Source organism: Lygodium microphyllum, chromosome 7, assembly GCF_053477565.2.
Source record: "Lygodium microphyllum isolate KBCC chromosome 7, Lygodium_microphyllum_v1.1.10, whole genome shotgun sequence".
Classification (NCBI taxonomy): Eukaryota; Viridiplantae; Streptophyta; class Polypodiopsida; order Schizaeales; family Lygodiaceae; genus Lygodium; species Lygodium microphyllum.
The window spans coordinates 21,717,184-21,861,362 of record NC_141141.1 but is presented as its reverse complement, the minus strand read 5'-3'; the positions used below and the strand labels follow the sequence as shown (position 1 = coordinate 21,861,362).

At 40.2% G+C, this 144,179-nt stretch overlaps 1 protein-coding gene across 1 annotated transcript; it reads left to right on the top strand.

Moving 5' to 3' along the window:
* Positions 1-106,985: 106,985 nt before the first annotated feature.
* On the top strand, positions 106,986-111,023 carry LOC148033260 (BAG family molecular chaperone regulator 4-like). Its single transcript, XM_087681148.1, has 4 exons — positions 106,986-108,724; positions 109,050-109,306; positions 109,417-109,563; positions 110,317-111,023. Exons 1-4 carry the CDS (start codon positions 108,406-108,408, stop codon positions 110,503-110,505), a joined length of 912 nt encoding a protein of 303 aa, XP_087537274.1. The 5' UTR covers positions 106,986-108,405; the 3' UTR covers positions 110,506-111,023.
* Positions 111,024-144,179: the final 33,156 nt, after the last annotated feature.

The window sequence follows — 144,179 nt, the reverse complement described above, 5'->3', positions numbered from 1 at the left end:
TCATAAAGACAGTTTTGAGTGACTCAAACTGATAGTGTCATTACATTGAAATGAGTGTCAATACATGCCTTTATAGCTTTTTAGATAGTACCACTGTACCTCACTTTGCATATGGGATTTTGGACATCTCTTCTTAGAGCTTCTAGAGCATACATCTTTGTCATATCTCTCATACAAAGCCACTTATGGGCAAGCCTCTTTTGGGCACATATTCAGCCTCTATGGGCATACATCATTTGCTATTCTCAACACCCCCCCTCAAATGATGAGTCTCTACCCTTGCTGGCTTTTGCCCCCCCTACATGTAGACATAGACCAGGAGACTAGCTCTTTGGCAGCCTAGTCAAGTTAAGGCTTGAAACTTTACATTCTTGGTAAGGGTTTTAAATCCACTCTGGGAAACAGATCCACTATGGAAAATTCTTTGTTGTCAATAGGAAATTTCTTTATCTTCTTGTCGCTTCTTTGGCAACCTTGGGTGATCACGATCTTCTTGGTGTCTTTTCTTCATGCTCTTCATCTTTGACTTGTTCTTCATTATCTTGTGTTATAGTCTTCTTTGTGAGGTCCTTTTGGTCTTCTTTCTTAATGAGTTTGAGATGCGTATGTGCCTTTTTCTCCAGTCTTCTTGACACAATCTTTTTGCTCAATGCTTTTGTGATTCATATACACAAGTACATTGCTTTGACGTCTCTTAAAGTTAAAGCTATAACAACAGGTGCAACATGTGATGTCAAGTCATACTTTTGACCATCTTTGTATTCTACATGCTCAACTTCAACCAAGCTAGCTGGAAGAAAATTTATAGTCTTCTCCAATTGAAACCTTTTATCCACTCTTCTCAGAGAATATCCATAAATTACCGATGTTGCATATACTTGTCCCATTCGCAGTTTGCTGATCTCAGCCATAACAATCTGATCCAGTGTATGAGGCTCTCTCCCTTCCAAAACAAGGTTTGAATATTTCTGAATCAGTTCAAATGCTTTGTGTGAATGCACCACCTCTAGTTCCCTCATCTTGGAGTTGATTTTATCCGCCTTGGCCAACTGGTTGTGGTCAAGAGCCACTGAATGGCCTACTCCACCACATCCTCGACCTTCTTCTTGTCTCTACGGCATCTATCTTCTCGATCGCAGAGTTGTAGGCAGCATCGTCCTAGAATCCTCATCAACATCGCAGCTTTGCTTTCAATCGCATTGCTGCAAAAGCACAGACGCAGAGAGAGCATCCTCAACTGATTGTCTTGCAGGTGGCCTGCCTATCTGCAATCATGATGCTGCTACATCGCTCCCTTGGTGCCCTCGAACGGCTCACTCATCCCTCCTCCCCTACTCCATCGCACGTCCTTCTTGCCTTTGCCTCCTGTGCCTATCATGAGAATGTCGTGGATGCCCCTCGATTCTGTCTCCTTCCCTCGATGCTTTCTTCTTCCACCCAAGGCAGCAGCAATCGGCGCCAAGCTTCAGAGCTTCAAGCTCTATCTTTCTTCTCTGTCTCTTTTCCTACAAACAATAGCCTTTGCACTTGCGGATGTAAACCAGTCAAACATTCAAGAACAGGTTTCAAATCTCCAAATGTGGCCTAGCAAGGAATGGAAACATCGTGTAGGCGAGGACCATATGCAACCTTCAGATGGAGGGAAGGGCTAGTCTTTGCTACATCGTCATGTAAGATTGGCATTCTCTGTGTTCTGAGTACCTGCAGTATCAGCATGCTTTTCCTCCATCATCACCATGTATTATCCTCTCTTTGTAATACTGTGAAGGTTGAAATCGACCCTGAGGTCTAGCCTTTTTACCCTCCTCTGCTTCTTGGTGTGCAGCCTTCTTCTTCTTCTTCCAAATGATAACTTGAGAAATGGAAATAGCAAGACCTTCAATACCTTCAATATAAACTCTAAACTAATCTTCTTGAGTAGCAGCACTTTCTTCCTTGAGCTCCTTTGGTAGCACCTCCTTCCTTAAGCTTCTTCTCCTCGTACACACAATGGATGTTGGATGGTTTGAAAGATTGGGATTGGAATGAGCTTGTAAAAGGAGAAGAATGAAGGAGGGAAAATCCTAGAGCATGCACAGAAGAAGAGATTCCACCTACTAGCTTCCTAGCTCAGCCATGGCTCTGATACCAAGTTGAGAAACACGGATCTAGAGCTAGTTGGCTATGGTGGACGCAAGTCAAACACACAATACATTATCAGAGTGAGAGATTGTAACTCAAATGAATTAGGTTCCAAGATAGATTAACTTGGACTCATAAAGACAGTTTTGAGTGACTCAAATTGATAGTGTCACTACATTGAAATGAGTGTCAATACATGCCTTTATAGCTTTTTGGATAGTACCACTGTACCTCACTGTGCATATGGGATTTTGGACATCTCTTCTTAGAGCTTCTAGAGCATATATCTTTGTCATATCTTTCATACAAAGCCACATATGGGCAAGCCTCTTTTGGGCACATATTCAGCCTCTATGGGCATACATCATTTGCTATTGTCAACAACATTTGGATAGTTTCTAGGGAAATGTTGTCCACCACACCACTTACAACTGAATCTTGAGGGACCACCCTCTTCAGGGCGTCGACTCCCTATCAGATTCTGCTACTTCTTCAAGAAATTTACGTCAATAGCTATTTGCCAATATTGTTCAGAAATCATGTCAGTGTAGTGCTTCATCATATCCTTAACTTTGCCAAGGACATTAGAGGCACTCGACTTATATCCTTGATCATCTATCCGTCGTTCCATTGGCCTAACAATTTGATTGGGCATTGGATGTTGACTCACAGGAACAACATTAGGGTTCGACACTTGGCCCCCAACATTTGGTGGAGCCAACCGACTAGCCATAGGCATAGTCACACTGGGAGGAGCTGGCAGCAAAGGTACATTTTGAACCATGCTTCCTCTCCCATTAGGGTTATTCATAGGCATCCCTTGACTTCCATTTATCAGTGGTAAATTGCCTCCAGGTACTAGACCCGCATTAAGATTTACTCGAGAGGAGTAGGCCGTTTGTAATTGTGACTCTACTCCTTCTGCCCATGTAATGGCGGTATCTATATCAGCCAAAGTCACACTGCTCAATTGTACTTGAATATTAAAATCCAATCCATGCAAGAAGTATTGCAATTGGACAGTCAGTGGAATAGGAATGTAAGTTTGTAACTTACGAAATACTTCCTTAAGCTTCTTAGCATAGGCTTTCATATTCTCATGGGGATCTTGGTGTGTTACATTCAAAACATGGAACCAGTATTGGCTACTTCTTTCAGGGGCATATTCTCCTCGGAAAGCTGCATAAAATTGGTCGATTGTAGTTATGGTTCCAGTCTCTATGCTATGATACCACATTGCAGCCCTTCCTTTTAATGTCATGTTAAAGAACATCATAAGATGTCCCTCATCTTGGATACAGTAATTAAACATTAATCTTTGGCATTCACAAATATGAAACTCTGCATCTTCTTCAGCTAACCCATTAAAAATGGGCAAAGGAACTCCTAAAGCTGGCAGATCTGGCATCCCTGCAGGAATTGCAATGGGTTGTGCCATGACGACAATCGGATTAACAATAGGAGTTTGGACTGATGAGATCACACCCCCACTTGAAGTGGGTTGACTTGGTGGAAGAGAGGAAGAACTTGTGCTTCCTCCTACACCTAAAGGACTATGTGCAGCAGTTGGGTTACTAAGACCACTGCCTTTTATGTGTATCGGGCTACTCCTTTGAGGAGAATAGCAACTTACAATCTCCAATCGCTGTCTAGCCCTCTCAGCACATTCTGCTTTTTGTATTTCGGCTTGACGGTCCTTGTCAGAGGACATAAACCAACGTTTCGGTCCCTAAAAACCCCAGATTTGAGAACCACCACTTGTTGGCGGCTCCCGGAAAATGCACCACTGATGGGACCTAAAATGGGCTGGCACTAGCTATGGCACTAGCCGGACCTCATGCTCATAACAGACAAACACACCCTCACGGCCTTGCGGGCCAGAAGCGTCTATCTTCTGCTAAAGGACTAAAGCCTAATCTATGTGGTTATAGTTTTATAGTTTTGTAGTCCAACGTTTCCCTTTTTATAAACTCCACAGAGGGAGAACTCATACAGATTGGCAATAAATACCATGATAATCAAATACATGGGAGGCAACCTCTCAGTAGAATCACCGCGGCCCCATTGGAGCTCTCCTACATCGCAAGGATTGGTCCCTTGATGCGCTGCTCAACATATAAAACAAACAAACAAAATCCACTCTTTCATTTCACACGTCTCCAGGAGAAACCATGCATCCTCACCGAATAATCCCCCAAGAAACGAACGTCTATCCTATAGCTAAGGATGCCTTTTCACACTCAAAAGTGGGTCATCATCATCAAAAACAGGTCCTATGCATCCAAGTTTTTCTTCTGACACCATGGTTATCATGCACATGCAAAGTGAATGATTCTAAAGTGCTCAAACATAATTTTACAAATCAGCAACATGTGTGGTGCACAACCAGGCTTTATAATGCATTTACTAACCCGTTGCGGCGATGTAAGGATAGCACCGAGATAACACTCGTGCTACTATCCTCTTAATTCAAATGCCACAAATATGTCATGATGTGCATAAGAAAATCAGCAACAATCAGCACGCAAATCACACCATTCAAACATCCCAACCCCCTATGTTTAGGTATTGCTTTCGTTGCATAGGTGTAGAGGTTCATTTTGTGAGGTTTTGATGTATAAAAAGCAATAAATCACAAACTTTGACAAGGAGATAGGGCAAACTGAGGCAAAACCTCATGCTTTGCCACTACCATACATCCACAAACAATCATTATATTTTTCCCTATTTTTCCAAGACGTATTTCTATTTTCCCCCTTTTTTTTATTTTTTGATTTATTTAGCAATAAAATATATTATTTTCTAGTTTTTCTTATTCCAATCACTTCAGCTTACTACCATTCAATTTATCTTCCATTTTTCCCCCATGGGAACACCTTTTGCCCACCCGAAATAGAAAAACTACCATTTTACCACTTAAAAACCGCATTTCGGGTTTACGAAAATTAAATAAAGCATGTAAATCATTGTAAAATCAGAATTTTCTGATACACAGCAATTATTCATAATGCAATCAGCACACAAATAAATTTTCATCCAATAAGAATATAATTATCATCATAAACTATAAAAAATCCTTCATTTTCTTCATTAAAATGGTCATACCGTGTTTTTACGTAACCCGAGACACCTTGAATGCATGCATAACCAGCAGACAAAGTCTCCATTGCTCTTAATCCACTACTGCACTTCAATCTTCAACATCTCCATCCATCTTTACCACCATTTCCTTCATTCTTCCACCCGGATCCTTCTTCAAGAGAGTAGACATGAACAGCCCATAGAGAAGAGAGAGAGAGAGGAGAGAGAAAGACTAGAATCTGTTCTCTTCATCCGGGCAGCTATTCCTCACGTGAAAACCGGCGATATCATCAACCAAGAGGGAGAAGTCAAGGCCCAAGATCGGTTCCATGGGGTACTCACTGCCTGACAATCATGATACATGAGGATGGAGCGCAATTTTCGGCCGTTGCAGACATCACCATATCTTCCTCCTCTCTCCACGATTTGATCAAAAATTTTGGGGGGGTTAAAATTCCAAAGGGCACCCCCCCTTTGGTCCCCTCAAATGTCCACCTTTTCAAATCTTGGCAATTTTTTGCCCCTTTCTCGCCCGGACTCCGATTCGAGCTCTGAAAAATCCTAGGCGTCCGGCTTGATATCCCGCACTGACTGACAGCTCCTGACATCTTGTACTGCAGTCGAAAAACTTATCAAAAATCTGCAAGTGTCGCTCGGGCGCCTTTTAAAAGCGATCTTTCACTTGGTGCTTAAAATCGTCCTAGATGCAACCGCCGCCTTGGATGTCAAATATTTTTTCCCTAAATTTCGGATTTTTTGGCAAATTTTAGGCACATCCCAGGCTCAAAACTCCGTTCTCATTCCGGCGAGCGGATTTTCCAATATTCATTCCTGCATGTGTTTTTGGAGTCGTTTTTGTGTTTTTCCCATGTGAACACTCTGATTTTGCTATGGCATCCGTGTCGCAGTTCTCTGTCATCTTCCCCTCATCTCCTGACACATTTTTCCTTTTTACAGTCTTTCAATCCTGTGTATGACCACCTAACGATCTCGAGCGTTGACTCCTGTAGGAGCATCATCCAAAGGAGCTTATGACTCGTGTCACTCAGGATCCATACCTGTAAAGACAGTAGATGCATGACCTCTTCATGGCACTTTCCACATCAAGTTTAGTACTGTAGCAACCCCATGGTGGTTGATCCTGAAGTTCTAAAATGGTGAAGATTATGCAGGGTAGTACTGTAGCAACCCCATGGTGGTTGATCCTGAAGTTCTAAAATGGTGAAGTTTAGTACTGTAGCAACCCCATGGAGGTTGATCCTGAAGTTCTAAAATGGTGAAGATTATGCAGGGTAGCACAAGTAGGAAGGCGCTCGTTTAGCTCACTCCACATATACTTAAGCTGTCGTCACGTTAACGCAACCACGCTTTGGGGACTTGATCCGGAAGCCCCATTCAATCTAGGTTTCATAGACTATTGCAAATTTTTTTAGAAGCTTGTCATCTTCTAAAATGTTGAATGGGGATACAACTAGTAGGCAGGAGGTGGGTTGAAGCATTTTGTGGCCACTTCGACATCCTCAAGCTAGTCTGTGATGGAAGTCTTATGTACGTTCGGTTTTCAAACAAACTAACGAGACTTGAGCTTAAGCACGTCTTTGGATTTGATGGGATTTTATCTATGGTGACGATCATGTTGGTCTCCCCATGTTAATTTGCAAAGAGTCTGCAACCCCTCCAAAGGCATACGCAAAGGGATTGCTTTTGTTTCCTATTTCATATATCATTACATTCCCATCATAGAGGAATTCACTTACATGGTGCTATTCTTTTCCTCATAGTTCTCGATGATATGCATTTTCTAACTCAGTGGAATATGACTCCTATGCAACTCCATGTGACCTGTCTTTGTTTGGCACTCTTGAGACATCAAATGATACTTTGATAGATTGACGAGTCCCTATTTCTTAGTTGAGCTACCTTTCACAATGTGACTTGTATAAAGAGTCCATTTCAATATTTAGACGGCTTCAAAAGTAGAAGTATACAAAGTTTTCGCTACTTTTATGCTTAAATCCCCAAAATTTGATAGACGCTCGGTTTATAAAGAGCTTGTTTGTCCTACATTGCTATCTTTGCACTCAAACACCAAATATTTTTGTGAAAAAGACAACAAAAACAAAAAGCAATTAAAAAAACAAAAACAAAATAATACACAAACCAACCAAACACCCAAACCACACAAGGGGGGACACAAACCAAAAACAAACAAATCATAATACTAACTTTAAAAGCAACAAAAAAAACAAAAATAAATAAATTTTAAAAAAGAGTAAAAACCAACAAAAAAAAGCCAAAAAAAAGCCACCCCACAAAACAAAACAAAAAAAAAAACAAAAAAACACAAACAAAAACTCCAAACAAACAAATTCAAAAAAAGAAGAAGCAAAACAACAGCCACATGGCCCATAAATGTTTTTTTTTTTTAACAAAAACAGAAAACACACAACACCCACAACCAATCAAATAAAATCCAAGCACAAAAATAAAAAATAAGAGAACCAAATGACGAAAAAAAAAGACAAACAAAATAAAAAAGCAAGAAAAAAAAAGAACAACAACTACTTACCTGTCATGCTCGGGGCCCCCTCTCTCCTTCTTCCACACCCTACTCCTTCGCCATCATCCCTCCCTCGCCATCTCCCTCCCGCCATCTCGCCATCTCCATCATCCGCCTCGCCATCTCCCTCTCCCTTCCACCATCTCCCTCTCCTCACCATCTCCCTCTCCCTCCTGCCATCATCTGCCATCTCTATCTCCCTCCTCCACCCGCTGGCCTCCTCCGCCCGCTCGTATCTTTCCCGCCATCATCCTCCTCTCACCGTCACCTCCTCCTCCTCTCGCCGCCATCTCCCTCTCCCTCCCGCTATCATCCGCCATCTCCGTCTCCCTCCTCCGCCCGCTCACATCCCTCCCGCCATCGTCCTCCTCTCGCCACCGCCTCCTCCTCCTCTCGTCGCCATCTCCCTCTCGCCTCCTCCTCCACCTCTCGTCGCCATCTCCCTCTCCTCGCCATCTCCCTCTTCCTCCCGCTATCATCCGCCATCTCCGTCTCCCTCTTCTGCCCGCTCACCTCCTCCGGTTGCTCGCATCCCTCCCGCCATCATCCTCCTCTCGCCACCTCCTCCTCCTCCTCTCGCTGCCATTTCCCTCTCCCTCTCGCCTCCTCCTCCTCCTCTGCATCGCCACCACCTTTGCATCGCCGTCTCCCTCCTCTGCCCGCTCGCCTTCTCCGCCGGCTCGCATCCCTCCTGCCATCATCCTCCTCTCACTGCCTCCTCCTCCTCTCGCCACCATCTCCTCCTCCTCTCGCCGCCTCCTCCTTCCTTCTCCCATAACTTCTCTAACCACTAACCTACCTTAGTCAACTAACCTACCCCTAGTTCAACTAACCTTCCCCTAGTTCAACTAACCTACCCCTAGTTCATCTAACCTAACCCCCCATCTAACCTAACCCCAATTTCCCTCCCCTTCTAGTCCCCCTTTCCTACCCCTTCTCCACTACCCCCCTTCTAGCCCCCTTTCCCATCACCCCCACCCATCGTTACCCATGTTTCTAATGGGTCCCTACACCACTTTACCCCCACCCTCCCCACGCAGGCCCCTTGCTGTCCAGTGGTTCCATGTGTGCATGTGTTCGCACGGGTGCTGCAGCTTATTAGCATGATCGAGAGCTGCCAACAAGTGTTCACGTGCGAGTACGCGCATTTTGTCTTATCCGTGCGATGGTGCGTGCCATCTCCCAGCACACACAGCTATTCACACGCAGCTTGGGTATCTCCTTTCATTTTCTACAAACCTGCGAAAAATACCTTAAAAATACCTAAAAACACTTAAAAACATTAAAATTTTATTTAAAAATCAATTAAAAAACAAAAATTACAAAATCAATTCCTTACTAAATTGGGTAATTTTATGGTTGATCTTGCTAATTATAATACAGAGAATTAATTGCAAAAAAATTAACAAAATTTGCAATCCTTTTTAAAATTCACTAAAAATTGAGAACAATTCATTAAAAATCCCTCAAAATCAAAATTAAATTCAAAAAATCACAAAAAAATTCATCATTGCATTTGAATGCTTTTTAAATATTTTCTAAGCTGGCAAAAGCCTTGGCATATGATAATCCTATTATTTTTGGACCCAAATGAAAAACTTTTAATCTAAATTCATTAAAAATTTCCTTTTAAATTCCAAAAATAAGCTGCCAAATTACAAAATAATTAAATTTTTTACAAATCCATTGTTGAAGCCTAATGGTTTTATTTTCAATTAGGTTTGATTGATACCCTAATAAATCAAACATTTTAAAATAAAAATATACCAAAAAAAGAAAAACACATAATACAAAATAAAAACACACCTAAATTAATTTTTTAAAAAAAAATAGTAATAATATTACTCAAACACTAATCAACATTAACTAAACCAAATGTGATCCCACTAACATTGCCTTAATATTTATTTTGTTTTTTTTAAATACTAAGGTGTTTTATTTTTTCCAGTCAGTGGTTTTTGCTTATTTGTTGGATTCCTTGTATTTGGGACTACTCAGTGTGCCCTCAATCTCTTGCATACACACTCCTACCAGGTATCTATTTTTCATGCTTTATTTATTTTTTATCATCCCTTAACCACAGTTAATTGTTAAAATGAACTTTATTCCCCCACTTTGTCATGCGCGCTCGCACTAAACACACATTTTTCTAATAACTTAAAATCAATCTGCCGTTCACTTTGCACACGCTATGCGCGCTTTAGAAGACTTCAATTTTCAATAAAAACGAACCAGCCGTCACAAAAATGCACGCACTGAAAAAGAAGAGTGCTTCAGACACATTAAATTTTTAATCAATGAATATGCATTCAGAGACCTGAGTCTGGGGATCAAAGTCCGGGTTTCGTTAAAAGCACCGCTTCACATTAATAAATTGTAACTAATAATTTAAAAGTGAACCGTCATTTTCTTATTAAGGTTTACAACCTAATAAAATTTCAACCATTGTTGCTAATTTATTAAAATGAACCCTTCACTAAAATCATTCCCCTCACTGCACTTTTTTTCCCTTTTCAATAAATATGCTTCGTGGGATGGGTACGTATAGTCCTTTAAGCTAACATTGTTTATCAAAGTTCTGGTTATATCCTGATAAGGTTTTTTGGGTATTATGGTTTGATTGTGTGATACGATTACAGGTGCGGTTTGTAATTTTCTTTTTTACCTGATACGAGGTCTTGGGTGCCTGCTTATTGCATAGTATGAAGCTTTCGGTCGCATATGTGTAGGGGTCATGCCAAATTTTTTGTAGGATGTGGGTTGTTTAGGGTGGTCAATTGGTTAGTTACGTCTGTGTGTGCTTATTTTGATCGATTTCTTTTTTATAGCTATTTTGTTGTTTTGCAAGCATTCTCTGTGATTGTATGTGTTTGTGGCGTGTGTATATTCAATCTGAATGGTGCCTCAAGCTCCTCCTCCTATTCAGCATGTCCCATTGATCAGTAGGGATTATTCTTCCCTACTAACTTTTGAGCCTATCGCGAAAGCTGGTGGCCTTGCATCTTTTGTGGCTGCTTCACTCCCTTTGATTCCAGACGATCCAGCCCTATGTGATGAGTTTCTTGCATCATACAGTAAGTAATCGGGCTTGGTTCGTGATACTTCCATAGTTTTGACACCTAGAGGGTTAGGGAAGGCTTTGTCTCTTCCCTGTAAAGGAGAACCCTTCGTTACAGCCAGACAGTTATTCTCAAATGAAGAGATTCTCAAGATGTTACAAAAGCAGACTAAAGAGGTCCTCGATGTCAAGAAGGTGATTAACACTTCAGGAGTGTCTTTCTCAATGATCATTGATCCTCTCTGGAAGCTAGTCTGTCAATTTCTCCAAGATAGGTTCATGACTGCCAAGACACCATCTCACTATTTGTCCAAGGAGCTCTTCACTATTTTGTCAAAGTGACTAGAGGGAATGTTACCAACATAACCTATGGTTCATATTTATATACTTTCTTGACATATTCAAGCCTTAAGAAGGGTGTGCTATCTCCTCCTCCATCTGATCTAGTACCTCCCCCTCCACCTTCAGAAGATTCAGAACCCATTGACATAGAGGATCTTGATTCTCCTCCTCCATTGGTCATTCAATGGAAGTGCTTGAAGCGTGTAGCAGAGAAAGTTCCACTAGTAATTCCTTCAATAACAGTTCCTGCTACCTCTGGAAGTGACCTCGCTGCCTACCTCACATGCAACAAATTATTTAGGGCACATTGAGAGGGTTCTTTGGAAATTTCAGTTCCTTTGTTGAACAATTTAGTGTCAGGGGATGCCATTTCTTTCCTTTGTAACGACATACAAATTATTTAGGGCACAAATTTAGTGTCAGGGGATTCCCAACAGTTGGATGTCCTATATTTTCATGCCCTTTATCTACCTAGCAGATACCTTGTTTTGCTAGAACGAATGTGCTGCCTTCAATTCTTTCAGAATTCTCCAAAATCTTTTGTAGATGAGTCTTTATCCCTGGATCACTTTCGTAATCATCAAGCTTTTAAGAGAGATCGTCTTCATTGATACCCCTGGATGTAACTTCTATGCTTCTTAATGAGACATCTTTTGGAGGTGCCATTCAGATGGTTGTGTTTGTATTTGTACTATAATAATTTGTATGTGATCAGTTTGTGCTGGTTGAATAATTTGTTCGCAAGCTCTCTTCTCAACTATTGATACTGATGGTGGATGGCAAGCCTATGATGGAAAGTTGAAGAACCTCTTATATCCTTTACAAATTTGTTATGAATTTTTATCGTTTATCATATGTGTTCATGAATAACGAACATTTCCTTTAGTAGTATTCTTTTCTAGAGATACATGTGATAAGTTGGGGTTGTGGTTTGGAGTGATTGTTAAAGATACTACAGAAGAAGATCAAATTGAACTCTTTACTGAACTTACATTTTTTAATTTTTTTTTCCTTAGTTTGCGAGGATGCTTCCTTTCTAAGTGTAGGGATATGTTGAGAGTGGAAAAAGACTGAATTTTTGACTGATTTTGTTGTTTTTGAGGTTTGAATGGTTGATTTTTTATGGATTTAGAGTGATGTATGGTTGTTAATGGAAGTGTTTGAGAGTGTTTTGGATGATATTGATTATGTTTTGGAAGCTCATAATAGTTTTTGATAGTTTGGAGTGGTTTTAGTATGAGTTATGAGGATTTTCTGTTCTGTGATGACCTACTGTAACCCTCTATAAACCTTCTGTAGAGCCTCTGTCTCTATTTTGTCTCTGCTTCGTTTCTGTTCTGTTCTATTCGGTAGATCTTCTGTAAGTGTTCTGTGGAATGTATGTGTGACTTTGGGAAATTTTTCTAACTTTTGGAAAGGATGAATCTAAGTTCAAAAGAGCTAAAATAAATTGAAGAAGCAGCTACTAAAGACTAAAGAGAAGATTGGAGTGACAGAGACAGAAGCAAGATATGAAGGGTTACTGTAGTGGCTCTGATGCCCTTTCATACCTCCCATACCTCTTGGGAGGTGCAACCACAACCTAAGAAGGATTATTGAGAGTCATTATCGAGTATTGTAGTGAGGAGATGATGTTTTATTGAGAGAGAGAGAGCCAGAGATAGCCAATTCTATCAAAATAATGTATCTTTTTATGAGAGATTGAGAGAGAGAACTATGAAGACATTGAAGATGAATACTATGTGATCGATTTCCATTCAAAAATGATGTATTATTTTATGTTATTTGTTCTATTGATGGATTCTATGAAGATGTAGAGGATTATGGTTGATTCTATCAAATTCATGGGAGATATCTACTATGATGCTGCGTGAAGATCTGTTGTTTTCCTTGTTTTGGTTATCAAAATAATGAAATAAAAGCTTGTTGATGTTACAAGATAGATTTTCTTGCAGTAGAATTCCCTTTTCCTTGGTGTTCCTCTTGGGGCTCCATTGGTATTTTGGGGATTCTACCGAGTGACAATGCTTTGGTGGGCTTGCATGATGATAAAGGACAAGAGTTTAGAGTTGAGTGTTAATGAAGAGCTGACGGTACTTTTGTTGGAGTCTTCAATACCCTACAATTGAAATCCTCTCATATGGTCTCTCTATAGGGGTTAGTGCTAGTCTTCTGATCATGGGCAAGACATAGTTTGATTAGTTTGGGAGATAGGTTGAACTCTAAGCAAGCTGAGAGTATTGTCCTGCACTTGAGGACCCAAACTATGTATAGATTGTGGTGCAGATATGTGAGTGCACGTGCATACTTAGATATTACATAGCTAGAAGATTGCTAGTCTGGTTCCTCATAGCAATGTGTGGATGAAGCGAGGGTTCAATGGGGTGGAAAAAAATGACGATGTTGAGGAGAAGTACACTTGAAGGCTTCTTGAGACATCATCTGTGATTTTAACAACACAATGTAGCATAATTGAGCTCATTAACGACTTAGCTTTTGGTAAGTAGCTGGTGGCTACTTGTAGTGTTTGAAGAGTACAGTGTACTTTCCATGGTCTTTCGTGCCTTGCTCACCACCATTGATCATGATGGTACTAAGATGGAGTGTGAAAAAGAATCGTGCAAATGGTTCAGGGTGACAGATCTATCCATAGGCGAGACAAGCTCCCTAGGTATGTCTTGCCCTTGATGTGCCCTGAACAATTGTTGGGGATGTATGAAGGGCTAGGGCAGTAGAGACGGAGCCAGCTGACCAAGGTCACTAGATGTACCTAATTTGAGGACCCCTAGGTGTTGTCCTGTGATCGTGGGTACTTTTTTGTTTTTTGTTTTTGTTTTTCTTTTCTTTTTTTTCTTTTTTTTGAAAAAAATGAATACAATCAATGTAATATATTGAGGCTATTAACCTTTCATTTGGATTGGAAAATGTTGAGATCCAAAGGTTGTGAAACATGGATATTACAAAGATGATTATGTTACTAGCTTCAATGCTAGAGGAATAGTTGTTGAGATGAAGAGATACACTTGAGATTTTGAAAACCTCTTTGTAACATGTGAGACATCAAACCAATTGAGGTAGCACAATTGAAGTGAGCTGTGCATGGACAAGGGGCAGAGCATTTAGTGAATTGAATCCTAGTTGATGAAGAAACGGTTGTCATTGTTGAGAGTGTGGCTCCTACCTAGATGTAGAGTTTGGCCAAGAAAGAAAGAGTAGCAAATGACTATGCTTTGGGTCATTCTCAAATGCACGGTGTGCTTTCTACAGGGTTGATTTTCTCTTCTAGTGGGGCTTCCGTCATGGCTCTTTGCTCTTGGTATTCATGTCACTTTCTCCATAATGGTTCTTTGTGGGATTGGTGTGTTGAGATATCGAGCTCCACTCGTGATACGCCAGGGTGACCGTTGTGTATTTATGTCACCGACTTGTCAGTTGCAGATGCGGTTGGTACACCGCCCCTGAATAATAGCTACATGATAGCTATCCTTATCTACTCTAGTTCGTGGCTCAGTTAGTATGCCACCTTAGTTAGTTGAGTTTGGTTTGAGACCCATATCTAGGGTTCTCCTATTTTCTTTGTACTAGAGTTCTTTTGGCTTACACAACTAAGAAGAGGAAAACTGTTTTCAGCCTCCACCCTTGTGTGTCTTCCCCCATTGTGTAAGCAAGAAAGCTTCAAGCGAGACTCCTTCCTTCTCTCCCACAATCTTGACATGGTATCAGAGCCTTGTTCGTGGTAAGGAGCTCAAGAAAGCAAGCCAAGCTCGCGGTGGTCTGGTAAGAGGAGCAGTGTTGCTTTCATTTCCTGTTTTGGGAGCAGATCTCTGCAGGTAGCACAGCCGGAAATTGCAGGAGTGCATTGTCTCAGGTTGAGACGCCCTTCGCGGTGAAGCAAGAGGGCAGTATATGCTGCGGGAGAGGGCTTTAGCCCTTGGCGACCTTGTTTTTTTGATTTGAGGCCATTTCGGGGCCTGTTTTGCAGACGGAAGTTTTCTGCACGCACTCAAGAAAAGGCTCAGTTTTATGCTGTGCGACCACTGTTCTACAGGTCGGTGAAAAGTTACTGTAGAAATTGCATCGTATGCTTGTGCGCAGAGACATTGGGAGTTTCAGAATCATCCTTGGTTCCTGTTTATGCAAAATCGTCACTAGGAAGTGACTGTGTGGTCAAATACCACTTTCGCCAGTTTTGCAGATTTGCCCTTGTGAGGGTGAAGCTGTGTTTTTTGCAGTGACAGAATTTCTTGCAGTATTCTGTAATGGCGTCTGATTCTCTTTCACAGATTGTCACTGAAAAGCTTGACAAGAACAACTTCCAGGCATGGAAGTTTAGAATGACGAATTTCCTTATGGGAAAAGGATATTGGGAATTTGTTGCAGGAAATGAAGAAGAACCAGTTCTTCCTGATGTTCCCAATCAACAACAAATGCAGGCATTTAAAACATGGCATGAGAGAGCCAGGAAAGTTATGTATTGGCTGTCTATCAGCATTTCAGACTCTATGATTGTGCATATTCAGGATGCAAGTACGCCAAAGGAGGCATGGGATACTTTGTCAAAAATGTATAGCACAAATACGCAAGCCAGGAAAATGCAGCTCAAGCAAGAGTTGCACAATGTGCAAAGAGAAAATATGAGCATCAACGACTACCACATGAAGGTGAAGAAGATTGCAGATGCACTTGCTTCCATTGGGTCGCCAGTGGAAGATGATGATTTAGTTTCCGTGACCTTGAATGGTCTAGGAAAGGATTATGCACAGTTTCGGACATCCATTTCAGTTCGTGAAAGATTTCCTGATTTTGAGGAGTTGATTGCTCTTCTAATTTCTGAGGAGCAGAGAAATGGTGGTGCATCTTCTTCAGGAGGAACTTCAAAAGAAGCTGTCTTCTACTCAAATGCTGGAAGAGGTAGAGGCAGAGGTAGAGGAGGCCGATTTGGAGGCCGTGGTAGAAATCAGAATATGCAACAAACTCAAGAAAACCAGTCCTATGGAGGAGGACGTGGTAACTCTAGAGGCAGGGGGAGCCAAAGAGGTCGTGGTGGATGGCAAAGAGGTCAAAATGCAAACAGTAATGTTGAATGCTACTATTGTGGTAAAATGGGTCATATGGCTAAAGACTGCTATAAAAAGCAGAATGACATCATGAATGGAAAACTGCAACAAGGGAATTATGCATCTTCTAACAGACAGGGTGATGACAGAAATGAGCATTTGTTCATGGTGCAGCACATGAACAATTCTGTGACAAGTGCAGAAGAAAGCAATGATGTATGGTATGTTGACTCAGGTGCATCAAACCACATGACAGGTCATGCAGAATGGATGGAGGATGCAAGGAAAATGGAAAAACCAGGATTTGTGGAGACTGGTGATGATACTGCACATCCTATTGTGCAGATTGGAAAAATTCCTTTGTCTATGCAGGATGGGAAAAAGAAATACCTGTCCGATGTATTTCATGTCCCGAATATCACCAAGAATCTGGTTTCAGTTGGTCAAATGGTTGAACAGGGCTTGCAGGTCAGATTTAATCCTCATGGATGCTTTGTTGAGGATATGAAAAATAAAGGTCGCTTGATAGCAAAAGGAAAGAAGAAGGGCAGAATGTTTACATTGGATGCAGACATGTCTGAATTGAGTGCAGCAATGTTTGCACATGGGACCGGTGTAGTTGCAGATATTGATATCTGGCATAAACGCATTGGTCATGTTAATGTACAGCGACTTAAATCAATGCAGGCCCAAAATATTGTTGCAGGATTGCCCAAATTCAAGGTTGCAGAAATGCATAAGGTATGTGAAGCCTGTCAGTTTGGAAAACAGGCAAGGAAACCATTTCCTAGACATGTTCAAGAGAGTGAGAAGCCATTGGAATTAATTCACTCTGATGTGTGGACAACTAAAGCTGCATCTCTTGGAGGCTGTCATTATTTTGTCAGTTTTATTGATGACTATAGCAGAAAAGTTTGGGTGTATTTTATGAAAAAGAAAAGTGAAGTTTTTGGGCATTTCAAAACTCTTAAAGCTATGGTTGAAAAAGAAACAGGCTTGCAGATAAAATGCCTAAGGTCAGATGGAGGGGGAGAGTACCTCTCAAATGAGTTTGCAAAGTTCTTGCAGGAGCATGGCATAAAGCAGCAATATTCATGCAGTTATACCCCACAACAAAATGGAATTGCAGAAAGGAAAAACAGGCATATTGGAGAGGTATCTCGTGCCATGCTCAATGAAAAAGACTTGCCAGATTTTTATTGGGCTGAAGCAGTTGCTACAGCAGTCTACATAATGAACAGGACTCCCACTGCAGCAATACATGGAATGACTCCAGAGGAGAGGTATACTGGTAGGAAACCAGATATTTCTCATTTGAAAATTTTTGGTTGCATTGCCTATGTACATGTGCCAGATGAGCTGAGATCCAAGTTGGATCCAAAAGCTGAGAAGTGCATCTTTATTGGTTACTCTCTGCAGCAAAAAGGGTATAGATGCTATAACCCTTCTACTCGTAAGTTTACAGTGAGTAGAGATGTTGTTTTTGATGAGATGAGTAGCTGGTATAAAACAGTAAATGTGATTGATGATGTAGATGCACAAAATGGTAATGCTGCACAGAATTCACAGCAGCAGTCACAAAATATTAGTGGACCTGGAGCGTCCTCTAGCAGTGGTTCACTTTCTTCGCCATGGACAGGCAGATTGAGATCAGGAGAATCTTCTCAAAGTAATACAGATAGTGGTATGCAGGTATCACGAAAAGGAAAAGAGAAGGTTGATCAGCCCATGTTTGATGTGAATGCAGGTCACTCTTATGTGGATGGTGAATCCAGTGGCTCAGAACAGAGCATTGATGATGAGTTGGGTATTCCTTCTATTGTTACACCTGGAGTAAGGAAGACCAGGGATGTTTTGAGAGCACCTGGGAGTGAACCTACTTTGCGCAGGTCTACGAGAGCTAGGTATCCTGTGGATAGGCTGAAATATGATGGATTTACAGCCATTCACTATGCATATATGGTCAAGGTGATACAGGAACCAGAACCCACTTCTTTTGAGCAAGTCATGGGAAAAGAAAAATGGGAGAAAGCCATGGATGAAGAAATGGATGCCTTGGAAGCAAACGCTACATGGGAATTGGTACCTTTGCCTAAAGGTAAGAATGCAATTGGCTGTAAGTGGGTTTATAAGGTGAAGCACAATGCTGATGGTTCTGTGAACAGATATAAGGCAAGATTAGTAGTCAAGGGGTATGCACAAACATATGGCATTGACTATGAAGAAACATTCAGTCCGGTTGCAAGGATGGCAACCGTAAGAGCAGTCATTGCTATGGCTGCATCAAAGGGATGGTCTTTACATCAGATGGATGTAAAGAATGCTTTCTTGCATGGTGATTTGCAAGAAGAGGTCTATATGGAGCAGCCACCAGGTTATGTGCATGCTCTTCATCCTGAGTTTGTTTGCAGGTTGAAGAAAGCCTTGTATGGCTTGAAGCAAGCACCTAGAGCATGGTCTGACAAGATAGGACAGTATCTTGTCACTATTGGCTTTCAGATTTCCAAGGCAGATTTCTCACTTTATGTGAGAAAAACAGAGAAAGGTATTATGCTGCTTGTCATTTATGTTGATGATTTGATTATGACAGGTGACAGTGATGAAGATATCCTTCATGTGAAAATGCTATTGAAGCAGAAGTTTGAGATGAAGGATTTGGGAGAGCTGCGTTATTTCTTGGGCATTGAGGTGATTAGATCACCAAGTGGGATACAGCTCTTGCAGAGGCAGTATGGATTGGACATGCTATCCAAATATGGGATGACAGGCTGTAAGCCTATTTCAGTTCCTTTGGAGCAAAATGTGAAGCTGAGCACAGATGCAGGTGAGCTTCTAGAAGACCCTACTATGTACAGACGCATAGTAGGAAGTTTGATTTATATGACTATTACCAGGCCAGATTTGAGCTATGCTGTTGGATTGGTAAGTCAGTTTATGCAGGCTCCAAGGAAACCGCATTTGGATGCGGCTAGACGCATACTTAGGTATGTGAAGTCCACATTGCAGTATGGACTATTTTATGAGACTGGGGTTCAGATACAGTTGCATGGATACACTGATGCTGATTGGGCTGGTAGTATTTCTGATAGACGATCTACCAGTGGATATGTATTCTCTTTTGGGAGTGCTGCAGTCACTTGGAGCAGCAAGAAACAGCCTACAGTTGCCTTGTCGAGCACAGAGGCTGAGTACAGGGGTGCAGCAATGGCTGCATGTGAGGTAGCTTGGTTGCATAAGCTACTTTATGATATGCATCAGTCTACAGATGGGCCAGTTGTCATTTATTGTGACAACATGAGTAGTATACACTTGGCAAATAACCCAGTCTATCATGCTAGAACAAAGCACATTGAGGTGCATTATCACTATGTGCGGGAGAGGGTTTTACTAGGTCTTATTGATCTAGTTTATGTCAGCACAGAGGATCAGGTAGCTGACATATTCACGAAGGCATTGGGTGCAGAGAAGCTGCGCAAGTTCAGAGACCTGCTTGGTGTGCAGGAATTGGGATTGAGCTCGAGGGGGAGTGTTGAGATATCGAGCTCCACTCGTGATACGCCAGGGTGACCGTTGTGTATTTATGTCACCGACTTGTCAGTTGCAGATGCGGTTGGTACACCGCCCCTGAATAATAGCTACATGATAGCTATCCTTATCTACTCTAGTTCGTGGCTCAGTTAGTATGCCACCTTAGTTAGTTGAGTTTGGTTTGAGACCCATATCTAGGGTTCTCCTATTTTCTTTGTACTAGAGTTCTTTTGGCTTACACAACTAAGAAGAGGAAAACTGTTTTCAGCCTCCACCCTTGTGTGTCTTCCCCCATTGTGTAAGCAAGAAAGCTTCAAGCGAGACTCCTTCCTTCTCTCCCACAATCTTGACATGGTGGTCTTGTGGTGACTTGGACATTGAACGCTTTCATACAAAGACGTGTCATCTTGCATTCACTTGGAAACTTGTGAGAGTACATGCAAGTCATATGCTTCAACCATAATGAATAGGTGCATTTCAAAAGACATCACTTATCTGAATCTCATAGTGCTGACTTCAACGCATATCACCTGCACTTGATTATCATTACTTTTGTGTGTGTGTGTGTGTGTGTGTGTGTGCTGGCTTTTCTTCTTTTGGTATTATTTATACACAGTCACAAAACACATTGTTTATTTATGTATACATATATGAATCCATGTCACTTTGTGAGGATAAAAACCACTTGTAGAACTCAAGACTGTACTAGAGTGGGACATACATATCCAGTAATCGTGGTAGCCTACTCAGTAACAACAAATATTTTGCAACATCGAGTAGCATGCCTTGTCCGAGTCTACTGGAAACATGCAACTCCTCCTCATCAATGAGAATTTTATCAATCAAAGAGTTCTCTTGGCTGGTTCTTCCAACTAGTCCATACCCAAAATGGTAGTCAGTACTCGCAAGGAAGTTGGTGTCACATAGGTCATTTGAGACTACCATTGGGCCAGTTGATCCTTTGAGACTGTTATAATTTGGGCTTCGATTTCAGCCATTGTAGCGCGGTTTTCACACCATCATTTTTCAAATTGACTTCGACTCTCTGATTATTGCTTTAATTGCTCTATCTCTAAGAGATTTGGTTGGCAAAGCGCTTTGTTGAATGTCACAACAGTTAAGTGTAGTTCATCATCGGCTTCCTCGCCAGAGATGAGTTGCATGCATTCATATAGGAGTTTGTCATAGTGCTCGTTAAGATATTCTCACTCTTCCCAGGATAGTGAATATGACAAATATTCCTCAAGTTGTTCCCTAGGGAATGTGCCCATGTCCGCAATGATGTAGGCACATGCAAATAATTTGAGTTTAGCATCCAAGTCAGTCAGGCACCCTTGACACTTCTATGCTCGATGAGGGCTTTCTTAGTTGCTATCTCATGCAAGATTCTAGGAGTTTTCCTAGGCTTTAGCATAGTTGAGGGCTCATGCCTAGATGAGAAGATAGGTCAATGCTAGGATTGCTTATGTCCTTAGGGTTTTCATGCTTATCTTGATGAGTTGCTACTATTGTGTCATAGTTCTCCTTGGATGTGACTTGTATAGTTTTTTCAATGTGTTGTGATAGTGTTGTATCCACTCTTGATTTGTCAATGTAAGTTCTGTTTTCAGTGGATTGAACATTGCAAGAAACCGGTGAGGGTAATGTTTGCTTTGATTTATTAGAACACTTGGATGTGTCTGAGGTTTCACTACCATTAGGAGAGATGGCAATAGGTTCATTCATGGGTGGACTCAATGCTTTATTCCTCAGCTCTCTAGCACTCTTGGTCTCAACCTTCTTGGTGTCTACAACCACTTTTGCAACTACCGTTGTTTTCATTTTTTTCTCCTCTTTTTCTTGGGTAATCTAGGTGTGTCCTTTAAATACTCAAGAGCTTGTTGAACAACCTTGCTAGGTTGTGAGGGTATAACTGCCTCTCTTTTTGGAGAGTCTAGCTCTTCAACTAATTTCCCTCCATTTAGCCCCTCATCCAATTTCATTGGCAATTGCTCCTAGTCGGGTGTTTGCTCTAGGCCCTTGTCCTTACCCATTGAAATAGGCCTCCATTGCTTGTTACCAAAGCAGGTGTTGTGTTTAGAGTTGTTTTTCTCTTGCTCTCGGGAGGTTCAAGTGACTCTAGTGTAGAACCATGAGACAGTTTAAGGGTTCCTCTCATATAGTTTTGGACGAAACCAGCTGAAGAAATCAGGATTTTATTGATGGGAAGCATAGAGGTCTAGGATTGTAGGGTATTGAGTGAGGCAGAAGACATATGTGCTAACATTAAGTACCATGCTCCCTACTTCTAGCCTAGTAACCACGTGTAGAACTTCTTCTAGAAGTAGCTTATCGTACAAGGGATGTTTTTGGACAGTGGAAAAAATTTAGACCTCATGGACTGTTGCCAACACTCTTAATGAGGTCGGGGCAATGTACATGGGATCATGTATTGATGTCCAAAGGGCTTTCCTTTGCTCAGTGAGTGTCATTAGTTGGCGGCCAATTTTGGCTTCCAAAATTTGATTGGACTACAATTTCTGCAAAAAATTACCTTGTTCTCCCCCTTTTCATTTGATTGCTTCAAGCTTTTCCTTGTTTGTCTCACATTGAGAAATTTAGAGTGAGGGTATCAAGTGCAATTCTCTAGCTGTGGCTTTTGGGATATCCTTTATGACTTCTTCAGTGAGACAGCTACATAACAAGAGCAAACATATTGTTTCTTGTCCCAAGTCACGGGCTCGGCTATGAGCTTTGTGTGCTCTGGTGTTAGCATTCCAATTTCCACATGGACATATGCACATGTGATGGCTGTTACCTTGTGATCAAGCTTCATCATGCACTTCATCTCTCGTTCATTGGTTAGACGTGCTCTATATTTGGCCAAATCTTTGAGAGATTTCTCCTCGTTGGATGTGTTTGTTGTGACATCTCTTCCACATGTGTATTGCTAATAAGGACATGTTCCATAAGGGGCATCATCACGGCCAAAAACTGTGACCGTTGTGATTCCTGATTGGAAGTAGTAGCGGCTAGTTTAGTGGACTCGCTACTGTTGGTAGATTGCAGTGTCTTAGGCAAATTAGAAGAGGTCGTGTCTTTTGTTTCCCTTTGCGCATTCATTTGTGTAGATTGAGCATCAATTGAGCTAGTTACGGTGGATTGCACATGCATATCCTTAGGCTAAGTATTAGGGGTGGTGTCATGTCTTGCACCTTGGTCATTTGGAAGCTCAGATGGAGATAGAGATTGGGATTGAGCGGCTGCACTTGACGACTACTATTGTGCCTCTTGTGTCCATTTAGGGAAAGAGGATGTAGGAGATTTGTCGCTCCTAGGTGGCCTTGGCACTGGTTGGAAGATTTACTCATGGTTGTTAGACAATTATGCCATTTGCTTTGCTAAGCATCAGCCTTATCACATGAGCAGTGTTGTGCCTCTGGTGCTCATTATCCTCTTGGAAAGTCAAAGGCTCCTTGGGCACTAGTGGTTTTTGTGTATGCCCAATAGTTATATCTGATATCTGCTTGTTAAGCATGCGAGGCTGAGGATCTACCTTTTGAATAGTCATGTTTGGTTTCTTGATTTCAATCGTGAGGGGCTCAGCCACCCCAATGTTGCTGATCTGAGACTTGGATTTTCGTTTAGATTTCCTCCTGCGCTTCTTTGCTTTTGATATGGTCTAGCCTTCAGTTGACAAAGGTGGTTTAGCAGGGGGTTTTGGTACCCAAATCCATCAGTTACCTATGCAATATCCTTAAGCAAGTAGCAATACTTTGGATATCCATCATGGCGTTGTGCCCGCTCTCCATTGATACCTTCGTGTCTATAAGGCTTAGGCTTCTTTTGTGGTCTTCTATGATATTTGTAAGTCCCAAGCCTATCCTTGTCATTGTCTCCTAACCTTCTTTTTTCAAGCATGGTCTTGCTTACTAGTTCTCTCTGTTCAACATGCACTTGTATCAACTCTTTCAACAAGTCCTTGCTCTCGTTACTGGGCTTGCCTGGTATGTTAGATTATTCTTTGTCTTTCCCTTGAGGTTTGATGAGGTCACCCTTGCTAAATTTTGTGATTATCCTCACACTCGGTAGTGTCAAGTATATCCTTTGTGCTACATAATCGACCACATACTTTGTCACCCTTTTAAAGGGTCTTCCTAGGAGGGTTTCCTTTCCACAATTTGCACTATTTGGAGGAACATGGAATAGGATAGGCAAGCTTTCCATTTCAATAGTCACAAGGATTGTGCACTTCCCTATAAGTGCTTATGGGTGTCCTCCATAAGAATTAAGAGTTGCATTAGTCAATATGATCTCTAGTTGGCCTAGTAGGGTCCATGCTTCATAGGTCAAGATATTAAAATATGCTCCTTCATTCATGAGAGCATCCACATTGTGCTCTCTTTTTGCGGTGAGTTTGTCCCTAAGATAAGAAGGCAATACTATGTCTGTTGAGATATTTGCAATCACACCTATTGTAGCCTCTTTGTATGAGGCAATTCTAGGCTTAGGACATGCAGGCAAACTGAATCCCATATGCACAGAGAGGAAAATTGCTACCCATCTAGCAACTATAAAGCATTGTACTTGACTACCACTTTTTCATATATGATGAATATAATATCATGATGCTTTTCCATCTCAATTAGTGTCATGATCATTGACAGTCTCAACTCAAGATCGTGTTTATGAGTCCAAGCTTTCATCTTGGAACCTAATTCGCTTGAGTAACAGTTGGTCAAAGCCTATGTCATCATGAACTTAATCTTCATCTTCCATCCGCCATAGCCATGCTCTAGATCCACATCTTTCTCATGGTATCATATCGTAGTTGAGCATGGCTTAGCATGTCTTAGGTCTCCTCTTTTCTCTTTCAGTTCCTCTTCATCTATGGACAGCTCATGATCGGTGTATGACTCCATTTCCAACTTCATCCTCACTTTGCCCCCTCTTGTCTCCCATAGCTAGACAATACCCCAGCTAACTTGGAGCTTCTTGATCTACTCCTACAACCCATATTTCCCCATGCTTCCTTCTAGAGAAACTTTCCTCTACTCTTGGCACAGTTCCTTGTCACATTAGAGAGCCTAACATTGGTAAATCCTAGCTCCAACATTGCACAAATTGAAAGTTGCTGCCTATTCTATGCCATATTTTGTTCGTACAGTTTGTGGAGCCCACTTGTGCTATGCCTTACCTTGCACGTATAGGGCATTTGAAACTCCTAATATAAGCTCTCTCCCCACTAAGTACTACATTGAATTTCTATGCCAATTGTCTACAAGAGTCGTCTATCAAAACCCTAAATAGGGACTCCATAGCCTTTGAGCTTTAAGCTCATAAACCACTTCTTTTTCTCACTCCTGCCACTAGATCACCCTATTGACATCCTAATTCAGTGATTTAGTCAGTGCCACACATCAAGGAGGGAAAGTTCTTGGAGATCTTTGGAGATTTTTGGAAGATTTGTGAAGATTGGAAGACCAAGCATTCAACATCAAGCTCAAGCTCTTCTCCCACTTCATTGCTCTCACTCCTCTTGACTCAATAAAGCTGACGCCACTCTGATCTGAGCTCCTAGCTTAGTTTCTAGCAAGGATTCAAGTAAAATTTATCCATCAGCAAGGAGGGGACTCAAGTTGAAGGACAAGACAAGCATCAAGAATCAAGTCAAACTCAAGCAATAAGCATCAAATTTCAAACTAGTATCTTTTGATACTACACTGACATTGCTTGTGTCTTTTGACACATACAAAGATCAACTCATTGTTGGTTATTCTCAGTTTGTGGGTATTGATTTTTGGTCATATCAATGACAAGCAAGAATATTTATATGTGGATACACTTCATGAGGAGTAGCATGACTAATGTTGCTTATCAACACTATATGGAAGACTTGTTTGTTCTACTTGCAGGGATGGATGGATTTCCATATTCTAAAGAGCTATCAATGAATCTATTAGAATATTTTTAAGTCATTTCTGCTGCCTCAAAGATTATATATTTGCTTGAGGGGGAACATGAACATGAAGACTAATACAACTAATGCAAGTAAAGTCAATAAAGAAGAAGACCGAAATAACCTAGAAGAAGAGGACCAAAAGATCAAAGCGGTGGACATTGAAGCTGCAAGCAAAGTGAAGAATAAGTACAAGAGCAAGCTAGACTACATTGACCAGAATACCTCCAATGAATTGAAGATCTATATAAAAAGAAATGTTGAAAACTACAAGGGCCTACTGGTCCTTGACCCAATTTTTTACTAACTTGTTTTAGCCTTGTATTGCCTAGCCCAAATGTCTTTATTATAAGCTTGTAAACTCCTCATGTAGCCATGTACTATAGCCTCTATACACTTTGTGAGGCCCCTGTTACAACCTCTAGATGACCACCATGTTTGTGGTACCCACATTAGCCTTTTGTGCGATAGCCTTTGGTGTTTTGTCATGTTTATGGTGTGCCTGCACTTTGCAGGTGTTGCACTCACTAAAGCCTCTACACACTTTGTAGTTTCTGATTGTGATTGAGGAGGGGTGTTGAGATATTTTCCATCGCACCTATTGTAGCCTCTTTGTATGAGGTAGCTCCGGGCTTAGGACATGCATGTAGAATAAATCTCATATGCACAAAAAGGAAAATTGCTATCCATCCAACAACTATAAAGCATTGTATTTGACTACCACTTTTTCATATGTGATGAATACAATATCATGATGCTTTTCTATCTCAATTAGTGTCTTGGTCATTGTTAGTCTCAACTCAAGATTGTGTTTATGAGTCCAAGCTTTCATCTTGGAACCTAATTCACTTGAGTAACAATTGGTCAAGTCTTCAGTCTATGTCATCATGAACTTAATCTTCATCTTCCATCCGCCATAGCCATGCTCTAGATCCGCATCTTTCTCTAATATCTTCATCTTCTGGGCCTTGGCCTATAAGTTCAAGCCTTTTGATACATGCCTTTGAGTCCTCAACTTCACAATCAAATGTGGATTCTCTATTGATGTCTTGGGTTGCCTGTACAGTGCCATTCAATGTGCATCTATCGTCAGGACTGTCATGTCTAGTCATCCTCGCACTTGTAGCTTGGTGTTGTTGCATTCCACTTTGACTAGATGCAATCTGAATGCAACATATACATGTTTTTGTGGTGTGGCCTTTTTGCCCTTTTTGGTTAGATTGGCCCATTGAGATTCTAGGGTCTCTAGTTGTCTTTGTTCAAGTATGGGCTTTTGGTTGTTGTTTTGCAAGTGAGAATCTATGCTTGTGCAGAGCCATTACTACACTAGGATCCAATTTGGAGGACTGTCACGGCCCGCGTTTTCTCTCCAGCCTACTTGGGGGAGTTATAGAGGGGGTAGAGCCCCCTTTGTAGGGGTCTGAGAGGGCCATTACACTAAATACCATGCGCAATTTGAAGGACCTTTGTAGCCAAGTTTTGAACTACTTGCTCTAGATTTCAACCCAGTGATAAGTATATGATATGCTTTCAACTCTATACGGTCTTTGGATCAGTTTCAAGGGTTAGATGTGTCAAATTTGTATTTTTTCCGATTCTCAAAGGTTTGATTATCAAAGTCCAACGGTCGATTCTAGGTGTTCCGATGACTCCGGGAGTCGAATGATCGACTGGTCCAACTAGGTGCTTCGACTGAGGTGGTCTGGGTGGTCCAACTCAAGGAGTCAAACATTGACTCTAGAAGTCAAATTGGTTCAACTTGTCCGACTAAGGGGGTCGGATGGTCCAATTCTAGCAGTCGGACCCTAATAACAGTGATGACTCCTGCGGACGAGTTTCTAGGGATGAAAAATTTGACTCGATTCTAATGATTTTGGTTATGAGGGGTCACACAAACTTCTAGAATGTAAGAATGACCCTAATGAAGAATTGTGTATACCTGGAATAGCAAATAAACTCCAAAATACAAATCAGGAACAAATCAAACCCTCTTTCCTTGTTATGACAACAGAAACCCCAATGCTTGTTTTCCTTTTTTTCTTTGTTTTTTCATACCCTAATGCATCCAAATCACAAAGAAAACACCTACACTATTCCAACCTACTTTTCCAAATCCAAAAAACCAAAAGCTTACTTGCTAAGGAGATCGAATACCTCTTCAAACTCCCTTGCTTCGTACCTATCTATCTCAAGCACCGGTTCGGGAAAAACCCTACTTCAATGCTTGATTCGGAGCGTGCAAGCACTCAAGGCTTGAATCCGTTGTCCCAGAAACGGAACCAAAGTGCAGTGCAAGCTCAAGCTCAACCACCAAGACCCATGGACTACTTATTGTTCAAGCATTTCAAGCTGAGCACTAATGGCTACCTCTCACATAGCCGACGCACTCTCTCTCTCTACTAGTGTAGTGAGCTTATGTCCATGTCCAATCAAGTTCATGTCCACACTCCAAGCTCCATTGCTGCAAGCAAGAAAAGAGAAGATAAGAGAAGAGAAGAAGAGAGGAGAAGATGGAGAGCTTCTCCACCACAGTCCCTCACCCTCACACACTCACTCCCTCACACTCTCACACTCCCTCTCTCAAGCACAAGCTCAAGCAAGCAAGCAAGAAGAAGAAGAAGAAGAAGAAGAGGAGAGCTACTTTTGGCCACACACAAGAATGAGCTCCTCATTCACTTTTCAACTTTATATACAAAACCCTAAATCCCTTTTGGGCGGTCATCCCCTTATCCCCTTTTTTACATGGCCGGGCCCTTTTTCCCACAGTCCTCCTATCTTCCTAGCTTCCTTCCTATCGCCCATCTACCTTTAAAATTTGCACAAGTGAGAGCCTGATGCTCTTTCACAAAATAATTCATGGTGCACCTTGCACTCTTTTACAAAAGTATTGACTTGCACTTTTTCTTGTGCGCCTCTCTCCTTGATTTAGGACTTTTTTACACTTCTTGTGTTTTCAGATTTTTTGTGGCACGCCTTTGTCTTCCATTTCACTTTTGCCTTGCCCTTGTCTTCTGCTTTAGATTTTTCAAATTTTCCACCTTGTTCATTTGAGGGTTAACAATGTATATCAACCTGAAGTGTAAACTACACTTCAATGCTCAATGCTAAGCATTAGATGCAAAGTTTGGAGTACAACCATGATGCCAAATGAAGAGGAGCAACTCTGCTATAGGTCCTAACCATACTAAAAACCGGATCTACATACCCACACTAATGGCACCTTTAGCCCTAAAGATATTTGAATGCTTGTCCAAGTGTTGGAGATGATTGGGAGGATCCCCAAGTGGCCAATGATGGTTGCCGACAAGCTCAAATGAAGAGGGAAGCTTCAAGCTTCAAGAAGAAGCTTCAAACCTTGCTACCCTGCCTGCAGACTCTTCACAGTGAACTCTTCTTCAACTTCAAGCTCCTGCACCTGAAGAAATGCCAAGCTCCTGATTGCATGAACCAAGCTTTGATACCACTTTATTGAGTTAGTTGCAATGGAGCTTCTGTGTAGAGATGCAGGTTGAGAGAGAGAAGAGACTAAGACACACAATTTTTGGTATTGAAGAGTGCACTACCCTTTATCCCAACACTCCTCTCTACCTTTCTAATTGATGTTCATTAATTTGACAATTTAGTTATCAATGTACCCTAGTCCTTGAATGTGTCAAATTTATTACCCTTTGCATCATCAAGGCTAGTGAACCAAGTGCATCCCTTTATCCCTAGGTACAACCCAAAAGCTTGTGTGCATTAATTAGCGTCCTAGAGGTTATTTGCCTTAAAAACTTAAACTACTCATAGAAGCTATAAAGATCATCTCCTACTTTGTACTTCTTAACTTGTTTTGTGACTATCATGATTTTCATTTGGCTCTTGGTATTGGGTGCAATTCCTAAACCTACAAAGATTGAAGTGGTTAATGTTGTGCTACTTTGTCCATTGGCCAAATTATCCAGCAAACTCTTAGTTAAGAGTTTGGCTATCATGAGATCTGCCTCAAGGGATCATTAACTATTGGCATTGACTTCATGCAAATGCTAGGATATGCTAGACTTGGTTTAGTTTTGCCTCTCTCCTTTACCTATTAATTTTTTGTGCTTGCAAGAATTTAACAACTTGTTGTAGCACGTCCTTTCCTAGCCTTCTCACATCTTCTTGTTTAGTCAATATTTCATACACTAATCTCCCCCAATATACTTCCCTCATCTTCGGATTGTTAAAGGTAGTGGAAGGTAGTAGCCTTTAAATCTAGGAATTTTTGGCCACCAACAACACGTTGATGAGCTGATGGGTGCATGAGCACTAAAGACTACCTAGCACAAGACATGAATAGAGAGAATGTCACTGTAGGGAGCAAATTGTTGTTATTGTTGTTATTGTTTGAGCATATACATAGCTCTAGAGATCAAGAATCAAAGGATTCTCTTGCTTCATTGCCATATCCTTCTTGAATCCCTTCAGAAAGTCTCTCTTGGTTGGCATTTTGAGCGCTCCCTATCAGTAGTAGCATACCCTATATTATACCATCCATAGTTATTACATTTGGTAGTAATATTGCCTTGGTCTTGTATCTTACAGTTGTTTCATCCTTGTGATCCTACACTAATTGTTCCCAAAGTCATATGTTATGATTATATCCATCTTTGATTGTTGTATTATCCTTAGTTTAGCAATATATTTTGGATTGATCTTTGAATACATTTGGTGTTTGATCTATTTTCTATGATTATGCCTCACTCTACAACCTAGGGTTGACTATCAGAAGTGATGTCAGTGTTTGTATGTGTCGATTCTAAGTACGCTCATTATCTATCTTATGGTGGTAGTGCTTGGACACTAATTACACATGGTGACCGTGGTTATCATTCCTCTATGCACTAAGTTGAATACATACGCATTTGTATGGTCCGCATGAGTCGATGAGGCCGTATTTGCAGCGACCCAAGATTCTTTAGAATTCCAAAAGTGATGTTTTCATTCCACTTCTTTGATTAGCGCAACATAGCTGGCCTTTCTATCATTCCTCCCACTACACTCTTAAACCTAACAAGTCGTGTCCTAGCTTCAACCTACTAGGTGTCCCAGCAATAGCTGCAACCCCACTCTCACTTCCAATCTCAATGGCACACCAACTAGCATATCCTTCCTCGAGTTCTCTAGATCTTTCAATGAAGATTTAGATGCTTTTATTCAATAGCTTGATGTTGCATACATAATCAACTACCTTGGCAAGGTCAATGAAGCCCACAAGGTCGTCATATTCAAATTCTTGATATAAAAAAATATTGCAACCTAGCTAGTGGCAAAACATGCGTATCCATCATGGAATGAAGCACTTAATGCCTTCTATATCCAATTCCAACTAGACCAAACAGATGCGTAAAAACTTGAAAGGTTGTGCCACCTTAAGTAGGGTAACAGATTGGCTGAATACCCTTTATGTTCAAGGTTTCAATAAACCTATCTAGAAAGCCTTATCTTTTGATGATCTATCAAGTAACAACATTGATCCATTTTACAAAAAGGCTCTCTAATTAGAGCAATTTATGTCAAAAAAAAGTCAAGGAAAGGGAAGAAATCCAGTAAGTCCACCTCGAAATATCAACATGATGACAACAATGAATCCACTTCTAATTTTGACTTGGAAGAAGAATCAAGTAGTGCATAGTTTGACTCCAAAGAGGAGGGAAAAGAAAAAAGTAATCTAAGAGTAAGAAAAGGAAAAAGGAAAGAAAATAGTGGAAAACACCAAGAAGAATGAGATCAAAAACCTCTAGTGCACACAATGGAACAATCATGAGCATATCAGATGGATGGCAAGGAACTAGAGCAAACACTTCTGGACAATGGAAAAATCTCAAGGCCAATCCGGTTCTACACTAGTTGTGGCATATCCCAATTAGGACTACTAGGAACTAAGTAATGGCCATGTGGCATAGTAGAGATAGAAGAGGCTAAGACAATTTATGGCCCTTTACGAACTTGCTTCTTTTGTATGTAGGAAGGACACTAGTGATCCAAGTGTCTAGACGCCCATGCCTATAATGCTTAGAAAAGACAAGGACAAGGCTAGGCATATATGCCCATTGATAATATAATGGGGATCAAGGAATTGTTCGAACTAGAAATATAGGTCCACTGCTACCACACTGAAGATCAAGGAATTGTTTGAACCAAAGGTGTATTTTAATATGTGGTCCCAGAAAAACCTACAAGGATGCTGTGTTGGAATCCACATGCACTTCATAAGCCAAGCAAGAGAAAGTCTACCACCAAGTGGCAGGATGGTGGACCACAGGTGAGAGCTGGTAACCATGCAACATTCCACCCCAAGCTTTAATCAAGAGGTTAAACCTGAAAATTGGTCAGGAGGCAGCTCAAAGTAGCCACAATCTACTCAGCATATCCCACCTAGTCTCACGGAATGCCATAATCTATGAAGACTCATCTCCACCTAGTATGGAAAAACCCAACCTTAAACTTTATCATAAATCTAGAGTCTATGAAGTTCAAATCGCAATTGGACTTTGCACAAAGAACAACAAACCTGACATAAGAGAAAAACAAACAAGTTGCATAGGAAGATCCACAACTAATTGGAGCGAAGAAGAACCTCGATAGTTGCCTTAGAGTTCAAATAGGAAAGCATCCAGAAGCTCATCTTGCCAAGTAGAAAAGTCAAATTCTAGATTCCAATATTGGAAAAGCTCACAAGAAGAATCTATAAGATCATCTTGGACAAAGGAAAAGTAAAACCCTAGATGCTAATCTTGGAGGTAGTAGAGTTCAGTAGAATAAAACCAAACCTGCAGTGGTGGCAAAAGAGAACACGCCAAGCACTTGGACTGTTCCAGACTCATTCGAAGCATCAATTGATTAGTATTATGGTTCCACTCGATGATCTCCTAAATATAGTCTCAGCTTTGAACAATCACCTCTTGAAAATGTTTCAACATGAGACCCTATATTGCCCGATGAATTGGAAGTTGTATCCATGATGGCCCATGCTTTAAAGGAAACTATTTGAAAGACCCAACAATCCCAACAGGTCCCCCTATGTAATCCAATCATACTTTAAATGAAATAGTTTGAAAGATCCAGCAATAGTGCCACAACAGGCTCCCTATCTAATCGAACCATTCCAATGATTCCTATTCGGTGCAAGGACTAGATCATCTAGAATGTCCTATCTAATCCAACCATTCCAATGATTCCTATTTGGTGCAAGGACTAGATCATCTAGAATGTCCTACTTGATAGTGGATCAAGGGTCAATATCATCACACTAGTGACTTGCCAATAGTAGGGATTGATGGATTGGGAGTTGTAACGTGCCCACCCGAGTCACTTCCTCATCGGCACGTTCTTAGTAGCCCATCAAGAGATATCTTAGAAAACGTCGTCCGAGATTTGATGAAAACCCTCGTAGTTCACTAACTAGGCTTGCTTGAGTCTACCTCGCGCTGGAAGTTTTGACCATTCCCATGAGGATTAATCTGAGTTTTTGGTTCCTATTATGAGTTAAATCAACTACTAATAGTTTATTATTGTGAGCGGTTCGAGTTTCCACTCCTTATAGAATTGCCTAACTGATATAGACTTGCATTGCACTAGGTTCAAAGAGAATGGGAGACGAAGGGGAGTGTGGCACTTCGATCCCTTCTACCCATGGCCCTAAAGCGATGTAATTCAAGCTTTCTAATCTCTAATGGTCTACCAAAAATGTAATTTTTATTCCTTTTTAGGAAAGCTCTCGGCTCATCGAGTCCACCCAACTATAGGTCTAGATCAATCGAGATCATCCTCCTGCTTCCGAGAGAGAGTATTTTTCATTACCTAATTACCTACCACCTTAGATTCAACATATAAAAATAGCTTCTTGATTATTTCCTGATATAAATTTGTTACACGCCTTTATTTCGTGACACAAGGACAGAGTAAAGTAATCCCTTCTCAAGAGTTCCTTTAAGAAAAATAACTTTTTACAATGTTTTCTATTCTAACTAGAAATGATGTCAACCCCAAACGTATTATTCTCTCCAAGTTCAGCTCCTAAACTAGTATTGGAACTTCTAGGATACTATTTGGAATTCGAAGGGTAGTTAGTAGTTTGTAAGAGCCCATTGAGTTTAAGACAAAGTCCCCCTAGTATGTTCACCTCCTTCTGCCAACTAGGGTTACCTACAATAAGACCTTTCACGCCATGATTGGTCTATACTCACTAACGTGAAACAAAAAAGAAAACCCCTTGGAGTAGGTTTTATCCACGCTAGCCTTGGGGAGGTCTAGCTCCATCAAAGAACACTCCCTCAATCAGTGTTCTATGCTCATCGGAATACTACCTCGATCGGTGGTCTATACCTAATTATCCATCTTTTAGCCTAATGATTTTCAGAAAGATTAGAACCTAGCTTACAATAAAAAATATCGTATTTCAAATGCATTATACATAAACTTTAAACAAATATTTTATTTCCTAAAATAATAATATCAAGGCAAAACTTAGCATAAGTGGCAACACCTTCCAATAGTCTTCTTGGAATTCCCCTCCCTCGAGATCTAGTGACAGATGATCTTTAATGCCGAGAAATGCTTAAAAATAGCCAAAATTTACGAATATCAGGGGAAAAATAGACTTCGTCGAAGGCAGCAATGGCAATCAGTACGATTTTAAGCGGCAAGTCCCTGAAGCGCTAGTGCTAATTTTCATGGGAAATCAAATGATGGCGCATGGCAGAGCTAGACTTTTCCTAGATGTAAAACGACGTTAGGAATCCAATGCAAGTCTTGGATCTCCATTCCGAGGTCATTTGATCCCCCATTTAATCCCCACAAGGTTCGGGGTTGTGAAGTAGCTACTACTGGATCTGGAAGCCGGGAAGAGTGTGATGGGGCCTAGCTTTGTAGATTTCGATGTCAGGGAGCCACCCGTCCAGACGGATCTCGAATCCGATGTCGTTTGCCCCCTCAAAATTGAAAAATCCACTTGTTGGAAGTGTGAAAGCAAGATGCATGCACTAGATAAGTTGATTAAGAGTTTAAAAGCTCTTAACAAAGAGCTTAAAGAGCCAAAATGCTCACGAAACGAAACGATAGGGGGGCATCAGTTTTTTGCGCCCCGTTTTTTCCCCCCTTCATCATCATTTTCTGATCAGGAGAATGGAGAGGAGCCCTCCTGGGCCTGAGATGCTTCTATCCTTCACCCTCCATCACCACAAACGGATCAAGGAATGATGCACTAAGTAAAGAGATAAAAAACCAATCTTTCTCTCTCCTCCCTCTCTCTCCTGCATAGAGGCAATTCATGTGCAAGAAATCAAGAAGAACAGGGGCTGAAGAATGCTTGTTCGGATTGCTTCAAGATGAAGAGGAGGCTGAGGAAAGAGGTTCATCACTGAAGAATGGTTGCTAGTCAGGTCCGTGGGCTGCCCGTATAATTATTAAAAAACCCACAACATGCAAGACATGCAGTATGCTCCAATTTTATGAAGAAATTTGCTTGTTTTTGTTGTTTCATGGTCCAAATGTTGTTCATATGCGATGAATTTTTGTTTGAACCTCATTTGCATCATGTTTGAGGGCTGTAACTACAGAAATATAGAACCTATAATGATTTAGAGTTGTTATTAATTCTTTAAAACCCGCAAGATGTCATTTTCAATGGAAATGAGTGGTTTTTTCGATTTTGAGTTGGAAAAAAGGGATGGAAATGGGATAAACTCAGAGAAAATGCTGAGTTTCAGTCAAAATAATAAGCCAATACAAATAAATCAGAAAATACCTATTTTCCACCAATAATAAATAGAAAAATAGCAAAAAATAGAGAAAATTGGGATTTTCGCGCTAAAAAAATATGAAAAAATAAGATTCATGTGCGTGAATGTTTGGCAAGGTTAAAGCATGGGATTAAGCCTTAGTTTGGCCTTGTCCTTTGTGTTATAGTCCGTGTTTATTGTTTTTTTCATACAAAAATGATACAAAACAACCATTTACACCTATGCACCGCAGCAACACCTAAATGGTGAGGGGGGGATGAAGTTTGTGTGACGATCTAATTGCTGAAAAGATACACATTTGGATTTTCCTCTTTGTGCATAGCATTTAGGGATCGTTCCATAATTAAATATAGGTGATTAGTAGCACGGAAGTTCTGGTGCTAGTCCCTAAAGCAGCGCAGCACGTAACGCTTAGTTAAAATTGATGAAAGGGTTGTTTTCCACACCTCACATGGCTATTTTTTTAAAATCATAAAATGGTTGTGCACAGTCATTATACACCTTGCATCAAGCATGCCATGTGGTATCTCCTAGAATGCATTGCAATTGATTGATAAACTTTGACCAACACTGAGAGGACAGGAAACCCAAGCTGTAGGGTTAGATGGGTGCTTCTGTTGGGGGAAAGTTTTGTGCGGCAAATCAAAATCTCATGGAATGTTGAATTATGAAAGAGTGGAGTTTGTGCAAATGTTATATGTGTTAGCGATCATCTTGGGGCCAATCCCCGAGGTGTAGGAGAGTCACAGTGGAGCTGTGGCAATCAGTCGAGAGGTGCTTCCCTATGTGTGTATTACGAGGCATTATGCCTATATGTTATGGGATCTCCCTCTGAGGAGAAGGGAAGGGTGAACATTGGACTACATATTGGATTTAAATGCAAAATTTTCAATAAGCATTTAGTGCAAAGTGAGTCTTAGACACTCCTGGCCTACGAGGCTGTGTGGTGGGGTTGTCTGTCGTATGCATGAGGTCCGGCTAGTGCCATAGCCAGTGCGGGCCCATTTTAGGTCCCATCATCTAGTTCAGATTGAATCTAAACAAGAATTCTATTTTTGAGAGCAACTCCCTTGATGGACTTTTCTCAATGGAGTTTCGTGGGTTCTTGCCCATTATAATTCCCAAAAACATCTTAATTAGTTTTATTACAAAAGTATTTTTTTAAAACAATTTCATCTCAAGACCTTTTATATACCGAGAGTTAGCATCCATGTTTATCCATCAGAGGTTCCTTTAGTGCAATACAAATCAAAATTCTTAAGTCTTTTTAGGCACACAGTACCTTCCTTGTATTTATCCTTGGTACATCTCGTACAACCCCAAATTATCCTTTGGAATTTGTGGTTAAGAATTTCTTAAAAGATTTTATGCAAGAGATTCAAAAAATCCTATTTTACAAATGCAGCCTTTTGTTGCCAACTCATAGAATGATGACCTACTAGAGCGACCTTTAATATCAAAATATAGTACCTAGGGATTTATGACAAGTGCTTGGTTGATGGTATTCACAGCTTTGTTTGTAATCCCAGTACTTGTCATTCCATTTGTAGTGGTCGTATCCGTAGTGTTATTGGCAGCTCTTGCCTTTGTGACCTTCATAACTTTCTTCTTCGGGCCATGGTCTTTAATCACGAGATTATAAAGGGGATTTTGGCAAGAGAGCTTGGGGATTGTCACAATTGGATTGATGGGGAATGGCAATTACTAGGAATTTAGAAAAATCAAGTAGAGTCTTGATTCCACAGGGAAGTGGGTGTAGTAGGGATAGGAGATTTGATTCCAAGAACCCGTGGAGTATCCTCCTTGTCTTTGTGATGAGAATTCATGTCATTGCACTCCTCTTGCCCCACTCTCTCTTGCTTTATACTCTTGACAAGAGCTTCTTCTCTCTTTCTCAAGCTACCCCCCAATGGCTCCTCATGCCCCATATTTATAGTTAAATTGAAGAAAAGGGTTGTGGCCAATAAGAGGAGCTCTTTGTGGAGGGTACCTTGGCAATCTAGCAATCTCGAAGCTTTCAACATGCACTCTGATGCTGGTGATCTGATCTTTGAGGTCCAAAGAGGCTGCCAGAGATGCATGACTGATTCGCCTGGCTCTCGAATGATCTTGCTTCAATCTAAGCCTCTCACTAAACTGAGAAGAGGGGGAAATTTCTGAAGTCTTCTTCTAAGATTGAGGAGGAGAATTTAGGCTTTGTCTCGTGATTTCAGCATCTCCAATTTTAGGAGGAGAGAGAGAGAAAAATGGCATTGTTTTTTCGTTAAAGAAAAAGGGAAGAAGGGGCCTATTCATCATCTTCTTCTTCTTAATCTTCTTTTTTCTTTAAAGCTTAAAGCTTTTAAACTTTCCCTTACTTTCTAAGTTTTAAATGCATTTAGTCAATTCTGACTTACAGTCCATGACTTCTGTTCGTGTGGTGACTTTCGTGAAGGATGTCTATAGATCCTATCAACCCTAGAAAGTGTCAAGTTACGAATTTTGGATTATTTTACTTGAGACTTCCTCTATTTAATGGTCTAAAACTCTCAGAATCTAATTGCGAGAAGTCAAGAAGATTGAAAATAAAGTCGGAATATCACATGAACCTTCCCCTTCCTAGTGAGGATGGCCAATGAGCAACCAGTAAGACCTTTGGGCATCATCAAGTTTGTACTTCTTGAAATTACCATAGTTTAGTTTCTAGTTTCCCTAGTATTCTTGACTAGGAGCATGATGGCGAAGATTACTACCTACTATTGGAAAGACCTTGGCTACATCAAGCAAGAGTCAATCATAACTAGGATAAGGATAACTAAGAATTGCCAGAATCAACACAAGGTAACAGTTTTCTTGACCAATTTTACCCCACTCGCCCTACATTGCTGACTAGTTATAGTTGAAATATTCAACATGGTTGAGGGCTTAAGTAATGATAAAGAAGAGGAGTTCTTGAAGGCTAATGCCAACAAACAACCTTGGTGTCTCATAAATGTTCTCCAAATGAGTGAATAGTACCTGCAACCCCAGAGTTTGCAACCTCAAGTCTTGAAAGAGTAGAAAAACAACAACAATCCAAATAGTTTCGAAGCTCAGAGCTTGGACTACATAGAAGGTAACACCAATACTGACAAAATTACTGATGTTGACATCAGTGAAATCATGAATTAAGAATGCAAGTTTGAAGCGTAGATGTAGAAAGTGACAAAAGTAAAAGAAGATGAATTAGACACAGTCTATCTTGATTAGTCAAGATAGATTAGTGCTAAATTGCTAACCAAGTTCAAAGATATGTTGGCCTAGGGATATTCAGATATAAAAGGGATAGATCCTCATGTTTATCAACACCAAATTTCTCTAAAATTGGATGCTATCCTCGTCCAAATGCAATGCTATAGGATGAAACCTCACATGGCTAAACAAGTCAATGGATCATCAACTAATAGTAGGTTTCATTGCTCTAGTAGATTGACTGGATTGGATGTCCCCTTGTCATTGTTCCAAAAAAGAACAAGAAGCTACAAATATGTGTGGATTATAGAAAGCTTAATGCAACTACAATCCCTGATCCCTTTCCTATCACTTACTTGGATACTCTACTAGATGAAGTAGTGGGCAACGAGATGTACTCCTTTCTTCATGGTTCAGCTGATTGATCAAGTGCGCCTTGCTCCAAAAGACCAAGCTTAAACAACTTTCATCACTACATGGGGAGTATATGTTTGTACAGTGATGTGGTTTGGTCTCAAGAATGCTTCGGTCTCCTTTCAAAGAGATATATAGGATATTTTTATGCCTTTCACTAATTTTATGAGGGTATTTTAAAATTATTTTAGTGTCCCTAGAAATGTCATGCTTTACTTGATGCACCTCTAGCTTGCCTTATACAATGCCGAGAGGTAAGTTTAAGTTCAAATCCATTGAAATGTGTATTTGCTGTTCAAGGTGGTATTTTACTAGGCTACATCATTTCACAAAATGGCATTGTTGTTGACCCCATCAAAGTGGTAGCAATCATGCAAGCTACAATACCAGATTTCCCATTTGTGTTACTCCAATTTTTAGGCCAAGTCCAGTGGCACACGTGGATGTTTCCCTCAATAAATTGGTGCGTGTGGCCAAATTTGCTTGCCAATGGAAGAAAGAAGCTGACTTGCCATTCCAATGCCTTCGACTATTATTCTCTAAAGCTCCTATTGTGATCCTCTAGGTTGGCTGAAGACTTTCCATGTATTTGTAAATGCATTTGATATTGCTATTGGAAGTGTGCTCCTGGTGTAGACCAATGTCCTATGGCATCAAAAGATTATTTAATGCTGAGAAAAACTATTTAGTAGCTATTGAAAGAGAGTGTCTTGGCATGATCTACTCCATTAAGAAATTTTGGTATTATTTTCTTGTACATTCCTTTGTTTTTCATATAGATCACTCAGTGCTAGTCTACCTGGTCAAGTATCAAGTAGCAAAATATCATTGGGAGACTTGCTCAATGGATTCCCATGCTATAGGAATTTGAATACACAATCATACATTATCACGGGACCCAACATGTCATTGTGGATTTCTTGTCCTGCCTTGATTTTGGAGAACTACCAATTGGTACTGAAGACGAGTTCATGGATGCCTAATTGTTTTTCACATAAGTGAATGTACCAAACCCAAAGCCACCAAACCCTCTCTCTGGTCATGATATGAAGAAAAAATGACTACCTCTATCCCATCTGTAGAAGGACCATCCAAAACAACTATCTCTTCATAGCAAACATTTTGAGATCGTCATGGGATAGTTGTAATATTTCACTCTCTTTAGAAGAGTGCTACTACAAAGATTGGTCCTCCATCTAGAGAAGCATGCTATCCCAGAGAATGCCCATCAAGGGATTGTAGGATATCAATTTTTCACTGAAGTTACAACCTATAGAATCCAACAAGTTAGTTTGTGGTATATGCAAAGTGGGTCCAACATTGCGATTCATGGATCCAGAGACCGCTTGTCACTCCAGCCAATCCTACCTCTAGAACCCTTCCAAAAGTAGGGTCTGGACTTCATCGGTCACATCTCTCTAGCTATGCCATACATAAGAAACAAGTATGTCCTAACGGCAACAAATTAGTGCACCAAATGGGTAGAAGCATGGGCCCTACTAGTGGGTTGACAACCTTGCTAAGCCAATTTCTAAATGTTTATTTAAGGATACCTTCACCAGATGTCACTCCAATTAAAATAATTAGTGAGACAGAGGTACACACTTTGTAAAAAAGTCATCAAGGAGCTCACATCATTCTTTCTAATTGTCCATAAGAAATATTCTCCTTACTACCCATAACTTAATGGCTTAATTGAGTCCAACAAGGCCTTATGTAAAATTTTAACCAAGTTGGTAGATCTAAATAGAAAAGATTGGGATACTAAGATTCCTACAGCACTATGAGCTTTTCGGACTTTCTTCAAAGTCACTACTAGCATGACTCCATACAAACTAGTATTCGGTTTGAAAGCCATTACCCCTTAGATTTTTTAGTCTTGAGTTTTTGACTTGTAGTGAAAGACTGGTTCATTCTGGAAAAATCACTTTCATTCTAGATGGAAGCCATTTTCCAACTAGAAGCCCTAATTTTAGATCTCTCTTTCCTCAAATTTTCAATTATTTGCAAATTCATACTCAAGATTTCTCTCTCATTCTCATTAATGTCACTCTCAAGATCCTCAAAACCCTAATTAAAATCATAATAATCATCATCAATAAGAGAACTCAAAGAAATTGCAAGACTGTCAACAAACAAAGTTTTCTCTTCTTCATTATTGAGAAAATCAAATGCACAAACATCAAGAAGTATGAGGTTAAGTCTACTCAAAATAACATTAGCAACTACACAAACAAAAGCCTCTCTAGGGCTACTCAAACCATCATCATTTGGATCAACTTCTATAGCTAGAAGCTCACTATAACTCTCAACCACATATATCTCTTTAGGCAACAAATTTGAATCCTCGACTTCATCATTAAATCTTTCAATTTCTAAGCCCTGCCCCTCATGGTTCTCTAAAAATCTCAGAAAATCCTTCTCAACTCTCTCTTCATCTCTCAAACTCTTAGTTCTATCAATGCTCTCACTACTATTTAGGCAAAACAAACTCACTCTCAAAGTTGTCACTGCTCTCATCAATTCTCCCAAGACTATCAAGATTGACATCACTCCTTTCATCATTAGAACAATCAAAACTATCTCGAATTTCATCCTCCCCTAAAGAATATGAAATATCGAGGCTCTTCAAGATATTTGACCTCTCCCTATCTCCCCTAAGAATTAGCTCTATCTCTAGCTCATCTCTGTCTATCAAAGACTCGCCCTCATGCCCCAAAGTAGTGTCAGTAGATTCCTCCTCATCATGTGACTCACTAGTTACTCTACTAGAATCATCTATGATCAATGGATAGGAGCTTAAACTCCTAGATCTTTCACTCCAATCATACTCAACTAAACAAGCCTTTTTCTCCTCAATCTCCCTAGAAAATTTCTCCTAACAAGTTAGCTCATCTCTTCTATATAGATAATAGGATAGACCTCTCTCAAGATATGTGTAACTAACTCTCTCCTCCTCAGACTTTTCTCTCAACTCTCATTGAGCTCAACTTCTCGTGTGGTTTCTCAAAACCCAAAGTCAATCCTAACTCTCTTTTCCTCATGGTCTACTTCTCTTAATACTTTGCTATATTCACTGCCTCCTCAAAAGTGTTTGGGTTCTTTATCTCTAATTTAACTCTCCAATATTTTTATTTAATCCATTTACACAATGCAATATCTTCAACGTAACTGGGGCTATCTTGCCTTCCCTCTTGATTGTTAAAATAGATCGTTCCCACAATGTTTCAGACTCTCTAGCAAACTCCTCAATACACTGATCCTCTTTTTACACATAAGCTTTAATCCTCTCCGCTCAATTTGCTCTCTCTTTTTTAAATTTAGATAAAAAAGTGATCCTAGTGGTCTCATCGTCCAACTTCTGTGAGGTTCTTCTCAACTTTAGCCTTTACTCCAAGTCAATAATTCAATTTTGAGCTACTCCTTGCAATTGATACCTAAGTATTTGGAGTTTTTCCTCGAGGTCTATCACTTGGATCAAACAACATAGCTCAATTTTTTCTAAAATTATTTGGGGATCCTCAATCTGATTACTATGAAACTCAAGAAAATCATCAACCATATTCTCAACTAGTCAGCAAATCACAAGCAATCAAAACTAGGGCCACCACACACTAATCAAATAGCTAGGACAAATTCAATTTCGACACTTCTCAGTAGTAGAGGCACTGAAAAAGATGTTGCACGAGTAGTGAAGTATGGACACACATCTCCCAACCCGAGAATATAAGAGAAAAGGAGTGTCGGTAGTGATATATGACTCTGCCTAAGTACTAAACTCACTAGAAACTCCAAGAACACATTACCAAACACTAGCAAACCTAATCCATCAAACGACAATAATACCTCTTGAAGCCTGAAGCACACACAAAGAAGAGTAACAACAACCACATAACACATACATGAAGGTCTTGAGTTCCTTTTTTTTTGGTTGAGTCCATCACACATCTACAGCTCTAGTTTTTACAAAGCCACCAAGAAAAATGCATCTCATGCAGCTTAGAAACAAAAAACACTAACAAAATTTCAATACTCTTTGAAGCTTAATGACCAAGCGTATAAAAGACACATCTGCAAAACACACAATCAAAATTTCTCAAAATACTATACTCTAAAACCAAAACACACTTAACTTCCTTTTTAGCACATCCACTTCAGGATTTCTTTGCATTTAAACACAATTTCAATTTGTACTTCAATGATTTTCTATGCATATTTCATGATTCTCTACTTCACATTTATCAAGTTTACACCTGCAAATCAAATACTTGCAGACTTACTTCCCAAGAATTTGGCATTTGAAATCAATGCCAACTCAAGAAAATCTCCATAATCACAATGGCAGTCTCCAACTATAAACACATGAACCATCGACTTGCGAATACGATCATGGGTGGCTCCTCCATACCATGGGCCATACTCATTTTTCTTATCAAACACAACAATCTACTAGTGTAGTATGGCCCATGGTCCATACTACACTACATCTCACTTATCAAAAGCTCTCTCCACACAGAGAAGCAGCCCCTTCCCGCACTTTGATAGACCACCATTATGAACCATAATAATGTACGGCTACCTTAATCATGATTATCAGACCTTGCCCTCTAGTCTACGCTTCTTCCTCCCACTACTAATCCCCATCCACTTTTCTAGCCTCCCAAAAAAATGTGCCTCACATTTTTTTACCACCTACTTTAAAGCTTTTTATTTTAAAATTTACATAAGGCCTTTAAATAGCCTTAGACATTTAAAAAATAATTTAAGCCACCTCTTCCAACCTTCGCTTCCTTTCTTCCTTCAATGGCCTTCTCTGAGCACCATAATAAACTGTTCAAACTAAAGTGAGTAATTCCAAAAACCTATGCCTACTTAAAAGTAATCTCTCCTGATAAAACCCAATATGTGACCATGTAGACAAAGGCCATCCTCTTCTCATACCATCTATCACTAAAAATTTATTTTCTATTGGACAAATGGTGGAGCAAGATCTGCAAGCCAGATTTAATAGAGATGGTTGTTTTATTAAAGAGAGTATGGAAATGGCTGCAAGCTAATGTTTACCTCGGATGTATGCTATTCTTGAGCTAAAGGCAACAATGTTTGATCATGATACTGGAGAAGTTAGAGATGTGCAAATTTGGCATAAGCACATTGAACATGTAAACATATAGCATACCTTGCTTTTATATATTCGTAATATCATCAAAGCATATTAGTGAGATCTATGAGATCATGTGATCAACGGCTCCCCTTATTCTCAAGGGTAAGGCAAACCCAAACAAAACAAAGGCCATGTGTCCGAAAGAAACCTAAGCTTGAAAAAGAATAAAAAATTCTAAACAAAGTACAAGCACAAATCCTAGAGCGGCTCAAAGCATGAATTATCATCTTTTGGTGCACCTTCTTCAAGAAAAACTCAAACCCCCACAATGTCTTCTAAAGAGAAATAAAATCTTTGGTGTATGTACCTACTTTTGATTACATGCAATGTGTCCTAGCAAAAAACCATGCTTTGAAGATAAACTCTCTGCTCACTCATACATGAATTTTGAAGAGGAAGTGCATAGTCAAAACTTGCCATGCAATCATACAAACAATGCAATGCACAAAGATATGGATGCATTGAAAAGATGTTTCCTAACCTTGTCTATGAGTGCACATGCATCATGCAATATGCAAACACAATTCTTTCAAATACTTACGATCCTTAACCTCACCTCTCAACACTTAGCAAAATGAATAATTGTTCTCTACTCCACCCACCCAAGTCTCACAATCACTCAAGAAACAATGGTCATCATGATGTGGACTAGATAAACAACCTATCTCACAACTATAGGTATCCTTCACAACCCTCAAACTCACCCAACCACCTTTCCCACTCATCTAGAGGTTTCTAATTCCATCATGTAAATTCCAATTCTTATGTGTGAAAAGAATAGTGCGTGCACAATGAAGATGATCTCTCAAGTACACATGCATCTATGATTTATTGCACATAGTTGGAGGAGGCATCATCCCATGCTAGTGCTCAATGATGGTGTAATAAGTGCATCAACCCAACCCATGGCATGGAAGTAATTAAAAAATTCAAGAGATGACCTATGAGTGCAGTGTATCTAACAAGTGACATGTGAAGTGTTCATGGATCCATAATCCCAGTGATGTGTAAAGATATTGATAATGAAATATACTTGATTCAGGATATCTAGTAGCTACAATCAAAATTCAGCTTCAATCTATCCAGATAATACCAATCTCAACCAAGGCTATCAGATTTTCAAACACAACAAATCCAAAAAAATGACAAAAAATTTTCCTACTCTATGTCAAGAATCGTGTGGTGGGGGGACTTGCTTGAGCTGCTACGCCAAACACACACTGTATACACAAGAGGAAGTTCACTCAAGAACACAAGAAGAGAGATGGATTTCAAAACGTTTTCTTGCTGATTTATTCTTCTTCTTTTACCCACTATACAATGTACACAAAGTATAGATAAGATACAACATAAAGGAAAGTGGCCTACTAAGTCAAACAGTTCATAATAGATTACACTAATCAACTGGTGCTATATCTTTTCTAGCTGTAGGTAGGTGTAACAAACTAAATATAATAAGTGATAAGTCAGTGGCCATGTGAGTAATATAATGACCACCAACATGCTAAGTATAGATGTGCATACCCATCTAGCCAAGCGGTCCATCATTAATGTCCGCACGTGTTGAGCTTGCCATCTCAGCACTCCCCCTCAAGCTCAACTCTATCTCTACAACTCCAAGTAAGCTTCGGAACTTTCGAAGCTTCTCTATACCCAATGCCTTTGTGAAAATGTCAGCTATCTGATCATGTGTGCTGACAAAGTCAATCTCTCCTACAAGTACCTTCTCTCTCACAAAGTGGCAGTGCACCTCAATGTGTTTTGTCCTAGCATGGAACACTAGATTCATAGCTAACTATATGTTGCTCATTTGTCACAATGAATGACAACTAGACCAAATCACCTAACAACTTTTGTAGCCATACCACCTCACATGCTGCCATAGCAGCACCTCTATACTCAGCCTTCGTACTTGATAAAGCAACTATAGGTTGCTTTGTGTTGCTCCATTACCAAGTGAAAACATGAATCCACTAGTCAATCTTCTGTCTGACATGCTACCAACCCAATCTACATGTGTGTATCCAAAGACTTGTACATCCTTATCTGCCTCATAAAAAATTCCATAATGTAAAGTGGACTTCACATATCTCAATATACGTCTAATTGCTCCAAATGAGGCTTTCTAGGCATCTACATAAGCTGACTAACAAGACCAACAACATAGTTCAAGTTTGGCCTTGTGATAGTAGTCATGTAAATCAAACTCCCTACCATCCTCCTGAACACAGTAGGGTCTTCTATCTCAACCCCAATGTCAGCATTCAAGTTCACATTTTGCTCCAATGTTACTGAAAGAGGTTTACATGTTGTTATACCATACTTGGATACCATATCCAAGCCATACTGCCTTTGTGATAGCCATACACTATCATCACATCTGATCACCTCAATGCCAACAAAGTATCTCAACTCACCCAAATCCTTCATCTCAAACGTCTTCTTCAAGAAGTCCTTGACTTCAACAATCCCATTGTCATTGTCACCTATAATAATCAAGTCATCCACATAGATGACTATGATGACCAAATCTGCATCTCCCTTTCTCACATAAAGTGAGTGATCTACATCAGAAATACAAAATCCAATATTGACAAGATACTCTTCAATCTTGTCAGACCATGATCTAGGTGCTTGCTTTAGCCTATAGAGTGCCTTCTTTAACCTGCACACATATGTGGCATGCTCTAAATCCTCATGACCTATTGGTTGCTCCATATAGACTTCTTCTTGCAATTCACCATGCAAGAAGACATTCTTAACATCCATTTGCTGCAAACAACCTTTGGCTGCTACCATGGAAATCACACACCTAACAGTTGCCATCCTAGCAATCAGACTGAATGTCTCTTCATAATCTATGCCATATGTTTGAGCATAGCTTTCTTACCCTTAGGCAAGGGTACTGAATCCCAAGTCTTATTGGCTTCTAATGCAATCATTTCCTCATCCATTGCTGCATCATCCCAATGAGCAATGACCAACATCATCCTCAAAAAAAGTGGGCTCAACATCCTCAACTAGTTTCACCATATAAGCATAATGGTGACCTGCATAACCTTCAAAGCCAAATTTTTTAATAGGGTATCTGACCTTGCTAGACCTATGTACCAATGGATCACTCAATGGAGCATTTACATTGCAATGAGCTCTCTCTACACCTGGTGTCCTGACTGTACTAAGCTCATCATCCAAACTCTATGAACCATTATAATCTCTATCAAATCCCAAATGACTAGTAGATGCATCATTACCATCCAACACTTTTTTCTTTCCTTTGTCTTTGCCTGCAATCTTTCTTTTCTTTCTGCACATAGCAATCATGATCATTATCATAATCTAATACATCACCAATAGGTGCATACCAATTGCTCATCTCATAAAAAATAATGTCCCTTCTCACTCTAAACTCACCTATGACAGGGTTATAACAATGATACCCTTTCTACTCTAAATATTATCCAATAAAAATACATTTTTAGCCTTTGGATCAAGCTTCTTCCATAGCTCCTCTGGCACATGAACATATGCAACGCAGCCAAATACCTTCAAGTGTGATACATCAGGCTTCTTTCTAGTAAAGCATTCTTTGGGAGCCATCCCATGAGCCATTCAAGTGTGATACATCAGGCTTCTTTCTAGTAAAGCATTCTTTGGGAGCCATCCCATGAGCTGTAGAGCTATGGGGGTCCTGTTCTTAATATAGACAGCAGTATGGACAGCTTCAGACCAAACATGTTTTGGCATATTCTTTTCAACCATTAATGCCCATGAAACTTTTGTAACATGCCGATTTTTTCTTTTTGCAACCCCATTTTCCAGTGGGGTATACCTGCAAGTAAATTGCCTCTTTATCCCATGAGTCCTCAAGAAGCCACTAAACTCATTAGAGAGGTACTCTCCCCCTCCATCTGATCTCAAGCACTTCACTTTCAAGCATGTTTCTATTTCAACAGCTACATTGAAAGATTTGAAGTACTCAAACACATCACTCTTTTCCTTCATGAAATATACCCATAGCTTCCTTGAACAATCATCAATAAATGTGACAAAGTATTTGCTGCCACCAAGAGATACATGTCAAGATTGTGGGAGAGAAGGAAGGAGTCTCACTTGTAGCTTTCTTGCTTGCACAATGGGGGAATACACACAAGGGTGGAGGCTGAAAACAGTTTTCCTCTTCTTAGTTGTGGAAGCCAAAAGAACTCTAGTACAAAAGAAATAGAAGAACCCTAGATATGGGTCTCAAACCAAACTCAACTAACTAAGGTGGCATACTAACTGAGCCACGAACTAGAGTAGATAAGGATAGCTATCATGTAGCTATTATTCAGGGGCGGTGTACCAACCGCGTCTGCAACTGACAAGTCGGTGACATAAATACACAACGGTCACCCTGGCGTATCACGAGTGGAGCTCGATATCTCAACACTCCCCCTCGAGCTCAATCCCAATTTCTGCACACCAAGCAGGTCTCTGAACTTGCGCAGCTTCTCTGCGCCCAATGCCTTCGTGAATATGTCAGCAACCTGATCCTCTGTGCTGACATAAACTAGATCAATAAGACCTAGTAAAACCCTCTCTCGCACATAGTGATAATGCACCTCAATGTGCTTCGTTCTAGCATGATAGACTGGGTTATTTGCCAAGTGTATACTACTCATGTTGTCACAATAAATGACAACTGGCCCATCTGTAGACTGATGCATATCATAAAGTAGCTTATGCAACCAAGCTACCTCACATGCAGCCATTGCTGCACCCCTATACTCAGCCTCTGTGCTCGAAAGGCAACTGTAGGCTGTTTCTTGCTGCTCCAAGTGACTGCAGCACTCCCAAAAGAGAACACATATCCACTGGTAGATCGTCTATCAGAAATACTACAAGCCCAATCAGCATCAGTGTATCCATGCAACTGTATCTGAACCCCAGTCTCATAAAATAGTCCATACTGCAATGTGGACTTCACATACCTGAGTATGCGTCTAGCCACATCCAAATGTGGTTTCCTTGGAGCCTGCATAAACTGACTTACCAATCCAACAGCATAGCTCAAATATGGCCTGGTAATAGTCATATAAATCAAGCTTCCTACTATGCGTCTGTACATAGTAGGGTCTTCTAGAAGCTCACCTGCATCTGTGCTCAACTTCACATTCTGCTCCAAAGGAACTGAAATAGGCTTACAGCCTGTCATCCCATATTTGGACAGCATGTCCAATCCATACTGCCTCTGCAAGAGCTGTATCCCACTTGGTGATCTAATCACCTCAATGCCCAAGAAATAACGTAGCTCTCCCAAATCCTTCATCTCAAACTTCTGCTTCAATAGCATTTTCACATGAAGGATATCTTCATCACTGTCACCTGTCATAATCAAATCATCAACATAAATGACAAGTAGCATAATACCTTTCTCTGTTTTTCTTACATAAAGTGAGAAATCTGCCTTGGAAATCTGAAAGCCAATAGTGACAAGATACTGTCCTATCTTGTCAGACCATGCTCTAGGTGCTTGCTTCAAGCCATACAAAGCTTTCTTCAACCTACAAACAAACTCAGGATGAATAGCATGCTCATAACCTGGTGGCTGCTCCATATAGACCTCTTCTTGCAAATCACCATGCAAGAAGGCATTCTTTACATCCATCTGATGTAAAGACCATCCCTTTGATGTAGCCATAGCAATGACTGCTCTTACGGTTGCCATCCTTGCAACTGGACTGAATGTTTCTTCATAGTCAATGCCATATGTTTGTGCATACCCCTTGACTACTAATCTTGCCTTGTATCTGTTCACAGAACCATCAGCATTGTGCTTCACCTTATAAACCCACTTACAGCCAATTGCATTCTTACCTTTAGGCAAAGGTACCAATTCCCATGTATCGTTTGCTTCCAAGGCATCCATTTCTTCATCCATGGCTTTCTCCCATTTTTCTTTTCCCATGGCTTGCTCAAAAGAAGTGGGTTCTCGTTCCTGTATCACCTTGACCATATATGCATAGTGAATGGCTGTAAATCCATCATATTTCAGCCTATCCACAGGATACCTAACTCTGGTAGACCTGCGCAAAGTGGGTTCACTCCCAGGTGCTCTCAAAACATCCCTGGTCTTCCTTACTCCAGGTGTAACAATAGAAGGAATACCCAACTCATCATCAATGCTCTGTTCTGAACCACTGGATTCACCATCCACATAAGAGTGACCTGCATTCACATCAAACATGGGCTGATCAACCTTCTCTTTTCCTTTTTATGATACCTGCATACCACTATCTGCATTACTTTGAGAAGATTCTCCTGATCTCAATCTGCCTGTCCATGGCGAAGACTGTGAACCACTACTAGAGGACGCTCCAGGTCCACTAATATTTTGTGACTGCTGCTGTGAATTCTGTGCAGCATTACCATTTTGTGCATCTACATCATCAATCACATTTACTGGTTTATACCAGCTACTCATCTCATCAAAAACAACATCTCTGCTCAGTGTAAACTTACGAGTAGAAGGGTTATAGCATCTATACCCTTTTTGCTGCAGAGAGTAACCAATAAAGATGCACTTCTCAGCTTTTGGATCCAACTTGGATCTCAGCTCATCTGGCACATGTACATAGGCAATGCAACCAAAAATTTTCAAATGAGAAATATCTGGTTTCCTACGAGTATACCTCTCCTCTGGAGTCATTCCATGTATTGCTGCAGTGGGAGTCCTGTTCATTATGTAGACTGCTGTAGCAACTGCTTCAGCCCAATAAAAATCTGGCAAGTCTTTTTCATTGAGCATGGCACGAGATACCTCTCCAATATGCCTGTTTTTTCTTTCTGCAATTCCATTTTGTTGTGGGGTATAACTGCATGAATATTGCTGCTTTATGCCATGCTCCTACAAGAACTTTGCAAACTCATTTGAGAGGTACTCTCCCCCTCCATCTGACCTTAGGCATTTTATTTGCAGACCTGTTTCTTTTTCAGCCATAGCTTTAAGGGTTTTGAAATGCCCAAAAACTTCACTTTTATTTTTCATAAAATACACCCAAACTTTTCTGCTATAGTCATCAATAAAAGTGACAAAATAATGACAGCCTCCAAGAGATGCAGCTTTAGTAGTCCACACATCAGAGTGGATTAATTCCAATGGCTTCTCACTCTCTTGAACATGTCTAGGAAATGGTTTCCTTGCCTGTTTTCCAAACTGACAGGCTTCACATACCTTATGCATTTCTGCAACCTTGAATTTTGGCAATCCTGCAACAATATTTTGGGCCTGTATTGATTTAAGTCGCTGTACATTAACATGACCAATGCGTTTATGCCAGATATCAATATCTGCAACTACACCGGTCCCATGTGCAAACATTGCTGCACTCAATTCAGGCATGTCTGCATCCAACGTAAGCATTCTGCCCTTCTTCTTTCCTTTTGCTATCAAGCGACCTTTATTTTTCATATCCTCAACAAAGCATCCATGAGGATTAAATCTGACCTGCAAGCCCTGCTCAACCATTTGACCAACATAAACCAGATTCTTGGTGATATTCGGGACATGAAATACATCGGACAGGTATTTCTTTTTCCCATCCTGCATAGACAAGGGAATTTTTCCAATCTGCACAATAGGATGTGCAGTATCATCACCAGTCTCCACAAATCCTGGTTTTTCCATTTTTCTTGCATCCTCCATCCATTCTGCATGACCTGTCATATGGTTTGATGCACCTGAGTCAACATACCATACATCGTTGCTTTCTTCTCCACTTGTCACAGAATTGTTCATGTGCTGCACCATGAACAAATGCTCATTTCTATCATCACCCTGTCTGCTAGAAGATGCGTAATTCCCTTGTTGCAGTTTTCCATTCATGATGTCATTCTGCTTTTTATAGCAGTCTTTAGCCATATGACCCATTTTACCACAGTAGTAGCATTCAACATTACTGTTTGCATTTTGACCTCTTTGCCATCCACCACGACCTCTTTGGCTCCCCCTGCCTCTAGAGTTACCACGTCCTCCTCCATAGGACTGGTTTTCTTGAGTTTGCCGCATATTCTGATTTCTACCACGGCCTCCAAAATGGCCTCCTCTACCTCTGCCTCTACCTCTTCCAGCATTTGAGTAGAAGACAGCTTCTTTTGAAGTTCCTCCTGAAGAAGATGCACCACCATTTCTCTGTTCCTCAGAAATTAGAAGAGCAATCAACTCCTCAAAATCAGGAAATCTTTCACGAACTGAAATGGATGTCCGAAACTGTGCATAATCCTTTCCTAGACCATTCAAGGTCACAGAAACTAAATCATCATCTTCCACTGGTGACCCAATGGAAGCAAGTGCATCTGCAATCTTCTTCACCTTCATGTGGTAGTCATTGATGCTCATATTTTCTCTTTGCACATTGTGCAACTCTTGCTTGAGCTGCATTTTCCTGGCTTGCGTATTTGTGCTATACATCTTTGACAGAGTATCCCATGCCTCCTTTGGCGTACTTGCATCCTGAATATGCACAATCATAGAGTCTGAAATGCTGATAGACAGCCAGTACATAACTTTCCTGGCTCTCTCATGCCATGCTTTAAATGCCTGCATTTGCTGTTGATTGGGAACATCAGGAAGAACTGGTTCTTCTTCATTTCCTACAACAAATTCCCAATATCCTTTTCCCATAAGGAAATTCGTCATTCTAAACTTCCATGCTTGGAAGTTGTTCTTGTCAAGATTTTCAGTGACAATCTGTGAAAGAGAATCAGATGCCATTACAGAAGACTGCAAAAAATTCTGTCACTGCAAAAACCACAGCTTCACCCTCACAAGGGAAAATCTGCAAAACTGGCGAAAGTGGTATTTGACCACACAGTCACTTCCTAGTGACGATTTTGCATCAACAGGCAACAGGGATGATTCTGTAACTCCCAATGTCTCTGCGCACAAGCATACAATGCAATTTTTACAGTAACTATTCACAAAACAGAAAATGAAAGCAACACTGCTCCTCTTACCAGAACACCGCGAGCTTGGCTTGCTTTCTTGAGCTCCTTACCACGAACAAGGCTCTGATACCATGTCAAGATTGTGGGAGAGAAGGAAGGAGTCTCACTTGTAGCTTTCTTGCTTGCACAATGGGGGAATACACACAAGGGTGGAGGCTGAAAACAGTTTTCCTCTTCTTAGTTGTGGAAGCCAAAAGAACTCTAGTACAAAAGAAATAGAAGAACCCTAGATATGGGTCTCAAACCAAACTCAACTAACTAAGGTGGCATACTAACTGAGCCACGAACTAGAGTAGATAAGGATAGCTATCATGTAGCTATTATTCAGGGGCGGTGTACCAACCGCGTCTGCAACTGACAAGTCGGTGACATAAATACACAACGGTCACCCTGGCGTATCACGAGTGGAGCTCGATATCTCAACAATACATTCTATGTAGGCCCCCAAACATATGTATGCACTACATCAAGTATATTTTTGCTCACTTCTCTGTCATGCGAGAAGGGTTGTCTCGCCTGCTTACCAAACTGGCATGCTTCACAGACTTTATGAAATTCTGCAACTCTAAAAGAAGGCAACCTTGTAACCAATTCTCTAGACTGCATTAATTTCAACCTTTGCACATTTGCATGTCCAATACATTTATGCCATATTTCAATGTTTGCAACCACTCCTTTTCCTTTAGCATCCATTGCAGGAATTCCAACATCTAAAGTGAATATGTGGCCAACTCTACTTCCTTTTGCGACCAACCTGCACTTATCATTAAAATCTTCTACAGAACAACCTTTTGCATTGAATTGAACCTCCAACCCTTCCTCTACCATTTGTCCAACAGACACTAGATTCTTTGTGATTGATGGCACATGTAATATATCATGTTTATAAAATTGTGGGATAAATGAACAGCCTCCTTATCCAAGGGAGAGAGAGTATCTAATTGCCTTAATAAATATTTTTTTCTGGCCAGACTCCACCCTCTACTAAGAGAGAAGGTCAAAGGCAAGTTTCCCACGTCCTGTGAAGAATCAGTCACTTATGCTAGGGAGAAATATAGGAAACTAAAGTAACAAGCCCAATTGAAGGGGGGAGCAGCAGGTTTTACCAACCATATAGGAAAGTAAAATATCAAGCCCAGTTGAAGGGGGGAGTTGAGCCCATGCAGGTTTTACCAACCATGCCAAGGCCTAGAGAAATAGCACAGGCCCCACCTAAACTAGAGATGCCACAACAAGAGCTCCTACAACTCTTTACTCATCAACTTGAAAGCCTTTTGTTGAATTCAGTGCAAGGAGTATGGACCCCTCCCCTCACAAATGAAGGCAATCGAGGTCCAAGGAGAGAAGAAAGAGAGTATGTTTGCTATAATTGTGGGGAGACTGGCCATGGTATGTACTTTTGCCCTCATCCGAGGCGTCTATCAGAAAATGGGTTCCAACCAAGAAGGGGGGAATAACAAGTGACACCACCTAGGGAGAGGCTTGTTCCACCAAATCTAGGGCCTCCACCGCCGATTCAAGTTCTCCAGCATCCTCGACCACTTGCAGAGGTGCCGCCCTTGCTTGTCCAGTTGCCAGAGAATCGTGACATCAGGATAATCAGTTTGGATGAGAGTGATGTCAAAGGGAAGGCCAAAGTAGCAGAGATTGAAGCAATGCTAGTGAAGAAAGCTCGTAGAATTGAGAGGATGGAGCCTACACCACCATAGGAGGTTGAAAATATGGAAGAAGAGGGAGAGTCTTCAAAGGTTGCAAAGACATGCGGCAGTAAAAAGATGAGGACTCGCTCACGCCAATGCATTGAGCCAAATGATTTTTCCCTTAGTAAAGGTACTAGAGCTTATGATTTGCTTACTAATGTGAGGGATCAAGGGCCAAAAATTTCATGGCCACAATTACTACATCTAACTTCAATAGTGCAGCAACAATGGTCAAAAATGGTAAGCATTAGACCCATGAAGAATAGACATGTGAATGCAATCCAGGCTAAAAAGATGAAAGATATTGTGCCCCGAGTGGAAGCCGAAATCAATGGGCAGAGAGTATCAAAGACATATGTGGATGGAGGTGTAGAGTTTTATGTCATGATGGAAATGTTGATGCATCATTTGGGATTAGAGGTAAATCAAACTACCAAATTTGGGACCAAAATGGCTAACAATGTAGTAGTAAATTGTTTGGGAGTTATAAACAAAGTCAAGGTAAAGGTGTGTGGAGTGCAATTGGAGCTTGACATGTATGTGATACCAGTGAAGGGGGATGGCTATCCACTCATTCTCAGGCGACCATGGCTAATGGGAATGAAAGCCAAACAAAATTGGGAGACAGGGGCTTTAGAGCTAAGGCCACAGAAGGTGTTGCTTGTGTTAGAGACCACCGTTGATGAATGGAGTTCCAGCGAGGATTGGTCATCTATGACAGAGGGCGAGTCTTCTAATGAGGAGGAAGAACGCTCGACAGAGGGAAAGTCTTCTAATGAGGAGGAAGAACGCTCTCTAGAAGTGATGAGGATCTTGTGTTAGAGACCACCGCTAATTAATGGAGTTCCAGCGAGGATTGGTCATCTATGACAGAGGGCGAGTCTTCTAATGAGGAAGAACACTCTCTAGAAATGATGGGGATTACATTGAAAGGGCCTTCTAGTAGTGAAATTCCACAGCAGCAGCTTCCAAAGGTCAAAAAAGAGTGGTTAGAAAAAATGTTGGCTAAGGATCTATTAGCTGAGGAGAAGGCAACCTACATGGAAGTGGTGATAACACACTCTACAATTTTTATTTCCAATTATGAACCCATCACAGGCGTGACGGTAGTACAACATCACCTTAATCTAAAAGATGGAGCAAGGCCAGTGGTGCAGCGACTACGATGGTTGGGAGTAGTTCAACAAAATGCTCTACTTACTAAGGTGCAGCGACTTTTGAAGGTAGGTTTCATCTATCCAGTAGGGGATTCAGAGTGGGTTTCACCTGTAGTGGTGACACCCAAGAAGAATAGAAAATGGCGGATTTGTGTGGACTACAAGCCGCTAAAAACTGCAACAAAGAGAGATCACTTTCATGTTCCCTTTCAGGATGAAATACTCAATGAGGTGGCCGGGCATGAGAGATACACTATTTGTGATGGGTATTCAAGTTATTTCCAGATCCGAATAGCTGAGGAGGATCAACAGAAGACCACCTTCATCATGCCTTGGGGGTGTTTTGCTTACAAAGTAATGCCATTTGGATTAACCAATATTCAGCTACCTTCCAATGATTCATGAATTATGTCTTCTAGTCATATTTTGGGAAGTCCATTAGGGTCTTTATTGATGATTTTTATATTTATAGTTCTAAGGCTCTACATCTAGGGAAGGTGGATGAAGGTTTCAACCGCCTCGCATAAATGGGAGGGCAGCTAAACCATGAGAAGTGTCGTATTGGAGAAAGTAGTGTAACTTTGTTAGGACATGTCGTAAGTGAGAGGGGCATTGAAGTGGATCCAAACGAAAATAAGGCCCTATTGTCAGTGCCATCACCATCTTCTATGAAGCAACTAACCTCTTGTAATATTTCCACACAATAAAAGTTAGTTGGTGAGTTCAAAAGTTAGTTAGTCAAATAATAATTTAGTAAGATTACTAACTAAAGACTAACTAAGGTAAGAACTAACTAACATTAATAACTAATAATTTTATTTAATTAAAATATTTTATTTAGAAAAATTGAGAGTCAAAAATCTGATATTTTTCTTGGATTGACAAGGACCATAACCATCCTTCATGTAAATTACAACGTGAACAAGACTTATGCGTTATATTAATCACTAGATTAATATGTATAGTTTGGATGGTCTAAAAATATTAGATTTTTGGACAAGACTAGTATATTTTAGATATTTTAGATATTGCTTGTTGTAAATATCCTAAAGAGATATGAAAATTTCTAGAATTGGATGTCATGTAAAAGAAAAGCAAGTGAGGCTTCAATTAGTTTGGAGATTTAATACAAAAAAAGAGGGATTTGCGAAATCGCACGCACCGTGATCACAATCTATAGGCACTAGACAACACTTCGAACAGAGAAAAAAAGGAGTAAAGTGAGAGCTTTCTAATCAAGTGTCTTGGAGTTTTACCCCCCTTTCAGAGCCAATGGAACCATCAAATTTATGATCTGAGCATTAGATCATTGATCTTTCCAAGATCCCCCTCCACAAAGAGCTCCACTTCTCAGTCACAAGTCCTCTTCTCTAATTCACTATAAATATGAGGCATGTGGAGGCACAAGGGAGCATAAGGAGACCCCAAGAGGTTGCGAGAGAGAGGTAAAGAAAAAGATACCCCTCTAAGATATTGTGAGGAAGAGCTTGAGAGAGAGAGAGAGAGAGAAGAGTTACCCCGAGAGGCTACATAATTCCCTCCATCTCGATCCTCAACTTAACCATCTTCTCTTATGCTCTCCCATCTCGAATCTATTCTGCCTTCTTTATCTCTTGAATCTACTTGCAGATGATGACCCCCAAGCAAAGAATGTCACGTGCCGATGGCAATCCCATAACTGACAACGAAGCTTCAAACGAAGGTATCACCATCAATCTAATTGTGGTACCAGTCATAAGTAATGTGTTTCCAAATTGATAGATGCTTGTTTTGATGCTGGTATGAGATACCTTAGGCCCATATTATGATGCACGAGAGGGATTGAATTTGTGGTGCCATGAGCCAGTTACTTTTCCAGGGCAGAAGAGATACTTCTGTTGGACAGAAAGGGATACATAATTTCTCCTATATGGGCGGGAGACAAAGATTAACTTGAAGATAAGTTAAGGAACTTGTTTGAACTTGTTTGTCAATAGATTGCTTGCTCTATTTTTGTGTCTGTGCTATAAGTTATGCGAATGAACCCTGTTCCCTAAAAGTCTTAATTAATGAAGCTAACTTTAAGTGTCACACATAAGTTTGGTATGACCTAATTAGAAAACTAAAGCTATTAAGGGAAGTCAGTTGGCAAAACCCTCGATGGGTCTATCGTACGACAGGGTGGTCCCAGAGAACTAGGAGGCTTCTCATAATATTTCACTGTCATTTGACCTTTAGAAATTGTTAGGATAGAACCCTGATTCATGTTGTTTTAGGGGACCAGAATGGGACTATGCCCTACGGGCAGAGAGGTTGAGCGGCGCATCCCTCTCGTTTCCCATTCTCTTTGAACCAAGTGCGGTATGAATTTGCTTCAGATTGGGTATCTTTGCGTAAAGTAGGATGTCCAGGATCCGATGCTAGAATGCTGTTAGGAGACCTTGGCCACTAGGAGCCCAGATTTCAGGTCGATCCTAGTGGGTTTGGCCGTGAACATTCCATTGCAAGACGGATTCGGGAAACCCTAGGCAACAAAACTCGGAACATTCCCTGGGAGTGTCGGGCAGCGACGCTTAGATTCGTTTCTCGATAGGCCGCTAAAAGCATGCCTGGACAGCCAATGGGTGGGCATCTTACAATTGGTACTAGAGCCAAACTTTGTAATGATGCATGATTGATTAATGTATGGTTCATAGACATATCCTAAATAGAATAACCTAAATGGTATGGCTTGATTGCTAGGCACCTCCTACGCCCACAATTGCTGACATGCAAGAGAAGAAAATTCTTCTCAAGCAAATTAAGGCACCCGAGTTTGATGGAGAAGGAATAGACGTCACAAAAGAGGCAGAGATATAGATTGAGTCAATAGATGATTATTTCTTTGCTTCGGGAACTACTTCTACCAATCAAGCAATGATAGCCAAACTTAAGCTACTTGGCCATGCTCGGTTATGGTGGAAGCAATGGTGCAAGGATCAATGTATTTTTGAAGCCACTATCACTTGGGCTCAGCTGAAAGATGTTGTACGCGGACGATACCTTCCGCCAACCTATCAGACTTTGAGGATGAATGAATTCTTTAAGCTAAAGGAGTTGGAATTGACCTTGGAGCCTACTACTCGAAGTTTGTAACCCTACTAAAATATGTTAGATATGATCAATGCCCCACCCTCATTAGGTGCTACCAATGATCCATGGTGCTCAAAGTTGTAAGGCCCCCATTATGAGGAGAAGCCAAATGTGAGCCCGGACATTGGTTGAGTCCTGACTTGTATATCAGATGAGGTCTATGTGACCGGATGGCAAAAGAGGTGACTGTTGTGGGTCTAATCTTTGGGTTAGACGGAGTGGTTAAGCTGGTAGCAACTCGAGGCACATTGCATTGAGTTGCGTGGTAAGGGAGTTAAAAGGGGCCCCTATTGTGGGGTCCGGGGGCCGCGGAAGCGGCCCCTGGCTGGGGGGTCCCAGGGGGGCCAGCGGCCCCCCTGGCGGGGGTCCGGGGGCAGCGCCCCCGGCCCGATGGTAAAGGGAATATTCCCTGGAATATTCCCTGGCCGACTAGTGGAGGCTCATATGGTAGGTCGGTCAGCAGGCCGACCTAACGACCTTCGCGGGCTATAAAAGCTAAACCCCTTCGCAGCCATCTGACACTAATCTTTCACCCAGTCAGAGTTGTTGTTCCAGCTAGCCTTAAACTCTTCACCTATCTTCTGTCTAGATCGCCATCTAAGCTTCACTCAGTGGAAGCGCACGGGTGGACAGAGCCATCTTTGTATCAGTTGTTTGAAGTTAAAGAATTTACTGATTCTCCTCTTATCTGTTGTGTACTCTCTATCTCTTTCTCAGATTCTGTTCGCTGCGCCGTGTAATATTTTACATGGTATCAGAGCCCAGGGGGCTCTAGAGATCGGAGAGAGTGCAAGAGGCAAAGGCTTCAACAGCAAAGAGAAACGATGTCGACTCCGGGAAGCAGTTCTGGCGCATCAGGAAGCGGTGCAGGAGGTGGTGCTGCTGTACCGGCTATTCAAACACTGAGGATTCGTCCACCAACCTTCAGCGAAGGCAAGTTAGATGGTACAAACTACACCTTGTGGAAGTTCAAAATTACTACTATCCTTGATTCTTATGAGCTTCTGGAGACTGTGCTGGGGACTGACGCAGAACCACAGCCTACCCCCGACCCATCAAATCCTAGTGTGATGATTCCTCCGAATGCAGATCTTCTACGAGCTTGGAAACGAAGGAATGCAGATGCATTGTGTGCCTTAGTTACAAGCTGTTCTGACAGTGTTTTGACTCTGATTCAGCATACAACCAAAGCGTCAGAGGCTTGGAATGTACTAAGGAGTCAATATGAAACACGAAACCAAACAAGGATTCAAAACTTGGAGAATCAACTAGCAGCGGAGAAGTTTGCTGAAGGAGAGACGGTTGAAGCATTCATCACTCGGATTAAGAATCTGCGCGACCAGATGGCTGGCGCTGGGATACAAAAGACTAGCGAAGAGCTAGCTCGGAGGTGTCTTCGGATTTGTCCACAAAAGTTTGATGGACTAGTAACTGCCCTTAATACTCAGGTGAGACCTCAAGCTTTGACTTTTGAGGAGTTTTGTGCATTATTAATGGAGGAGGAGTTGAGGCTGAAAGCCCGAGAAGGAAGCAACAATGGAGATGCTGCATTCTCTGCCAATGCAAAAGGCAAAGGTGTTTCCTCCACCAAAAATGATGGTGACAAAAAGAAAAAGGGCGGCAAGAAGAAGTTTCAAGGAGAGTGCTTCTACTGTAAGAAGAAAGGACATGCGATTGCAGATTGTCGTGTCAAGAAGGCAGATGAAAAGAATGGTACCCTTAAAACTAAAGGGAAAGAGACAGCCAATACGGCTGAAGCAGAGTTGGAATTATTCATGGCGACCGTTGAGGAAGTGTGCTCCTCGGCGCAAGAAGAATCTACCACTGACTCTTGGGTGTTGGATAGTGGGGCCTCCCGTCACATGACCAACAAGAAAGGTCTATACAGTTCTATGCAGCCTCTACAAGAATCCATCACTGTGACGGTTGGAAATGATGCTAAATGCCCTGCTGCGGGCACAGGTACTATTTCTTTTGTTGCTGCAAATGGTGAAGTCAAAAAGCTTTCAAATGTGTTGTATGTTCCCGAAATCAGGAGAAATCTCTTATCAGTTGCTGCCATAACTGATCTTGGTCATGAAGTGAGGTTCAAGAAGACAGGTGCAGAAATTATTGATAGTGCTGGCACAATTGTTGGCAAAGGAGAAAGAAGGAACAACCTGTATGAGCTAAGTGCTCTTACAGCCACCGCTGGAGTGGGCACAAGTAAGCTTTGGCATGAAAGGTTTGGACACATCGGATTTGCAGTATTGAAGGAGATGCAAAAGCAAGGTATGGTTGCTCACCTACCTACAATAACTGAATTGAAGGAACCATGTGAAGCTTGTATGATGGGCAAGCAACAGAGAAAGGCATTTCCACAAGAAAGCAAGAATAGAGCACATGCTCCTCTAGAGTTGGTGCATGCTGACTTGTGTGGTAAGATGCCTACACAGGCCTTGGGGGGATCTTCTTATTTTATGTTGATTGTCGACGACTACAGTAGGAAGATGTGGGTGTACTTCCTTCGTGATAAGGCTCAAGCTTTTGGTAAGTTTAAAGAATGGCTAATACTTGTTGAGAATGAAACAGGGAAAAGTGTGAAGAAATTTAGAACAGATGGTGGTGGTGAGTTCAACTCAAAGGAGTTTGAAGGCTTTTGCAAGAGCAAAGGTATCAAGCGTCAATTGACAACGCCTCACACACCTCAGCAGAATGGTGTTGTGGAACGCAGGAATCGTACCATTGTGGAGATGGCAAGATGCATGCTAAAGGGCAAGGGATTGCCTAACCATTTTTGGGCTGAAGCTGTTAATACTGCAGTCTACATTCTAAATCGGAGCTACACAAAGGCTCTCAAGGGAAAAACACCTCATGAGGCTTACACTGGTAAGAAACCATCTGTTTCACATTTCAGAATTTTTGGATGTGAATGTTATGCACATGTTCCAGATGAGAAGAGAAACAAGTTACAACCAAAAAGCAGAAAATGTATCTTCTTGGGTTATAGTGATGAGCAGAAGGCTTACAAGTTATATGACCAAGAGGCAAAGAAGATCATCGCGAGCCGTGATGTGGTGTTCAAGGAGGAGCCGCATACAGTGGAGGAGGAGAAGGCAAGGTCTTCCACTTTATCATCAAGCGAAGAAGTAGTCCACTATGAACCTGTCCCGAGAGCTATCCCTATCCTTAAGGAGGAGGAAGCATCATCTTCAGATGATGAGGAAAAAGTTCACCAACCTGACATCACCCCACCGGAAAAGCCATTGCCGCGCTGGGTGAAGCAGCTCTATGACCACAATAATCCTATGCCTGCATCTGTTGAGGAGAAGGCAGACGGACCAAGGAGGTCTCAGAGAATAGAGGAGCAAAGGAGGGCTTCTGCTCACATAGTCAACATGGCCTTGATGGTTGAGATTATGAGAGAAGTAAAGGAGCCAACTGACTTAGAAGAAGCACTTGCAAATCCATCATGGAAGGCTGCTATGCAGGCGGAGTATGACAGCATAATGAAGAATGACACTTGGGAGCTAGTGGATCGGCCAGCAAAGCGGAAGATTATTGGCACCAAGTGGATCTGGAAGGTAAAGTACAAGGCTGATGGTACCTTAGAAAAGTACAAAGCTAGACTCGTTGCCCAAGGATTTTCACAAGTTGAAGGGTTTGATTTTCAAGAGTCATTTGCCCCAACTGCCAGAATGACCACTATTCGCACGGTACTTGCAGTGGCTGCCCACAAGAAGTGGCCAGTGTACCAAATGGATGTTAAGTCAGCGTTCTTAAATGGTGACCTCAAGGAGGAGGTGTACGTGGCTCAGCCACCAGGGTTTGAGGCCCCCCATTCTGAGAACAAAGTGTGTAAACTGAAGAAGGCATTGTATGGGCTGAAACAAGCCCCCAGAGCATGGTACCAGCGGATAGATAGGTTCTTTTTAAACCTAAACTTCAAAAGATGTGCCTCAGATGCTAACTTGTATGTTTACAGGGATGGTAAAAAGTCTGCAGTGATTGTCCTATATGTGGACGACCTTCTTATTACAGGTGACTATGAAGATATGATCAACCAAACTCGAAAGGCTTTGAGTTTTGAGTTTGAAATGACAGACTTGGGCTTGCTGCACTATTGTTTGGGGATTGAAGTCTGGCAAGAGCCAGGAAAGATCTTCATCTCTCAGAAGAAGTATGCATGGGAGATCTTGAAGGCATTTGGTATGACCGAGTGCAAGGAGATAGCTACACCTATGGAGGTGAATGTAAAGTTATCCGTTGAGGATACATCAGCACTAGCAGACATTGGGAGGTATAGGAGGTTGGTCGGCAGTCTAATCTACTTGTGTAACACCAGACCAGATATCAGTTTTGCTGTTGGTGTTTTGAGCAGGTTCTCAAACAAACCTCATGAGAGTCATTGGAAGGCTGGGATGCGGGTGCTCAGATACTTGAAGAAAACTCTTGACTATGGTATCACATACAGTTTCGGAACTTCTCTTGTGGGGAACTGTGACTCAGATTGGGCAGGAGACATTGATTCCAGGAAGTCAGTTTCTGGTTATTGTTTCTCTTTGGGTTCAGGAATTTTCTCTTGGATTAGTAAGAAGCAACCAACAGTGGCATTGTCTTCTACCGAAGCAGAGTACAAGGCAGCTTGTTTTGCTGCATGTGAGGCCGTATGGTTGAGAAGGATTCTATGGCATATGGGAGTGCAGGATGAAGAACCAACTGTGCTGAGATGTGACAATCAGAGTTGCATCGCCATTGCCAAAAATCCAGTGTTTCATGCACGCACCAAACATATAGAGATCCAGTATCACTATGTGCGTGATTTGATGGAGGATGGGATAGTGGAATTGATCTACTGTCCAACAGAGGAGAATGGAGCAGATATCTTCACCAAAGCACTTACGAAGGATCTGCTTCAAGTTCATCTTCAGAGACTCGGCATTGGGCCGAGGAGATAGTTCACCTATGGGTGGACATTGAGGGGGGGTGTTAGATATGATCAATGCCCCACCCTCATTAGGTGCTACCAATGATCCATGGTGCTCAAAGTTGTAAGGCCCCCATTATGAGGAGAAGCCAAATGTGAGCCCGGACATTGGTTGAGTCCTGACTTGTATATCAGATGAGGTCTATGTGACCGGATGGCAAAAGAGGTGACTGTTGTGGGTCTAATCTTTGGGTTAGACGGAGTGGTTAAGCTGATAGCAACTCGAGGCACATTGCATTGAGTTGCGTGGTAAGGGAGTTAAAAGGGGCCCCTATTGTGGGGTCCGGGGGCCGCGGAAGCGGCCCCTGGCTGGGGGGTCCCAGGGGGGCCAGCGGCCCCCCTGGCGGGGGTCCGGGGGCAGCGCCCCCGGCCCGATGGTCAAGGGAATATTCCCTGGAATATTCCCTGGCCGACTAGTGGAGGCTCATATGGTAGGTCGGTCAGCAGGCCGACCTAACGACCTTCGCGGGCTATAAAAGCTAAACCCCTTCGCAGCCATCTGACACTAATCTTTCACCCAGTCAGAGTTGTTGTTCCAGCTAGCCTTAAACTCTTCACCTATCTTCTGTCTAGATCGCCATCTAAGCTTCACTCAGTGGAAGCGCACGGGTGGACAGAGCCATCTTTGTATCAGTTGTTTGAAGTTAAAGAATTTACTGATTCTCCTCTTATCTGTTGTGTACTCTCTATCTCTTTCTCAGATTCTGTTCGCTGCGCCGTGTAATATTTTACAAAATATGTGCCACCTATGGATACTGCATAGCAAGTATCCAAGTTTTTCCATGGCCTAAACACTCCATTGAATCACCATCTTGAAGCAATGCATCCAATGGACTTGCTAGATGCATTATTCCTAGCAAATCCAATAGTCCAAGAACTTGGATCAAGAAATTGTGACAAAGATATTTCCCGAGATCAAGGAAAGAGATGCCACACCTGCGGAGAGATAGGATACATCTGTAGGAAATGTCCCTACCATCAATGCTTCCATTGCAATGAGCTAGGACACATCCAAGCAGACTGCCCTGATCTAAGTCCAGAAGACATTGAGCCTCCAAGAAAATGAAGCTACACATGTGCAGTCTATGGGTATATAGAGGAATTAGATGAAGACGAAGACCTAGAACTGACAACACCTCTCCGAGAAGATTAAAAATCCTAGAAATTTTATCGACATGAAATACAACTTGTATTGGAATAAACTTTACTCTTGTAACTACAATTAACCTGAGTAATATGAGTTGCATCTATTTTTAGCCTAGAACTTGCAAATGATTAGAGATACTCTAGCAAGGAATGACAATTATAACTTGCAATGAATTTCTCTTAAGTCGTTCCTTCTCAACTAATATAGATTAGGTCTTACCAGAATACCAAAGCTTGGAAGTATTCTTTATTATTACAAGCAAAGCCGATTGTCCATGGAGCTCAATCTCGAACTAAGAAGAGGACAATTTCGAAACATAGTATTCGAGGTAGAAGACCATTCGATCTGCTAAAAGGATCCTAGGACAATTTGATCTAAAGAAGAAAATCCTGCCAAGGACAACCAAGAACCTTGTGACCGCAAGTGATAAAGCTCTACACTGTTTCTATTGTAGGGAGTTAGGTCATTTCAAAAGGGAATGTCCAAGGCACCCTAAACACCGATGCTCTGAGTGCCACAACATTGGACATAACTACATCCATTATCCCAACAGAACTCGAAGAGAACTTGAGCTTACAAGAAATGAAGTTGTACAAGCTCCAATGATCCAAAATATACTAGAATATACCAGGTGCTTATAAAAAAGCTAGAAGATATCCATGACATGTAACTACAATAAATTTTCTCTTTTAATCAAGACTCGAATATATCAAATACAATAGGTTGTTGTTTCAAAAGACCACATGCCTGTGAGTGATCAGAGTAGCGCAGCAAAAGCATGGTGGGCCCATAAGCCACAGGTTCCAAAATGATACCCTCGGTTTCTCTCGAGATAAGGACATCTCGATTTCTCTAAGGGGAGGAGGATGTTATATTTTCACACAATAAAAGTTAGTTGGTTAGTTCAAAAGTTAGTTAGTCAAATAATAAGTTAGTAATCTTACTAACTAAAGACTAACTAAGGTAAGAACTAACTAATATTAATAACTAATAAATTTTATTTAATTAAAATATTTTATTTAGAAAAATCGAGAGTCGTAAATCCAATATTTTTCTCGGATTGACAAGGACCGTAGCCACCCTTTACGTAAATTACAACATGAACGAGACTTATGAGTTATATTAATCACTAGGTTAATGTGTATAGTTTGAATGGTCTAAAAATATTAGATTTTTGGACAAGACTAGTATATTTTAGATATTTTAGATATTACTTGTTGTAAATATCCTAAAGAGATATGGAAATTTCTAGAATTGGAAGTCATGTAAAAGAAAAGCAAGTGAGGTTTCAATTAGTTTGGAGATTTAATACAAAAAAAGAGGGATTTGCGAAATCATGTGCATCGCGATCGCAGTCTACAGCCAGTAGACAGCACTTCAAACAGAGAAAAGGAGTGAACTGAGGGCTTTCTAAGAAAGTGTCTTGGAGTTTTACCCCCCTTTTGGAGCCAACGAAACCATCAGATTTATGATCTAAGCATTAGATCACTGATCTTTCCAAGATCCCCCTCCACAAAGAGCTCCACTTCTTAGCCACAAGCCCTCTTCTCTAATTCGCTATAAATATGAGGCATGGGGAGGCACAAGGGAGCATAAGGAGACCCCAAGAGGCTGCGAGAGAGAAGTAGAGAGAAGGATACCCCTCCAAGAGATTGTGAGAAAGAGCTTGAAAGAGAGAGAGAGAGAGAGAGAGAGAGAGAGAGAGAGAGAGAGAGAGAGAGAGAGAGAGAGAGAGAAGAGTTACCCTGAGAGGTTGCACAATTCCCTCCATCTCAATCCTCGACTTAACCATCTTCTCTTATGCTCTCCCATCTCGAATATATTCTGTCTTCTTTATCTCTTGAATCTACTTGCGGATGATGGCCCCCAAGTGAAGAATGTCACGTGCAGATGGCAATCCCATAACTAACAAAACGAAGCTTCAGACGAAGGCATCACCGTCAATCCAATTGCGGTACCGATTGTAAGTAATGTATTTTCAAATTGATAGATGCTTGTTTTGATTCTCATATGAGATATGTTAGGCCCATACTATGATTCACGAGAATAGATCATTTCATCTCACATATTTGTAAGATGGAGCTTGCGAAGTGCATATATCAAGGAAACTTAATTGCACCTTGTTGCATATGGCTATTCATTGATAGAGCAATTACAATGAAAATTAGTCAAGGGTTATGAAGGATATAGTCATTAAAAGAACGACATTAAAAGATTGTGCATACAAGTGCTAGGTTAAAGCATAGTCAAGGGTTATAAATAGCATAATTGCTAAAAGAATATGACATTAGGAATCATGAATAGAAAGTACTAGTTTAGATACTTCAAAAGTACTTAGCCTAAGAGCCCAAATATTAAAAAGAACTAGATTTTAGCTCAAGGCAAGGTCTGTTGGAGTCTACTTACTTGAGATAATCTTGCACTTATCTTATCAAGTATTTACACGTTATGCCTAATAACATATTTTGATATATGAGGATGATTTCATATTTGCCTCATGACTTGACTAAGAGCTAGTACAAAGAAATTAATCATAAAGGTTAAAACTAAGATGTCTTGAGATCCGTCGGATAATGATGACCTTTGCTAATCCGAATTCAGGGTTGGGTTATCAATCAAGGTAAGTGACCTATAGAACTTACATCATGAATAGTGTTTTAACCCTTAACATATGCCCTAGCCGAAGGAAGGAAGTATTAAGAAACATTTTTGCATAGTATTGCTCTTAGATCCCAAGGGGGAGAGCAAATATGCGATGGAAATGTTATATAATCTATTATTGCATTGTTTGGAAATAATGCAATTGGTTTTGTTGGTTGATCAAACAACATCCTAAATGCTTTTACATTCAATTGGTTGTTAGTTGTTGTTTGGATGATTATTCCAAGTGCTTGTGATTTATGGTGAATGTATGGCAAGGGTCTGTGATGACAAGTTGCCATGGGAATAAATGAATGTTTTCTTGGAAAATGATATTAGGGTTGAATGCCTTGTTTGTGCTTGATTCTTAAAGGATTTAGTTAAGGAATAATATTTTGCACGGGTGGATCACCTCCATGATCGCACCGCGGATTAACCCAAAGAGGGCATTGCTCAATTCATGGGCCGAAGGTTGAGTGGTGAAAAGATCAACCATGGGAATGATGTTTTGCTCCTAGACAGCTTGCGGGTTAGTTGGAGCTCTAAACACCCCTTGCTAGGTCTAGAATGGACTTGAAGACCTATGTGGCCCCCAACATCTGGACATGTTAGGAGATCCTATTCCAGATAAAGGATTGAATTTGTAGGGCTATGAGATTTGGACCAGTTACTTTGGCAAGGCAGAAGAGATAGTTCTGTTGGACAAAAGGGATACATAATTTCTCCTGTATGGGCGGGAGACAAAGATTAACTTGAAGATAAGTTAAGGAACTTGTTTGTCAATAGATTGCTTGCCCTGTTTTCGTGTATGTGCTATAAGTTATGTGAACGAATCCCCTTCCCTAAAAGGCTTAATTAATGAAGCTGACTTTAAGTGTCACACATGAATGTGATAGGACCTAATTAGAAAACTAAAGCTATTAAGGGAAGTGGGTGGATGAAAGCCCCGATGGGTCCGTCCTACGGCAAGGTGTTCCCAAAGAGCTGGGAGACTTCTCACAAGATTTTACCATCATTCGACCTTTAAAAATTGTTAGGATAGAACCCCGATTCATGCCGTTTTAGGGGACCTGAATGGGACTATGCCCTACGGGTAGAGAGGTTCAGTGGCACATCCCTCTCATTTCCCATTCTCTTTGAACCAAGTGCGGTATGGATCTGCTTTGGATTGGGTATCTCTACATAAAGTAGGATGTCTCGGATCTGACGCTAGAATGTTGTTAGGAGACCTTGGCCACTAGGAGCCCAAATTTCAAGTCAATCCTAGTGGGTTCGGTTGTGAATGTTCTGTTGCGAGGCGGATTTGAAAAACCCCAGGCAACAAAACTCGAAACATTCCTTGGAGTGCCGGGCAACGACGCTTAGATTTGTTTCTTGATAAACCACTAAAAGCATGCCTGGATGGCCGATGGGTGAACACCTTACACCTCTTTCATTCAAAAGGTGCGATATATGGGGCGCTTCATTCATCTCCTCTCCCGATTAGTGTTTCCATCTCCTCTCCCGATTAATGTTTCCACTGCAACTATTGACCCACTCTGAGGAGTTCTTGTGGAGTGACGAAAGCGAAAGGTGCTTTCACGAGGTGAAGAAGGCTCTCAACACCCTTCCTATAATTTTACAGCCTTGCTGGGATCAAGACTTTTTTGTCAACCCGAGTTTTGGGGAAGATGCTCTAGGGGCAGCACTAATACAAAAGGATGCTAAAACTGGCTTGATGAGGCCAGTTTACATTTTTAGCAAACTAATGACAGCATCAAAATGAGGGTACAAGATGGTGGAGGTGATGGTTTTGTCTCTAATGTTTGTTGTAAGAAAGTTTCATCCTTATCTTCTCCTTGGGCCATTCACAGTGATCACGACAGAAGAGCATTTTCCCTATGCCTTACAACACATGGATGTTTGAACCAGAATCTCTAAGGGCATGTTACAACTCCAAGAGTGGAACTACACCTTCAAGGTGGAGGACTCTATTCAGGCCTGCCTAGCTGATATGTTGACCCATAGATGCCATCAAAAGAAGGAAAAAGAGAAGGGAAAGGTAAAAGAGGAGACACCTCCTCTTGAGGACCTACCACGGGTGGAGAATGCCCATGCCCTCTACTTCGATGGGGCCTACAAGTGTATTAAAGATAGAGCGGCAACAAGAATAGTGGTGTTCACTCTCGAAGGTGACAAACTTTATGGAGAAGGTATCAGCTTGGAGGATGTCCATTCTAACAATGAGGAAAAATATCAAGCCTTGCTTTTAGGTTTGAGGTGGTGTCTCTCACATGGTGTCACTCGACTTAATGTTTTTGGGGATTCTATGCTAATTATTAAGCAAATGAAAGGAATCTAGGCTTGTAAAAATGATAACTTAGTCGTGAAAATGAGAGAAGCTAAAACTCTCATAAGGAAGCTACTGAAATCCAGTAAAGCTCCTCTTGTTTCAGGGTAAGTTTCAACTACAAGATATGCTTTATTTTCTTAAGCATGGTGAGGCACCTACACATATGAGTAAGAGTGAGAAAAGGTGGTTGGCTACTAAGGCCACTAAATAGCGCTTGATAAATGATATGTTGTATTACAAAGGAAAGGATGCAGTGCTTAGAAGGGTGCCAACAACAAAGGCCATTATGGATGTGATTAAGAGCTTCCATGAGGGGTTTGTGGCAGACATTTCGCTCAAGAAATAACCAGCAGAAAGATTCTCCAAGGCTGATTTTGTGTGGCCTAGTCTACAAAGAGATGTGCAACATTGGTGCCGCACTTGTGATGCTTACCAAAAGGCCAGACCAAGGAAGCTAGTGCATGAGGAAAAAAATCCCATAACTACATATGGCCCATTTGAGAAATGGGGGATTGATGCAATAGGGCCACTCCCACGAACCCAGTCTAGCAAGGAATACATCATAATGGGTGTGGACTACATGACGAGTTGGGCAGAGGCTTCAGCAACTAGTAGGATCATAGCCTAAGAAGTGGAAAATTTTGTGTTTGAAAACATTTGTTGCCGGTTTGGCATAGCTTTAGAATTTATCTCTAACCGAGGTCTTGGTTTTAGGGCCAATCTAGTGGGGGTGCTAATGGAAAGGCTAAAAATCAAGTCAGGCATTCTACTCCCTACTACCCACAGTGTAATTGTTTGGTCAAAAAGGTGAATGGGCTGATTTGTAAGATAAGTACCAAGCAAGTACACATGCACCCCAAGCACTAGGATAAAAAATTGAGTGTAGCTCTTTAGGCCTACAAGACTTCATTCAAACCTCACTTGGCTATACTCCATTTCACCTCATTTATGGTCAAGAGGCTTTGCTTCCTATAGAGGTAGAACTAGCCAACTTATGTGTTTTAGTAGCCGGTCAAGAGAAGAATCAAGATAAGAAGTTAGAGGAAAGAATCTTGGATCTAGAGAGGCTGGAGTTAGATAGGGAAGTAGCAGTCCAACACTATTCCTTGGAGGCTGAATAGAGGAGGAAGACATTTAATAAGAAGCTGGCTAGCAAGCACATAAGGGAAGGATCACTTGTGTTATGCTATGATGATTGGATGCTAAACTTGTGTTCAAGTGGATAGGGCCATTCATGGTCATAAGGGGATATCCAAATGGCAGCTATAAGCTAGGTGACATGGATGGGAGGGTTCACAAGACAAGGATAAATGAATAGCGACTTAAGCCTTATTTTCAAAGAAATAGGGACACTTTGGAGCACTCATTCAACTAGAGCCACCAATGAGTGGGTGTAGTCCTCCCTGCTCTATTGGACCATCATTAGTAAGCTAGAGGCATCAATGCCTCTAGCCTAAGGGGAGGGCTAACGATCCGGGGTTTTTACAATCCGGATTTCTACTACAACATTTGGCCAAAACCCCTATCAAGAGCCTTACCATATCACTTGGGTTTACTCTTCAAGCACTAGGTATGCCACATTATTGCTTCTCGGTTATGATAACTCTAGCAAGTTCGGGAATAAGTTCTTAGGGGGGATGTCAATGTAAAGGGTAAAATCTTAGTGAAGATGGAAATGGATTACACCTAGGGGTTGAGTGAGTGCATAGATTTTTTCAAAGGACTAGCCTCCAACTACACGTGGGTTCCACCTGCATCACCAGGATTTGAAATCTATCACCATCATTAGAGGATACCTCACCCTTGTACGCAAGTCAATATCCACATCATGATGTCATTTGGATCTTACACAAAAGCTTAAAAGCATGGACCCCCTCTGCCACATGCTTATATGCATTTATATATATACATGAGGAACTAAAGTCAAAGCAGCTTTTGGAAGCCTTTTTTATCATTTCAATAAATCCCAAAGAAAAGCGAATTTCAAGAAAATTCTCGCGAACCACATCGGTTTCGACCTGGTCTACAAAGTTGCATAAGAAAAATTTTTTCAGATTCTTCACTGAATTGAGGTTATGAAGGCACAGACTGCTAGCTACATGCAATTTTCTTCTCTCTTTCACTGCATCAAGTTCCCATTTTATCATTCTTGTAAATATATTATAATAATGTGCTTTGGGCACCCACCTCTTGTTATCTAGCTCCCTTTCTCTAGCTTGTCTACCACCACCCTTGGCTTCTTGCATGATGACTAAGGTGGTGGCTTGTCCCATCCAGTATTCTCCATATTTTCAAAGATGCCATACATAATCTAGGATTATGTTAATCAAAAAGATAAGCTTAATCTAATCTCTCATGGAGGCTACATGAGGAGCCCATGGAGATGTAATAAAACACAATGACAAGCACATGAGAGCACTTTAGGATACCCTCATGCTAGTCTATCTCTTTGAGGTAAGCTATGAGTGAGCCTCTTTTATTATGTAGCATAATGGCAATATTCCTCTACCTCTTCTCCTCTTGTCTCCCTCTCTTCTCATCTTCTCATTCCATGAATACATAAAAAAGATTCCTCTACCTGTTGTCATTTTGTCTCCCTCTTCTCTCTCTCTCTCTCTCTCTCTCTCTCTCTCTCTCTCTCTCTCTCTCATTCTAATATGGTGTCTAATCATATGTACTCTCTTCTAATCCTCCATCTACATTTATACTTAAACTTATTAAGTAAGACTTGTCTTAAACTTATTAAGTAAGACTTGTCATATGCTCTATTGGTGGAGAATCCTTATTTCCTCATATTATATATATGTTCATAGGAAAATTTAGGAGCCATCACCTCTCTTAACCTTCCATCATCTTCATTTCCATTAAGATGGGCTACAAATTTTCTCTCGTAAAGTTGTGTTTTTTTTTTCTTTCCATTCTCTTTGAGGAAAGGAATGTTCTAGCCCATCCTCCGTTTGGCTAGGTGGTGCCCCTCTTTAGCTCTCTTAGTGAGGATTGGATGCTTGGTGGATAAGAGGCAACTCATTTATCTTTTCAGCCCTCATTTTTGGTGCCCTTGCTCAAGCTATGTTCTACACTTTCTATGAAGGAAGAAACATCTAAGGAGTTATCCTCTTCTTCAAGAGTGTTTGTCAAGGTATCACTAAGGAGGAACCTTCATCAAACCCTATTTAAAGGATTCATTGCTCAAGTATACCACTATGGTCTCCAAAAGAATCTCAAGAGAAGAAGAATCTTTATCGGCAAATGACACGTATACGGGTAAAGCAAGTTAATTACACACACCCTTCTTTGCTTCAAGAGAAATAGTGCTCTCATCAAGTCTCTAGGTCAAGGCATTGTGTGGAGTGCTTGATGTCTAGTGTAAAGACACTCCTTGAGAAACCTCGTCTTCAAGTGGTGAAGGCGCTTTCAAATTCAGGGATTAATAAGTTTTTGGAGGGGGATTTACACATCAAATGTGTGCGGTATTGGCGAGAGGCTACATATGGTGATGCGCTTCAACTATTACTAGCAAGAAGGCTCAAAGTAACTAAGAATGTAACTATCAAAGCCTATGAATTTTTCAAGGCTGATGATGGTCAAACCAAAGCTAAGCTAATCATTGGTGATAAAATCCTTCGCATCTCTCGAATGGTGGGATCTAAGAGGCCAGAGCTTCAACAATACGCTTCATGAAAGTTTGTAGCGAAAATTTGTAATTAATGCATAAATGAATACTCATAGTTTCTACAACTTTCAATCGGTTCAAAACATTAGGATGGATGTGTGCATTAGTAGAAAGATACATTTTCAGTAAAGGTTGGTGTTGAGATATCGAGCTCCACTCGTGATACGCCAGGGTGACCGTTGTGTATTTATGTCACCAACTTGTCAGTTGCAGACGCGGTTGGTACACCGCCCATGAATAATAGCTACATGATAGCTATCCTTATCTACTCTAGTTCGTGGCTCAGTTAGTATGCCACCTTAGTTAGTTGAGTTTGGTTTGAGACCCATATATAGGGTTCTTCTATTTCTTTGTATTAGAGTTCTTTTGGCTTACACAACTAAGAAGAGGAAAACTGTTTTCAGCCTCCACCCTTGTGTGTATTCCCCCATTGTGCAAGCAAGAAAGCTACAAGTGAGACTCCTTCCTTCTCTCCCACAATCTTGACATGGTATCAGAGCCTTGTTCGTGGTAAGGAGCTCAAGAAAGCAAGCCAAGCTCGCGGTGTTCTGGTAAGAGGAGCAGTGTTGCTTTCATTTTCTGTTTTGGGAGCAGATCTCTGCAGGTACACAGCCGGAAATTGCAGGAGTGCATTGTCTCAGGTTGAGACACCCTTCGCGGTGAAGCAAGAGGGCAGTATATGCTGCGGGTAAGAGCTTTAGCTCTTGGCGACCCTGTTTTTTTTATTTGAGGCCATTTCGGGGCCTGTTTTGGAGGCGGAAGTTTTCTGCACGCACTCAGGAAAAGGCCCAGTTTGATGCTGTGCAGCCACTGTTCTACAGGTCGGTGAATAGTTACTGTAAAAATTGCATTGTATGCTTGTGCACAGAGACATTGGGAGTTACAGAATCATCCTTGTTGCCTGTTGATGCAAAATCGTCACTAGGAAGTGACTGTGTGGTCAAATACCACTTTCGCCAGTTTTGCAGATTTTCCCTTGTGAGGGTGAAGCTGTGGTTTTTGCAGTGACAGAATTTTTTGCAGTCTTCTGTAATGGCATCTGATTCTCTTTCACAGATTGTCACTGAAAAGCTTGACAAGAACAACTTCCAAGCATGGAAGTTTAGAATGACAAATTTCCTTATGGGAAAAGGATATTGGGAATTTGTTGCAGGAAATGAAGAAGAACCAGTTCTTCTTGATGTTCCCAATCAACAGCAAATGCAGGCATTTAAAGCATGGCATGAGAGAGCCAGGAAAGTTATGTACTGGCTGTCTATCAGCATTTCAGACTCTATGATTGTGCATATTCAGGATGCAAGTACGCCAAAGGAGGCATGGGATACTATGTCAAAGATGTATAGCACAAATACGCAAGCCAGGAAAATGCAGCTCAAGCAAGAGTTGCACAATGTGCAAAGAGAAAATATGAGCATCAATGACTACCACATGAAGGTGAAGAAGATTGCAGATGCACTTGCTTCCATTGGGTCGTCAGTGGAAGATGATGATTTAGTTTCTGTGACCTTGAATGGTCTAGGAAAGGATTATGCGCAGTTTCGGACATCCATTTCCGTCCTTGAAAGATTTCCTGATTTTGAGGAGTTGATTGCTCTTCTAATTTCTGAGGAACAGAGAAATGGTGGTGCATCTTCTTCAGGAGGAACTTCAAAAGAAGCTGTCTTCTACTCAAATGCTGGAAGAGGTAGATGCAGAGGTAGAGGAGGCCGATTTGGAGCCCGTGGTAGAAATCAGAATATGCAGCAAACTCAAGAAAACCAGTCCTATGGAGGAGGACGTGGTAACTCTAGAGGCAGGGGGAGCCAAAGAGGTCGTGGTGGATGGCAAAGAGGTCAAAATGCAAACAGTAATGTTGAATGCTACTACTGTGGTAAAATGGGTCATATGGCTAAAGACTGCTATAAAAAGCAGAATGACATCATGAATGGAAAACTGCAACAAGGGAATTATGCATCTTCTAGCAGACAGGGTGATGACAGAAATGAGCATTTGTTCATTGTGCAGCACATGAACAATTCTGTGACAAGTGTAGAAGAAAGCAATGATGTATGGTATGTTGACTCAGGTGCATCAAACCACATGACAGGTCATGCAGAATGGATGGAGGATGCAAGGAAAATGGAAAAACCAGGATTTGTGGAGACTGGTGATGATACTGCACATCCTATTGTGCAGATTGGAAAAATTCCCTTGTCTATGCAGGATGGGAAAAAGAAATACCTGTCCGATGTATTTCATGTCCTGAATATCACCAAGAATCTGGTTTCTGTCGGTCAAATGGTTGAGCAGGGCTTGTAGGTCACATTTAATCCTCATGGATGCTTTGTTGAGGATATGAAAAATAAAGGTCGCTTGATAGCAAAAGGAAAGAAGAAGGGCAGAATGTTTACGTTGGATGCAGACATGTCTGAATTGAGTGCAGCAATGTTTGCACATGGGACCGGTGTAGTTGCAGATATTGATATCTGGCATAAACCCATTGGTCATGTTAATGTACAGCGGCTTAAATCAATGTAGGCCCAAAATATTGTTGCAGGATTGCCAAAATTCAAGGTTGCAGAAATGCATAAGGTATGTGAAGCCTGTCAGTTTGGAAAACAGGCAAGGAAACCATTTCCTAGACATGTTCAAGAGAGTGAGAAGCCATTGGAATTAATCCACTCTGATGTGTGGACTACTAAAGCTGCATCTCTTGGAGGCTGTCATTATTTTTTCACTTTTATTGATGACTATAGCAGAAAAGTTTGGGTGTATTTTATGAAAAAGAAAAGTGAAGTTTTTGGGCATTTCAAAACTCTTAAAGCTATGGTTGAAAAAGAAACAGGTCTGCAGATAAAATGCCTAAGGTCAGATGGAGGGGGAGAGTACCTCTCAAATGAGTTTGCAAAGTTCTTGCAGGAGCATGGCATAAAGCAACAATATTCATGCAGTTATACCCCACAACAAAATGGAATTGCAGAAAGGAAAAACAGGCATATTGGAGAGGTATCTCGTGCCATGCTCAATGAAAAAGACTTGCCAGATTTTTATTGGGCTGAAGCAGTTGCTACAGCAGTCTACATAATGAACAGGACTCCCACTGCAGCAATACATGGAATGACTCCAGAGGAGAGGTATACTGGTAAGAAACCAGATATTTCTCATTTGAAAATTTTTGGTTGCATTGCCTATGTACATGTGCCAGATGAGCTGAGATCCAAGTTGGATCCAAAAGCTAAGAAGTGCATCTTTATTGGTTACTCTTTGCAGCAAAAAGGGTATAGATGCTATAACCCTTCTACTCGTAAGTTTACAGTGAGCAGAGATGTTGTTTTTTATGAGATGAGTAGCTGGTATAAACCAGTAAATATGATTGATGATGTAGATGCACAAAATGGTAATGCTGCACAGAATTCACAGCAGCAGTCACAAAATATTAGTGGACCTGGAGCGTCCTCTAGCAGTGGTTCACATTGTTCGCCATGGATAGGCAGATTGAGATCAGGAGAATCTTCTCAAAGTAATGCAGATAGTGGTATGCAGGTATCACGAAAAGGAAAAGAGAAGGTTGATCAGCCTATGTTTGATGTGAATGCAGGTCACTCTTATGTGGATGGTGAATCCAGTGGCTCAGAACAGAGCATTGATGATGAGTTGGGTATTCCTTCTATTGTTACACCTGGAGTAAGGAAGACCAGGGATGTTTTGAGAGCACCTGGGAGTGAACCCACTTTGCGCAGGTCTACCAGAGTTAGGTATCCTGTGGATAGGCTGAAATATGATGGATTTACAGCCATTCACTATGCATATATGGTCAAGGTGATACAAGAACCAGAACCCACTTCTTTTGAGCAAGCCATGGGAAAAGAAAAATGGGAGAAAGCCATGGATGAAGAAATGGATGCCTTGGAAGCAAACGCTACATGGGAATTGGTACCTTTGCCTAAAGGTAAGAATGCAATTGGCTGTAAGTGGATTTATAAGGTGAAGCACAATGCTGATGGTTCTGTGAACAGATACAAGGCAAGATTAGTAGTCAAGGGGTATGCACAAACATATGGCATTGACTATGAAGAAACATTCAGTCCAGTTGCAAGGATGGCAACCGTAAGAGCAGTCATTGCTATGGCTGCATCAAAGGGATGGTCTTTACATCAGATGGATGTAAAGAATGCCTTCTTGCATGGTGATTTGCAAGAAGAGGTCTATATGGAGCAGCCACCAGGTTATGTGCATGCTATTCATCCTGAGTTTGTTTGCAGGTTGAAGAAAGCCTTGTATGGCTTGAAGCAAGCACCTAGAGCATGGTCTGACAAGATAGGACAGTATCTTGTCACTATTGGCTTTCAGATTTCCAAGGCAGATTTCTCACTTTATGTGAGAAAAACAGAGAAAGGTATTATGCTACTTGTCATTTATGTTGATGATTTGATTATGACAGGTGATAGTGATGAAGATATCCTTCATGTGAAAATGCTATTGACGCAGAAGTTTGAGATGAAGGATTTGGGAGAGCTGCGTTATTTCTTGGGCATTGAGGTGATTAGATCACCAAGTGGGATACAACTCTTGCAGAGGCAGTATGGATTGGACATGCTGTCCAAATATGGGATGACAGGCTGTAAGCTTATTTCAGTTCCTTTGGAGCAGAATGTGAAGCTGAGCACAGATGTAGGTGAGCTTCTGGAAGACCCTACTATGTACAGACGCATAGTAGGAAGCTTGATTTATATGACTATTACCAGGCCAGATTTGAGCTATGCTGTTGGATTGGTAAGTTAGTTTATGCAGGCTCCAAGGAAACCGCATTTGGATGCGGCTAGACGCATACTCAGGTATGTGAAGTCCACATTGCAGTATGGACTATTTTATGAGACTGGGGTTCAGATACAGTTGCATGGATACACTGATGCTGATTGGGCTGGTAGTATTTCTGATAGACGATCTACCAGTGGATATGTGTTCTCTTTTGGGAGTGCTGCAGTCACTTGGAGCAGCAAGAAACAGCCTACAGTTGCCTTGTCGAGCACAGAGGCTGAGTATAGGGGTGCAGCAATGGCTGCATGTGAGGTAGCTTGGTTGCATAAGCTACTTTATGATATGCATCAGTCTACAGATGGGCCAGTTGTCATTTATTGTGACAACATGAGTAGTATACACTTGGCAAATAACCTAGTCTATCATGCTAGAACAAAGCACATTGAGGTGCATTATCACTATGTGCGAGAGAGGGTTTTACTAGGTCTTATTGATCTAGTTTATGTCAACACAGAGGATCAGGTAGCTAACATATTCACGAAGGCATTGGGCGCAGAGAAGCTGCGCAAGTTCAGAGACCTGCTTGGTGTGCAGGAATTGGGATTGAGCTCGAGGGGGAGTGTTGAGATATCGAGCTCCACTCGTGATACGCCAGGGTGACCGTTGTGTATTTATGTCACCAACTTGTCAGTTGCAGACGCGGTTGGTACACCGCCCATGAATAATAGCTACATGATAGCTATCCTTATCTACTCTAGTTCGTGGCTCAGTTAGTATGCCACCTTAGTTAGTTGAGTTTGGTTTGAGACCCATATATAGGGTTCTTCTATTTCTTTGTATTAGAGTTCTTTTGGCTTACACAACTAAGAAGAGGAAAACTGTTTTCAGCCTCCACCCTTGTGTGTATTCCCCCATTGTGCAAGCAAGAAAGCTACAAGTGAGACTCCTTCCTTCTCTCCCACAATCTTGACAGTTGGTCTTCTATTTGTTGAGAGAGATCTTGTTGTCCCCTGATCCCATAATATTCCCTATTTTGGATTATAACATCTCCTTTAATGTGCACATATTCATTCTACTCTAAGTGCATCCAATGAATCGAGGGATTTGTATGGACCTATCCATCCTCTTGCTAGGCAAACTGTGTACATAATAGTTAGCATAAAGCTCAAGTTCCAAAATATCATAAGGGGCTTATTGGGCCCTTGTCGTCTTGCTGAAATTAATGCATCTGTGAATCCATTTATTCTACCCTTAATAAGATATGACTTAGACCTAGACTAATAAGATATGACTTGGGCCTATTCATCTTTGTTTTGTATTAAGCAAGATCAACATCTTCCTATCATGGCTTTTCCAAGCTTTTTTGGGCACAAAGGGGAGAAAGCTCTAGACTTTTTGGATGACTTAGAAATGGCATTCCTAGTCATAGGCCAGGATGATGAAGCAACTAAAGTACGGGCCTTCTCTTTAGTTCTAAAGGGGGATGCTCGAGTGTGGTATTAAGCTCTCTTTGAGGCTACAAGGGGTAACTGGGAGGATCTCAAGACCACATTCTTGCATGAGTACCAAGATACAAAGCCTCCTAAAGATATTTGGAAACAACTCATAGATCTTTGTTGTAATATCTCCGCACAATAAAAGTTAGTTGGTTAGTTTGAAAGCTAGTTAGTCAATTAATAAGTTAGTAAGGTTACTAACTAAAGACTAATTAAGGTAAAAACTAATTAATATTAATAACTAAAGACTTTTATTTAATTAAAAATATTTTATTTAGAAAAATCGAGAGTCGTAAATCCGATATTTTTCTTGGATTGATAAGGACCATAGCCACACTTTACCTAAGTTATAACGTGAACGAGACTTATGAGCTATATTAATCACTAGTATTAATATGTATAGTTTGGATGGTCTAAAAATATTAGACTTTGGGCAAAACTAGTATATTTTAGATATTTTAGATATTATCCTTAAAAAAAGATATGGAGATTTTTAGAACTAGATGTCATTTAAAAGAAAAGACAAGTAATTTTTTAGTTAGTTTTGGAGAATTTATAAAAAGAAAAATAAAGAAAAGTGATTTGCAAAATCGCGCACGCTGTGATTGTAGTCTACAGGCAATAGACATCACTTCAAATAGAGAAAAGAAGAAGGAGTGAACTAAGAGCTTTCTAATCAAGTGTCTTGGGGTTTTACCCCCCTTTTGGAGCCAATGCAACCATCAGTTTTACTATCTGAGCATCAGATCAATGAGTCTTCTAAGAGCCCCTCCACTCTTGTTCTCAGATTTATCCCCTCCTCTCTAATTCATTATAAATAGGAGGCATGGGAGAGGCATAAGGAGGCATAAGGAGACCCCAAAAGGCTGCAAGAGAGAGGGAGAGAGAGAGTATACCCCTCCAAGAGATTGTGAGAGAGAGTTTAACAGAGAGAGAGAGAGAGAGAGAGAGAGAGAGAGAGAGAGAGAAGAGTTACCCCGAGAGGCTGCACAATTTTCCCTCTATCTCAATCCTCGATTTAACCATCTTCTCTTTTACTCTCCCATCTCGAATCTATTCCATCTTCTTAATCTCTTGAGTCTAGTTTCGGATGATGGCCTCCAAGCAAGGAATGTCGCGTGCGGATGACAATCCTACAACCAGCAACGAAGCTTTGAGCGAAGGCATCACCATCAATCCAATTGCGGTACCGGTCATAAGTAATTTATTTCCAAATTGATAGATACTTTTTTTGATTCTCGTATGAGATACGTTAGGCCCATACTATGATGCACGAGTATAGATCATTTCATCTCATATATTTGTAAGATGGAGCTTGCGAAGTGCATATATTAAGAAAAGTTAATTGCACCTAGTTGCATGTGGCTTATTCGTTAATAGAGCAATTACAAGGAAAATTTGGGCAAGGGTTATGAATGGCATAATCATGACATAAAAAAATTTGCATACAAGTGTTAAGTAAATTTTATATAGAATCGCTCGTTGATCCCAAGGCGGAGAGCAAATATACGATGGAAATGTTATATCATCTATTCTTGCATTGGTTGGAAAGAATGCTATTGGTTTTGTTGGTTGATCAAACAACATTCTAAAGGCTTTTACATTCAACTGGTTGTTAGTTGTTGTTTAGATGATTATTCCAAGTGCTTGTGATTTATGGTAAATGCATGGCAAGGGTCTATGATGACAAGTCGCCATGGGAATAAAGGAATGTTTTCTTGGAAAATGATATTAGGGCTGAATGCCTTGTTTGTGCTTTATTCTTAAAGGATTTAATTAATCAAGGATATATTGCACGGGTGGATCACCTCCATGACCGCGCCGTGGATTAATCCGAGAGGGCACTGCTCGATTCATGGGTCGAAGGTTGAGTGGTGAAAAGACCAACCACGGGAATGATGTTTCACTCCTAGACAGCTTACGGGTCAGTTGGAGCTCTTGACACCCCTTGCTAGGTCTAGAATGGAGTTGAAGACCTCCGTGGCCCCCAGCATCTGGGCATGTTGGGAGATCCTATTCTAGATAAAGGATTGAGTTTGTGGTGCCATGTGAATTGGACCAGTTACTTCTTCAAGGCAGAAGGGATACTTCTGTTGGACAGAAGCGATACATAATTTCTCCTGTATGGGTGGGAGACAAAGATTAACTTGAAGATAAGTTAAGGAACTTGTTTGAATCTTGTTTGTCAATAGATTTCTTTGCTCTGTTTTTGTATATGTGATATAAGTTATGCGAACGAACCCTATTCCCTAAAAGGCTTAATTAATGAAGCTGATTTTAAATGTTGCACATAAATGTGGTAGGACCTAATTAGACAACTAAAGCTATCAAGGGAAGCGGGTGGACGGAATCCCCCGACGGTCTGTCCTACGGTTGGGTGGTCCCAGAGAACTGGAGGCTTCTCACAAGGATTTACCGTCGAATGACTTTAGGTATTGTTAAGTTAGAACCCGATTCATGCCATTTTAGGGGGCTGGAATGGGACTATGCCCTACGGGCAAAGAGGTTGAGCGTTGCATCCCTCTCGTTTCCCATTCTCTATGAACCAAGTGCAGCATAAATCTGCTTCGACTATGTTGTTCCTACTCAAAGTGGGTCATCTGGAGCTCAATGCTAGCTACTTCCTAGAGACTTGACTGATAGGAAAGAAACCCTGACTTCAGGTCGGTCCTATGTGGGAACGGCCGGATACTTCCACTTCGGGGCAGACTCGGGAAGACCTAGATCGCAAACCCTGTGACATTCCTTCTGAGTACCAGGTGGTGCTTTCTAGACTCCCCTCCCGATGGGCTACTAAGACGTGTCCCACAAGTGGTCAAGCGGACACGTTACATTCGCCAAACCTTACCAGGGGAGTACCAAGCATACGAAGGCATGTTTATAAAATTGTGGGATAAATGGACATCCTCCTTAGCCAAGGGAGAGAGAGTACCTGATTGCCTTAAGAAAGATTGTTTTCTAGCCGGACTCCACCCTCTACTAAGGGAGAAGGTCAAAGGTAAGTTTCCCACATCCTACGAAGAATCAGTCACTTATGCTAGGGAGAAAGATAGAAAACTGAAGTATGAAGCCCAGTTGAAGGGGGGAGTTGAGCCCATGCAGGTTTTACCAACCATGCCAAGGCCTAGAGAAATAGCAGAGGCCCCACCTAAACTAGAGATGCCACAACAAGAGCTCCTACAAGGCATTACTAATCAACTTGAAAGCCTTTCGTTGAATTTAGTGCAAGGAGTACGGACCCCTCCCCTCACAAATGAAGGCAATCGAGGTCCAAGGAGACAAGAAAAAGAGTATGTTTGCTATAATTGTGGAGAGACTAGCCATGATATGTACTTTGACCCTCATCCGAGGCGTCTGCCAGGAAATGGGTTCCAACCAAGAAGGGGGGATAACAAGTGACACCACCTAGGGAGAGGCTTGTTCCACCAAATCTAGGGCCTCCACTGCCGATTCAAGCTCTCCAGCATCCTTGACCACTTGCAGAAGTGCCACCCTTGCCTGTCGAGTCGCCAGAGAATCGTGACATCAGGATGATCAGTTTGGATGAGAGTGATGTCAAAGGAAAGGCCAAAGTAGCAGAGGTTGAATCAATGCCGATAAAGAAAGCCCGTAGAATTGAGAGGATGGATCCTACACCACTAGAGGAGGTTGAAAATATGGAAGAAGAGGCAGAGTCTTCAAAGGCTGCAAAGACATGCGACAGTAAAAAGAGGAGGGCTAGCTTACGCCGACACATTGAGCTAGATGATTTTTCCCTTGGTAAAGGTACTAGAGCTTATGATTTGCTTGCTGATGTGAGGGATCAAGGGCCAAAAATTTCATGGCCACAATTACTACATCTATCTTCAATAGTGCAATGACAATGGTCAAAGATGGTAAGCATTAGACCCATGAAGAATAGACACGTGAATGCAATCCAGGCTAGAAAGATGAAAGATATTGTACCCCTAGTGGAAGCCGAAATCAATGGGCAGAGAGTATCAAAGACATATGTGGATGGAGGTGCAGAGATTTATGTCATGATGGGAATGTTGATGCATCATTTGGGATTAGAGGTAAATCAAACTACTGAATTTGGGACCAAAATGGCTAACAATGTAGTAGTAAATTGTTTGGGAGTTATAAACAAAGTCAAGGTAAAGGTGTGTGGAGTGCAATTGGAGCTTGACATGTATGTGATGCCAGTGAAGGGGGATGGCTATCCACTCATTCTTGGGCGACCATGGCTAATGGGAATGAAAGCCAAACAAGATTGGGAGACAAGGGCTTTAGAGCTAAGGCCACAGAAGGTGTTGCAGAAAAAACAGAAGAGCACTATCTACAACATGAAGGAGGGCCGACAAGAGGATCTTGTGTTAGAGACCACCGCTGATGAATGGAGTTCCAGTGAGGATTGGCCATCTATGACAGAGGGTGAGTCTTCTAATGAGGAGGAAGAAAGCTCTCTAGAAGTGATGGGGATTACATTGAAAGGGCCTTCTAGTAGTGAAATTCCATAGCAGCAGCTTCCAAAGGTCAAAAAAGAGGGGTTAGAAAAAATATTGACTAAGTATCTATTAGCTGAGGAGAAGGTGACCTACATGGAAGTGGTGATAACACACTTTGCAATTTTTATTTCCAATTATGAACACATCACAGGTGTGACAGTAGTACAACATCACATTAATCTAAAAGATGGAGCAAGGCCAGTGGTGCAGTGACTACAATGGTTGGGAATAGTTCAACAAAATGCTATACTTACTAAGGTGCAGCAACTTTTGAAGGCAGGTTTCATCTATCCAGTAGGAGATTCAGAGTGGGTTTCACCTGTAGTGGTGACACCCAAGAAGAACAGAAAATGGTGGATTTGTGTGGACTACAAGCCGCTAAAAGCTGCAACAAAGAGAGATCACTTTTATGTTCCCTTTCAGGATGAAATACTCAACGAGGTGGACGGGCATGAGAGATACACTATTTGTGATGGGTATTCAAGTTATTTCCAGATCCAAATAGCTGAGGAGGATCAATAGAAGACCACCTTCATCATGCCTTGGGGGTGTTTTGCTTACAAAGTAATGCCATTTGGATTAACAAATGCCCTAGCTACCTTTCACTGATTCATGAATTATGTCTTCCAGTCATATTTTGGGAAGTCCATTAGGGTCTTTATTGATTTTTTTTGTATTTATAGTTCTAAGGCTCTACATCTAGGGAAGGTGGATGAAGGTTTCAACAGCCTTGCATAAATGGGAGGGCAGCTAAACCATGAGAAGTTTCGTATTGGCAAAAGTAGTGTAACTTTGTTAGGGCATGTCATAAGTGAGAGGGGCATTGAAGCGGATCCAAACAAAAATAAGGCCCTATTGTCGGTGCCATCACTGTCTTTTGTCAAGCAACTAACCTCTTTCATTCAAAAGGTGCGATATATTTTGCGGTTCATTCTTCTCCTCTCCCAATTAGTGTTTCCACTGCAACTGTTAACCCACTCTGAGGAGCTCCTATGGAGTGATGAAAGTGAACGGTGCTTTTACAAGGTGAAGAAGGCTTTCAGCACCCTTCCTATAATTTTGCAGCCTTGCTGGGATCAAGAGTTTTTTGTCAACCCGAGTTTTGGGGAAGATGCTTTAGGGGCAGCAAGTCTATGGATCATGGTACAAAGATGGCTTATCTCGAAGGAGTCTCTTCCCTTTTTGGATGGAAGCCCTCACCCAGCTGGAAGGATCTACATTGAATACATCTTATCCCAAATCCAAGTTTAGCAAAAGCATCAAGTTGACAAGCTTTGTAAGAAACAACTCTTTTATAAGGGGGCCAACTCATCATGGGTTCAAGTTTCGGATGGCCAGCTCTTGAGCACAAGCTAAAATTCCAATGGAGTGGTCCCTTATGGTGTTCCATGATTCTGATACTAACTCTTTCTACCTAGCTGGCTTACAGGGAAAGTTACTGCCAAAATATGTCAATGGATTTCAACTGTGCCATTATCATGCCAATGGCTTCTTGTGCCCATTCTCCATCAACCCAAGATCCCCTCCACCTTCACTATCAAATTCCAAACATTTCACCCCCTGCTAGTTTCCCATCTCCCTTTAGATCAACTTGGATCCACTAGTTACTAGTCACATTGATGTGGCATTTATTTATCAACCCCCCTCATTTGATGATACCCCTAAAGATGATATGGTATCTTAGAAAGCTCATCTTCATCATGCCCTTTTATGACCTATTTTGTTGATGTGGTGCAATGTATTGGCCATAGCACATTCTCATTAACTCAATGGCCTTTTAAGAAAGATTCTTTCTCTCATCACACTTATTTGTCATCTTATACTCGTGATTGCTTTACAACTCTTGTTTCACCTCTTTTGTGTTCTCTGTATATCCACCTTCTTGATCCTCACTTCCATGGCTACCTTCCAACTTGCAATCAAGGAAGTTTTCCATCCTAGCCCAAAGACTATCGTCAAAATATAGCCTTGGATCGACTCCCTGGAGCTCAACCACTTCATTATCCTACCATGGAGCACTAACCTAGTTCATCCTAACACACAATCCATCCTAGAGAAACTCAAGTCTTAGGCTCCACCATCTACACCTCTGTCCACTAAGCACGTCTAAGAGAAGTTGTGCCTGCCTAGCCATGGTGACCCCGACTCTTGATTGCTCTCCACCTTGGCCATTGAAGATGTCTTTGGACTAATTCTTCACAAAGAACACTGGCTAACTAATCTCCTCGACCCCCACAAATCCAATCATGATACCTTGAAGTTCCTTGTGTAGAATCCTTGTATCTAGAGGCCAAGGCATTCAGTGTATACAAAATGTCACTTCTTCTCTCCTTCAAGTCTTCCTATTGCCTAGGTCAATGTCTTCTGCAACCACCTCTTTGTTGATGTGAAATGCCTTGGGCAACCAATATGAAAATCATGAAGGTAATGTGTAGCCAACATTTTACTCTTCTCTTTCCGTCACTTGCTCTCCTCACCCTAGCCCATCAGCTTTCACCACCCTACTAAGATTGGAACCTCTCAGTCCTAACCCTCATTAGGACCAGGCACAATAGTGCCCTAAAGACCAAGTCCTCAAAAAAGAGGACCAAGCAAATTAAGATGCTACCAAGCTGACACTAGAGCATGACCAGATGCCCTAGGAAAGCCACCTCTCCAGCTTGCCCAAGAATTCCACTTCTGCCAGTAGCCTATTTGCCAAACTCACCCTCCTCAAATATCACGGACAAAAGTGACAACAGGAGGAGGAACCTTCACAAGACAACAAGTACCCCGACAACCCTCACAAGTTTAGATGACACCTCCTCTACTACCAACCCCTCCTCTGCAACTCTTTCCCAACAACTCATGTTCATCCCTCTAGAGTTTAGCTAGGAAATGGTGCATTGATCCCTGAACTTCATCAATGGATAAACCCAAGTGGACCACCTAAAGCAAGCCAACACACCTGCTTTGAATAGCTCCAACAAAAAGGATGTTGCACTCTATGAGATTTGGCAAAGACTAGAGGCATACCAGGTGTATATGACCTCAAGAGCAGAGTGCAACATAGCTAGAGAAGAAGAATGTTTTCTTCCAAGCACTTACAGCAGGAAGGGAGCACCCAGATGGCACAACCCCACTCAGCCTAGAGACCATTGAAGAACTCTAGCATGACTATAAGAAGGAGTGGCTCAATCATTGGGAAAAGCTTTAGTAGAAACTCTAGGCCACCATAATGGACTCTTGCTCCAAGATCTTGCCCTTGCTTGACAAACCGGATGAACCGGACTCAGATGATATGTTCACCCCCTTAGTCCAACCACCACTTTGCTTGTTTGCTGCCCTTGTTGGTTCCACCTCATCTCACTCACACTCTAGTTTCGGCTCTACCGCTAAGTTCAAACTTATGGCCCTGCCCTAATTCGGTCTACCCACTCTTCAAATCCTTGCATATTAGTCACCTAGGGATCAAGGGATAGTAACTAAGCACCCCCATCTCCACCTTTAAGGAAAGAGAAGGAGCTTGCTAGGGAAGAGCCCTCACTACCGTACATGTGATGAGGATGTGTCGCCAAAGGCTCTAGCTATCTACAAACCTTCAAATTCTCTACTAGCACTAGCTTTGTAGATCTAAAGTGGTAGATGATGGTAGAGCACTGCCAACAACAAGCCCTAGAGAAACAAAACATGGAGGTAGAGAAACGAATTCAAGTCCTACAACAAGAAATGTTGGACCTAAACTGAGACTAGAAGGCAGATTCTGACCTTCTCTGGCAACACATTCTAGAGGAACAATGGACAAGAGTGGAGAAACAACGAACTAGAGTGGCCCAAGAAATAAAGAAGGTTGGCATTCCATGTCCCGGTCAAGATTCTGCAAACACATACCCTCCATCAAAATGTCGTCGGCGGACCACTCTCATCCAGCTGTGAGCCAAAGCCAAGACAGAATTGCACCTAGATCAAAGAGAAGAATCCCAAAATCCTAATGATTCAAGCAATGATTAGGGAGCTAGAGATCCTAATGCCACTAATGATCCACTCTTTGAAGACCCCTCTACTCCCACTCAAGATATCATGAAGTTGGCCAATATTAACCAACTCTAGGCAGCTTGCTTGTTGTTGGCCAAGTCCTAGCCCCTATGCTTGAAGTGCTGGTGCTACATCCATGCACTCTTCAGTGCCAATTCCATGCACAAACATGAACCAGATGGTTTGCAAGTCGACTAGCTAGAATCATATTTAATGGTGACTAGCTCCAACAACAAATCTAGCTAGGAGCAATCTACTTGGAAAAGTTAGTAGCCAAGCTCATCTTCCATAATGTGCCGCAACCTCCCCTATTGACCCAAATGGATCTCTAGCTACAATAGCACACCCACTCCCTTTGATGTGACCCCAACCACCTAGTTTAGCATTTCCCTCCACTTTTGGGCTCCAACAAACCCCAATCCAACCCACTTACTTCCTCCCATCCCTCCTCTGGGTCTGGCACTCATTGCTCCACATCTACACCAAGACCAAATCTAGCAAGATGATATGCTTGCCAGTGAGGATGAAGGGGACATCAACGAATAACTCTATGGGTCCAAGTCAACCATGCATGCCAATGTTAAGGGTGGTGATAGTTAGAAGCCTTTAAAGTAAGATGGCCGACAGTGCATTAATGAGAAGATGGGTGTAGCAGTAGCTATGACCATCGGCACTGCACATGGGCAGAGAGAATATTGCAATTGGTTGCAAGCTATATAAGGAAGAGGCCCACCCAAGCAAGGGGTTTGACTATTCAATCGTCTTTCTAGGTTTGTCTATGTATTTGTCATGTGCCTATTTCAATAAATTCTTTGACTGGCATCCTCAGTGCTACAACACTAGTAGAGTTGTTCCACTTATGTATGTCTTGAGATAAGAGTATTGGTAGTAGTACTGACATCTCCTTTTGTATCATTGTTTGCCTTTGGGTCTATGAGATGATGTTGTTCCTTTAGTGATTGTCCATGTGTATCTATTTGCTACCATTTCTATCTCTACCAAGACTGTTGTATTAGTTTCATATATCAATATACACTTGGGAGTTTTATTTGAGTATTAAGTATTTATCTCCATTGTTTTGACTATGTTATTCTTTGAACTCAATACATTGACTATATAGTAGGATGTCGATGTCCATCTATGACTGCTCTGAGTATGCCCACACTCTACCCTATGGTAGTAATGCTCAGACCCAATGACAGCATACACAAGGGTACTATGAGAGCAATAAGTGGATGTGGCTTCTAACAAATTCCAAACATCTACTATTAGCATATCAAAGACCATAACCACAATAGGGGCCCCAAAGTCCCTCCCATCACTACTACCAAACACTCCAAAAGGTAGAAACCATGTTCATAATGAAATTTCTCATGATTTCAATGATGATTTTCATGTTAGTGGTACAAAACTAGAGCCCACACACTCTACATAACCCTCAAACCCCTTAAGTCGAGTCATGATAATACAACTTCATAACCACCAATGGGGCCAAAGGATTAAAAGATCCATCAACTTCCACCCTCTATTGGCAGTAACATCCAACCCAAGTGAAAGTGCAAACCTAAATAGGAGAAAACAACAACTTCAACAACAAACTCTCCCAAGACTAACCATAGTGACCCCAAGGAACTAATTCCAAATATCCCTATTGCTTGACCCTTGACCACCTCACCCATGACTAGCTCCCAAAGCCAGCACTATTTGAAGGACCAACCATCGACGTGCCAGAAAGACAACATGCACGACCACAACCAATCTTATGGAACCTACAAAAGACCACCAAGAAAATCCTCCCATGTGGTTAAGTAATGGTATCCATCAAATATGTAGCACCAAACCCAAACCATCCCCAAGGCTGTATCCCTCATATGACAAGTCATGACTAATGCCAAACAACGGAGAGCAATATGTAAGATACCGTGTGAGTTCAAAATAAAGGGTATTATATTTAGTAAAACTTACAGGATTATATTTACAAAATATGATCCTACCTATGTTGCTATGAGAAGTTCACAAAGTTCCTCACCAACTACTGTTGAGATATTTGCAATCACACCTACTTCAGCCCCTTTGTGAGGAGTAGTGAGGGCTCAGGACCAAAATCCCATATGCACAGTAGGAGAAAGTACCACCACTCAAATCCTATAAAGCATTGTACTTGCACTCTTTTTCTAATGCAATGATAGTACTCTTTTCTTTCCAGTAAAGTGTCATGTCACTGTCAATACACAAGATTGTGTTTATGAGTCCAAGTCTCAATCTTGGAACATAATTCACTTGTGTAACAATTTGTCCTAGTCAGGGTCAATGTCTTCATGAGTTTCTTTTTCCTCTTTCAACCTCCATAACTTCCGCATCTGCCATGCTCTAGATCACGGCATATTTCACATGGTATCAGAGCTCAGTTGAGCATGGTATCAGAGCTCAGTTGAGCATGGCCCAACTCTCCTCTCAGCTCCTTTCCATCTCTACTCAACTCAGTTTGAGTACTCGACCCTATCTCCAACTTCATGTGCATTCCTGCCTTCAATGAAGCTTCCATGGCAGCCATAGCCACCAGCACTCGGTCAGCTTGAAGCTTTCATATCTCTCTCCACAGGTTGTATGTGTCAAAAGACACAAGCAATGATAGTGAAGTATCAAAAGATACTAGTTTGAAATTTGATGTTTGTTGCTTGAGTTTGACTTGACGATCTTCAAAAACTCTTCATAGCTTTCCCTCCTTGCTGATTTGATGGTTGAATACTTGCTGAAAACTTCAGATTAGAGTGGCCTTGGCTTGGTTTAAGTAGCAAGAGAGAGAAAATGAAGGAAAAATGAGCTTGAAGGTAAGTGGCTATAGCTGTCCTGTCAAAACAGGGACCGGCTGGTAAATGAGCTCCCACGCACTCCACAAGTTGAATCTGCTCAAACCCTTTGAGATGGAGGACCCTCACTAATGGGTCTAACTCCCCCTAAGAGGGTTTGTACTCATTTTACCTGACTTGAGAGATCTAAGCCTTAAAAGTGGTCCTAATGAAGAAGGGCCTCTGGGCCATTACCAGTGGAAAGAAAAGAAGCCTCGTGTTACGGATCTTGTTGTCACTTGGCAAAAGAATGATGATAAGGCTCAAGCCATTATCAAAATGGAGCTAGAAAATAGCTATATCCACCATGTGGATAACTGTGAGACCTCATAGGATACATGGAATAGACTTAACACCTTGTTCGGTGCACAATCTAAATCATCAAAGTATGGTCTCCTGATTGAGTTTTTCAAGCTTGAAATGAAGTCCAGCACATCACTTGCCACACATCTAAATTACATGGAAGGACTTCTAACCCAACTTGCAGGAATCAACATTAAAATGGAAGAAGATGTTTGCATTGGTGTTCTACTTAAGAGTTTGCCTCCTGAATATAATAATGTATCAACAACTTTAATCAACATGCCAAATCTTGAACTTGTTGCTATCCATGCATCATTGTTAGAGGAGGAAAAGAAGCTAAAAACTAAGGAAGAACCAAGTACCTCTCAAGATGAGCATGCATTATATGTTGGCAACAGGTACAAAGGCAAGAAGGATTAGCTCTTCTGTGACTTCTGCAAAAGGACCAAACACACCGAGAAGTTCTGCTACACCAGAAAGAGGTCCCAAAAGGCCTATCTAGTTGCAATCAAAGAAGAAGAAGAAAATGGAGAAAAGGAAGAAGAAGACCACCAGGAGAAGGAAAAACCTCATCAGTCCTTCTATTCAGACAGACTTTTTTAGCTGTATATTTCCTAGCCCTAATGCCTTAGACATAAACTTGTAAACTCCTCAGTTATCCTTGTACTATAGCCTCTGTACACTTTGTGAGGCCCCTGCTACAACCTCTGGATGTCCATCATGTTTGTGGTACCCATACTTAGCCTTTTCTGCAACAGCCTCTACACACTTTGTACTTTTGGTTGTGATTGAGGAGGGGTGTTGAGATATTTGCAATCACACCTACTTCAGTCCCTTTGTGAGGAGCAGTGAGGGCTCAGGACCAAAATCCCATATGCACAGTAGGAGAAAGTACCACCACTCAAATCCTATAAAGCATTGTACTTGCACTCTTTTTCTAATGCAATGATAGTATTCTTTTCTTTCTAGTAAAGTTTCATGTCACTGTCAATACACAAGATTGTGTTTATGAGTCCAAGTCTCAATCTTGGAACCTAATTCACTTGTGTAACAATTTGTCCTAGTCAGGGTCAATGTCTTCATGAGTTTCTTTTTCCTCTTTCAACCTCCATAGCTTCCACATCTACCATGCTCTAGATCCCACGTATTTCGCAACTAAAATCATGTTAGAAGGATTGGGATAATCACTAGGGAGAAGTGAAGGCCTGCATAGCAGATAGAAGTGCCCCTACTACACCCAGAGATTGTACATAGAGCCCTAAACTTGCCAGAGTTCCATGAGAGGGTGACCAAGGAAAGAGAAGACTTGAGGTCCAAGTTAAAATTTTCCAAGTAGAAAATTGGCACTAACGATATTAAAATTGAAGCAATTCCTAACCTTGTTGTTAGGATGTGGGTTAAATTGATGTACATTCTATTCTCTAGCACCAAACACAACTCCACCATGAAGAGAATTCATGTGTATTTGAAGACCTTGTGATAGGATATGTGAAAAGCTGGCACCTTAATGCCTATAAAAGGAACATAATACATGCAGGAACAACCAAAGCCCTAAACTTGGATGCTCAATGAAGTCATAATTGGAAGCTAGGAAGCCACTAGAGGAAAAGCATCAAGAAAGGCAGCTCTCGTTGGTTTTGGTGGAGTACTCACTGCCATTATTGAAGAAACTATGAGAGACCCTAACACAGTCAAAGAACTCATCACAAGTGCAACTAAGGGGACAACAACGACATCGGCCCAAGAAGTAACCTCAAAGCCCAAGGAGACTAGAGGAGAATATAAAGAGGAAGGCCAATTGGAAAGAGAGGCTAACCTAGTAAAGAAGAAGTATGAAGAAACACAAAGAAAATTGGCCACATAGGGAAGCCAGCAAGACAATTTCTAAAGTGTTTGCCCAGCAAAGCCAAAGGCAAGAGAGTGAGGTCTCACAAACAATACAAGGTATAAAAAGAGTGCATACTCAAAGATAGAAGAAGACATAAGAAGAAAGAAGAAGAAGGGTAGAAGAAGCTCATCATGCCAAAGTAGAAGCCATACAGAAGTAAAAGATTGAGAAAACAAAGTCTATCTTAAGAGGAGGAAGACAAGATTAAAACACTTTCCAAGGGTGGAAAAAATAAGGGCATTGCTAAACATTATGGGCAGCCATAGAAAATGCCATCAAAAGAAGAGAATGCACTGGAAAGGGCTTTGGAAGGATCTAGAAAAACAAAAGTTGATGAACAAATAGCTAGGCTCCAACAAGAAGTGGAGGACTACAACTTGGCCATCTACAAGTCTATGGAACAACCAAGTAGAGATGAAGAAGTGGCCAATGATATACCACCTCACCCTCCAGTGCTAGAAGTAGGTTCCAATAGAGTCCTGGGAAGTCCACCTTTGAAAAAAAATCATAAGTTTAGTAAATTAAAAGGGGTCATTTTAAGACCTTATAGCATGTAAAGAAAGGGTATTTCCTAATATCCTTTGAAGGCATGTTATATAGATGATTTCTTATAGGTGGACTCCCTGGGAATAGAGTGCCATCAATATGCCACCTCACCCTCCTATGCCAGAAGTAGGTTCTAGTAAGAATGCAAAAAAGGTTGGAAGCATAGCCAATGTCGATGTTCTAGCACTAGTGGAAGGAAAGGGGAAGGATCCTTTACAAGCACTCACACCTCTAGCACCCCCACCTCAACAAAAAAACTTAAGCTCAATGCCTACTTTGCTATTACCTTCACCCCCTACTATAGAGGGAGGTAGTTAGGTATTATGGGGGAAATGTATCATTGACTTCAAAATGTCTACACAATCATGTTAGGAAGGCAATTATAAGGACAAATACTCACAAGGTCAAAAAGGCTAGCAATCCAAGAGGCCAAGCTAGAAAGAGGAGCTGAGAAGCCTCCTAGAATAGAAAGCACATCTATCCAACTACCCCTCATCACACAAGGACCTTAACAGGACTTTGATGGCCTACTTAAAGCCCTAAAAGTCCAAAGGGATCAAAAGGAGGAAGAAAGAAAGCAAATATTGCATGCCTTGGAAAAAGAAAAAGAAGCCCACATTGCTCTACAAAGAGAATATACCAATCATGTGTAACCTAAGGCTAGAAATGGACACCTTGGCCAAAAAAAGCAATGACAGTGACAAGTACAAGGAGGTGCTACTTCAGTTTACCAATAGGAAAAAGAGAATAGAGAAAGGTTAGACGCTCAATATGAGGAAACTCTGAAGACTATAGCAAGTTGGGAAGAATAGTTAAGCTATCAACCTCTACAAACTAAGAAGCTGAAAGAAGATATAGAAGAGGCAACTGAAAATAAGGTATAGCTATTAAAAGTCATAGAGTAGTGGGAAGAGGAAAAAGGAAATGTAGAACATTGCAAACAACAAGTGGAGGAACTAGCCAAGGAAAACAAGGAATTGCAATAGCTTAAGAAAGAACTAGTTCCTCAACAAGTGGAGCAATTAGGAAAGGAGAACAAGGAATTGCAACATCTCAAGAAAGAACACATTGTAGCCCTCAATGTGCTAACCAAATACCAAGATAAAGGACTAGAGCAGGCAAAGAGAAAGGTCAACTAGATGGAGGAAAGAGACATATAAACCATAGAGGACTTAGGCTGTAAACTAGCAAGAGCATGCCTACAAAAGAAGTTGGCATTGGATACGACCACAATAGTACAAGACCCCCTAAGCATTCAACAATGAAGCTTCACTTGCACAATGATGAAAAACATCAAAAACCCAAGTGAAGAAGACAATGTGGAGGACCTAGAAAGAAAACTCCATGTAGCTATAGAATATCTTCACATAATAGAATAGAGCCCCTACCAAAGCCATTTGAAAATGAGCCCTTATGAGACAAGGTGGTGTAGCAACTAAAGGAAGAGGGGGTCCAAATTGAAGTGCTTATTAAGATAGGCTTCATGGAACCCAAAAAACACCAATGCCACCACTTCTACTAGGATTAGAGGAGTATGCATCCAAAATATTAGGGACACCGCCCATCCAAACTAGTCAATTATGAAGCATTAACCAAAGTAGTGCATTGATCTAAAGTAGAAAAGGATGGAGGAAGTGGGAAAACCAAAGGAATAACTAAAGGTGGCCCCCCAATATGTGCTAGTAGACATACCCTTCCAAAAGGAAAAAGAAGCCATGACCATTTGCAAGGAGGAGGAAGTTTTTGCCTTGGGGAGATGGGAGTCACAGGCCTCACCCATGCCCTTCAAATTTAGAATGTATGGAAAACTCAAATTGGTGTTGCCCATGATAGTGACGCAATAGATGATTAACACAAGGGATGCCTTGGGCAAGAACTAGGTAGATTAGAAAATATAAAACCCAAACCTATGGCAACAAGAAGAAAAGTATTGGTATAACAAGGTTGGGTAAATACAAAGAACAATGTGGGGCTTTGAGGCATAGCCAAGTTGGACCAACTTGGAAGTTGATAAGAAGGCATGGATAGCATTTTCCAACACCACATCCAAAGAAAGGGGAAATCCCACCTACCTACCCTATTCACGAAGATATGGAGTGGATTTCACCTTTGACCTCCATGGCAAGTATGACTTCCCACTCATCTATAACATTAGAGCCACTAGGCTAGAAGAGTGCCTCAAGTTCCACGAACCAATATTTGGTTCCATCTTTCAGACAGATTGTGGATACCTCCTCATACTGCTCCAGATCTAGCCTTCATCACTACCCAATTACCTAAAGTTGTTGATATTGTTATTGAACCAGAAGAGAGCTACAAAGGAGGAGGGGTTGCATCTCTAATTTTTTTATGTCAACGCAATAATAGACAAGTACACCACGGTTAGGCTCATCCTCCTCCCACCATGCTACAAGCATTTTTCCTTAATCTTCTAGAGGACATGAACAAAGGGTGCTACATTAGTTGCAATCACCCATTTTTACCCACCACTCTAGTAGGAAACTCGAGCTTCAATGAAGATGTGCCTCATGAGCATGGCATGCTTAGAGTGCTCTCTCAAGCCACTCCACATGCCAAGTTGAGATGGAGGAAAACAAAAGGGACAATTGTACCCACACAAAAAAAACCTTCTACACTTATATGGCACCTAATGGTCCTCAATTTGAGTGCATCCAATGATTTCAATTGGCTAGATCCACCTTCAACTGTCCTCAACAAAAGGACATCCCAGGCAAACTTGTCACTTTAAACATTACATCATGTCACAATAATCCTTCATTGGTTGGGTCCTCAAGTGCAAGAGAGACCTAGGAAGCCTCAACTTTCCTAGTGCAAACCCATCTCCCAATTGCACCTTTCACCCACTTACACTTCACTTACTACGCACAATTTCCCCTTGCATAAGTATTCTTAAGAGCCAATAAGAACCATCACCTTCCACCCATCCCTCATCATTGCATGTCCTCTTGCCTACCCTTCCACCATTCCATGCAAGTCCCATGCATCCGTTTTAGCCATGGAATTGGCACTACAATGGGGTTTTTTTTTCCCGTGGGGGGGGGGGGGGGGGGGTTGGTAATGTTAGCCCTACATAGCAGGTCAAATAGCAAAGAAATAGGAAGAAGGCCAAGAAAAATGATAAAATTTAGAAATTGAAGAGCACAAGTCGCGAAAGCTAACAAAGAGGGCCAGAGAAGACTAAAATCTTAGAAATGCTCTAAATTTGTAAAATCACGGCACTATGATAAATATTTTTATTGTTTTTCCAATGTCAAGCTCACTCGTATGCAAGTTGTAATCCAAACTTAGTGCACATTTAAAAGCATGCAAGTGGAGTGAGTCAGGAGTTTTTAAATCAGGCAATTTGACAAGTCACCAAGAACTCCAAGGATGGAAATAAGTAGAATCACAACTGGTGGGCACCCACAAAAGGCCCACCCATTGCAAAAAGACAAGGACATATTTAAGGTGAGAAAGCTTAGTGTGATGCATTCCAAAGTATTCAAAATCAAAAGGCTTATCTTTCGCTCTTGGTTCTCATAACATTCTCTCTTGCTCTTTCTCCCGTGAAATGCCTACTCTGTGTTGCTCCATGCATGCTTGGGAAGAAGAGAGTGAGAAATAGACCTTGCTTGCTTCTTGATGATTCTCTCCTAGGATTCAAGACACCTCCCACCCATCTTCTCACTTCCGTGAGCTCTATTCAAGTTCATGGGGGGATAGAGAGGTAGAGACTATTGTACCAAGGTTGGGCAAGAGGAAGAGAAACACACATCCACGCATGCACACACACAGAGGAATTGAGAGAGGGAGTGAGATTGTAGGTGCATGGATTGGCAAATGAAGCACAGTGACTTCCTTCGGTGCGAATGTTTTGGATTGGAGATTGATGTAGCTCAGTGATAGATAGCACATGGAATTGGTAGGATGCGAGAAACCCATCAACAATTCACCCTAGATTATGTCAAAGGGGCAAGTTTTGTCAAATCCTATCCATTGTTTGAAATCTCTTCTACGCTCCTTGGAGATCATAGGTCTAAACTTGTGAAATTCATGGGGAGTGGAAACTATGATAGGAGATCATGTAATGTCAACTTAGGAGAGTGCATGATTGACATGCATGCTTTCATCTAGATCTAGCATGTAGGAGAAGTGATCCTACACTATAGTCAGTACCTTGATGTATGCCATGGTTGCTACACATCCAGATATTGACTATGCAATGAGAGATGTTAGTAGGTATGTGGCATATTGCAACAAAAAGTATTGGGAGGCAATAAAGAGCATCATGAGATGCTTAAATGACCCTAGATCTATGTGCATATGCTCCTAAAGAAGGATACATCTATTCTTGGATATGTAGATATTGATTTTCATGGAGTGTAGACTCTAGGATATACCAATACACTGTACAGTCAAATAAGTAAAGATAACATACCCACATAACTCTCTTGTGTTCTTCTCTCTCTTTCAACTCTCTTGCACTTGATAACTTCTACCTCACATCCCACCATTACTTCTAGCTCAGTAGGTTGTGGTATGAAGAAGGAAGTTCCCACTATCATACCTTGTGTTTTTCCCCTCTTCCTCACCTTCTTGAGAATTCAACAAAGCTTAGCGAATCATGGAGAGTGGGAACAACACGATGTCCTTTAGATGGAAACATAGAGGAGAAAAGTCAAATGAGATATTTAGAGCAACATGGAGGCCATAATTGGATTAGTGAATGCACCAAGTCGATGTTCCAGGGTTGACTATATCTCTTCTTTCTTCCTTCTTGTTTTTTATTTTCTTTACATCCTTGGAGAAAAGTTAATGAGAAAAGAAGTTACAAGTAGGAAGAGGACGATTGGAGCCATTGAAGGAATAAGGGTACCCCCATTCAATCCTAGTTGCAAATTTGGAGGTAAAAAATCCTACAACTAGCATGCCATTGTTACAAAGCACCTACATGCTCAAAAAAGCCATATATTAGAAAATGTTCTCTGAGAAAATCCCTAGGACTTAAGGCCCCTTATGTTGAACAACATGATAATTAGAGCTACACGATGTACTAAACTAACATTACGTTGTGTTTGAGTGCTCCCAAAAGTTCAAGCTATTCTAAACTAATATTACTTTGTGTTTGACTAGATCCAAAATTTCAAGCTTCTTTATTGAGGTGGCATGGAGAGATGCTATAGGCCAAGAGAGTATACACAGAACGTGTTGTTTGTATAAATGAGAAGGTTATGCTTAATGTGTACAAAGCCCAAGAAAGGGTAAAAGGAAAGAAAGGTTATGTTTTATGTTTGATTTTGTTAAGAGGATTGTTATTTCAATAATACAATTATTGGAGTGATTATTTTGATAATTTTGATATCACATATGAGATTGGAATGAAAATTTTGATCATTTTGACTACAAATGTGACCCCGCTTTTTTCTAGTCTTAAAGAGGAAGATATGGCCCTTTTGGTCATGCATTTTCTTTGCAAGAAGAATGCATAAAATGATAATTTGGAAGAATTATGTTATCATTGAACTTTTATATAGTAATCTTAAGCTTTGGAATATAAATTATGTTGGCAAATAAGAGCCTCTTAATACTCCAATGCCATCCATCCCTTCTAATAGAATAGAGGAGTTTATTCAAGCAATTTCATAAGTAAATTATTTATAGAACCCAAGAGTTGCTAACTTTGATTAACACGCATGCTTTTTGAACCCATGAATTATATATAAGTTCATATGTTGTAGCTACGCTTAGCTATTCACCAATATGGACACTATGAAAGGGATCAAACTTGAGCTAGTTGTTAAGCATAGACTCCCTTGGCAACAACTACATGATGTAAGCCCTAGAATTTAATTATAGCAATATCATGTCACAATGGAATGGATTGTAGCCTATCAATCAAAAATTTCGCCTTATTTTTGCAAAATTTTCATTCTTATTTGTGTGAATTTTTTTTTGTTTGTGTTCTAAGGCCGTTTGAAGCCATTCAAGCCAAAATTCAAGTTTCTTTTGGATTTAAGACATTAAGGAATGGGCTCTAGACTAGTTTTAAATGCATGAAGTATGCAAGTAATATGACTTTTAATAGCTTATTTAGCCATAATATTCTCCATCAGATACTATTCACATTAGGGTTTCCATTAGTCCATAGTGTTGCTCACAAATGTCTTCTCACAAAATCTTGCAAAGCTTGGTAGAGCCTTTCAATAAGGCATTGTTACATGTACTTAGCTCATTCATCACCTTCTCTTGCTAGAAAGGCACAATTCTAAGGTTAAAAGAGAGAGCACATGTTGCCTCTAATTTCCATCCCAAAAGAGAAAACAACTTTCCCATGTTGGCACACTTTTTGGCTAGTTTTTTTCTTGAATGAATGCTTTAAACCTAATTTCAGAGTTGCACATTTTTTGCAATCAAGCAAGCCACATACCATGGGATGCACACATTTGTATGTTCACTCAATTAGAAATCCGTAGCTGAATTGCGTGCATTTGTATCTTATAATAAGTGTACACTAATTTAAAACTCATTTCTTTGTGTATTTTGTACAAGAACATATATGTGTCCAAAGTACCTTCTAGAACATTTGCAACTTAAATGGTGGATCAATCACATGGTCACATGTGGTAGAGCACTACATTTATTCCTAGAAGATGTTGATGAACTTGCAAAGTATCCACAAAGATGTTAGTGTTTATATTATGTGTTGTAATGATGATAAGTGAAAATGCCTATCAAGTCAACATTCATGAGCTATAAAAGTTCAAAATGAACAATTGAAAGGATGTTAGATTGAAGTGTTGAATATCAAGAGAAAATATTTTATGCATAGCTGAAAGGAGTTCATGTAGCATAAACAATCAATCAAATTTTGAGCAATGTTAAAGACTACAAGACATTTTGAATATCAAGAGAAAACCTTTATAGATCACCTAAAGGAGTTGAGGTAGAATAAACAACCAACCACATTTTCAACAATATTAATGAGGGTAAGGTGATGAATAATATTGAAATAATTAACACTCTTCCACACGAAATTTACATATCAACAAATTCTTAAGCTACTTTAAAGACATCATTCTAGCTACTTTAAAGATATAGGACATGGTTGTTTTGAAAACCGTAATATTAGAATCAAGGTGGAAGATGTTAAACTTAAGGCTCAACATTATTATGTTGGAATTGGCAAAAGACCACCAACTTTGAGAAATGAATGAATTATCACCATTAAATATATAGAGTGTAACTTAAAACTTTAAAATACTAGAATCGTTTTGCATTGATAATTTTACTATTGGGATCCAATAAAAATTCTAACACTTCAAGGGAAAGTCATAGAATTTGTTCAACCATCCAAGAGTAGCTATTGATTGCCAAAGTTAAAGCACAAAAATGTTAGAGTGTAACATAAAACTTTAAAAAACTATAATTGTTTGCATTAATAATTTTACAATTGGGATCTAATAAAAATTTTAACTCTTCAAGGAAAAGTCATTAGAAATTGTTCAGCAATCCCAAACAGTAGTTATCGATCATCAAATATAAAACACAAAACTACATATTTCATATTACATATTCCTAGTACTCATGTTATAGCTTATTTAAGAATTCATGATATCAATGTTTAGCTCATATTGGTACTATGATGTGAAATTCATTGCCAATGTGATTCCAAACTTTAGTCTACAGTTTGATGTGAAGCGACTTCAAGATTGTGTATGACTTCTATGTGAAACTTTGATCTCTTTTGCCTAAGGCTCAACATGTAATCTTCTATTTGCATTGAAGGATGAGTTGCATCAAATTATATTCACAATTTTGAAGTTTGATATCCTATTACATCTAGATTGAGGTTAAGCTTTCTTAAAACAATTGCAACAATAGTACTAGATATAGTGATGATAACTATGATTTTGGATTTCAAGTAATGGATCAAAAGGCAATAATTTATGCTGAGCTATCATCAATAATTACATGTTCTTTCTCAAAATCTTGAATAGAAATGGAAACATAGCATCATTTGCTTATCAATAGGTTGTAGGATGACTTTCCTTGTCCTTAGATATTTTTGTCAGGTTATATTGTTAGATAGATTACTTTAAACTATCAATATCAACACAAAAGAAAAAGTGTACCTTTATAACTTCAACATGGGTTCCACTTACATTTTCCTCCATCACTAAAGTTTGTGTGTTTCAAACTTCTTTATAACTCCAAAGTGGATTCCACTTCATTTTTTTGCATCACTTAAGTGTCCCAAACTTCCATTTTTAAAACTCTAAATGACTTTTATGACAAGTATCTCATTGCAATTCCAATGGATTTTTTCGTCATCTAACTCACAACCTCAAGCCCATGAGGCTAATATTATGAAAATCAATCAACACACAATTATTCTCGATGAAGGTTGAGTTTAACTCCATGTTGTTCTACCAAATTCAAGTAAGTCACGTCTATTAACGTTTTGGAGAGTATGCTCAACTTTGAATCATCCTCACTTCCATCAACTCTCACACCATTTTTGGAGACAATTTTGCTATAGATCTATTTTTAAGCAAGTTTATAACATAAGTATAATAGCATGCCACTTTTGTACTTGATAAATGATTTTATCTTTCCTAGCAAATCTTCCATCCACAATCCTTAGAGTACACTACTTATAAGAGGCATTATTCCACTGTGAGTAGAAAAGGGGCCTTGTAAATCATTGGAACTTTCAATTCTCAATCCTTAAACTACAAGACTCCTTAGAAGCAATGAAAGAAAAAATGGAACAATATACTTTTATGACATATTTGCCCTTGGGAACTTATTCAACCCTCTATCACACCTTCTAATGCTACTTGGAAAACATTTTCCTAGCTTTCTACCTTCATTCTCAAGCTTCAAATGGGTGCACCATTACTACACTTAGTATGAGCACAAGCACTACTCAAATGCTACATCTTCTTAGCTTTCTACTTGTGTGCTTAGGCTAACTAGACCAACATGTCAAGCTATAGTCATGGGCATATTCCTTGTCTGAATGATTGAGCCACGCTAAATGGCAATTGGGCACTACTCTATACCTAACCATCATTGACTACAAGACATTTTCTAGCTCTCATTGCCTCTTCCTAGGCATGAGTGCCTAGCATGTAAATGTAACAATTGACTTCACCATTTTGATGGCTTCATCATTGTCTCATTGCTTTATGGTGGATCACCACCTCTCTCACAATTGTTATTGTATTCCAATACTACTTATATCATGCACATAAACATTGTTGGATTTACTAAGCTATGCCTCAAACAATCGTATATCCATGCCATGCCTAATGGGCTCACTGATTCCTAAGTCTCGACACCTATTCCCAACCATATGTGTACTCTAGGATGTAAGTTTAACATCTAGCCTTGCAATCATGATCACATGGTCTTTCTCTAGTGTTTTGTACATCTCTCACTACTCTCTCTCTATGCCTCTACCTAGCCCTTTGCTAACCATGGGACCATGAAAGCTCTTGTTTATAGCTCAATAGTTTTCATCATCATAGCTCATGCCTTTGTTGTTTCAAATAGTAGCCTATCACTATGCCATACAACTCCTATTCTCAACCTAATTGTTGCAAGTACATTGGGATATACCATCACCCCATTTGTGGTGGCTACTTGTACCTACATGCACATTGAGGTGCAAATGTCCCTTGGCTAGTCCCTAACCAAATTTTGTAAGCTATCATGGTTGTTAATGCCTCTGTGATCCTAGCCTTTGTCATCATTCTAGATACTATCATGCTACTACATTGTACCATTGTCTTGGCATTTTGGACACGTCTTGCTTGACCATCCAACATGTTTATGTCCTCCATTTCATAATAGTAAGTTGGATGCGTTGATTAATCCTTTTATGAATTAGCATGGCATAATGCTACTTCTTCTCATGCCTAACTCTTTGTGTGGTCTACACATACATGGTTACTCTAACATACTCTTGCATAAGCTATCCTATATCGCTAACATGCGTTTGCGTCTGTTCTATATCAACCATAACATTTACATAAATGCATACCTATCTTTGTTGACTGCATGCTCATAAGATGTATCTACACTTGTATGGAATCTAACCCAAACTCATGGCTATGGATTCAAACAAAGTATACTTGTTTCAAGAGGCGACAGGGATAACAGTTGGGTTGTACTCATAATACCTCGAATGCATTCTCACTAGTGAACTATTGGCTTGATTTTGCAACAAACACATCCTCTCCTTCTCTTGAAAATAATATTTGTTTGGATTTGACCACTAGAGTGTACGCCTCTATTATGTTTGTAGTATATGAACTTTGTAGTACTTATGCATGTAATGAGAATGGTCAATCCTTTGCAATCATTTGTAAGCAAATTCTTTTGACCATTCCTTGCGCGCGCGCGCGCACACACACACACACACACACAATTACCTATATGTGCTATATGGACATATAGAATGTATACATGTAGATGTGTGTGCATATACACATACTAAACATCCACACATATGTACATAAATCTAATAATTAGAAAACATGCATGTGCACACACATAGGCACATACACACAAGTATGTACACGAATAAATACATGCATACATACGTACACACATATAACTTTGGTTGCATTATACAAATTTTTAATGAACAAACTCAAGCATCTGTTGACCTTAGTCAACACATTGAGTAGAATGTGTTTTATTCACAAATAATGATTATAACCATGGATTCATTGATAGAATTGGTTGATGTGCTTATGTCATGGTTTTGATTTTGCTACAAACATACATATATGCAAATATTTTGTATGTACGTTGGCGTGCATACATCTATGTGTGTACATATATCTAAGTATGTATGCATACGTGCATGTTTTTGCATGAATGAGCAAGATAGATAGATTATTCAAATTTCCTAGACAACACTAATGACTTTTCATGCACATTCATAAATATCGATGAGAAGAAACTAAGGTATATACAAATATGAAAGGCCTCACAATTTTAATCAAGAGCTTTTAATCATGTGCCTTGGATCTTGACATGCAAATATAGGGAGGATGTTAGCAACAACTGTAGGTTCTTTGAAATTTACTTTGGAGGCTCTCTTAGATGCAGTGTATGCAAGCAATTTGCATGAACTTTGACTTTACGAATATATCTATTTTGCATGTATCAATATCTATAGGACACAATGGAAAATGTCATGAAGAAAGCAAGGTTTGAGGGATGTAGGTTAGGCTTTTAGTTTTTCAGTTAGAAAGTAGAGTCTACATTGAGTTTTAAGGTTCAAAAAACAAAAGTGACCACCTTAAATTTTGAGAGGTAAGTGTAGAATTCATAATTTAGGAGGATGAATCTGTGTAAGATAGTGAGCTTGGGTGAGTCATGAGGAGGATTAAACAACATAAAGTTCACAACATCATGGTACACTTTTGAAGTGGAGATTGGGCAATGGACAAGTGCTTTTGTAGTTGGATGTCTTGTGCAACTTTGTTCTACAAGGAAGAATGTTTATGTTTCATGGTTCCAATCAAAGAAAAAGCAAGGGTAGGTTCTTTTCACATAGGAAGGAGGATAAGCTATGCTCCTCTCTCTCTCTCTCTCTCTCTCTCTCTCTCTCTCTCTCTCTCTCTCTCTCTCTCTCTCTCTCTCTCTCTCTCTCTCTCTCTCTCTCCAAGTTGGACATGCAAGGACCTCTTCACATTCACACGTGCAAATTTCCTTAATCTTACACTCACATCTTACTAGATCCATTCATTCCTAACACAACCTTAGGTAAGAAGACTTTGAAGTGAATAAAAAATCTCATTGGTGTTATTTTTAAATTGAAGATCCATTCATTTGGAAAAAATGTAAGGAAGAAGACAATGTAGACCAATGTCTAGTTGGAATCTAGAATCAAGATGGTAGGCATGCATATAATAAGCAAGAATAAGATCATTCTTTGAAAAGAATTATCATATGATCACGAAATATGTTACCTTAGTCAATATGTAGGTACTAAGTCTAAACTAGAGAAGATTAATGTCGACATAAACCATATTTAGGAAGCCAAATCCAAGACTCGATGTTTTGACTAAGGCCTAATTTTGGTTGGGTGTCTAATGTTCCATGTGATACCTATGTTTTCATGCATACCTTCCACATCCTTCCATTTATGTGGTTAAGCTTGAAACTATATAAAAGTTTATGTTTGTTACAATACACATATAAATGAAAAGCACCCGGAGAATTCGGCATGGAGCGCCTAGTACATAAGACATATAATTCAAAATATACAATTTTCTATTACTTATTTCGATGGGCAACACTCATCACATGAACTTCTATTGAAAGTTGCTGAAGATCCTATCAAACTAAGGCATAAAATGGCGACGTGGCCAAGTGGGTATGTTTGATAACTAATACAAGTACATTTGGTTACTCTTGAAGTAGTCATCAATATTCCTAATAAGTGGGTGTAGGTCAAAGGAGGTATGTTTATAATCATCAAAGAGCTTGTGAAGGTGAGGCTAAAAGTGCAAAAGTAATAGCTAACCTATGGGTATTGTTGGCACAAGTTTGGTTACTCTTGAAGTGGTAATCAATATCTCAAGTAAGTGGGTGTAGGTCAAAAGAGGTATGTGTATAATCACCAAATACAATATAATGCAAAACTAGTAGCTAAGGGATGATGGTCTTGGTTCCCACACTAGCAAACTCTCTTCTTCTCTCCCTTCCTTTGCCAATTAAGCTTCCCCCCTCTCTGTAGACCCTCTTTTTTTTTTCGTAAACTCTGTAGACCCTCTCTCTCTCTCTCTCTCTCTCTCTCTCTCTCTCACGAGTCACACGTAGAGCGTCGAGACTCTGCCGATGATAGAGCAGAAGAGAGGATAACCAGAGCGAGGAAAGAAGACCCTTTTGTGCTGCAGGGCAGGCATCTCTCATGGATAGTCTCGAAAACCATAGTACTGATAGAAAACACATGCAGTAAAAAAAGGCTACCAGGACCTTCTTTTTTGCGCCCTGCACTCTCATTTTTGTGGGTGTCTGCCTCTTGTCTCCCTCGCACCTGCCATATCTCAAATCCCCTTCTTTGCCCTTTAGTGCCCACTGCCCAGTGCCTCTCACTCTGAGAGAGAGAGAGAGAGAGAGACACACACACACACGTACAGAGAGAGACAGAGACTGAAACACGAAAGCTTTCTCTTTTTTCCTTTCCTGTGCCGGATTTCCCTCTGGTCCTTTGTGCTCTCTTTTACTCTCTCTTAACTAGTCTTTTCTGCGCTGAAACAGAGAAATTTGCCTCGGGAATTGCCAGATTGGCCCCAGATTTCCCCCTTCTATTTTTTGTAAGCACGCGCGGTCTGGATTCCTATTAACCACAACAACAGAAACAAATTCCCATTTCTTTTAATTAGAAAAATTCAAAGGACGCCATTTAAGTTTAAGTTTTTAGTTCCTTTTCCATGCGGAGAGCATTTTAATTGGAAAAAGGGCTCAGACAGCTCTGTTCCCGGAAGGTGCCCTGCCCTGTTCACGAGGATAAGAAGAGGAAGGAGAAGGACGAGGAGGAGAAAACTCTCATTTTGCCATTTGCACTCTTCAAGCTTCCTGTCTGAAGAGACGATCCCATGCAGAAACATTCAATGTTACAGAAAAACAGAGTATCGAACCCACAATCTCTGTCTGTGTCTCTGATCCGAACACCCTTCTCATAAATCGATTCAAGAGGCTGCTTCTGATCTCGCCCAATTGCTCTCTTTGATTGAGCGACATACTCTTTTGGTGATTTATTCGCGAATTGCTCCGTTTCAGCATATGTTTTTGTGGTTTATCTCCGAATTGCGGTGTTCTACATCGGTGCCAAAACAGAGCATTGACCGAGATTGCCTTAGAGGACAAGCTGAAGATACATGTATGTTCGATTCGGGGAATACAGTATCGGATAAGAACTCTAAATAGACAATTGGGTTCTGTTGGAACTTTCAAATTGGCCTTCTTGGCCGGCTGCCGCTTTCTTGCAAGGTGCTGGGGGCGTCCTCAAAGCACCATTTTTCCTTGGTAGTTGGGCAGTCATTCTTGCAAAGCAATCCTTTTTTCCTGTGTCTGTTGGCTATCAACCTTCCCCCCACCTTCCATTGCCATGAAACTGACCCGGCTGCTCAGCAAGTCCTTTTCCCGGACCTCCCCGGAGACCAAATCCAGCATCAAAGCATCTCGCAGAGACTCTGACAAAGCACACACGCAGACACCAAAAGCGAGTCCAGCCAAGCCTGTGTGCAATGGCGGCATGCCAGAAGGCCAGGAAGCCATCGATTGGGAGCTGCGGCCTGGTGGCATGCTGGTTCAGAGAAGAGATCCTTTCGCAGATCGATCTCCATCGTCTGGCCCTCTGATAAAAGTGAAGGTGTCGCATGGGGCTTATCAGCATGATATCACCATTCCAGCTCAAGCAACCTTCGGTACATATTTCCCATGATTCTCTTCTTTTAATGTGTGCCTGCTACTGCCTGCGCGTGCATTGCCTCCAATGGAGGTTTTATACTTGCATATGAATAAATGCTTATTGTTATTATTCCCGAAGGCTTGCTTAAGGAGAATGTCATATATGCACATGGATGCTATTCTCATTGTTTCAGAGAGAATTTGGTCATGCATATGGACATGGATGCATTCTCATTGCCTCAGAGAGAATTTGGTTATGCATATGGACATGGCTGTCATTGTCTGTTGTAGGGTAAGTCATATGTGTTTTCCACATTTCTGATGGGAACTGATATGGTGCAGGTGACTTGAAGTGGCTGTTGGCTCAGGAAATTGGTTTGCAGCCTCATGAGCAACGGCTGTTGTTTAAAGGCAAAGAGAAAGAAGACAATGAATGTCTGCACATTGCTGGAGTGAAGGATATGGAAAAAGTGATTTTAGTGGAGGATCCTGCAAGCAAAGAAAAGAAATTAGAAGAAATGAAGAGAGATATCAAAGTTGTGAAAGCATGTCAATTAGTGCACCAAGTACGGACTGAAGCAGACACACTTGCTGGACAGGTATTGGATATCACTGTATAAGCTAGTAATAGATCACCGTGGTAGTTCTGACAATAGTTTCGAATTCCATCTACAGTTGTGGAATCCTTACATTGGGACCTTGTTTGTAGATTGCTGCCCTAGATGGGGTCATTAGCAGTGGTACCAAAGTAACAGATCGAGATTTCAGCGTGCTTTCAGAGTTATTAATGAGACTGTTGCTTAAACTTGATAGTATTGAAGCTGAAGGAGAGGCAAAGGTGCAGAGGAAGGTTGAGGCAAGTATCTTCAAACTTTGGGGGGGCTCTGCTGCACCAGAACTCCTGTATTCTATGATTGAGCTGTTTGTTAGTAAATGTATGGGCTACTTGTTTTGTACCTCTAAGAAGGTTTGGATAGATCAAAGCATGCAGATAAAACGTAAACGTAGTAGTGGCATCTGTAGCTCCAAACAACAATCTTGGTGAACATGTATGCATACGTGAGCTCAGAAATACCACTGTAGCTTGAGGTGGACAGCTTGATATGTATGTGTGTTAACTCAACAGTTCAAACTCCTTGCACTTGCAAAAGAGTAGTCGCTACACAATGCCCTGCAGAGTCGGGAGCAGATTGATGGAGATCTCTAATTTGAGAATAATCCTTGTTTGTGTGGTATGACAATGTAAGCAATGGACTTTGTCTCTGTGAGGGTTTCTTGGGTCCATGACTGTAGATGTTTTCTGGCAACCTCTTGGGGATGTTGATTTTTGCCTGGCAAATTGTTAGTAACCCCCGCCTTACCAGTGTTCCAACAACAGCTCACTGTTATATCATATATGTGCTGCATTCACAAGGAGAGACACTGCTGGGAACTGAGTGACTGGAGACTTGAATTGGCCGAACTCTTAGATTTTTCGAAGCAAGGAGGTGGCACAACTTGCATGTATGCCATTGTATAAGCTAATGTTTTCTGAGAAGCCTGCAGAATGAATTTGCTGTCAATTTCAAGCATGATTCATATGTGATTGCTTATGAAATTCTCCATGCAGGTGCGAAGGGTCCAAGGCTTTGTGGAGCGTGTGGACAGCTTAAGAGTTCGGAACAGCAACCCCCTATACAATAACACTGTTGTGGTCACTACTCAGTGGGAAATATTCGACTCAGGCTTGGGAAGCTTGACAGCACCTCCAATGTCAGCCCCTACAACCATGACGACTAAATGGCAGCTGTTTGATTGAAGCCCTGCTGCAACTATTCAGCTCATTGTTTGTAATTACACTCGCAAATACTCGACTGCCTTTTTTGCATCTTCAGTTGATCAAGTAGGCCTCAAGCCAGCAAATAAAGTACTTTTGACATCAAGTTTGACAACCACTTAACTAGGATACATGACAGATTGGAAGCAAGAAGCAAACGTTTCTGTTTCCTTTTTGTAATTTTGGAGGTGGGGACACACAAAGATTTGTAGAGTATGATGGTGCTACTGATTGAAACTATTGAGGGCCACAAGGTTCTCAATCAGCTCCTGTGCCCAGTACCTTTGTGTAACCAATTTAGTTGGTCTGGTACCTTTTATCCCCCCCCCCCTACGCGAAGGGTTTTCTACATTCGTTGAGTTCTTGCTTTTTTGTTATCATTTCATATCTGCCTCCATGATATGATCTTCTCTCATCCATCTCCATATCCTTGATGCATTGCCTTGGTTCTGGATCACTGTACCTCTTAAGCTCTGAGAATTCTTATTAATTCTGATTTATGACAATTCTCCCCATATTGCATTGCTGCAACCTGAATGCTAACTTTGAATTTTGGTATTGCTCAATTCATATTTGTACCTTCATTGGGATTCTATTGCTACAGATGTGGAGGTTCTCTTTGTGAGCACCTCTGAAGAACTAGTATTTTAAGATTAGCCATGTCCAATAGGCAGATTTAAGAAGGATAACAAGTGATTGAGACAATGGTCTGCATCACACCAATCAATTTGCCAAAACCTTGTGTTCATTCAGCCTCTCTTGCAAAAGTTACCTTGTGTATTGCCAACCATGCAAGGTGATTGGGAGTTGATCCTTGAAGTTATGTGCCATATATTGCAAGGTAATCCTATTGTTGAAATGCTCTTGATGGGTATCACAAGTTGAAGAACACTATGGTGAGCTTTGATTTAGAATTGTGTCCTAATTTGCGCCCTTTGCCCATTGAGACATGCTAATGATACCTCTTGTCTAGGTTTCAATAAGACAATATCACCAACCTTTGGGTATTGCCATGTCAATGTTGGGCTAGAGTTTCTTGGAGTCTCACAACTAAAGTGAGCCCTAAACTTATAAAGGGAATGATACTAAAGAACATGCTATCCAAGGCATTGTTAATCTCTTCGTGGATTGTTTGGACATTATCATTAGACAATTAAGGGCTTGAAGGGAATGGCAATAGGGCACATTCTCCTCATGTAGCTATGGAGAGTGCCATTCTTCAGAGAGTTTTACAAAGGATTACATATTGATGTTGCTCCTTATGCAAAGAATGGCATGAATAGACTTCCCTTATGCAAAATAGCATTAGTACCATTCTTCATAGAGTAAGTTGGAATGCCATTAGTGCCCTCTAGGTGCAGAGAATGATCAAATGGGAAAAATTGTGATGTGGTAATCATAACAAGAAAGCTTATATAATTATAGTAGGTAGAATGTTAATACTCCTATCCTTTTTTGACATTTTGTTCTTTCAAATGCATTTGTATCTTCTTTGGTCTTCTTGATGCAATCCAATGTGCCTTAGATTTTATAAGAGAATATTATATGGTTGATTCTTTAAGACAATTAGAGTTTCCATGTTGGCCATTAATGATATCTTGCAACTCAATAGAGAGAAGTGAGTGCTAGGGACAAGTGAAGGGAGAATAGAGAGGAGAGAGTTCTAGAGAGAGGTGGATAAAGAACAAAGAGAAGAAAGAGTGCTATTGAGAGATGAAGAGAGAATAGAGGAGAGAGTGTGCTAGAGAGGGGAAGGGAGAACAAAGGGGAGTGTGTGTATGTGCAAGAGAGAGGTGATAGAAGATAGAGAAAAGAGAGGCCAAGAGATGGTGGAATGCAAGAGTATGGTGGAATGGCAAAGTGGAGTGCATTTGTGGTACTAGTTGAGGTGAGTGAGTGGAGTGAAGCATAGAGTGAAGTGTAGTAGTGAGAGTAATATGGAGTGTGGTGGAGTAGAGAGGGAAAGAGAAAAGAGAATATGAGAGTGGAAAATCAAACACTTTTATTCATTCTCGATGATCCTTAATACAAGAGCATTGTGTCTTTTTATAGAAGAGAGAGGCAATGGAAAAAATCTCCTTACATCTTTTCTTCTTTGGATACAGATTGACATAGAGGAAAACTCTTTGTAGAGAATGTGGACCAAACTCTAGTTATGGGTCTTGGATCCAAAGTCCAATTTGTGTCTTGGGTCTAGATTCTAGTCTGGGTTCAAAGTACAAAGTCTAGTTTGGTCCGGTTTCTAAAGTCCACACTTGGGTCCTAGGTCCAGATTCCAAAAATTCAGGTCTAGTCTTAGGCTTAGAGTTGTAAAATTTTCACGCAATTAAAAGCTAGTTGGTTAGTTCGAAAGTTAGATAGTCAATTAATAAGTTAGTAAGGTTACTAACTAAAGACTAGTTAAACTAAAAACTAACATTAATAGCTAACAATTTTAATTTAATTAAAGATATATTTTTAAAAATTGAGTCATAATCTGATATTTTTCTTGGATTGACAAGGACTATAGCCACCCTTCACGAAAGTTACAACGTGAATAAGAGTTATGAGTCATATTAATCACTAGTGTTAATATGTATAGTATGGATGGTCCAAAAATATTAGATTTTGGGTAAAACTAGCATATTCTAGATATTTTAGATATTATCCTAAAAAGATATGGAGATTTTTAGAATTGGATGTCATTTAAAAGAAAAAACAAGTGATGTTTTAGTTAGTTTTGGAGATTTTATAAAAAGGAAAAAAAGAGAAGAAAAGTGATTGGCAAAATCACACGCGCCGCAAACGCAGTCTACAAGTAGTAGGCACCACTTCGAACAAGGAGAGAAAGGAGTAATTTGAAAGATTTCTAAGCAAGTGTCTTGGAGTTTTACCCCCCTTTTGGAGCCAATGGAATCATTAGATTTATGATCTGAGCATCAGATCACTGATTCTTCCAAGAGTCCCTTCACCAAGAATTTTTATTCTCAACCACATCCCCTCTTCTCTAATTCATTATAAATATGAGGCATGGGGAGGCACAAGAGAGCACAAGGAGACCTTGAGAGACTCTCTCAGAGAGAGAGAGAGAGAGAGAGAGAGAGAGAGAGAGAGAGAGAGAGAAGGTACTTTCCCCCTTTCCCCCTCCTTAGAGGGTGGCCACACATTCTCTCTTTTTCTTTTCCTCGAGCTCATCCACTAACCTGCAAGCCGATTTTTCCCAATTTCCCTCCTCTCAAGCAAGTGGTTGTTGAAGTCTTGTGCGAGTCGTGCTTAAAAGAGAAGAAGATCATGGCTCCCAAGTGAAAAACGTCATGCGTAGATGGCAATCCCTCAATAAGCAACGGAGCCTTGGGCGAGGGCATCACTACCAATCCAACTGCGATTCTGCTCATAAGTAATGCATTTCTAAATTGATAGATGCTTGCTTAGAATCTCGCATGAGATACATTAGACTCCATGCTATGATGTACGAGAATTGGTCATGGAAGGGATAAGCATCTTCTCACATATTCGAAAGATGGAGTTTGCAATGTGTATCTATCAAGGGAAGTTAATTACACTAGGTTGTGTATGGTTTATTCGTTGATAGAGCAATCGATCAGGGGTTATGAATAGCATAATTATAAAAAGAATAACATTAAGAATTATGTATGCAAGTATTAAGTAAATTTTGCATAGAATTGCTCTTTGATCCCAAGGGGGAGAGAAAATATGCGATAGAATTATTATCGCGCTTATTCTTGTATTATTTCGAAAAAATATAATTAGTTTTGTTGGTTGATTGAACAACACTTAAATGTTTTTTTTACAATCAACTGATTGTTGCATTGTGATTTGGATAAATATTTCAAGTGCTTGTGTTTAATGGTAAAGGCATGGCAAGGGTTAGTAAATGACAAGTAGCCATGGGAAATAAAGGAATGTTTTCCTAGAAGATGATATTAGGATTGATTGCCTTGATTATACTTGATTCTTAATTGGATTAATTAAGGAAGGATATCTTACATGGGTGGATCATCTCCAAGATTGCGTCGCGGATTACCCTGAGAGGGCACTGGTCAATTCACGGGCCGAAGATCGAGTGGTAAAAAGGCCAACTACGGAAGTTGTGTCTCACTCCTAGGTTGCTTGGGGTCATTGGAGCTCTGGACACCCCTTGCCTAGACCAGAACAGAATTGTAGATTGCCGTAACTCGAACGTCTATGGCGTTGGAAGATCTTATTTTAGATAAAGGATGGAAAGTATGGTGCCATGTGATTTGGATCGGGTACTTTTGTTGGACAAAAGGGATACATAATTCTCCTGTATGGGTAGGAGACAAAGATTAACTTGAAGATAAGTTAAGGAACTTGTTTGTTAAAAGGAGTGCTTGTTTTTTTTTCGTGTCAATGTTGTAAATTACGTAAACGAATCCTGTTTCCTAAAAATTTAAGGAAGCTGATTGTGAATGTCATACATAAATGTGATAGAACCTAATTAGATAACTAAAGAACGCCCATTGAGGGAAGCGGGCGAGCAGAACCCCTGACGGGTCTGTCCTACGGAAGGGTTGGTCCCAAAGAGTTGGGAGGCTTCTCACAAGGTTCTACAATCGTACGAACTTTAGGTAATATTAGGTTAGAACCTAATTCATGCTATTTTAGGGGACCGGAATGGGACTATGCTCTATAGGCAAAGAGGTTGAGCGGCTTATCCCTCTCGTTTCCCATTCTCTTTGAACCATGTGCGGTATGGATCTGCTTCGGATTGGGTATCTCTGCGTAATGTAGGATGTCCAAAACCCGATGCTAGAATGCTGTTAGGAGGCCTTGGCCCTAGGAATCCAGATTTTAGGTCAATCCTAGTGGGTTCGACCATGAACATTCCATCGCGAGGCGGACTCGGGAAACCCTAGGCGACAAACCTCGAAACATCCCCTAAGAGTGCCGGGCGGAGACGCTTAGATTTGTTTCTCGATGGACCGCTAAAATGTGCTTGGACAGCCGATAGACGGGCAAGTTATAGTTGGTATCAGAGCAAAACTTTGTAATGATACGTGATTGATTAATGTATGGTTCATAGACGTATCCTAAACAGAATAACCTAAATGGTATGGCTTGATTGTCAGGCATTTTCTGCACCCACAAATGTTGACATGCAAGAGAAGAAATTCCTTCTCAAGCAAATTAAGGCACCCGAGTTTGATGGAGAAGGGATAGATGTTGCACCAGAGGTGGAGACATGGATTGAATCGATGGATTATTATTTCTCTACTTCGAGAACTGCCTCTATCAATCAAGCAATGATAGCCAAACTTAAGTTAGTTGGCCAGAGGCTCGGATATGGTGGAAGAAATGGTGCAAAGATCAAGGTATTTTCGAAGCCGCTGTCACTTGGGCTCAGCTGAAAGATGATGTACGTGGACGATACCTTCCGCCAACCTACTAGACTTTGAGGATGAATGAATTCTTCCAGCTCAAGTAGTTGGAATTAACCTTGGAAGCTTACTACTCAAAGTTTGTAACCCTACTAAAATACGCACCACCTACGGATATTGCACAACAAGTGTCTAAGTTTTGCCATGGCTTGAACACTCCTCTAAACCACCGTCTAGAAGCAATGCATCCGACGGACTTGCAAGATACATTACTATGAGCGAATCCAATTGTCCAAGAACTTAAATTGGGCAATTGTAGCAAAGATGACTTCTGAGATCAAGGTAAAAGATGCCATATGTGCGGAGAGATAGGGCATATCCGAGGAAATGTCCCTACTGTCAATGCTTCCATTGTAATGAACTAGGACACATCCAAGCAGAATGCCCTGATCCAAGTCCAAAAGACATTGAGCCTCCAAGAAAACAAAGCTACATAGGTGCAATCTGTGGATATATAGAGGAATTAGATGAAGACGAAGACCTAGAACATACAACACTTCTTCAGGATGATTAGAAATCCTAGAAATTTTATCAACATACGATACAACTTGTAAACCTTACTCTTGTAACTACAGTTAACCTGAGTAATATGAGTTGCATCTATTTTGAGCCTAAAACTTGTAAATGATTAGAGATACTCAGCAAGAAATGATAGTTATAACTTGCAATGAATTTCTTTTAAGTCATTTCTTCTCAACTAATATGGATTGGGTTTTACCAGAATGTCGAAGCTTGGAAGTATTCTTTAGTATAACAAGCAAAGCCGATTGTCCATGGAGCTCAGTCTTGAACTAAGAAGAGGAAAATCTGGGAACATAGTTTTCGAGATAAATGACCACTTCAATTTGCCAAAAGGATCCTAGGACAATTTGGTCTAAAGAAGAAACTCCTGCCAAGGACAACTAAGAACCTTATGACCCCAAGAGATAAAGCTTCGCATTGTTTCTATTGCAGGGAGTTAGATCATTTCAAAAGGGAATGTCCAAAGCACCCTAAACACCGATGCTCTGAGTGCCACAACATTGGATATAACTATGTCAATTGTCCCAACAAAACTCGAAGAGAACTTGAGCTTACAAGAAATGAAGTTGTACAAGCTCCAATGATCCAGAATATACGAGGATACTTAGGAAAAACCTAGAAGATATTCGTGAGATGTAACTACAATAAATTTTCTCTTGTAATCAAAACTCAGATATATCAAATACAACAGGTTGTTATTTAAAAAGACCGCATGCCTATGAGTGATCAGAGTACCGCAATGAAAGTGTGGTGGGCCCAATAACCCACAGGTTTCAAAATGATACCCCTGGTTTCTCTCGAGATGAGGACATCTCAATTTCTTTAAGGGGAGGAGGATGTAATATTTCCACGCAATTAAAAGCTAGTTGGTTAGTTCGAAAGTTAGATAGTCAATTAATAAGTTAATAAGGTTACTAACTAAAGACTAGTTAAAGTAAAAACTAACTAACATTAATAGCTAACAATTTTTGTTTAGTTAAAAATATTTTTAAAAAAACCGAGATTCGTAATCCGATATTTTTCTCGGATTGACAATGACTATGGCCACCCTTCACGGACGTTACAACATGAACGAGAGTTATGAGCCACATTAATCACTAGTGTTAATATGTATAGTATGGATGGTCCAAAAATATTAGATTTTGGGCAAAAGTAGCATATTCTAGATATTTTAGATATTATCCTAAAAAGATATGGAGATTTCTAAAACTAGATGTCATTTAAAAGAAAAGAAAAATGATGTTTTAGTTAGTTTTGGAGATTTTATAAAAATAAAAAAATAAAGAAAAGTGGTTGGCGAAATCAGATGCGTTGTGATTGTAGTCTACAGACAACAATAAATAGCACTTTGAACAAGGAGAGAAAGAAGGAGTGATCTAAAAGATTTCTAAGTAAGTGTCTTGGAGTTTTACCCCCCTTTTGGAGCCAATGGAACCATCAAATTTATGATTTGAACATTAGATCAATGATTCTTCCAGGAGCCCCTTCACCAAGAACTTTTGTTCTCAGCCACATCCCCTCTTCTCTACATTCATTATAAATATGAGGCATGGGGAGGCAGAAGAGAGCACAAGGAGACCCCGAGTGATTGAGAGAGAGAGAGAGAGAGAGAGAGAGAGAGAGAGAGAGAGAGAGAGAGAGAGAGAGAGAGAGAGAGAGAGAGAGAGAGAGAGAGAGAGAGAGAGAGAGAGAGAGAGAGAGAGAGGGTACTTCTCCCCTTTCCCCCTCCTTAGAGGGTGGCCACACACATTCTCTCTTTTCCTTTTCCTCGAGCTCATCCACTAACCTGCAAGCCAATTTTTCCCAATTTCCCTCCTCTCAAGCAAGTGGTTGTTGAAGTCTTGTGCGAGTCGTGCTTAAAAGGGAAGAAGATCATGGCTCCCAAGTGGAAAACGTCATGCGCAGATGGCAATCCCTCAACAAGCAACGGAGCCTTGGGCGAGGCCATCACTACCAATCCAACCGCGGTTCCGCTCGTAAGTAATGCATTTCTAAATTGATAGATGCTTGCTTAGAATCTCGCATGAGATACATTAGGCTCCATGCTCTCACATATTCGAAAGATGCAGTTTGCAAAGTGCATGTATCAAGGGAAGTTAATTGCACTTAGTTGCGTATGGCTTATTCGTTGATAGAGCAATCGATCAGGGGTTATGAATAGCATAATTGTAAAAAGAATAACATTACGAATTGTGCATGCAAGTATTAAGTAAATTTTTCATAGAATCGCTCTTTGATTCCAAGGGGGAGAGTAAATATGTGATAGAATTATTATCGCGTCTATTCTTGTATTGTTTTGGAAAAATACAATTAGTTTTGTTGATTGATTGAACAACACCCTAAATGTTTTTTATACAATCAACTGATTGCTGCATTGTGATTTGGATAAATATTTCAAGTGCTTATGTTTGATGGTAAAGGCGTGGCAAGGGTCAGTAATGACAAGTAGCCATGGAAAATAAAGGAATGTTTTCCTAGAAGATGATATTAGGACAGATTGCCTTGATTATGCTTGATTCTTAATTGGATTAATTAAGGAAGGATATCTTACATGGGTAGATCATCTCCAAGATCGCACCGTGGATTACCTCGAGAGGGTACTGGTTGATTCACGGGCTGAAGGTCGAGTGGTGAAAAGGCCAACCACATAAGCTGTGTCTCACTCCTAGGTTGCTTGGGGTCATTGGAGCTCTGGATACCCCTTGCCTAGACCGGAACGGAATTGTAGATTGCCGTGAGCCCAATGTCTAAGGTGTTGGAAGATCCTATTCTAGATAAAGGATGAAAATTATGGTGCCATGTGATTTGGAGTAGGTATTTCTGTTGGACAAAAGGGATACATAATTCTCCTATATGTGCAGGAGACAAAGATTAACTTGAAGATAAGTTAAGAAACTTGTTTGTTAAAAGGACTACTTGTTTTGTTTTCGTGTCAGTGTTGTAAATTACGCAAATGAATCATGTTCCCTAAAAGGCTGATTGTGAATGTCATACATAAATGTGATAGGACCTAATTAGATAACTAAAGAACGCTCATTGAGGGAAGTGTGCGGGCAGAACCCTTGACGGGTCCATCCTATGGAAGGGTTGGTCCCAAAGAGTTGGGAGGCTTCTCACAAGATTCTATAATCGTACGACCTTTATGTAATATTAGGTTAGAATCTGATTCATGCCATTTTAGGGGACCAGAATGGGACTATGCCCTACGGGCAAAGAGGTTGAGTGGTGCATCCCTCTCATTTTCCATTCTCTTTGAACCAAGTGCGGTATGGATCTCTTCGGATTGGGTATCTCTGCATAAAGTAGGATGTCCAAAACCCGATGCGAGAATACTGTTAGGAGACCTTGGCCCTAGGAACCTAGATTTCAAGTCGATCCTAGTGGGTTCGACCATGAACGTTTCGTTGCGAGAGGTGGACTCGGGAAACCCTAGGCGACAAACCCCAAAACATTCCCTGGGAGTGCCACACGGAGACGCTTAGATTCGTTTCTCGATTGATTGCTAAAACATGCCTGGACTGCCAATAGCGGGCACGTTACAAGTCTAGCCCTTGGTTCAAAAGTTAATCCATGAATTTGGGTTTGCCCCCATCCAAATAAGTCTCTAAAAAAATCAAAGTCACTAAAACTGATTTAGTGTCTAATAGAAAATAAAGAATAACTTAACAAAAGCATATGGTGCGTATGTAAGTGGTGTACAAATCAGCCACCACTAGACCTCCTTGATGAGCAATGAGTAAATCATTGAAGATGAAATTATATAAGTTGAATGGAGTACATATTACTACCCCACATGTAGTTAAAATAGTTGAGCTAGCAGTGTTTAGAGAAGAGCTCCACATATTAAATTTATATTATCTTCAATCCTACTGTAAGGGACAAGATGATGTTGTTCATGATTCCAAGGTGCCAATAGTGGTGGAGTGGAACCTTTGCATTCAGTATTTCGGCAAGGATCCATATGCAATTCCATGTTTGCATAAGACACCACTTATAGTAGTTCAATAAAGTGAATATGTTGGCCTTTTGAAGTTACAAGGTGAGTTGGTGAAGGGAAAGGGGGGATAGGGTAGATAATGTGGATTTTGAAAGGGGTTTGGGGTAAGATATGGAATGAGGGTTGGTTTGGGGAAGGAGACAGAAGTATTTCTTCTTCTTCTTCTTCTTCTTCTTCTTCTTCTTCTTCTTGGGTTTTCAAGGGTGTGGAATTGATTTTGGTGAGGGGCCCATCATGATGGGTGTTTGAGTTAAAAGAAAAAGGTCCAAAGTGAGGTTGAACCCAAAGTGAAAGGGAACAATCTAAGAAAAGTAGGAGAAAGATTCAAGGAGGAGAGAAGGTTTGGAGGAACCTAATAGAGTTGCGTCTTGGGTCCACTCTAGGGTGAGGTCTGAATGACTTGGTGGGGGGGGGGGGGGGGGGGACCAAGAAATTTTGGGTCTAGTCCATAGGGGTTCGGGTCTCTAGTTTGGTCCAAACCCAAGAGGGATGTTGGATCCATGTTCCTTCAAATCCAAGTGGGGGGTTTGGATTTGGTGCGATGGTGGGGAGGGGAAGTTGATCCAATCCAAGGCAACAAATCCAAAGAGGGGAGGGGAGGGTTCCAATTCAAGGATGGTGTTCTCTCCATTTTTTCTCTCCCATTCCATTTTTCTATTCTTTTTTTCTATTTTCCTCTTTTTTTCATTTCTTCTTCCCCTTCTCTTTTGTTTCTTTTTCTTCTTCTTCTTTTCTTTTTTGTTTTTCCTTGTTTCTTATTTTTGGTTGGGGGAAGCGGAGATGGGTCCCAAGGTGGGGGGATGAGGATCAAGGTGCGAGTTTTTTTTTTTTTGGGGGGGGACCAAGTCTTTAGGCAAGGCAGGGGGTTTCCGTGAGGGGAGAGGGGACACGGAGGGGGTTTGGGAGAGGGGTGGTTGGGGGGTCAGGTGGGGAGTAGCCAAGGAGAGAGGGGGGGCAAGGGGTGGTTAGGGGAGACATGAGAGTAGGGGATCGAAAGAAGCGTAGATTGTAGAGTGGGTGGGGTTGCAACAAGGGGAAGAGAGCAGTGGGGGTTGATTGGGGGAAAGAGAGGTGTGAGGGGTGGACTAAAGGGGTTTTGTCTTTCTTTCTTTTTATTTCTTATTTCTTTTCTCTTTTCTTTCTTTTTTCCATTAGACTCACACACCCAAATGGCCGCAAGGGGGGGTGCCTCCCCTCCAAATGTTGGCCATGAAATAGTATAGGCATCTCCGAGGACACCAAGGACAATTTGTAAGCTAGATCTTGATCACAACTAGGACCCTCCTCCTTAGGCCAGCCACCAAGGAGGGTTCACTTGAGCATTCAAGGGACAAGTGTCTTGATTGCACAAACACTCCATTTAAATATAGTTGCCCCTACCCATGATTTACCTTGTTGGGCATGAACCCACAACCTTGATGTTGTGAAGCACAAGCTTTACCATTAGGCCATCACTTTGGGGATTCTTATTTCTTTCCTTTTTCTCCTTTTTATTTCTCTTTTCTTGGTTCTTCATTCATTCCACCTTTATTCCTTTCTCTTCTCCTCCTTTCCTTTTGTTTTTTTTTTCTTTCCCTTTTACAATTAGAGAGAAACACATGATATATATATATATATATATATATATACATATATATATATATATATATATATATATGTATATATGTATATATATATCTATATATGTATATATGTATATATATATGTATATATATATGTATATATACATATATATATACATATATATATACATATATACATATATATATATATATATATATATGTATATATACATATATATACATATATACATATATATATATATATATATATATGTATATATGTATATATATATGTATATATATATGTATATATACATATATATATATATATATATATATATATATATATATATGTATATATGTATATATATACATATATATATACATATATATATATATATATATATACATATATATATATACATATATATATACATATATATATACATATATATATACATATATACATATATATATATATATATATACACAGCTTAACTACATGCTCTGGTCTCATATGGATCTTTTCTCATGGAACGACATTTGTAAAAACATGGATCTAGAACATGGCTTGAGGCAGAAGCTATGGAGGTTGGAAGAGAAAGAGTGAGTTCATGAAGACACTGAACAAGTGAATTAGGTTCTAGGATGGAAGCTTGGACTCATAAATACAATCTTGTGTATAGATTGACAATGACACAAAGACTTTGCTAAAGAACATATATATATATATATATATATATGTATATATATATATATATATATATGTATATATATATGTATATATATATATATAACGTCTTTTAAGGCCAAAATTGGACTTTGAGACAAAACCATGTACAATGCTGATAATCACTAGACATCAATTGTGAAAAGAAAATAAAGTGATATACAAGTCAACATAGTACACATGTGGGGATATGTGTGGCTAAGTGATATCCATATATCTTGTTCCACCCAATCAAGATCGGTGGGTAGATTGTGCCATTCATATATGATGAAATAGTATGGGGATAGTATCTAGACTAAGCCCTCACCTTTATCATGTGCTGCTCTTGTTGTTGGCATATCTCCCTCATCTCTCTCTCATCTAGCATCTATATCTGGTACCTCGATATGCACAATTGATGTGTTGCTCTAGTATCCTTAGCTCTTTGGACTTTCACCTCTCTCTGTGTAGGTGCCATGTGCGTGGTCATAGTTTGGAAGGAATTGGTGGGTTGTGATTAATGTCCCTTTCTCTATATAGTACCAACCTATCATAATGATGTGGGGAGCCTTTGCGTCTTGACGAGGAATTGGCTCAAGCAACATTGGTCTGGGGACTCTATGGCTAGTTTGAGGGAGGTGTCTCCTCCAGATAGCATGGGATATCTAGCTTGGATTGTACTATAGACTGTACATTTTCAGATGTATGCTCCTTGCTCTCCATCTCCTCTTAGCACAATTTTTAGATCCACTTAGTTTTGTGAATATGGACTGCCCTCTCGGTCTTGATCTCAAGTTGATGAAAGCATACCTTGAGCTAGCCAATGGTTGGCTAATGGCTATCCACATCTCATGTGGCACATCTAGGTATCCTAGTCTCTCAACAATGAAGCCTTTGCAACAACAATATGCATGAAGTGGTCGCTATAGTATGTCATCTTAAGGGGAAGGGGCTATTATGGTGAAATCCAGGTATGCTAGATATGATTGGTAAAGGTTTTGCCTCATGACCAAATTCCTCTCAGTGTGGGAGAGGTGTATGAAGGGGGAGACAATGTCATATTGAAAGGGAGGAGGTGGTCCATGTCAATCCCATATCCTATAATCCATTGCTTGACCTATGTATATCATGAAGTGTCCATGGTGGCATTGTCTCTCCATCATGCCAATGTTGCATATCCTCATGTGAGTCAATCTTTGGCTACTTGTGCGATGGCAAATCTCCTAGTGGATGCAATGAATGTGACCTCTAAGTAGACTTATGAATCCACAACCTCCACATGTTCTCCTCCTAGGGTGAAGAGTGATGTCTTCATGGATGATGTCATTGTACACCCTCCTATGACTCATAGACTAGAACAATAGCATTAGCATAAAGCATTATAGAGACTAATATACTTGTGATGTAGAGTGTGAAGACTGTAGGGGAGAGGGGACATAGTTTCTTCACTCTAATGGTGCTAGAGATCATATATGAAAGTCCTCCTACGCATCTCACTTGGCCTATTGCCCTCTCATATAGTGCATAGATACCCCAAATCATGTCACATGGGATCCCTAGTGTTTGCAGCCTCTGTAGTAGTCTATCTTTGGAATTGTATCAAAAGGCTTTGCAAAAATCCACAAAATAGAAATAGAGTCTCTTCTTCCTCACTTTTTCCTACTCAATCATGCTCCTCAAGGTGAAGCTGTGGTCAAGTATAGAGAATCCTTGTCTAAGACTAGCGTATCTTGATGTTCTTAATTTCCCTCTCTTTGCATATGCACTAACCTCTAGCTCCATCACTGCTCCATATATATTTTCCAATGTGCGGCCCACCATGATGGCTTTGTAGTTGCATGGATCTAGAGGATCTCCCGACTTATGGATTTGCATGATTGTATGCATTGCCCACTCATTTGGTAAGGCTTCTACTAGAGCCCTATTAAGCATAAAGCAAGGAGAGGAGCCAATATATCCATTGCATAAATGAGGTGCTCACTCTATATACCTGTGTGATCCATTGATCATCCATGTTGTAGGTGCTATATTGCTATTGTCACCATATCATGTGTGAAGAAGGTGCATATGGTAAGGTGGGGTTTCGATGGTTGAGGAATCTGTGGGGGCTGGTGATGTACATCATATAGTCCCACTCCATAGGAGTGCCATGTCTTTGGGTTAGTGATGGGTGTGGGGCACAATGATGACTCATTCATCTCAATACACTACCTTCTTGCTCTTGTTTCTAGCCTTGATTATTTTGGGCATACTTGGGTGCCTATGCTCCACTTGCATCCTAGTAAGATCATCATCCAAATAGAAGGGATCCCTTGGGAGTGTGCATAGTAAGACCTTTTACATCATGAAGTCCATCTTCTCAATTTCATCTCAGAATCTCCAGATGAGTGTGGGTTTTGTGGTTCTTTCCCAACTCTCTAGGCTTTGGTAAAGGGAAGTGAATCTTCCTCTTTGTATCTGAGGCGTTTGAACAAATTCTTACCATCCTCCTCAGATGATGAACCCTCCTTGTCATTTATGCCATTTACCAACATTCACTCACCTTGCTTGTCTCATCCTCTCTTCTTTAAGCATGGCACTAACAAAGTGCACTTCCTCCTTTTTATTGTCTTTTCCCACCTCTTTCTTCATATTCTTCTTCACTATCTATACCTATCCTTCTTACATAGCCTCAAATTGAACATCCACCACCTTGGTGAGAGGGAAAGAAAAAAAGAAACGAAGAGTATATAAATGTTTGTGAAAGGCCAATGTAGCCTTTGAAGAACAATATGTACAAATAATTGTATTTCTCATCTAAGAAAAGATAAAAGATATAGCTACGAGACCAGATCTTAGGAGATATTCTATGGGAGAATATGTTTGTGGTACAAATATAGGCGATACTACTAAAAAAAGAGATGAAAGTTCTTTTCCTTTGTGAAGTGTGTCCTTCATTTAGAAATGTAGTAGAATGTGGTTGAGGTACCTCAACATTTGTCTCCTGTGGCACTCAATGATAGCTCTAATCGATCTATCGTAAGGTTGTTTGGGTTTCCTCCTGAGGGACATGGGCATCTCACTCAACTATGTGCAAGTGCTCTATCCTCCAAAGGAGATACCCCTTGGAGATGAAGCTCCTCTATTCAATGTAGACATGTTGGTTGTCTAATACTAGCGGTGGTGGTTGATCCTATGCTCAAAAAGTTAGCAACAACCCTTATTTGGATGGATTTGGCTATGGAGGATTCTTATCTTGTGGAATAGCATCTTTGTGCCTCTAAAGCTCCAAAAGAAAGAATCCTAAACACCTTTGATCCTAAAATTGCATCCCTTGCATAGGACCAAAACCCTCTTGCAATAGAGTGTATTTTCCTCGAATATTATAATACAGAGTACACTAATAGATGTAGTGCTCCTTAGTCTCTAGCTCTTTGTCACAAAGTTGGCACATGTGGTTCTCTATCTCCACACCCTCCCATTTTCTTGTCTCAATATTAAATAATGCATTGAGGTATGGGTATGTCCAACAATTGTATGTAATCCATGTGGCAATTGAGTGTCCATATAGCTTGGTTAAGTATTGAAACCATTTCATAGAATTGAAGGAATGAACATGGTAGGATTCCACCCTCATGCCATGTGGATTAAGGGGTCTAATACAAGTCCTCTCTGTATTTGTTCTCAATGTGTTTGCTCTATTCACATGGTTTAGCTCTAATTGACTAAGCTTGAGTGTAGTGCAACCTAGGCTATAATCATAGGGAGGTAATATTTCAATTTGCAAACCATGCAAAACAATCCATGTATCCACATGATCATACTAGGAATGTCTATCATCCTCTACTATTGACTATCTAGATGAGGCCAATGCTAGTCATGGGTACCTATTTTGAGGGATCTCCCATAATCTATGTAAAAAACTGACTTGAGCAAGGGATCAACCACCATAGGTGCTCCCTCAAATCTCCCCTTTAATGATCTCACGTGGGGTAGAGCTATTTGCTTATATGATATGTGTTATCATCATGACCAATGGTTGCTCCATATGCTTCCATTCATCATAAAACTCTTGACGTAGTCCATCATAATTTGTCAATGGTTGTCTCCTTGTATGATAGAGGATTGGGCCACAAATAGCTTCCCCATAGAGTAGTGTGGGTGTAACCCATGTATCAAAGAGTCTCAACTTAGTGCATAGTTCATCGAACTATATGTGTGCACACTATGTCTCCAATGCACCCAATGTTGCATAAGCTCATTCATTGATCTCTAATGTCTCTCTTTTTTAAGAAAATTGTGGCTCTTTTTTGAATATGACTCCCAAGTGTACATATTGTTTGAAAAACTCAAGTTTCCCTCCATCTTAAAAGTAAACTAATACTTGGATCTTGTCACCGAAGTGGTTGAGGTATGGAAAATTATAACCTTGGTTTCTTAAGGTTCAACCTAAGGTCTCTATCTCTGCAAAAACCCAATACTGCATCCAAATGCTTTTTGTAGTCCCTTAGGTGAGTCACATATAAGAACAATTATTTCATCTACATAAAGCAATATTGGTACCAATACCATCAACTCTATTGAGATGGAAAGCTCAATACGTACATACATTGATGATGGACCACCTGGTTAGATAGCTCCGCATGTCTATACTTAGTATGTTTATGGTCATTATGATCCTCATATGGCCATTGATTTATCACTTATTATATTTGGTTAGTTACATCTACCTATTACTACAGTTGGCATAGTTACTTCACTAAAGTTGATTAGTATAGTTAGTCATGTACTATTTGACTTAGTAGGCCACTTTCCTTTATGTTGTATCTTATTTATACTTTGTGTACATTGTATTGTGTGAAAAATAAAGAAGAAAAAACTATAAGAAAATGTTTTGGCCTCCATCTCTCTTCTTGTGTTTTTGAGTGAGATTCTTCTTATGTGTAGTGTGTGCGTAAGTATAGTACTCAAGCAAGTTCCCTTACCACCATGTGGTTCCTGATATGGTATCAGAGTGACGTGAGTGATGAGAGAGCTAGTTTTAAAGGTTGAAGTAAAAGAGAAGTTAATGAGAAGGAGAAAGGATTCAAGCAAGCAAGCAATCAATAATAAACTCTCTTATTCTCTCTCTCTTTCCCTTCGATAGTGCCCTTGCGATTGGGTCACTGGGACGGAAGCTAGGCTAGCAGTGGCCTCGGGTGATGGCCTATTGCTTTCAGGATGGAGTTGGAAACCCGGATCGTTTCCTACTTGTAATGATGCTCAAGCTGGCGGTTGTTGATTTAGTCTGATAGGCTTGGGTGATTCGCGTTGGTTCGCATGTGGATGGACTCGATGGTTGCGGATCGGGGAAGCTCGGTGGCTCATGGTTTTGATGTCTTATGGTTTTTGGGATGATCGAGCTTGAGGTTGGCGTGCGAGTGGTGCCTCTGGCCACGTGGGCCTTAGGTATCCATAGCTAAGCATTGCCCTCATAGTAGCATGATACTTGATGTATTCTAAGACTATGATAAATAAAGATCAGATATTTAAAAAATGAGCTTGCTTGACATTGTTTTTGTGTCAGTGCCTAAGTTATGTGAAGGAACCTGTTTTTAAATTGATTAATTAAGGGAGCTTCTTTTGCATGTCAAACATAATGTGGTAGGTAATTAGATAGCTAAGCAAACCGAGGAAAGTGCGGTGGATGTGACTTGGGTTCGTCCTACAAAAGGGTGGTCTCGGTTAGCTGGGAACTTTTCGCAAAAGATGTGATAACAAAATTGCCTATCTAGAATATATCTATTGGTAGTAGTAAGTATTTTGTTACATTCATTGATAATCGCTTTAGGAAAGTTTGGGTATATATTATGAAGGAAAAGAGAAGTGTTTGAGCACTTCAAAACTTTCAAGACTATTGTTGAAATAGAAACATGCTTAAAAGTTAAGTCCTTGAGATCAGGTGGAGAGGAAAAATACATTCCTAATGAGTTCTGTGATTTTTTAAGGAATCATGGGATAAAGCAACAGTTTACATGTAGGTATATTCCACAACAAAATGGGGCTGCAGAAAGAAGAAACAAACATATTTCAGAAGTTGCATGGATATTGATGGTGGCTGAAAAGAATATACCTAGGCATTTTTTGTTTGAGGCTATTCATACGATTGTCAGCATTATGAATAGGTTTTTCATAACTGTAGTTCATGGTATGAATCTTGAAGAATATTTTATAGGTAAGAAAATGATATATGGCACTTGAAAGTATTTGGTTGTACTACATATGTTCATGTGTTTGATGAGTTAAGGAAGAAGTTGAACTCAAAGCCTAAAAATTGTATTTTCATTGGATGCTCTACTGAGCAGAAAGGTATTGTTGTTATAACCCTCTTAATGGTGAGTTTTGGGTAAGGAGGGATGTTAAATTTGTTGAGATGAGCAATTGATATGCATCTAGTGGGGATGAATTGGAGACTCTATTAGTTTAGAGAGTTTGGATGATGAGCTAGGTACACTTTTAGTCAAGACACTAGGCGTATAGAGAGCACATGGTAATGTAAAGACTCCATTGACTAATCTAGTGGTATGCAATCTAGTAGGGTGAGATATCATATTAGAATATTTGATTTTGAGGGTTATGCAACTCACCATTATGTTGATATGGTAAAGATAGTTGAGTCCACTTGTTTTGAGGAGGCTGGTGCCATGCTCATTGAGATGCAATAATGGATGAGAAGAGGGATACATAAGAGGCCAACATGGCTTGGGATCTAGTGCCATTGCCTAAAGTAAAGAAAGCTATTGGTTGTGAGTAGGCCTATGGGATAAAGAATAATGAAAATGATTCTATTAACAAGTATAAGACCAGGTTGGTTGCAAAAGGCTATGCATAGACATATGGCATAGATTATGAAGAAACATTCAATCCAATTACTAGCGTAGCAATCGCTAGATTTGTGATTGCTTTGGTAGTAACCAAAGGTTGGAGTTTATAGCAAATGAATATGAAGAATGCCTTCTGGCATGGTGATTTGAAAGAAGAGGTGTGTATGGAGTAGCCAACATGTTACGAGGATATAGAGCATCCCACATATGTGTGCAGGTTAAAAAAGACACTTTATTGACTAAAACAAGCACCTAGGGCATAGTCTAACAAGATTGGAGAGTATATTATCAACATTGTCTTTTATGTTTCAAATGCAAATCACTCACTTTATGTGAGAAAGGGAGATGCAGGTTTGATTGTCATAGTCATCTATGTGGATGAATTTATTATTACAAGTGAAAGCGATAGTGGGATTGCTAATGTCAAAGGCCTTTTGAAGCAAAAATTTGAGATGAAGGAATTAGGTGAGCTAAGGTATTTCCTTGGTATTGAGGTGATCACATGTGTAGATGGGGGTATATGGCTATCCCAAGGGCAGTATGACTTAGATACGTTATCCAAGTATGGTATGATGGTATGTAAGCCTCTTTCAGTGGCATTGGATAAAAATGTAAAGTTGGGTGCTTATGTTGGGGATGAGATAGAAGACCCTACTATTTTTAGGAAGGTACTAAGGAGTTTGATCTACATGACCATCATATGGCTAGACCTAAGTTATGCTACTGGACTTGTAAGTCAATTTATATAGATATCTAAGAAGTCTCATTTGGATGTAGTAATACATATATGGAGGTATGTGAGGTCCAACGTGCATTATGGAATTTTTTATGATGCAAGTAAGAATATATATGTGTGTGGATACATAGATACAGATTGAGCCAGTAGCAAGTATGATAGAAGATCTAATAGAATATTCATGTTTTCCTTGATAGTGCAATAGTTACTTGGACTAGCAAAAAGCAGCCAACGATTGCTTTATCAAGTACAGTGGTGGCTGAGTATAGAGGGGATCCTATGGCAACATGTGAGGTGGTATGGCTGCAAAAGCTATCGGGTGATTTTGATGTGCAGGAGGATGATGGTCCACTTGTCATTCAACGTGACAACATGAGCAATATATAGTTGGCTAGGAACTCAATGCTCCATGCTAGGATAAAACACATTGAGATGCATTACCATTTTTGAGAGAGAATGTACTTGCAGGAGAGATCAACTTGGTATATGTCAACACATAAGGTTAGATAGTTGAGATTTTCACAAAGGCATTGGGTGCAAAGGAACCTTTAAAAAATTTGAAGCTTACTTGGAGTTGCAAAGTTATAATTGAGCTTGAGGGGGAGTGTTGAGATTGCAAGCTCAACGCATGCGGACATTGATGATTGACCATCTGGTTAGATAGGCCTGCATATCTACACTTAGCATGTCAGTGGTCATTATGATCCTCACATAGCCTTTGACTTATCACTTATTATATTTGATTAGTTACATCTACCTATATCCTGCATAGTTATAATGCCAGTTGATTAATATAGTTAATTATGCATTGTTTGACTTACTAGGCCACTTTCCTTTATAGTGTATCTTATTTATACTCTGTATACATTGTATTGTGTGAAGAAGAAAGAAGAAAAACAAGCAAGAAAATGTTTTGGCCTCCATATTTCTTCTTGTATGCTTGAGTGAGCTTCCTCTTGTGTATAGTATGTGTGCTTGACATAGTAGTTCAAGCAAGTCCCCCCACTACCAGATTTCTGAAAAGCCCTCCCTCTTTATCAATATAACTTGACATATCATCTATATAAAGCCCAAAAAAGTGGCTGAGATTGGGCATCCTTGTTTCATACCAATAATACTATTGATAAAATCTAAGATACCCCTCGAGGCCCATACTCTACCTAGCATCATTGTGTCATATAGAGCATAGATATTGTATCTCCTCAAGAACAAAAATCTCATATAGTCTCCTCACAAGTCTAGCACATGAAACCATATTAAATGCCTCACAAAAATCCACAAAATTACAATAGATATTTTTCTTGCATGCACAGCCTTCCTCAATAATAGCCCTTCATGTGAAAATTTGGTCGTGTTGTATGTCCTCGTCTAAAGCCAACATAACCTACCAATCTCATGCCATGCTTTTCAGCCTAGTCTCTCAAGAGTTGATTCACAATAGATCCATATATCTTTGTTGACATGTAGCCACTTAAAACAAGGAAAAGAGGAGAGAAAAATAGTAAAATAATCCTCCTCTCTCTCCACTTTTGCAATCTCGTTTTGCCTTTTTTATATTATCTACAAAGATATACTCAAATTCCTTCTCTCTCCTCATTCAAGAAGTCTTTTTTCAACCAAATTTTATATTCAAAAAGGAGTTAGTTACGAGAGTGTGGTGCTTCATTTTCAATGCAAAATGATTAGTAGATACGAGGTAATTGATTTTTTAATCGAGAACAAGGAAAATAAAATTTTGGAAGTTCCTTTTAGGATATTTTGGAGATTTTTTATATCCTAGCTTTTAGTCAAAAAACAAACCTAGTCAAATTTCGTGTTTTTTGGAGATATTTTTGGAGGCAAAATAGAAATATCTAAAATACGAAAAGTCTTGGACATCCCTACCCTTTGAGCTATTTCCCCCCATATCTATACTCTCTCATGGCTCTATTGTGACCTCTTCTCTGTGTTTATGCAACCTTCATTAACAGAGTGAATTACTTATATCCTCCTTTCCCTTGGCACCTTTGTGTGCCTCTCTGTGCATCTCCACTCTACCTCTTGTGACAACCAAGTAGGCTCCCCGTTTCTATTAATAGTAAAATGAATACATGAATGACAAGGCCGACATTAGCACAACGACTTACTCAAAAATATTCAAAGATGTGAAGGCTAGGTTTGGTCATGTGCTGAAGAGAAATAGAATCGTGCCTCTTCCTCAACCTTCAAAGTTAATGGAGGCCCGATGGCAACTTAATACAAAGGTTCTGGAGTTGATAGGAGATCCCATGCATGTTCAATGTGTGGAAACACTAAAGGTTGGGACCAAAAATGCATATGAGGTGAAGTTCACCGAACTCAATAATTACTATTTAGATTTGAACAAGGTGCAGTCGGCAATGGTAATGTACTACAATATGTCTGTTGAGGAATGTAATGGTAAATTGTAGTTTGTTATAAAATTAGATGAAAGTGAGGTTGTCAAATGAGTAAATCTTGAAAGAGTTAGTGTAACTCTGATGAATAGAGCTTTACAATTCGACAAGAACAACCTAGGGAACTTTAGTGTTCAATCTGAGTGCCATGTGTGGTGGCTCGCTGCATTTGAAGTTCCTAAGGAAACATTTGAGGTGTTGCAGCTATTCTTTATGCACACAAGCATTCCAAGCATCATCGATCATCAGGAACATGGTGAGATGCTCTCGGTTGAAGGGTATGGTCAATACTTGGTTGAATGGCATCTTGCAGGAGACTTGAAAACTTTAAAATGCATGTGTGGAATCTCCAATGGTGCAAATACAAATAATCCATGCCTATATTACTTGACAAAGAGGGTGGAAGGAAAGGACAAAAAGAAGAACTGGCGAAAGGTGACAAGTGCTGCACCAACGCGCAATAGAGAAGATCCCACTTGGAAGCCCATCTTCAACATTCCCTTGGATCGTATTCACATTTGTTCATTGCATGCTTTTGTCAGAATCATGGAGAAACTTGTATATGAATATATTTGCTTTTCTTATAGGATGCAACTAGAAAAAGAAGCCATTGCAATGTGTAGGAATGTGGAGCGAGTGCTATCAGAAATTGGGCTACACAAGAATCAAGTGATGATTGAAAAAGATGAGAATAGATCAAGAAAATCTGGTAACTTGCCAAAAAAGCCTTGCTTTGGAGGAGCAAAGGCTAGGAAGTTTCTCTCCGCACCCATCAATGAGGAAGGGAATGTCATGGTTCGTAGGCCGCAGGACTACGATGGGTGGAAAAAGTTACATTTTGCAGTTCTTGATCGAAGTAATGGAGGAAAAACAAGATTGGCCAAAGCTAAGGTTTGGATAAGTCTTAACAAATTGGCTCCCTTACTTCGCAAGATGGTGTTTAACAATGAAGATAAGCAAGAATTTATCAATGTTGTGCATAGCTTCTATGAAAACATGGTGGAAGCATGGGGCAAAAGCTCTATCACCACATTACATGGTGCGTACTAAGTTAATATTTTAAAACTGTATGAATTGTATAGACCATTGAGCATAGTTTTACTCATGTGTGATATGTGTCTTTGTAGCATATCCTTGAGGCATATCCTTGAGGCACATAGGACATACTTTGCAGAAAAGGGAAGCATCGGAATTTGATCCACACAAGGGATGGAAAATTCACATTGGATAGTGTGTGGTGCATACCAAAGAAAAACTGATCATGGTGAAGGGGTGAATGGTAGCAATCCAATGATCCAATTGCTATCTTGGTGATATAGGATTATAGTAGCAGATGAAGCTAAACTCTCGCAAAAGAGAGTAAATGAAAGTGTTGATGAATCGGCTGCAAACATGATGGAATCACGTCATGTCACTAAAAGAGTGCGTTATGAAGCCTCAAGTGCCAAAGAAAACCATGCCAAGTGGCTAGAAACAAGGCTTCGACAAAGCAGCAAATGGGTTTGAAAAGAGCTAAGATAGTAAGATGAACAATGTGAGTCAGTGTGAATGCAATTCATAGTTTAAGAGAGAAAGAGAGACTGTACATCTATGTGAATGAGTCTCACAGTTTAGGGTTATATAAAAGAGGGTTTCACTTTCTATCTTATTCATTGAGTTCTCACATCTCTTGTGTAGGAAAGATGGCTAGGTCTAAGGTAGTTGCAAATAAGCTTCCACTCAGAGCCCCATATTGTGTTCAGCCCCTTGGAGCATCTACTAGCTCAGATGCACCCCCTTCTCAATCTAATCCACCTTCCTCAAGTCGCCCTCACAAGGTTCCTCCTCAACATCCCCACAAGAAACGCAAGTGGAAGCCAGGTATAGTGGCCTTGAGAGAAATTAGAAGGTATCAGCACTCTTTTGATCTCATCATTCCGAAGGTGAGCTTCTCGAGACTTGTTCGTGAGATTGTGCAAGACCTCTACCGACAGAAAGCAGGAGGTGGTTTTTGGCACAAGGTCAGGATAGACCTAATTGCTTCACAAAAGAATGTCTTCATGCTCTATAGTGTGCTGCAAATGCCTTTTTAGTTGACTTGATGATTGATGCTCAACATTGTGCAATACATGCGAAGCGCATCACTGTAACTCCCAAGGACTTTCAACTTGTAAGAAATCTTCAAGCAGTGAAGGATGCATTCGTTCTAATGGAATGAACACAGTTTGCGATGTTTTTTTTTTGCATAGTGTTATCCTCGTGCATTGGACATATGACTATGTCCCAGTGCAAAACTATTGTATGCGCCCTTAAAATATGAATTAAAATTTTACACTTGTCCTTCACTCTCAACTTTGACTGTGCATCTTCGCTGTATTTTCAATTCTTACTTACAGTTTTTGTTAGCACTGTCAATTTCAATAGGAATAACATGCAAAAATTTGCCATTTCTTGTTTTAGACTTTACTCCTAATGCCTTTGTATAGTCTATGTGGTGCGAAGTTTCTAAGGGCCAGTAGTCGCGATGTTGATTTCTCAATTATCAATCCATCCATAATTTTGGTGTGGAATAATTTTTAAAATACTAAACTATATCGGAATGCAACAAAACTTTACACGCGCACTCGTTTGCAGGAAAGTGGCCCCAGACGCCAGACTTCGGGCCAGGGGTCTGCATGCACTTTTTTTCAAAAAAAAAAAGGGCTCTTGGCCACCTAACGAGTGCGCGTGTGAAGTTTCATCGTATTCCGATACAAGGTTATGGATTTACGATCACACGATGGACAATGCATATGAAGCTGCATTAACCCGATTTTGGGATTTAAATGAGTTAAAAGTTCATTCTTCTTCTCATTTTCACATCTTGATTTATTTGCTTCCTCCATTTTCACATCCCCAACCTCTATCTCTTCTCCGTCTTGCCCTCCTTGAGCTTGCATGGCACGTATCAAAAAGCAAGCATGTCACCGTTTTGGTCCTGGAAAGACATCACGCCAAGGCCCGCTACCTGGAGCACAAGGTGAAGCCTCCTCTAGTGCAGCAACAGGTGCTCCCCGTAGAGCACAAGGACCACCATAGAAGAAGAGGAGATGGAAACCGGACACTATCGCCCTTCGAGAGATAAGGAGAATCCAACGCGGATACGAGCTTCTCATCCCGAAAAGTTCTTTTCATAAAGTTGTTCGAGAAGTCATGCAAGACTTGGAGCTGAAAGAGATGGGAACAATTTGGGCAAGAGTGCGCAATGGCCCACCAGCAAGAAGGTGGACTGCTGCAGCCATGGAAGCCCTACAAACAACTGCAGAGAGGTTTCTCATCAACTTGTTCAATGATATGCAGCTTGCGGCCATCCATGCAAAGCATGTCACAATCATAGATAAAGATATGAACTTTATCATTCGGCTTCGACACGGCAAGGGGACTCCGCCATAGTTTACTAGATTAATGATGCAAGGTTTGTAATGAGTGTTACAATGCCATAACATCTTGGAAGTCCAAAAAAAATTGTATACTCTGCCACATTGGAATATTTATTTATATATGCATAATATCTCATGTGATGTGTACTGAATTCAAATAATTGAGTAAAGTTGTTTTGTTTTGTTTCTTGAAACGCATGGCTCTTAATTTTTGTTTAACGTACAAATGCATCAAAAGTAGTAATATGTATAGATACAATTTACGTTATTGCTTACACACAATCGCAAGTGCAGTACTACACGTTGAATTATGTTAATATATGCGAATGCGTCATTCACGTACCACACATTATCATCACACTTACACAATCGCAAGTGCAGTACTACGTGTTGAATTATGTTAACGTATGCCAATGCTAAAGTATCTTATATTCATCAAGAAAAATACATGTGATGGATGTTAGTGATGGTAGATACAAAAAGTCGATAGCCAACAAGAACTCTCAATTATTCCTTGGTTTTTTCATCAGTGGAGAGGAGGGGTCAGCTTCTGATGAAAATATAAGTTCCTTCTTTGCTTAAAAAATGATGCACTCCCCCTTCAGCTCTTTCTCCAGGAGAAACAGATTTGACACTTTAGCGAGGTCACCTAATGTCGCAAGCATGCACGTTGCTCCACCACGTGTTTGGTCAAACAAGTAAAGAAGCTTTGACCGCTTGATTAGCACCACCTTCTCCAAGCTACATGTCACAGGTATCGCTCAAAAAGGTCCAAACTTGGTCAAAGCTCGAATTTTCATGATTATTTCTTGCCCTCCTAGTGAGCACTTCTTATGGAAGACCACCAAATCTGCAACAAGGTTACCGATATACTCCTTAAGAGCTGAATCCTTGCATCTATCCGCATGTCGAGCTCCTCCTTGCCTTGATGCAAACTCATCTATATACAGTATGTCCTAAATGACAAAGTCAAATCAAACAATATATTTAGTGACTAACCTAGAGTTATCAGAAAGTGATGAAACTTGATGGTAGGGTGCGTCGGGTCCCCCGGAGTCCACTGGTGAAATCATGGCTAAAAATGATGCATGCAGCTGCCCTGTCCGAAGTCTAGTGTCTAGGGCCCTAGACGCCAAACTTCGAACAAGGCAGCTGCATGCATCATTTTTTGCCAAGATTTCACCAATGGGCTCCAAGGGACCCGACGCATTGTACTATCAAGTTTCATTGCATAAAAATATATGGTAGTTAGAAATCTCACCTTCTCTAAATCATCTTGTATCTTCATTTCCTCATGTGTCACGGAGGCACCTCTTTGGGCAGAGGAATCTACAAACTCCTTGGTAGGAAGCTCGGGCCTTGGTCTAAAAAAATCATGCTGTAGTGCTTCAAATTTAGTATCGAACACAAGGTAATCTTCTTCAAGCGAGGTAATATGCTCCTGTGCTGCTATGATCGCACTCACAGTATCTAATCTTGTGCCATTATATCTTCCAATCTCTGCCATTGTTGGATGCACATTTATGTAATCATAATTGATCAAGCCTTCCATTGAATCCCTGACTAGGATAGAAAACAACTCTTCTTCCTTCATTTCCAAGTATTGCAATACATCTTATAGAAGCAAGTATTGTACACCATCTACTTCAATGGGTGTCAAGGAGGCAAGGTTGGGTTTGTCGACTTGTGGTTGTTCTGAAGAAGATGGCACCATGAGAACCAACCCTTGCTCTGTCACCACTCGATGTTTTTCTTCAACATTTATGAGCTCTTCAATCGGTTCTTCTTTTGTGTATGTGATAGAAACAACCTGTGGAGATGTATCTTCATCGCTCTCCTCCTCTAGGGGTGTATCCAATGCAAGGAGGTAAATTGCCAATGTGCAATCACACTCCATGAGATCCAAAGATGATGTACCTTTGGTGCACTTCCCATGGGAGTAGTGCATACTCTATGCAAAGGATCCACATGGACCAGACACCTATTCACCACTTTTTGGTGATTCTTCCCTCCTTGAAATACCATGAGCTGTTCCAAAGGCACCCAAGTCATGTCGGATCCTTCGATGGAGTATGTGCATGTAGCAATGGTGCTCACAAAGTCTTCCAAAACCAAAAGGGGGGAATCCAGTGATGAGAGCACACTTTCAAGGTTGAAGTTCTTAGAGAAAACCTGGAATATCTCGTCACCTTGGTTGGAAAAGATAGTCTTGTGGATCCACTCATCAAAGTGTGTGCGAGCATCTATCATAGCAGGTAGGAGGGATATGGTGGATATAAAGAGATGAAGAGAGAAAATGTGAAATGAAACAATGAAACAAGAACTAAACTAGTTCTACCTTAAAAATCTTAAGTTTTAAACCATTAAGGGTTGTTCACATACGATATTTAGTCATAGCTTTACTTACATATTTGTAAAGTTTACATGCATATGTAAATGTGTTGATGTGAAAAGTGTATAACAAGTGTATGATTTTGCATAAATACCATAATTTTTAAATATTGCAAGTTTGTAAGCGACAATATTTATAAAAAAGGGGACATGTGATGATGTATGATATGTTAATTTTGGTGCATATATGATGAATGTTGTTACACATGTGAAGAAATTGCACAATTAATTGATAGAGAATGAATGACACTGTGAGAGTCAATTGATGCGCAATAACTCAATCATAAAATGAGAAGCACTGTATTAATGAATAGAAGAGAGTACAACACTCAAGATGTCACAATGAATAATGCCAAAGTTGTGTTCTATAGTAATGCACAAAAGTTCCTTTTTATAGTAAAATGTAACCTTAAATGTCATAGGAAACCCTAAGTAAAACCTAAACGCTAGTGTCACTAGTGTCTAGGATACTAGGGGAAATAATTGCATTGAATGACAATTTAAATGCTTAGGAGTCCAAATCATGGATCAAAGGGCACCATGTAGCTCACAAGATGGCCTACACCAAATTCCCCCCATAGAATAGGTAGACTAATGCAGGAAATATTTCAAAATTGTAGAAGAAATAATATATGTGGTCATGGTTGCACATGTTCATCCTAATAGATATAGCAACATATGAAAATACAATGAATGATAGATCATGGTTTAAAAGGTATCACATATAGAGGTGGTTGAATAGCTTCAAACTCTGACGGCAGAATAGCCTTCACAAAAATATCTATCAAAATGTATTTTGAATAACCTATCCAGTCAATGACCCATGAATCCATGCATGTAATAAAGTTAATAAGTGCCTTGTAATCTTAGCCTAGGTGAGAACATTGATTAGGAGTTAGAATGGAGTATAAAAGGTTGGAATGTAAATTGTGCATATATTTTTTGTCATGAATTAATTTTCACTTATTTGAATGTCTTGCTGCACTGTAACAAGAGGTGGGTATCTTGTTGTTTATCTTCATTATCCCCATTGTAACACTTATTATAGTAATGAGAATTCAAGCTATGGTCATCCTGGCTATGGCTTTTGTAATATTTCTTAGTTCATTTTGAATATTTTTTGTTTAGAACAAATTAGCTTCATTATATTGGTACCAGAACTTTGATTTGATCCAATGGGAAGGTCATTTTCATGGTGCAAGCTAGTTATTAACATCAAGATAGGGTAGTTGGAATTGAGAGTTTGGTCAAAATCATGACTGAACAAAGTTGCCTATAACAATTCATGACTATTATGGAGCTCTCTTAGGGAGATCTTGGTAAGAATGGCAATCTATTGATAAATTTGGTAGGTCATGACCCTTTTCCAAGGCATTTTGGAGGTCTTTGGATAAAATATAGACCACAAGGAAAAAAATACAACTAAAAGCTTCACTATTTTACACAGCAAGGTTTTTCCATTTCCTCTCCAAGACTCATTTTAAGCTTTCATGGAATTTTTTTACTCCTATCTCTCTATCATGGCTTCTTTCTCCTCGAAGGCCAACTAATCTTGCTTCTTGGCAACATTTGAAGCCTTGTCATAACCCTTATGGAGTGCTTTGAGTTTCAAATGTGACAACAACAATTGTCAACACAATTTGTGTTGTTTGTGCATGTCTCTAATCAATATCATGACTGTTCTTCTCTTGATTTAAAGCTTTGTAATGATTTTTATCACATTGGCTATTGCAAGCTCTCTTGGCCATCATTGAAGGTCATAATGCTTCTAAACCATATAGACTTCAATCTTTATGCTAAAAGAATAGGTAAAGTATCAAAATAATCTACCCTACTTTAGTCTTGGCCTTCATTGAAGGTCATAATGCTTCTAGACCATAGACTTCAATCTTTATGCTAAAATAATAGGAGGTAAAGTAGAAAAATAATCTACCCTACTCTATAATTTGTGCATAAGATGGTTTTTGATCCCTTTCAAGCATACAAGGCTTTCTTACATCTTTCAACCCTATTCTTCATTCTTGGAACCAGTAATAAGAATAGGATAGTAGCCTAATATCTCATATTGGAGCACTAATCTCAGGCTTGCTTAGCTTCTATTGAAAACCTCTTCAACCAATATTAAAGACTTCATTCCACTCTTGAAAGGAGAATTAGGAGATATTATTTCATTACTAAAATAACAAGAAAGCCATAGACTAGTGGTGAAAGCTTCAAAGATTTTGATTCCAGCACATGCATGTGTTTTAGAAGACTTGCAAGGGTGATACACTAGCTATTTGGAGTATTTTTAGGTTGTAACCTTTCCCTACAAGCTTCCACAGCCCCTCCACAGAGACCATACGTCATTCCATGTTACTTGTTGGTTATAGGGGGTTAACAAGTGAAAAGTGGAGCAAAATAGAGGTCTGAACTATTACGAATAGATTGAAAATTTTGATTTTAAAAAAGAGTGCAAAAATTCTAACAAAAAAAATATTATAACCTCATAGAGGGAATAACCATGTCATTCAGAGCCCAAAATCTCTTCAATGGGGCATCAAAATAAAAATATATTGTCAATTTACTGCGTTTTGGTGATTGTGGATAGCACCCAATATAAATGGCTAAAAATAAGTAAAAGGATCAAATCATGGATACTATTATTGAGGATGTGATAGCATACCAATTTGAGAAATTTTTTTAAATAAATCTCTAAATCAACACCAAGAGGATGAAGTTGCAAGCATGCTTACTGCTCAAAACATTCAACTTGACTATCAATAGTCATCAAAGGAGTTGAATCATATGAATGTGGGGATTCTTGGTGGCACACACCAACTTAATAAGTCAATAGAAAATATGGATAGTAGGTTTGATGAGTTAATTGTAGTTATTAAATGTTTGGGTAGCAAGATATACAATTCTCTGCCTAGTCATGATCATATCCCACCCCCACATGGCCTCTTTTCGACTCCACAACCAATGTGACTACTTTTGAGAAAGAAAAACCACCTAGAATGAGAGACACTTTCGTCCATCTCAAATGCAAGGCAAGAATACGACAAGGCCACAATTCAACCCAAGGAATGATTCTAGGCATGAAGAAGATACTAGGATTGAAGATGAATATCATGGATATGACTTGTTTTATAAGTCCTACCCTTAGCCCTCTAGTTTACCAAGGGGAGTTGAATTCAATCATGAATAAAGCCATGATGCAAGAAGAAAATTATTGATCAAGTATATAGAGAGCACCAATCATTTGTTCAACCCTATAATCATGGGATTGGGTAGCCATCTCCTCATGGTTTAAATAGCAATAAAAAATGGGCAGCCCTCTTATAGATAAAACTCATGAAACAAAGATTTGTAGTGGCAAAAATATTATGGATAGCTTAGTAATATATCCACCACCACCTTACACAATGATTGAGAGTACAAATAGAAAATTAGTATCCCAAACTTCAAAGGGGGGATAACTCTTTACCAACATAATGGGAGGAGTGAATTAATAACTTTAAGAAAAGCCTAGGCATTCCGTTGGCTCTCACTAGCTTGGTTTTGATTTTGATTTTACTTTTGGGAGGGGAGGGGAGGTCTGGTACTTGGATTTTGGTGTTGTGCCTCTTGCCTTTGATCGACACTCATCATCAAAGTGTCCAACCTTTGGAAAATGTTGACAATACCTATTCTTTTTAGGTACATTGTATCACCCAAGTTTAAGCAAAGACTAGGTATTCCCTTGACTCTCACTAGCTTGGTCTTGATTTTGATTTTTCTTCTGAGTCTTATTTGAGTTTAATCCTTCCCTTGTTGCCCCTTCTAAGAAAAAGCAATGAGAGCCGCTTTTGTAGAGGTCATACTATGAAACTTATCAAATACTAGAGCCTAAGCAATAATAGTTGACACTCAAATTCATAGAATGTGGGCATGGTATTGGAAATGGAGGGGGAAATAAAGAAAGAAAGAAATACATATTAACATCTACATAAGGCCAATGTGGCCTATGAGACAAAATCAAAAGTACATCCATATCTTACACTTTATCCCTATAGTGATGAAGCAAAGATCTATTATGCAACCCTTCACCTTGAAGGATATCCCTAAATTTGGTAGAGATACATGCGAAAGATTGGTCGTTACTTGGGAGGATTTTAAAAGGGAATTGCTTGATTTTTTTGTCTCTCCCATAGAGAAAGAGAAATTGCAAAGGAGGTGGTATGATCTCAAACAACAAAGAGAAATGTCCATTAGAGAGTACTCCAATATGTTTTTGAATTTATTAATATATGTGGAGGGGATTTCAACTTTAGCAAAACTAAATAAATTCATTCATGAAATTGATATTCATTGGAGGTTAATGCCGTATAGCCTAAGGCTATTTATAAGGCCATTCAGCTTGTTGAAGAGTTTGTGGGAGATATTTCATTCAATCAATTTGCAAGGTCATGGAAAAATTACAGCCATTCTTGATGTGAGGGAGACAATCCTTAGGAGTACAACTTTAAGAAAATACATCATCCAAAGGAAGGACTATTATGAACAAGATGCCACTTGGATTGATAAGGAAGCGCTATATAAACAACATCCCTAGTTTCTCTTGAGATGAGGATATCTCGATTCATCTAAGGGGAAGAGGACATAATAACATTGGAAAAAAACATATTTCTTTTTGTCACCATTATCATCCTTGTTGTGCCACTTGGGCAAGAGTAAGATGCTCATCCAAAAATAGTTTTTCCCTTTGAGTACTAATTTGTGTGTCATGAAGGCTTTCTTATTATCTATATATACAAATTTAAGAATTAGGATTTTGTCTCAACTTTGTCTATCTTTACCAATAGGCCATGCATCCATACTGGATACCTTTGTTACCCCCATTTTAGTGATTAGGAACTTTGAATTCTCATGTGACTATTGCTGATACTAAGTATCATATGCCTATCTAACAAATACTGATAGTGCAAAATTTTGATAGTCCATTAAGAGATAATCAAGATAACTTCCATTTGGAACACTCTTGGAATAATCGAACTCCATAACCTCAAACTTCTTGAGTCTACCTCATAAGGCAAGCTTTGTTAATGGGATCTAAATTATTACTATGGTCTCCTATCAACATTATCTAGTGCCAGTTTAAGGTGACTACTTTATGATCATCCCTCAAACTAAAATGGGTCATTGATGTGCTTGGCTCAAGGAAAGTGAGAAATGAGAGGGAGAATATGCATGAATCCCTCTATCCAAAAGATATAGCCTCAAATTTGGCCCTCTAAAACAACATTGATCAGAATCTAGGATGACATGGTAGGACAATCAACATTCAATCATTCCTAACTTGTCCTAATTTAACATTTCAAATTTTCCATGGAAAACTCTTGTCTAACCAAGATGACCCTACCATAGGAAAGATCCATTAGCAATCTAACCACCCACTTTCCTCGTGGAATAGTTTTACTTTACTAATTATCCTAATATAATTTAGTTTGACACATAGAACCAACTTCATTAATTAAGTTATTAAATAGTGTTCTTTTATGGTGTAAGTATAAGCACAAATATGAATATAAGAGAAAACATTCCTTTTGAAAAATACACATTCATTCAAATTTGTTTTCTCTTTTTAATTACAATAATTGTTCCAATTTATAATGAGGACTCTACCCAAAGGCAGAAAAACCCACCAAGCCTGCTCTTAGCTAGC

Bases quoted from the DNA above. Each gene is read 5' to 3' on its own strand.
- LOC148033260 (XM_087681148.1), top strand. From the start codon at position 108,406: ATGAAACTGACCCGGCTGCTCAGCAAGTCCTTTTCCCGGACCTCCCCG. The intron at 108,725-109,049 runs GTACATATTTCC...GATATGGTGCAG, and splicing joins TCCAGCTCAAGCAACCTTCG to GTGACTTGAAGTGGCTGTTG. The intron at 109,564-110,316 runs GCAAGTATCTTC...TTCTCCATGCAG, and splicing joins AGGTGCAGAGGAAGGTTGAG to GTGCGAAGGGTCCAAGGCTT.